The sequence below is a fragment of the Silene latifolia genome, chromosome 11 (genome assembly GCF_048544455.1).
Source record: "Silene latifolia isolate original U9 population chromosome 11, ASM4854445v1, whole genome shotgun sequence".
Taxonomy (NCBI): domain Eukaryota; kingdom Viridiplantae; phylum Streptophyta; class Magnoliopsida; order Caryophyllales; family Caryophyllaceae; genus Silene; species Silene latifolia.
In genome coordinates this window covers 8,906,206-9,050,384 of record NC_133536.1, presented here as the reverse complement: position 1 = coordinate 9,050,384, position 144,179 = coordinate 8,906,206, and the positions used below count along the sequence as shown (strand labels likewise).

The 144,179-nt window shown below is 39.1% G+C and overlaps 8 protein-coding genes, 1 long non-coding RNA gene and 1 other non-coding gene across 10 annotated transcripts; 3 read left to right on the top strand and 7 right to left on the bottom strand.

The window, feature by feature from the left end:
- The first annotated feature begins 28,749 nt into the window (after window positions 1-28,749).
- On the top strand, window positions 28,750-31,218 carry LOC141612849 (putative disease resistance protein RGA1). Its single transcript, XM_074431599.1, has one exon. The coding sequence runs from the start codon at window positions 28,750-28,752 to the stop codon at window positions 31,216-31,218; it is 2,469 nt and encodes an 822-aa protein (XP_074287700.1).
- Window positions 31,219-35,077: 3,859 nt separating this feature from the next.
- Window positions 35,078-36,343, bottom strand: LOC141612848 (FBD-associated F-box protein At4g10400-like). Its single transcript, XM_074431598.1, has one exon. It carries the CDS (start codon window positions 36,341-36,343, stop codon window positions 35,078-35,080), a length of 1,266 nt encoding a protein of 421 aa, XP_074287699.1.
- A 21,694-nt stretch (window positions 36,344-58,037) lies between these two features.
- LOC141616672 (small nucleolar RNA R71) lies at window positions 58,038-58,144 on the top strand. Its single transcript, XR_012531005.1, has one exon. It is a non-coding gene; the product is annotated as a small nucleolar RNA R71 (small nucleolar RNA).
- A 3,593-nt stretch (window positions 58,145-61,737) lies between these two features.
- Window positions 61,738-102,276, bottom strand: LOC141612681 (uncharacterized). Its single transcript, XR_012529144.1, has 3 exons — window positions 102,006-102,276; window positions 100,186-101,474; window positions 61,738-61,828 (listed from the first exon to the last, which is right to left on the bottom strand). It is a non-coding gene; the product is annotated as an uncharacterized LOC141612681 (long non-coding RNA).
- Window positions 89,919-96,367, bottom strand: LOC141612538 (transcription factor MYBS3-like). The gene is made up of 4 exons (XM_074431353.1): window positions 96,010-96,367; window positions 94,630-94,818; window positions 91,557-91,765; window positions 89,919-90,639 (listed from the first exon to the last, which is right to left on the bottom strand). The coding sequence occupies exons 1-4, from the start codon at window positions 96,365-96,367 to the stop codon at window positions 90,112-90,114; spliced, it is 1,284 nt and encodes a 427-aa protein (XP_074287454.1). The 3' UTR covers window positions 89,919-90,111.
- Window positions 102,277-104,754: 2,478 nt separating the features above from the next.
- On the bottom strand, window positions 104,755-105,948 carry LOC141612847 (transcription factor KUA1-like). The gene is made up of 2 exons (XM_074431597.1): window positions 105,940-105,948; window positions 104,755-105,234 (listed from the first exon to the last, which is right to left on the bottom strand). The coding sequence occupies exons 1-2, from the start codon at window positions 105,946-105,948 to the stop codon at window positions 104,755-104,757; spliced, it is 489 nt and encodes a 162-aa protein (XP_074287698.1).
- Window positions 105,949-106,066: 118 nt separating this feature from the next.
- On the top strand, window positions 106,067-109,278 carry LOC141612846 (putative disease resistance protein RGA1). Its single transcript, XM_074431596.1, has one exon. The coding sequence runs from the start codon at window positions 106,084-106,086 to the stop codon at window positions 109,276-109,278; it is 3,195 nt and encodes a 1,064-aa protein (XP_074287697.1). The 5' UTR covers window positions 106,067-106,083.
- Window positions 109,279-121,481: 12,203 nt separating this feature from the next.
- LOC141612845 (FBD-associated F-box protein At4g10400-like) lies at window positions 121,482-122,747 on the bottom strand. Its single transcript, XM_074431595.1, has one exon. It carries the CDS (start codon window positions 122,745-122,747, stop codon window positions 121,482-121,484), a length of 1,266 nt encoding a protein of 421 aa, XP_074287696.1.
- A 4,347-nt stretch (window positions 122,748-127,094) lies between these two features.
- LOC141612844 (putative F-box/FBD/LRR-repeat protein At5g25850) lies at window positions 127,095-128,306 on the bottom strand. The gene has a single exon (XM_074431593.1). The coding sequence runs from the start codon at window positions 128,304-128,306 to the stop codon at window positions 127,095-127,097; it is 1,212 nt and encodes a 403-aa protein (XP_074287694.1).
- A 10,030-nt stretch (window positions 128,307-138,336) lies between these two features.
- On the bottom strand, window positions 138,337-143,958 carry LOC141610937 (transcription factor MYBS3-like). The gene is made up of 3 exons (XM_074429249.1): window positions 143,025-143,958; window positions 139,991-140,199; window positions 138,337-139,098 (listed from the first exon to the last, which is right to left on the bottom strand). Exons 1-3 carry the CDS (start codon window positions 143,380-143,382, stop codon window positions 138,571-138,573), a joined length of 1,095 nt encoding a protein of 364 aa, XP_074285350.1. The 5' UTR covers window positions 143,383-143,958; the 3' UTR covers window positions 138,337-138,570.
- Window positions 143,959-144,179: the final 221 nt, after the last annotated feature.

Below are 144,179 nucleotides of genomic sequence, written 5' to 3'. Positions count from 1 at the left end.
TCGAGTTTGACAGCAATCGGTGTATGCTCACCTTCAGGAGAAATGAGCAACACTCCTATTCCGAATCCTCTTAAATTTGATGCTCCATCAAAGTATAGATCCCAAGAGTCTACGTCTGTTTGAAGTATATCCTCGTCGGGAAATGACCAAGTGTCTATGGTTTGTGCGTCGTTGATAGGATTTTCCGCGAAGAATTCGGCGACGGCACGACCTTTTATGACTTTTAGTGGCACATATTTGAGGTCGAATTCGAGAGCATCGAGTCCACCTTGCCGGCGTCCGTTGAGGACGGGTTTCTCGAAGAGGTATTTGACTGGATCCATTTTGGAATATATCTTGACGGAGTAGCTAAGCATGTAGTGACGTAGCTTCTTCGTTGCCCACACAAGAGCGAGGCATGTCTTTTCGAGTTGCGAGTATTTGCACTCATATTCCAAGAACTTCTTGCTTAGATAGTAAATAGCTCTTTCTTCACTTCCTACGATTTGAGCCAAAGATAGCACCCATAGTCAAGTTTCGATTCTTGTGAGATATAAACCAAGAGGTTGATCTCGTTGTGGTGGCATGAGCACCGGTGGTTTAGCCAATATCTCCTTGATTCGGTCAAACGCCTTTTGACAATCATCATCCCACATGGTGTGGTCTGTTTTCTTGAGTTTCTTGAAGATAGGCTCGCAAATCATGGTAAGTTTCGATATGAATCGACTTATATATTGTACCTTTCCCAGGAATCCTCTGACTTCTTTTTCTGTTTGAGGTTGTGGCATTTCGATTAGAGCTTTGATTTTTGAGGGATCTATTTCTATACCGCGTTGGCTGACGACATATCCCAGGAGTTTTCCGGATGTTACCCCAAATGTGCATTTCTGAGGATTGAGTCTCATGTTGTACTTTCGTAGCCTTGCGAAGAACTTGCGAAGGTTTGCAATGTGTCCCTCTCTTTCCTTGGATTTGACGATCATGTCATCTACATATACCTCCACTTCTTTGTGCATCATGTCATGTAGGAGCGTAGTTACGGTGCGTTGGTATGTAGCTCCGGCGTTGATCAATCCGAATGGCATTACTGTATAGCAATATGTTCCCCATTGGGTGACGAATGCGGTTTTGTGCATATCTTCCATGGCCATCTTGATTTGGTTATAACCCGCATATCCATCCATGAAGGATAGTAATGCGTGGTCTGCAGTATTGTCCACCAATATGTCAATGTGAGGTAAATGGAAGTCATCTTTTGGACTTGCTTTGTTTAAGTCCCTGAAGTCAACACAAACACGGATTCTCCCATCCTTTTTGGGCACAGGTACTATGTTGGCTACCCAGTCAGAGTACTCGGAAACTTTGATGAACCCGGCTTTGAATTGCTTATCAACTTCTTCCTTAATCTTTAGAGCCCATTCTGTTCTCATTCGTCGAAGCTTCTGTTTCACAGGTTTGAAACCCGGCTTAATCGGAATCCTATGTTCGGCGATATCCCTGTCGATCCCTGGCATGTCTTTGTAGGACCAAGCGAAAACGTCTTTGAATTCATTTAGGAGGTTTATGAAAGCGGCCCTTTCGGTAGAGCTCAAGGTAGTCCCTATCCTAAGTTCTTTGGGTTCTAATTCGGTTCCCACGTTGATGGGTTCGGTATCTTCTATTACTGGTCCCCCTTCCCCTTCTTGTAATATTTCTTTGGCTACGTAGGGAGGTATTTCGGTCAATTCTGGGTCTTGGTCGTCCTCAGTATCATCATAAACAGAATTGCACTCGAAAGAACACAGAGAGTAAGCAGAACCTGATTTATTCATATTAAGATTTGAGTAAAGTTGAAACAAATGAGCCAACTGATCCATGGTCAGTGGCGGCAAAGGGACAGTAATTGGGGCATTTCCCGAACTACCGTGACTACTCGAGGCTAAGCTAGGAGAAACGAAGGGAGTGGGGATGACAACAGGAGTAGACTCTCTAATGACTTCTCTAGACTCCGACTCTGACTCCGACTCCGACTCTGATTCGAACTCGTCGTCTTCTGGCTCTCCTTTGAACATCTCTCCTTCTCCAGTAGTGAGCTTGAAGAGCCTTCCTTGGTTGTTGGTCCACTTGATAGATTTTCTCCATCCTTTCTGCTGCTTTGTGTCGATTTCTGTGATCAATGCGGTGGGGTTGAAGCGATCGTCCTGAAGTATCATAGTAATGATCTCATCCTGCGCGGCCCTAATGAATCGGTCCTCTCCAAACAATAGGCTAACAGCTTGTTCGTCGAAGCAAGGTGCTTGACGGGTTTTGACGGTAGGAACCGTTTCGGGAGGAATGAAGTAGCAATCGTGAAAGATCTCGATTCCGGCTAACTTCCTCTCAAGATAATGCCAAGGTTCGGGAAATCCATGAAAGAGTTCTGAACTTCCTTCTTGAACGAAGTACCCATTTAAGGTGGGGAGATATGGTCTCATTTGGACTCCCACGTGCTTGCGATTTTGGACTTGAGCGAGCATTTCGAGAACTTCTTCGGTTGTGGGCTTGTATCCTAGCCCAAGTGGTATCCTTGTCGAGTTACCTTTCTTGTATGGGGCGAAGGCATTCTTCCGAATTGGGTTCAAAGGCATTCCAGGGAAGTATCCCTGAGATTTGAGTATGTGATTGACCACCAAGTTAGAGTAGGGATTATAGTATAAGGGTGCTAACTCACTTTCTATGACATTCACACTATGGAAGCCCCCAAGTTCGTATATGGGATTCGCAAGGACTTGATTGTTTGATTGCTTTTCGATTATTGCCTTGATGGGTGACGAGGTGATCGTCACAAATTTGCCATTTAGTGGGATCTTGATCTTTTGATGAAGGGTGGATGTTACCTCTTTAGAAGCGTGAATCCAAGGCCTTCCCAGAAGTATGTTGAATGAAGCTTCGATGTCCACTATTTGGAAGTTAACTTTTCGTTCGATTGGTCCCGTGGCTATGGTTAGGCTAGCAAGTCCAACCACTTTTCGTCGTGTACCGTCATATGCCCGTACACCTTGATTTGTGGGAGTCCAATCCGACTCCTTCACGCCTAGTTTGTATGCCGTTTTGAGGGGTATGACGTTGATCATGCGAGCCATCATCTACCAAAGTCATTGGCACGTTCTTCTTTAGACAAATGACAGTGATGTATAGAGCAAGGTTGTGACTAGCGCCAAAAGGTGGCAAGTCTTCATCTGAGAAAGTAATAGGATTACTTAGCCTCGGTGATTCTTGGAAGACCAAGTTGACTACATCTTCGGGAGTGGAGTTATGCGCTACATTCAATTTGGCCAAAGCTTGCAGTAAAGCTTGGTGATGCGGAAATGAACTTGCCACTAGTTGCCGTGAAAGATCACCTTGGTCTTTTGTAATTGCTTGAGCAAATGGTCAGTGGGGTCATCTTCGTTATCATTTGGTGTGATGACATTGGTTGGACCGTTTTGAGTAGTGCTTTGATATGGGCGACCCGAACGAGTTAGATGGTCCACATCTTGGTCTTCACCATTTTGGACTATTTCCTTGACCAAGGAGTTTTCAATGAGGTATTCGTCTTCATCGTCATCGGCCCAAACCCCATTGATTGCAGCTAGTTCCTTCATTCTCATGATATCACTTTCTAGTCGTATGATTTGATCGACTAGCTTATCGACCACGGCGACTACTTCTTGCATAGTGGCATTTTGAGAGAAGATCAATGGTACACGTTCCTTAGGTATTGTATTGGGATGGCTTAAGGCCGTTACCATGTTTTCTAATTCCCACACTTGTCTATCTACACTCCTTGCCCCTGCGATGAAGTCGGAAATGGTAGGGGAGATGGTAGAGTAGAGCCTTTCTTTCTCAATTGCATGAATTTCATTTTCGGTGGGAGAAATTAGGTGTGAGCAATCTAAGGTAGATTCGTCACTTGTAATCACTAGAACTCCAAGAGGATTCTGAGTGTTGTTGGGCTTACCCCCTGGTGGAATTGGAAGTCGACCATCTTCGATCATATCTTGAAGCACGTGTTTCAACTTGTAGCATTTTTCGGTGTCGTGCCCCTTGCCCCTATGGTATTCACAGTAGGAGTTTTCATCCCAGAACTTGGACTTCTTTTCGGGTTCGGGAGTAGGTCCAATGGGTTGGAGTTTACCTTGCTTCATTAGCCTTTTTAGAGCGTTGGAGTACGTGTCCCCAAGGTTTGTGAACTTCCTTGGTGGGCTAGTTTTCTTGGATGGCTCGAGAAGGTTAACTTCGTCGGTCTTGCTAGTAGAGCCGTATGAACGACTTGTGGACCCTTGATATCCTCGACCTACCGTTTTGGACAAGAGTCCTTTACGGATGTCATCTTCAATTCGTGTCCCTAGTACGGTTAAGTCCTTGAAAGTCTTGATGTTTTGATATCTCAAGTGACTGGCATATATGGGTTTGAGATTATCCAGGAACTTTTCCACAAGAGTAGCCTCATCCGGGCGTTCAACTAGTCGAGTACTAGTCTTCCTCCACCTACTTAGGAAGTCGGTGAATCCTTCTTTGTCATTTTGGGTAAGAACCTCTAGAGTACGCATATTGACTTGGATCTCGGCATTATCCGCGTATTGTTTTGAGAACTCGATTGCGGCGTCTTCCCAAGTAGCGACCTTTTTGTGATCTAAAGTGTAGAACCATTGCTTCGGGATGGTGTCGAGAGATGAAGGAAATATCCTTAAGAACATCTCGGGTTTGATGCCTTTGATAGACATGTAGTCCTTGAAGGCGCGGATGTGGTTCAAAGGGTTCTCATGTCCTTTAAACTTAGGGATATCCGTCATGCTAAAGTTAGTGGGTAATTTGGAATTGACGGCTTCATACTTGCGATTGTTTTCCCTGTAAATGTCATCCCCCTTAAGGTACATCAATTGCTCCTCTAGGTATTGGAGTCTCTTTTCAGCTGCGGTTGCCCCTAGGGCAGGATTCTCATCTTTAGACTCGTCATCGGAAAATTGGAGTACTTCACCTTTAAGGGGAGGCAACCTTCCCTCTACATCAAAGATACGGCCTTCGATAAGTTCAAGGCGGTCATAGGTTTGTTCTTGAGTGATTTGCATTTGGGTTATCGCGGCTAGGATTCGATCATTACTTTCTTGAATTTGCTGAAGGTTTGTTTCATCACTTGACCCAGGCATCTTGGAAACTGGATAAGAGATCGGCGACGAATCAAAACACGATCGACCATTCTATCACACTTGCTAAAAGAGGAAAAGCTTTGACTCGTGAAGTGGGTGTGTGCCACTTGTGTTGAGTGAGTTTTGAAGAAAGACAAGGTCTTTGAAAGTGTGTGTCCTAGCCAACTGTAGTGTAGTTGTAGGAGTGTACTCGAAGTGAGGTTTGAAATGGGCTTGTGGCCCGAATTTTGACACGACAAACGGACAGAGTTTTGACCGGATTTTTGCGCTAATTGAAGGCCCTATTTTTTCGGAATTTTGCTTTGAAAATAAGGATTTTGATTTTTTGAAAATTCGTCATGGTTTTGTTTAGAAATGGTGATCATGTAAGGTTTACACATTTATACAAGCATTATAACGGGATGCTGAGTGCATTTAAAAGGGATTTGGTTTAAAAGGTGGGTTGCCATACCGAACCATCAAACCCGAAGTCTGTGGAGAGGCTCGTGCCAAACAAGAGTAAGGCCGATTCCTAGTCCATTTCCTCAAGTAGTGAAGGCCCTTGATACAAACAAGAGTAAGTACCATGGTATGGATGACGTCAATCGCTATCCATCCTTAGGCCCAAATAAGAATTAGGACCGTTTAGACGGGACGATTGGTCGAATGGGTTGGGTTGGGCCTAGGAAGGCCGAATAAACGGTCTAGGAAGACCGAGTTATGAAAACCAACAATTGTCTTGTACAAATTTATTCCCTAACCTTGTTCAAGTTTCACCCTTGCTACACGTAAGTGTATTATCCCCAGCGGAGTCGCCAAACTGTGGACAGCGGGCCGCCCACGGGGGCGCTTGGTGAGAAACGGGGAACAAGCGTTTGCATTTTGTATGGAGTCGCCACCAATTTTTATGGGAAATTGGAACCGTTCGAATACCTCGTGTCATGTCAAGACACAAAGTAGTGACATGAACACTAAGCAATCGTTACCCTTAGCATTCTATGTCTAGAATGACTCTCGTGGATGCCAATGAACACGGGTGCTCACGGAGATCTGGAGTAAGGGGTGAGGGTACGTATTAGGAAGCTCTTTTAATCGAACACCTAATCCCGCCCACCTCGATAGCGGCCTCTACTAATGATTAGGGAAATTATTCGTACTTGATATATCGTCGGCTATATGCATGCAATGCAACATCCATTGTTTTAATCCTAGCATGTGAAGAATTAACTAAGTCGGTGAAACACGTAGTTAGCATACAATTGGGTCGAAGTTGGATTTAATGCTCATTTACATGTGAAAGCATACAAACAATAAAAGAAATACAATAATTATAAATTACAATAAAAATTACAAATAATTACATCGGAAAAGGCGATTTATGTCGAAAATACCTTTAAAACGGATAATTTGATAAAAAGGAATAAAAGAATAAAAGACGAACAGGAATTAGCGATATTACGGATAATAGTTAATTAATATGTAAACTAATGAATTACGTCAAGGCGAAAAAGGAGTTCGGAGAGGCGAACTCATCTCGAACAGCGCAGCAGAGATCGCGCCTGCTGAAAGAGGCGCAGCATTCTTTGCGTCTGTTCCAAGGGTGAGTTCTGGCTGTGAAGCCGGAACTGCAGATCGTTAATGTTAATTGGTAATTTACGGATTGATTGATACAATTACTCGGATGAAAGTGATTTAACAGGTTATTTAGCGTATGAATTAGTCATAAAAAAACAGTAAACATGAATGAGGCGGATGCAAACGGATTAATTACATGAAGGGGCGATGTTAATGAATGATTAATTAGTGACATCGGTGAATAGAACAAACTAAACATGATGAATTAATGACAAATTAACAATGAATATGGACGCAAATATATCAAAGGATGAATTCCAGAAACTCAACATGGATGAAATTGAATCTCTAAAACCCGGATTTGAATATTAATGACGAAAACCCGCAAATATGGATTATTCGGGATTTAAGTCGGACTCATGAATTAAACATGTGAATTAATGAATGATGACTAAAATATACATGCGAATATTAAACTATCATGATGAAGAATTAAAGAAAATAAACGAAACAAATAACAAAACACACGAATTATAGAGGACGAAGAAGAAGAAAAGAAGCGAAATCAAGCGGCCTCACGAAGAGGCGCAGCAGAAATCGCGCTCCTTCAAGAGGCGCGGCGATTCTTGCGTCTTTTTTCTCGATCGTCGATCTATTGAAAATCCGTAAAAAAGGGTTTGAAAGACGGTTTTAGAAATCGATTTTAACGGTGTTTTCGACATAAATCTTACATGAGGTGATACGATAAATAAATACAATAAACAAAAGAGGATTATACACCCTCAGACTTACATGTTGACGGAACGAGATGAACTAAGAATCGACTAGTGAATGCTCGACGCGAATGCAAGGAAAGAGTGCCCACGTAAGAGGAAAACGATTGATTAAATTGATTAATTATTGGTGTAGTTGGTCAAATTGGTCGGTCATGCAACGGAAAGGCTGGTACCCGGAAAGATCCGAGCTTACGTGGTCGGAAGTCCAAGCACGTAGGCGCCAATTAGTAAGAACGAAGTCTAGAATGCAAAGGGAGAAGAGAAGGGCGGACACTCGCGTGAGAAATATGAGGAACGAAAGCTCCTATTTATACTAATCACGTGAAGGAATAGGGTTTCGGAGACTCTTTGGAAGTGAATCTCGGAAAGATATAAAAAAGATACGTAAATCATGCAAAGAAGGGCCTGGGAAGAGGCGCAGCGATCATCGCGTCTCTTGGAAGAGGCGCAAAGACACCATTGCGTCTGTTCCCGTGAGGTTTCCTCCGTCAAGAAAGATTTCCGCGTTTGAGTTATGGTAGGACGGAAATAATTCGATTATCTTGTGAATATTACGGGATATTATTTGCCAAAAGATAAAATTTATGAAATATGGAATAGAAATATCCGGAACATTCAAGAACATTCGACTCGGATTTAACAAATATCGAAAAATGGAGACGGTTTTTGACCCGGACTCCGAATGTACTCTAATTACTGCCAAAACGACCGTATCAGGACGTAGATGACAACTAAGAGGTTGACATTAATATTTGAGCAAACACTTGACGATAATCTTACGAACTGTCACAAATCGTTCCGCGAATCAAACATGCGGCCCAATCATCACCGGGTGGTTTGCGGGAGGTGCAGAAACGAGGTGTCTACACTCGCAATATGCTCGAACTTGAGTTGCATCGCAAGTCTGCCCGCGATGAACCCGCCACTGCGTTGGCTGCCCCATCCTCTCCTGCCACTGATTCGTGGCCTGATACCACCACCAAACCAACCACACCAGGCCCTTCTCGACAAACCAATAATAACACCAACAACCAACAACACCGCCAAAACCGTCGCCACAACAACAACCGTAACAACTACACCAACAACAACCAACCTCGCCAACCCACGTCTCAACCCCAAACACCAGCAACCCAGACCTCCCCGTGGGGCCCTCCACTTGGATGCCACCACCCTGCCCCTACCCCACCTACCCTGGCTGGACCCAACCATGGCCATCTTATGCTATGCCTCAATCTCGCCCTCCTTCATTCCGTGGCCAGTCATCTCGTTCCCAGGGACAAGCTTATCTTACGGACACCGAACCTCCGCAACTTACTGACTTGAACCAGTCCTTCCAAGCCCTTGCTGTGCAACAACATGTGGACCCTTGGTTTATGGATACAGGTGCATCGTCTCATCTTACGTCGGATCCAGGTATGATTTCTAAACCCCTTAATTCGTGTAAGATTCGTTCGATATATGTCGGCAACGGCAATAGCATTCCAATTATGGGTTCTGGCACCTCCACTATACAAACCCCTAACCGAACCCTACACCTACGACAAGTCCTCCATGCCCCTAATATTATCAAAAATCTCATATCAGTGCGCCAATTCACTAAAGACAACAATGTCAGTGTTGAATTTGACCCGTTTGGTTTTTCTGTGAAGGATATTCCGAGTGGGAAAACGATTCTGCGGAGTGACAGTAACGGCGAACTCTACCCTGTGTCCACCGTCCCACCTAGCTCCTCTCCGAGTCCACCTCAAGTCTATCTCGCCCATCACCACGACGTTTGGCATCCTCGTCTCGGACACCCCGGGACATCTATTTTAAGTTTTTTGCATTCCCATAATTTTATTCAATGTAATAAACATCATGCTTCTAGTTTATGTTCATCCTGCCATATTAGCAAGAATAAGAGACTTCCGTTTCAACATTCTCATTCCCACACAATTGCTCCTTTTGATATAGTACATTGTGACTTATGGACCTCACCACTTTTAAGTAAACAAGGATATAAATACTATATGGTGCTCATCGACGATTTCACTTAATTTGTGTGGGTCTATCCTCTTAAATTTAAGTCTCAAGTTTTCGACAAATTTACCCAATTTAGTAATTTTGTTCACACTCAATTCCATCGCAAAATAAAATCGTTTCAGTGTGATATGGGCCGTGAATTTGATAATAGTGCCTTTCACGATTTGGCCACTAAAAATGGTCTTGTCTTTCGTTTTTCGTGCCCTCAAACATCGCCACAAAATGGTAAATCGGAGCGTATGATTCAAAGGCTTAATAACATCGTCCTAGTGCTCCTCCATCACGGCTCGATCCCACCTCACTATTGGGTCGATGCTCTTCACGCCGCTACCCATCTTCACAACATCCTCCCTACATCCACTCTCAAATTCCGTACTCCCACTTCAGCTCTTTACCTCAAAAATCCGTCCTACGATCATCTTCGGGTCTTTGGGTGTGCATGCTACCCTAACATGTCTTCCACTCGCACTCACAAACTCGCACCGCGGTCCCTCCAATGCGTTTTCTTAGGGTACCCTCCAAGTCAACGCGGTTATCGGTGTCTCCATATTCCCACTGGTCGTATTTATGTGTCTCGCCATGTCACGTTCGACGAATCCATTTTTCCATTTGCAGACTTAACCAACTCCAACCCTCCCTCCTACACCTTTTTAGACGACTCCACCACTCCCCTAAACCCGATTCTCTATGACTCCATTACCACTGCCACACCCAACCAAACCCAGCCAAACCCCACTGACCGTACTCCTCCCTCCTCCCCTGTTCGTAACCCTGAACCTGCCTCCCCACATTCCCCTGCCAACAGCCCACCCACCACTTCCACCCCTTCACCACACGAACAGTCACACCCCACTCCAGCTTCCGCCAACTCTCCTCCTCCTCCACCACCACCACCTCCCCCTCCCACGCATCAAATGACGACCCGAGCCCAAAACGGAATTTTCAAACCTAAAAACCCAGGCGCTTACACTGTTACCACCGAGCCCTCACCTATTCCCAAATCACCTCACCTCGCTTTACATGACCCTAATTGGAACCGTGCTATGCAGGACGAATTTTCCGCTTTAAGGGAAAATCATACTTGGGATTTGGTACCCCGACCGAGTAATGCCTCTGTAATTCGTTGTATGTGGTTATTTCGTCATAAGTTTAATGCAGATGGCTCTCTCCAACGACATAAGGCAAGACTTGTCGTGAATGGTAAAACACAACAAGTCGGCGTAGACTGTGATGAAACTTTCAGTCCCGTCGTAAAACCCACCACTATTCGTACAGTCCTCAGCTTGGCCGTCTCCCGGTCTTGGCCAATGCATCAACTTGATGTTAAAAATGCCTTCTTACATGGCAACCTGGACGAAACCGTATATATGCATCAACCGCCGGGTTTCGTTGATAAGTCTTTACCTACTCATGTGTGCAAGCTTCGGAAATCACTTTATGGTTTAAAGCAAGCACCTTGCGCTTGGTATCATCGGTTTGCCAATTTCATTTTATCATAGGGGTTCTCCAGTAGCGTATGTGATTCGTCTCTATTTATATACTCCACGCCTACTGCCACGGCTTACTTATTATTATATGTCGACGACATTATTCTTACCGCCTCTAGCCCCGTTCTCCTGCGCTCTATTATCCAACGACTCTCTAAGGAATTTGCCATGACTGACCTTGGTTCTCTCCATCATTTTTTGGGTATTTCCGTGAGTCGTACCAAAGCCGGCCTGTTTTTATCTCAACAACAATATGCCAAAGATATTATTTCTCGAGCTAAAATGGGTTCCTGCAAAGCTTGTGCTACACCAGTCGAACCAGGCTCCAAATTGAGCGCAGATGCCGGCCCCAAGATTGATGATCCGGCCTTATATCGCTCCCTGGCATGTGCACTTCAGTACTTAACTATTACTCGCCCCGACCTTACATATGCCGTACAACAAGTGTGCCTCTTCATGCATGACCCTCGTGCCTCACATTTACAATTCCTCAAACGTATATTGCATTATGTTCAAGGCACCTCTGATCATGGCCTCACCATTCGGCCCTCACGCTCAACTGCTCTTACTGCCTACTCCGATGCCGATTGGGGTGGTTGTCCCGACACTCGTCGATCAACCTCTGGATATTGTGTATTTTTAGGAGACAACTTAGTCTCATGGTCCTCCAAGCGACAAGCAACAATATCTAAGTCTAGTGCCGAGGCCGAATACCGGGGTGTAGCAAATGCCGTTGCAGAAACAAGTTGGCTTCGAAACCTATTACTTGAACTTCGTGTCCCATTGCAACGATCCACTCTCGTTTTTTGCGATAATATTTCAGCTGTCTACTTATCCGGCAACCCGGTTCATCATCAGCGAACCAAGCATATAGAAATCGACATTCATTTTGTTCGCGACAAGGTCAAGCTTGGTGAAGTTCGTGTCTTACATGTACCCTCTGATTATCAATACGCCGATATCTTCACCAAAGGTCTCCCGCGCCACCTATTTACTCGTTTTCGAGCCAGTTTGAACGTCCGTTCTCCTACCGTTCCAACTGCGGGAGTGTGTTAGACAAATATTATGAAGATAATATTTGTGTTAGTTAGTATATGATTTAGTTATGTAAATCTTTGACCCTTAATACTCTCCTTACTTAGCTGATCTCCTTCCCCTTTTGTAGGCTTGTATATTGACTAACCATATTGTAATATTGGATATAAATATGAATGACAGAGGAACTCCCAAATCAGGGATTATAATTATTAACACAACTTAATAGCCATTCCAATATTCCATAATCAACCACACCTAGTTTAAGTTTTTTTAGATTCGGAAGAATTATTGGATGCGAAACTAATTTATCGAACTCTTCAAAATAAATATAATCCAAATTAAGTGATACCAACGAATGAATTTGAAAAATGCTTGGTGGGAACACCTTGTCACCATAGAAACAACGAGTTGATCTAATCTCGACGTGTTGGAAGTTACGAGCACGTAGTCGACGAGCCCATGAGTGTAAGATAGCCCTTATGGAAGGTTTTTCAAAAAGGGTATCGTGAAGATGAATACGAAAAGTGTTGGTAGAGGGTGTGGTGAATATGGTAAAGAGGTTATCAAGGATGTTCCAAAACTCGGAAAAATTGTACTCAACAGGTTCGGAAAGATCGATGAAGAAAGTAGAGTCGGAAATAGTAAAGTTGGTGTGTTGAGGAAGTTTTAGGAGGGAGATAATTATATTAAGGATGTCATAAGGTAAAGAGATCGATCTATGATGTTGTACGATTGATTGGTCATTAGGGTTTTGTTCCATTGTTGTTGATCAAGATCTTCTGGATAGTAATGGCATGGTCATTAGGGTTTAATGATTTATGGGGTGCTTGGAGAGCTACGTGCTAAGTATTGATAAATATCACATAATTAGGAATGATGGGCCAAATTAAGTATGGATCGGGTTTGGGTTAGAGGCCTTGTGACTTCCAACACAAATACGAACACGACACAATGTGACTGTGTTTTTATAACTTAGACGGAATTTGGGATTAGTAAATATAAAATATATTTAGTCTTTTTTTTTTTGCTTTTAGGGCTTGCTTGGATTGAGGCGAAAAGGGTGGAAAAAATAAGGGAGTAATGATTTGAGATTATTTTAGGGAGTTTGGTGTATGAGGGTAGAGCTGGCAAATAATGACACGACATGAAAACACGACACGAACCCGACACGAAATTAACGGGTTTGGGTTGAGGCTCAATGACCCATTTATGTAAGTGGGTCGACACGAACATGACACGATATTTAATTGGGTCGGGTTTGGGTTGAGCTCTCTAAACACGAACTCGACACGAATGACCTGTTTAATAAATTAATCCTATTTTTTTTATCTTTCATCACACAAATATACTTAAAACTTTCCAAATATTGACATGACACGAAAACACGACCCGAACCCGACACGATATTAGCGGGTTAGGGTTGAGGCTTGATGACCCATTTATGTAAGTGGGTCGACACGAACACGACACGAGATTTAAACAGGTCAGGTTTTGGTTGAAGGGTTTGTGACCCGTTTACATGTGACACGAACACAAACCCGCCACGACCCGATCTGTTTGCCAGGTCTATATGAGGGTGATTATTCATCTATGCAACTTATTACTCTCATTTAGAGGTAATGTATTACCCACCCTCCCCCATGGGTAATTATTACTCGAGTAATGCATTACTCCCTATATTGAACAAATATGAAAGCATTTTATACATAATGCACTAGTTACACTTTTACCAAACCCAAAAATAGATTACCCCAATAATAATTCTCTTAGTATTCCAAACCTGAAAATAAGGAACATATTACTTCCTGGATTAAATTCCCGGGTAATTATTTCCCTTAAAACATTACCCCACTAATTGTTTCCTTCATTCCAGGCGAGCCCTAAGATGGAATCGGATCATTAAAGGTTTGTATTATGATCCTATCTTTAGAATTTTCAAATAAATGGCACTTCGATGAGGATATCAAGGTTCATAAAGGTAAACAAATAATTTGAACGAAGGGAGTAATCAATCTAGCTCGAATCGTCCTTTAAGTTCCACTTGACATCGTGATGTACTTTCTACACACTCAATAATTTGAACGAAGGGCGTCCCGCAAAGAGAACAAGCGTCTCCAAAACCTTGGCATTCTTATTCAACTCTATGCTTTTTTATTCCAAATTATCGGCAACAATGGAACAACAATGAAACAACAATGGAATTAGGAAATCTCCAAGCAATGCAGTTGGCATAATACCTCAACTCAAGTGTTACACCAAGGAATGGATTCGACAAACGCTTGGTGGGTAACTGGGTACAATCGATGATCGGAATTACCGTAAACTGCAGACCTAGAAAGCTTCAAGTTTTGGGCTTATTTAATACGGGCTAAGCGTATATGATCCTGAGTATTTATACTTTGATTGGATGAATAACATTAGAAGAGCAAGAGATTGTTAACGTAAAAAATCATCGTATTGCTAGGGAGAGTCACGACCTACAACGATAATAGGGAAAATACATTACGGCCTTGGTCTTTGGGTAGACGTGCGTGGATGAACGATGTACCCGATTACATTAGGGCCTTCACCGAGTTTGATTTGTCAGTAATGAATTAAACCCACTTTGGGTTTCCTAAAAAAAGCGTATAAATAGACACCACAATCAGGTTGGAGGAAGACCATTATTTTAATCCTATTAAGAAGTAGAAAAATTAAAAGAATGAAGTCTTCAAATTGAGAATTAGGAGGTCAGCTCGTATACTCCTAAGAGTTCGACTTGACATCGCGATGTAGCCACAACACACTCAAATAAAGTTTGGTAAAATTGAGGCTTGTTCAAGTAATTATGATAAGAATGACCGCCACGGAGAGTGAGCTTCTCCAAAACCTTAGCACTTCTTAGCAACAATGTCACTAGATCCACCATTTCTTTGCCAAAGTGATCGATAATCGTACTCGTATACAAATCGATGCGCTTCACATGCTCAACGGGCACAAATAGAGCTTCTTGATTCCAAACCATCTCGTCAAAGACAATAAGACGTAACACAAAAACCTCTAATTTTGGACAATGTAACATTAACCCTATTGCTTCAATTATCAGAGGCAAACACCCAATTAATTCAAGATGAGTCAAATTAGGAAAGATCATTGCCTTCTTTGGACCACGGCTGATTGTTGTCGCATATGCGTCGAGTTTAAGTGACTTGACGACGTGTGAGACGGAATCTAACATTTGCATTGATAATGTGGAAATCGTAGAATAATTCAATTCGTCCAATATTGGAGCATTGATGATAACATCAACAATGGACAACCCGTCAAGGCTTATACATAATCGCTTTAATTTCTTGCTTGTAAGTAATTCCCAATGCGTCTTAGTCTCGTTAATGGACACGGACAAGTCTTCAAGTGATGGGCAACAACTTAATAGCCGTCTCAAACAATCATAGTTAATCCAAAAATCGTAGTAGTTGAAGCAATCCAATGACACATGTTCAAGTCAAGCGATACCAACGAATGCATTCGAAAAATGCTAAGTGGGTACACGTGTTCATAAGAACTATTGCGAGAAAACTTAGTAGCCGTGAATTGTTGGATGTTACAAGCACGTAATTGACGAGCCCATGCGTCGATGATAGGCCAGCAACTATGTTCGCTATAGTGAGCAATGTTAAGATCGAGACAAAACGTGTCGACAATGGGTGGGATTAATACGGGGAAGAGGTTATTGAGGGCTGTCCAAAACGCGTAAAGATCGTAGGTAGGTGCGCTTGTTTGTTTGATACTGAAATTAGTAGTGGAAAAGGTAATGACCACTTCACGAGGAAGGCCGACGCGGGAGATAATATCGAAGATGATGTCCTCGGGAAGTGAGATCAATCTATGGCAGTAAACGGCCGGAACCGTTGATTGAACGCTAGGTTTTTGTCCCATTGTTGAACATCTAAGCTTATAATTGGAGATCAATATAAAACGGCAGAGTATTTAAGGTTTATTGTATGCTAGGAGAATGAGTAGAATTAGGATTTAATATTAGGTTATTTAAAATTATGAAAGATTCTCATCATAAATGCAAGTATAAACCTACTTTTACTATAATACAAATTCTAGGATAAAACATTACAGTGTGATTTATTGTTATCAATAATGACCACTTCACGAGGAAGGCCGACGCGTGAGATAATTTCGAAGATGATGTCCTCGGGAAGTGAGATCAATCTATGGCGGTAAACAGCCGGAACGCTAGGTTTTTGTCCCATTGCTAAATATCTAAGCTTATAATTGGAGATCAATATAGAACAGTAGAGTATTTAAGGTTTATTGTAGGTTAGGAGAATGAGTAGAATTAGGATTTAATGCAAGGTGCAAACCCTTGTCCCACATCGGTAGAATAAAGATGGAAGATCATCTTTATAAGTGTCTAGAAAATATAATAGTACGAGGCCTTTTGGGAAGGAGCCCAAGAGTAAATCCGTGAGGGCTTGGCCCAAAGCGGACAATATCGTACTATTATGGGTTGTGGACACAGATGCAGCAGAGGCCCAACACGAGGTATTCACGCTTCCGCACAACAATACAAATTGGGATTCTAGGACAAAACATTACACTGTGATTAGGGCAATTCCTCATATCCCTTCTTTGGACCGAAAGTAAATTCTAGTACAAACTACAAATTTTATGTAATACCATCAATAATGACCAAGGTTTCGGTTTAGCGCAATTCAGAAAATAACAAAGTACTCCGTAAATAATTATGATTGCAACTTTCATAATGGTAGTTGTGTACTGTGACGAGACTGACGACGAGCTAAAATGTGCATTTTGTAAAGATAAAGTTTAGAAACATAGAAAATAAAAATTTTTGGGCTATATTGAATGTCTTGATTTAATTAGCTAACCTAAAAAATAAAATAAAAGAACAAAATATGTTTAGATTGCTATAATAATGGATTTCTACTTCTGATTTCTTGGATTATTCTTGAACATTTACCAAGAGTATTAAGCTCGTCTCAATGTACTAGCTTCTGATATGCTCCTAAGAGTTCGATTTCACAACGAGAAGAATTCTCTGCACACTCAAATAAAGCTTGTCGAAATTGAGTTTTGGGAATAATAACATTGATATATGCTTCGTCTGCAAAGAGAATGAGCTTCTCCAAAACCGGGGCACTTCTTAGCAACCATGTCACAAGATCCAACGTTCGTTGGTTGAATCGAATAACTGTCATACGCAACTCCAAGTGCTTCACGTGTTCGACTAGCCCAAATTTAGCTTCGGCATCCCAAATAAAATCATAAAAATTTGTTCCATAAAATTGTAGCACTAAATTCTCTAAATTGGGACAATGCAGCTTTTTTTGTTCAAATATTGCTTTAAATATTTCGGAACTCAAATGTAATGTAAGATGAGTCCAACTAGGGAACATCATCTTGGTAGTACTATTGTAGAGTCTCGTAGTTGAACGACCACCGAGGTCAAGCGACTTGACGTTAGGCATCAAATCGAACATCCGCATTGACAAAAAGGCAGAATTAAAGTACAAGTACTCCAATGTTGGTGCATCAATAATAATCTCAATGTAATCAATGGGAGACCTAGCGTATAAATGAGTTATACGTAAACGCTTTAAATTCTTACTCGTTATTGACGGGCCTTTGTTACTCGTTGGAGTAGTTTCAATAAGGAAAGACAAGTCTTCGATCGATGGACAACAACTTAATAGCCATCCCAATATTCCATAATCAACCATGCGAAACAAATTGATCGAAATTTTTAAAATAAATATGATACAAGGTAAGTGATACCAACGAATGAATTTGAAAAATGCTAGGAGGGCACACACTGTCGCCATAGAGATAACGAGTTGATTTAATCTCGATGTGTTGGAAATTACGAGCACGTAGTCGACGAGCCCATGAATCTAAGATAGGCCTTATTATACAAGGTTCTTCAAAAAGGGTCTCGTGAAGATGAATACGAAAAGTGTTGGTAAAGGGTGTGGTGAATATGGTGAAGAGTTTATCAAGGATTTTCCAAAACTCGGTAACATTGTACGGATGGTGCTCTGAGGAAAGATCGATGGAGAAAGTAGAATCGTAAACAGTCAAGATGATGTTTTCAGGAAGTTTTGAGAGGGAGATAATTTCATTAATGATGTCACAAGGTAGATAGATCGGTCTATGATGTTGCACGATTGATTTGTCACTAGGGTTTTGTTCCATTGTTGATGATTGTCTTTTGGATAGTAACGGCATGCTCATTAGGGTTTAATGGTTTATGGTAATTAAGCTTGGAGAGCTACATATTTATAAAAAAATCACATAATTAGGAATAATGAGCCAAACTATGGGTTGGGGAGTTGGGGTTTGGGGTTCGACAATCCCTATCTACCGAAAGAATGGCTAAACTCACGCATTTTTTCTTCTAAGAAGCATCTTTTTAAACAAGAAAATTATTGATATTTTTTTTTTGAGGTAGAGCATCCGACCACACACTACGAGTCTACGATCTACAACTCTAGGAATTAAATGAGCTAAAGCATGCACCACACTATTGTTGACGCAATTAGTATAAGACCAAACAACATACTGAAACGACGAAGACAAAAACAAAATATCGTCTAAAACTAAGTAGAGAATGCTTCTCCCCTTCTTCTTTTCCAGCGCGTCTATCACTTGTTTGCAATCACTTTCAAGAACGACGTGTGTGTGCCCTCGCCGTGTTGCTTCCTCAATGCCTTCCAAAACCGCAACCGCCTCCGCAACATATGGCTCCCACACCTCCTTCCATGCCCTCGACACACCCCCACATCACCCTTCCGAACTCGTCCCTGCAAACAGCTCTTATACCCACTCCATCGCCCTCCTTCACACCCGCATCTACATTCACCTTAACGGTCCCCGCCACAGCAGCCACCCATCTCAGTCTTCCGTTCTCACCTCCCCAACTATTGATAATTTAATTGTATTCACCAAACAAGGAATTAATAAATATAATGAATTTCATTATATAATTCTTTCAATAAAATTAATTTTTTCATCAAATTATATAATTTTCACTAAAAATTAAACTATTATATTTTAAATAAAATATAAATAAAGGTAAACTATAAACTATTAAATCTTTTATTGATACTATTATTTGATAATGACTTGACCCATACTATGTATAAACAAAACTATAAATCGTTTTGATTACTTTCAGGACAAAAAAAATTTGACTGAATTTATAAATTGTAATCATTAGCTTTGTGGTATTAAAAAATACATTTTCGAAAAATACATTTTAGTACATTACTCACTTCTCTTAGATTAATTTTCAGTTTTAATTTTTTTTTCTCGAAACAAAATACAATAACGAAAAAAATGAACAATTAATGAGATATCACTATTATTTTACCGTTCAACTTTATTCAGTTTTCATAAATAATTTTATTGTTCATTTTTTTTTTCTCATATCAAAGTATAATGACGTAAAATATGAAAAATTAATGAGGTGTTAATTTAGCATGTTTAAGTAATACAAAAATAAAAACTTTATTAATACCGTGCATTTATTGCACGGGATCTAAATTAGTTTAAAGAACATGCAATTTTAAAGTTAAATAAATAGAGAACATCGTCAAACATTGACGGCTAAACAACATTGGGTTAAACAACATTGACGGCTAATCCTATTAAGAAGCAGAAACAGAAACGTATAACCCTAAAAAAAATGAAAAGAACGAAGTCTTCAATTCGAGAATTAGGTGGTCAGCTCGTATTCTCCTAATAGTTCGACTTGACATCGCGATGTAGCCTCCACACACTTAAATAAAATTTGGTAAAATTGTGGTTTGTTCAAGTAATTATAAAGTACGACGGCCACAGAGAGTGAGCTTCTCCAAAACCTCGATGCGCTTCACATGCTCAACGGGTCGAAATACAGCTTCTTGATCCTAAACCATCTTCTTAATGCTATCAATATATATCACAAAAACTTTTAATTTGGGACAATCTAACATTAAACCTATTGCTTTAAATAGTTCAGGCGAACACGTAACTAATTTCAGATCAGTTAAATTAGGGTAGGTTATAGTATTCCTAGGATTACATTCGAGCCTTGCGTAACTTCCATGGAGTTCAAGCGACCTGACTTTCGAGATTGAATCGAAAGTCCGCACTGATACTATGGAAAGACGTAAAATAATCAATGCCTCCAATATTGGAGTACCGATGACAACAAGGATTGAAAAGTGGAAACCCTTTTACAATTCACAGTTATACATAATCGCTTTAATTTCTTGCTTGTAAGCGATACCAAATCCTCCATAGGCTCGTTAATAGACGAGGACAAATCTTCAAGTGATTTTTGTATACCCGTATAATCATACATGACTTTAAACCATACAAGTTGTAGAAACAAGGAGAGCACATAGCACCAACAGAAACTTACGTGACTTGACTTTAAACCATACAAGTTGTAGAAACGAAGTACTATTTGCAAGAAAATTTACCCGTATAATCAGATAGCACCAACAGAAACTTACGAACCCGATTCCAGGAAGACGAGGAGAAACAAGGACTCAAAGATAGTTCAAGCCGAATCAATTCGCTTAAGGTAGTAGGAAAATTATTGAACCTCGTTGCGGAGCCGGTTTTGAGCTTAAGCGACTTGACATTTGAAATCGAATCTAGCATTTGCATTGATAATAAAGAATTAGAACAAGAATCCGATTGTTCCAATATCGGAGTATCGACAATAACATCGCGGATCAACTTCCCTTCTAATTGTATGCCTAATCGTTTTAAACTATTACTTGTGATTGATACCACGATTTTCTGATTATTATCGTGAATGGAGAAGGACAAGTCTTCAAGTGACGGGCAATAACTTAATAACTTTCCCAAATATGCATAATCGAGCTCACTCAAATATGGCCTATGGGCTATGCCTATGTAATCCTCACAAAACTCTTATTATATTTTGATTGGCACAAATTTCAGAATAAGACGATCTCACACAGTGAGACAATGTGAGACATACCTTTTCTTGCATGAATAAGAGAGCTATCATTCTTCAAAATATGGTAGAATGAAAAACACACAACATAGTTACATGAATAAGTTTGATTTGACAACGGGACGCAGTTTCGACACACTCAAATAAACATGTACTATATTATGCTATCAAATAATTAGGACCACTATGAACAACACTTGGAGAGCCTGTCGTCGTTACTGATTAAATAGAAAATCATAATCGAGTTTGATTTGACAACGTGAATTATCCTGTGCACACTTAACTAAAATTTCGTAAAACTGATCTTGATCCAAAGAATCATCGTTAGAACGAGTGAGATATCCTCTATATCCACTGATGAAGAGCTTCTCCAAAACCGGGGCACTTTTCAACAACCATGTCAAAAAATTCAACGTTCGTTTGTCAAGTCGAACGTCGCCCATTCGCAACTCTAAGTGCTTCACATATTCAACTAGCACAAATCTACCCTTTATATCCCAATCATTATACGGCAGCATAATGTTATCACAAGCACCATTTAAAGTTAACACAAGAAGCTCTAAATTGGGAAAATAATAGGGCAACATATGTTGTTCAAATACTTTAGAGGAACTCACACTTAATGTAAGTTTCGTCACAAAAGGGAAGATCGTCTTGCTTGGACTACTGTAGATCATTGTCATTGAGACACTACCAATGAGTTCAATAGACTTGAGGTTGGAAATTGAACCAATTATCTGCATTGATAAAAGGGGAGAGTTAACATTAAAGTACAAGTTGTCCAATGTTGGAGCATCGATGATAACCTCGACGTCCCCACTGACCAGCCATTTATATAGAGTTATATGCAATCGCTTCAAAGTCCTACTCGATATTGATACCGAAGGATTTTTACCGGTTGGCTTATCATTAAGGCAAAAGGACAAGTCTTCAAGTGACGGACAACTACTTAATAGCCGTCCCAAAAATCAGGACTAACCGATTCAAGACTAAGTTCCTTGAGGTTTGGAAGAACAACGGGATGTGAAACAGACTTAGCACATGACAAGTGAAGTGATACCAATGATTGAATTTGGAAAACGCTTGGCGGGCATACTCGGTCACCTGAAGGATTATGAACAGAATCAATCATGATGTGTTGGGTGTTACAAGCACGTAGTCGACGAGCCCATGAGTATAAGATAGGCCTTACACAAGGATATTCATAGAGTGTACGGTCGAGAAAAATACTAAAGGTGTTGATAGAGGGTGTGATGAATATGGTAAAGAGGTTATCAAGAATTTTCCAAAATTCAGAAATATTGAACGTAACCCCATCGGGGGGATAGTTGCGGAAAAAATTGACCTTGAAAGTAGTGGCGAAAATCCTAATGCGGGATCCTCGAGGTCGAGGAACATCGACATGGGAGATAATCTTGGCGATAATGTCGTCAGGAAGGGAGCTCCATCTATGTTGCCGTAGCATTGCTTTGCCTTTAGGGTTGTTTTTCCCTCGTTTATTGAATGCCGCTGCTGCTTAAACTTAGGGAGTTGAGAAGGCAGGGTAATGAAGGGTTATGTAATGCAAGTAAACCAAAATAATTATCAATAATCAAATTATCCAACACACATTTGAGTTCGACTGAGACACTTAAACTTGTAACGAAAAGACTACTTTTTTGGAGAATTATCTTATACCAGAATTTAGTGTTTGACTCAAACTCTCTTTATCATCTACCCGAATTTACTTAATGCTTTCGTTGCGTACTAGATAAACCCCCGGTATATGTATTAGCGTGCATGTATTAGCGTAAAAACCCCAGAATTTAGTGTTTGACTCAAACTCTCTTTATCATCAGGTATAGTTAGCTATTATCTATTTTTTTATAATTAGAACTGTATATATATTTCTTAATTGAAAATACTTTAAAGTTAAACGTAAAAACTTACATTTGAAAAATGTTAAATTTATTTCTATTTATACGTAAATCTTAGATTTTATTCCACATGTCAATTATATTATTTTATTTCAATTATACAATATTAATATACAAACACATCGCGCGCTTCATATTGTCATTATTTTCAAACCTAGAATAATGAGCCCCTTTTTCCTCGAGTCCTAGGTCACCGCCCCTCCAAACGACCCTAATTAGTAGTCCTATTATGGACTCTATGGAGTACACGAATTACGAGAGACAAAGTCCTTGATATAAACAAAGTCAACAATTAGAAAATAACGAAGGTTTTAGAACTTAAGAAGTCTTCAACCACCATCCCGGTTCCTTTGATTTGTACTTTTTGTTGGCGTATGAAGGCAATGATGTGTTGTGAATCGTGCGTTTAACTCAATAATTGTTGCTTAGTAATTACAGTATTTTATCAGCTACTAATTTGAGTTATTTATTACAAGCACTCTCAATTGTTACTTAATTCGGTGTTAATGAGTATTATTCCCACTTAAGGGTGTAATCGAGCCGATCTGATCAACTTGTGTAGTTGTATACTCGAGCAAACTCGAGCGCAAACCCAAGCTCTGAAGTCAATTCACCAAGTATAATTTTCTTCGGACTTACCACAAACCGAGTTTTTCTAAATCACTTTTTTTAGAGCATGATTAAGGGTGTATTCAGGGTCGGTTCTGAACATTATGAGACTCTAGGCGAAATGTTAAAATGGGGCCGACTATAAAAATACAAGTACTAATATAATTCAATAAACGAAACAAAAGACGCACAATTTTTTTTGAAGGACACTAAATTTTATTTTTCCCAATTTTTGAACTTTAAAAAATTTAGAGAGAAAAATGATTTTAAGTTCGAAGAATTTGAGAGAAGTACCTGTAAGTTTTGGTAATCCCCTAATTAGGGTGATTAGAGAGATATCATATATATAGCAAAAGTGTCCATCGATAGTTACCTAAATACAGTAAACTACTCTATTATTTCCTAAATACAAGGGACTAAATATATACACAATATTTACTTGCTAATACTCCCCCGCAGTCGAAACGGGAGAAGGGCGGACGCTAAGACTGGAACGGAACCGAATGAATAAATGACGAGGAAGACCCTTCGTAAAAATATCAGCATATTGGTACTCGACAGGGACGTGCAACACACGAACCGTTCCTAATTGTACTTTCTCACGCACAAAATGAATATCAAGCTCGATGTGTTTGGTGCGTTGGTGCTGAACCGGGTTACTAGACAAGTACACCGCGGAAATATTATCACAATAAACCAAAGTAGCGCGGTGAATTGGTACATGAAACTCAAGTAACAAATTTCGTAACCAGCTCGTTTCGGCCACGGCATTAGCAACACCATGGTACTCCGCTTCGGCACTAGAACGTGAGACAGTGGCTTGACGTTTGGACGACCAAGACACCAAATTGTCTCCCAAAAACACACAATAACCGGAAGTGGAGCGAACCGTATCGGGGCAACCGCCCCAATCAGCGTCCGAGTATGCTGTCAACTCAAAAGTTTTACTCTTCGAAATGGTAAGCCCATGCGCAAGCGTGCCCTTAAGATAACGCAAAATGCGTTTGAGGAAGTGAAAGTGAGGCTCCCGAGGTGCATGCATGAAAAGACATACCTGTTGAACAGCATAAGTAAGGTCGGGTCGAGTGATAGTTAAATACTGAAGTGCCCCCGCAAGGCTGCGATAAAGCGTGGGGTCAGCAAACGGAGCACCCGTAATCGGACTAAGCTTCGAACCGGTTTCAACCGGTGTGGACACGGGATTGCAATTCGACATGGAGGCACGATTAAGAATATCTTTGGCATATTGATCCTGACATAAAAACAGGCCAGTAGACGTACATTTCACATTAATGCCCAAAAAATGATGCAGCGATCCAAGGTCCGACATTGCAAATTCACTCGACAAATCCGTAATAATACGTCGCAACAAAGATGTAGAAGAGGCCGTAAGTATGATATCGTCAACATAAAGAAGAAGATAAGCAGTTTCCGTACCGGCCCGAAAAATAAACAGCGACGTGTCACATATGCTACTCCGAAATCCCCGAGAAAGAATAAAATTAGCGAACCGTTGGTACCAAGTTCGGGGTGCCTGTTTGAGCCCATAGAGGGACTTGCGAAGTCGACACACGTGATTAGGAGTAGCTTTAGTAACAAAACCCGGTGGTTGATGCATGAAAACGGTTTCCTTTAAATCACCATGGAGAAACGCATTCTTGACATCCAATTGATGAATGGGCCAAGAACGGGTGACAACAATACTCAACACCGTACGAATAGAAGTAGGCTTAACCACAGGGCTAAATGTCTCATAGCAATCAATCCCGACCTGTTGAGTTTTACCATTTACCACGAGACGGGCCTTATACCGTTGAAGTGAACCATCTGCATTAAATTTGTGACGAAACAGCCACATACAACGAATAACAGGAGCATGTGATGGTCGTGGTACAAGCTCCCACGTTCCATTATCAATTAAAGCACGATATTCGTCTGCCATGGCAGCCTTCTAATTCGGGTCCTGAAGGGCGAGGGTGGGGGATTTGGGCAGCGGAGAGAGAGGTGAGGCGGATGTGGTATGCAGAACACGCGGTTTGAATATACCATTCATAGCACGGGTCGACATTTGATGGGCACGATGGGCAGGGAAAGGTTGAGGTGGAGGGTTAGGCGAAGGGGAATGGTATGACGGGGCAAGGCTAGATGGAGGTGGTGGAGGGAGGGGAGTGGCTGGAGTGGCAGGGGTAGCTGGGGAGGCAGGGGTAATACGTGTGGCAGGGGACAGCGAGGGTGGGGACTGAGGCTGAGTAGTAACGGAAGGGGAACGGGGTGGTGAGTCGGGCGTTTGTGGTGCGTTGGGAGGGGCCTGGTTGGGTTGGGTTGGGTTGGAGGTGGTGGGGTCATATCAGCCAGGACGTGGGAAGGGAGTTCGTCATCAATGTGCAAAAAATTATAATCTGATGGTTTTACAGTAGAGGATTCGGAAAAGGGAAAAACAGATTCATCAAAAGTAACATGACGCGAAAGAATAATTTTCCCGCTAGACAAATCAAGACAACGATATTTACTTGCTAATAGTACCTTATAAATTGGTAAGATGCATAACCACTGAACTACATCCCTTATTTTGGTTTTTATGTCTAGAAAAACTTATTTGACAAAGGCCTCGTGTTATAGCCTAAATTGCTGACTTTTAATTCCGCACTCATGGGCCCTTTTTAAACTTGAGCCCTTATCACTTGACCCATCAAACACCCCTATGGGCCGGCCCTGGGTGTATTAATTGAGCCAGTCTTAGCTCAAACTCCAAAACAAAGGTTAAGAATGACTTAGATTTGAGCTTGAATTAAGCTCTTACTAAACCGATTTCAATGACTGAATTTTGGTTTGTGGTAGATGCCGATGAAATTTGTTTGCGGTGATTATGTCAAAATTGTTGAGATCTCTTTATTTTGTTTTATTCCCGACTGAAGTTTTCATGGATTTTGATGTTTTCAAATTTTACCCCGCTCACGTACGATCTGCTGAAATGTTCTTCATACATGAACCATGATCTCAGCTCTAGTTTTTAAAAACACAAAATCTCATTTGTGACGGCGATATCCGTCACAAGTTTGTGACGGATACCATTTCCTCTCACAAAATACCCATGAGAGGTAAGTGGGAAAGCACATAGGGGTGCCCCACCTCGACCTTGTCCCTTCTCCCTTTTTGTGAGAGGTCACAAGCTTGTGACGGGATTAGCCCGTCACAAGCAAGACGCTTTGTTTTAAAAAATGTAAATTTTTATTTTAAGATCATTTAGAAACATTTTGGATGTGTACTAATCTATTAGAAAACGAAAGATAAACCGTTTAATTGGTATATGAAAGACAAAGTCATTGTTTGTTATAGAGTACTCTTTGTTATATATACTCCACTTTACAAGTATTCTATTTCCGTCCATTCAACTCCACTTTACAGGTTTCCTTATTTGGACATGTAAAAGACCTTTCTATCCTTATTGAAAATCTATATTTACAAAAAATGCCATTCATACCCCACACAAATCCACCATAAAACTCACCTTTATATTTTTTTAATATCTTTAACCCCACCATTCCCTTTCCCTATGTATTTTTAATAGTTTTTTTAATCCGTTTCTTAATATCCGCGCAAAAAGCAATGTTGCAAAGTGGAGTTGAATGGAGAGAGTATATACAAAGTCAACTCAAGTTACAATCGGCATGATGTGCTGTAAAGACGTGTTTACTAGTCCGAGATGTCCATTATTCGCGCTCCTAGTTGCTATTTAATTAAACTTTCTACTCAACAGTTTATTACTCCATATATGAAATTAAACAATATGGCCCAATGAAGTCTAATTATAGAGTAATTTTCATTTAGGCGGGAAAATATTGGAGATCTCTTATTCTTTTAGTATAAGGGAGATTCGGTGTTAATGAGTATTATTCCCACTTAAGGGTGTAATCGAGCCGATCTGATCAGCTTGTGTAGTTGTATACTCGAGCAAACTCGAGCGCAAACCCAAGCTCTGAAGTCAATTCACGAAGTATAATTTTCTTCAGACTTACCACAAACCGAGTTTTTCTAAATCACTTTTTTTAGAGCATGATTAAGGGTGTATTCAGGGTCGGTTCTGAACATTGTGAGACCCTAGGCGAAATGTTTAAATGGGGCCCGACTATAAAAATACAAGTACTAATATAATTCAATAAACGAAACAACAGACGCACAAATTTTTTTTTTTGAAGGAGACTAAATTTTATTTTTCCCAATTTTTGAACTTTAAAAAATTTAGATAGAAAAATGATTTTAAATTTGAAGAATTTGAGAGAAGTACCTTATAAATTGGTAAGATGCATAACCACTGAACTACATCCCTTATTTTGGTTTTTATGTCTAAAAAAACTTATTTGACAAAGGCCTCGAGTTATAGCCTTAAATAGCGAATTTCTAATTCCGCACTCATGGGCCCTTTCTAAACTTGGGCCCTTATCACTTGACCCATCAAACACCCCTATGGGCCGGCCCTGGGTGTATTAATCGAGCTAGTCTCAGCTCAAACTCCAAAACAAAGGTTAAGAATGACTTAGATTTGAGCTTGAATTAAGCTCTTATTAAACCGATTTCAATGACTGAATTTTGGTTTGTGGTAGATTATGTCAAAATTGTTGAGATATCTTTATTTTGTTTTATTCCCGACTGAAGTTTTCATGGATTTTGATGTTTTCAAATTTTACCCCGCTCACGTACGATCTGCTGAAATGTTCTTCATACATGAATCATGATCTCAGCTCTAGTTTTTAAAAACACAAAAATCTCATTTGTGACGGCTCATAGGGATGCCCCACCTCGACCTTGTCCCTTCTTCCTTTTTGTGAGAGGTCACAAGCTTGTGACGGGAATCCGGGATTAGCCTGTCACAAGCAAGACGCTTTGTTTTAAAAAATGTGAATTTTTATTTTAAGATCATTTAGAAACATTTTGGATGTGTACTAATCTATTAGAAAACGAAAGATAAAACGTTTAATTGGTATATGAAAGACAAAGTCATTGTTTGTTATATATATATACAAAGTCAACTCAAGTTACAATCGGCATGATGTTCTGTAATCTGTAAAGACGTGTTTACTAGTTCGAGATGTCCATTATTCGCGCTTCTAGTTGCTATTTAATTCAACTTTCTACTCCAACAGTTTCTGCACTACCTCTATTCACTTTCATCTTGCATTTACAAATACAAAAAATACCAAAAACTCTTGAGATTTCATTCAATTTCCCACAATCATGGATCTTTCAACAACGTTGTCTTTGGTTCAAACTATACTTGCTGCTATCCAAACTTTGGGTCAGCTGCAAGCAGTTTGCTCCGTTTCTAACTGCAAATCCGAGCTTGATGACCTCCAAAACACGGTTGAAACCGTCAGAGCTGTTCTTATGGACGCTGATGCCAAGCAGGACTCTCTCAACTTCCAGGAGCAGAATTACGTCCAAGAGCTCAAGGATGCTGTTTACGATGCAGACGATGTTTTCGATGAGTTCCTTACTCTTGTCAAGAATAAGCAGCAACTCAAAAGCAACAAGGTGAAATCCTTTTTTTCTCGGTTTAAGCTTCTTACTCACAAACTCTCTAGTAAAGTCAAAACGGTTAACGACAAGTTGGACACCATTGCCACTAAGAGTAATATGTTTAGTTTTAAGGTTGACTTTAAGCCTAAGAAATTAACAAAGAAGGAGACTTCTTCTTGTTTGTCTGATGTAATCATCGGGAGGGAGGGAGATGTGGAGAAGATTATAGGTGTGTTATTGGGTTTCGGTAATGTTGATCGCCCAAATGTTTCTTTGCTTGCCATTATGGGGATGGGGGGTTTAGGGAAAACCACGCTTGCTAAACTTGTGTACAACGACCCTAGAATCAGCGAGGCATTCCAACTAAAGATGTGGACTTGCATTGCTGATCAGGATCAACAACAGTTGGATTTGAAACAACATCTAGGGAAGGTAGTCAAAGGATTATCTGTTAGTGATAAAACGTCTTTGGAGGACATACATCATGAAGTTAAGGAGCAATTAGGAGGGAAAAAGTATTTGCTTGTGTTAGATGATGTGTGGACCGAGAGTTACGATGAATGGCAAAAGTTGGAAAGGTTTTTGAAGGTAGGGGGAAGGGGGAGTTGGATAATTGTAACCACGCGCTCCAAAACAACTGCCCAAATGGTTGGAGGTGATCAAGTGCACGAGTTGCAAGGCCTGTCAGAAATAGAGTCATGGCATTTGTTTGAAAGGATGGCATTTCAAGCACAAGTAAGAGATGATGATGAATTAGTTAAACTTGGCAAAACAATTGTTAAAAAGTGCACTAGTGTTCCACTTGCTATTAGAGTCGTAGGAAGTCTTCTGCGTGGTCAATCCATATCAAAGTGGTTATCATTTCACGACAAAGGGTTAGACTATCTTAGTGAAAATAATGATACCATGACCCCAATATTGAAGTTAAGTTACAATCAACTTAACCCTTCCTTGAAGGCTTGTTTTGCGTATTGTGCTATCTTTCCCAAAGATTGGCAGATTAATAAGCAAATGTTGATTCGGCTTTGGATGGCACAAGGTTACATTGACTCGGAGAATTTGGGTGAGGAATACTTTCTTATACTGCTTCAAAGGTGTTTTTTCCAAGATATAGTTGAGGATAAATTTGAGGAGATTGTGTCATTTAAGGTACATGATCTCTTGCATGACATTGCTGAAAAAGTAGCCGGCGAAGAGATTTGTAGGTTCAATTTCGATACTTCTAATGTGAGCAAAAGAGTTCGCCATATGTCTTTCGTAAGTTACTCTTATGCGCAATATATCTCCAATAATACTCATATTCGTACGTGCCTTCAAATTTATGAATCCGTTGGGAAGATTAAAGTGGAACAATTACTAGAAAGTAAATCAATACCAAATTGGACATGCTTAAGGTCATTAGATTTGAGTCATTCATGGGTTGAAAAGTTACCGGAAGCAATAGGTCAACTGTTGCATTTGAGGAGTTTAGACCTCTCATCCAGTAGGGATCTAAAAGTTCTTCCCAAATCAATAACAAAGCTAGTTAATCTACAAACTCTAAATTTATTTTCTTGCGATAGTTTAAGACAACTGCCAGATGATGTGAGCAAGTTAATTGATCTAAGCACCTTAGATATACGTAAGTGTAATGAGCTGAGTTATATGCCGGCAGGCATAGGTATGTTGACTTGTTTGCACACTCTATGCTTATTTGTGGTGGGTTTGCGAGGAAGTTCATCTTCAAAGCAATGTTTTAATGGGTTGGAAGACCTACAACACTTGAACAAATTAAAAGGGAGATTGAAGATTGTAATAGGAGTACTTAAAAATGCAAAATTTGTGAAGGAAAAACACGGTGGAGGAGCCTATTTGAAGGGTAAGGAATACCTAGAGACAATTGTTATTAAGTTTAGAGAGGGAGAGGAGTATGGAAGCAAGGCATTTGAACATGCATTGCTGGAAGAGCTGCAACCACATCATGCTGTCAAAACATTTAAGTTGAGCGGGTATCACGGTGAGACAATTCCGAGATGGCTAGGTAAGCTGCTCAATTTAGTCACTTTGAACATCCAAGATTGTCATGAGCTGCTCAATCTGCCTTGGGAGATTGCAAAGCTGCCCCATCTTAAAACACTAGATATTGTACGTAGAATTGCGGAATTTGGAATATCTGGTGGATGCGAACTTCGAAACAGTTGTCTCTAGTGAAGGATCATCCTTATTTCCCAGCCTCGATAAGCTCCGACTGTATGGTTTGCCTCAGTTAAAAGGGATGTGGAGATCAGAGTCAGGGTCACAAGTTGTCAAACCTTATGACGGTGGGAGCAGTGGAGAAGCACATATAGAGTGTGTATCATCTCCCTGTTTTCCTTTACTAAGGAATCTCACTATAGAACTTTGTCAAAAAATGATGCCAATCGAGTATTCTCATTTTCTTGAGGAGATAAATATGAACGAAGTTTGGAGAATGGAGAGCTTGGGAGAAGCAAAGGAAATTCCTACTAGTTTATTGTCTTCCGTGAAATTCATTTCCCTTGTATGCTGCTCAAAACTTAAGAGGGTGGGAGGATGGTTAGAGCATCTTTCTTACTTGGAGAGTTTGTGGATATCAGATTGTTCAAGAGTGGAGTTGGATGGGATGTCATGGCATAACCTTGCTGCTACCCTTCAAGACTTGAAATTGAGTGGAGTGGAAGAGATGAAGGAAATGCCAGAGGGGATACAGTACTGCACTTCCCTCCAATCTCTTTCCTTTGAGTGGTGTCCCGAACTGAAATCCATGCCAAAATGGATGCCCAAACTCACCTCTCTTCAGGTGCTTTTCATTGGAGAGTGTTCCGAGAGTCTCATTGAAAGATGCCAAAAACCGAATGGGGAGGACTGGCCCCTCATCCAACACATCTCAAAACTTATCTTGGTGTAGAGAATAGTGTGCACTCTATCTTATACTCCGTACATTATTACGTGAATCCGATTATTATTTTATGAGATCTTAAGTTATGTGACATTAGTTGGTATATACACACTCCATCTTATTTATATGAACCACCTTTTTATTTTTTGTATATTGTACACTCCAATTTTTTGTATATTGTACCCTCCAATTTTAATTTGAGTGTTTGTGTTTAGAAATTGGAGACTATTTATTTTTTTGTATATCATCCACATTTCAGAGGCACTGAGGAGTATTGCATTCTGAATTGTGCTTTGTGTTGTTCAGGCAACTCTCAGTGGCATTTCATTTCACAGGTACTTGGTACATAGATTAATCGGTAACGAAATAGCAAGGGAAAAGAAATTGTGTTTGTCCAAGCCAAAACCCATGACAAGAAGCTAATTATGGGCATGCTAAGTGTCACGGTCCGGAACTTTGAGCCGGAACGTGGCGCGCACCCTTGTATACCCTTAAGACACGCGCTAAAAAAAAAAGTTACAATAATAATTGTGTAGCCAATAGACATACTTTATTATAAAAACTTATCCTTGAACTACTCATTCTATCTTATATCCTCCTAAGAACTTGATTTGGCAACGTGAAGTGTTCTCGGCACACTCGAGTAAGGTTTTGCGAAATTTGGTCAAAGAATCATTGCTAGGACGAGTGCCACGTCCACTGATGACAAGCTTCTTCAAAACCGGAGCACTTGTTAACAACCATGTCACAAAATTCAACGTTTGTTGGTCGATTCGAACGGTACCCATAATCAATTTCAAGTGCTTCACATGTTCAACTAGCACAAATATAGCCTTTGTATCCCAAATAATATCGTACTCGGTTGAAAAATGTAACACAAGAACCTTTAAATTGGGACAATGCAACATTTGTTGTTTTAATGTTGACATTAATAAATCAAAGGAGTTAATTTCAAATAATGAAAGGTTTGTCAAATTAGGGAAGATAATCTTGGTAGGACTATTGAAGAGATTGAAAATTGAATCGAACGTCCGCATTGATACAAACAAAGAATTAGCAATAAAGGAGAAATTCTCCAATATTGGAGCATCAATAACAACGTCGATGTCTTCAAGGACAGACGACATATCCAGAGTTATACGCAATCGCTTCAAACTCTTACTTGATATTGACACGGAAATTGGCTTAACATAAAGGGAAAAGCACAAGTATGCGAGTGATGGGCAACTATTTAATATCCGTCCCAAAAATCCGTAATCAACCGAACCAAGGCTAAGTTTCTCAAGGTTTGGAAGAATAATGGGATGTGAAACAAACCAATCATAGTCTTTGACAAAGAATAATGATGACAAGTGAAGTGATACCAACGAATTAATTTGAAAAACGCTACGCGGACAAAATCGGTCAACAATTTTAGAATAACCAAGCATTGCCATGTGTCGGGTGTTACAATCACGTAGTTGACGAGCCCATGAATCTAAGATAGGCTTTACACAAGGTTCTAAATAGAGGGCACGGTAAAGCTCAATACTGAACAGGTAATCGTGACGGTGGCGCCTCGAGGAAACTTAAGGTCGGAGATAATCTTGGCGATAATGTCGTCCGGAAGGGAGTTCCATCTATTATGTTGTAGCATTGCTTAGGTTTTTTTTTTTCCTTTGTTGATCTTGGAGAGGATGGGGTTACGGCAAGGTTAGGTTATTAAGAATGAATTTGAATCAAGGTAATATACTATGTATATATATATATCGGATTTTCTAACATGTGCCCTTAGGGCACACTATTATTATATTCTTTTATTCTTGCAATATTTTATCTAAGATTTCTCCTTCAAACTCATGATAATTTGTAGAAATTTCCGTTTGTTTACAAAATAAGAAAAGAGATATCTATTATCATAAATTAAATATCAAAGACCAAAACGTCCTTCGACCTGTTTAATATGGGCCTATGTAATCCTAACAACATACTATATTTTTGATTGGCACAAATTTCAGAATAAGACGGTCTCATACCGTGAGACAATGTGATCGAGACAGACCTTTTTTAGAAGAAAAAAACAAAGTCAATCATTATTACTATCAATAAAATAGTGATTGTTTTATAAATGGACCGTCCTTTACTAACCATCTCATAAAATAATTACGATTTGATTGGATGAAGGAAAGAGCAATAGATTATATATTATAGGGATAATTGTAATCTTCTTTGTACTTTAAATTTACTGGTCTTGCAAACCCGATGTATAGCTAGGAGAGTCCCCGCCTACGACGATAATATGAAAACACACACAACAGTTTAAGTAACGGTGTAAAGCACCTTTTAGCAACAATGTCACTAGATTCACCATTTCTTTGTCAGATATATGGACACTCGGACCGACATACAACTCGATGCGCATCACATACGCAACGGGTACAAATGACGTTTCTTGATTCCAAACCATCTTGTTAAGGCCATCAAGTAGTTGAAACAAAAAAAACTTCTAATTTCGGACGATATAGCGTTAAACGATCTATCGCTTTAAATATTTCAGGCGAACACATAGTTAATTGAAGACGAGTCAAGTTTTCGCAACCACACACAATCTTTCAGCACTTGGTCTCTAGCTTACCCAACTCTAATGCCCCAATTTGGCAACCTCCCGATCCAAATTGGATCAAACTTCATACCGATGCCTCTTGGTTTGTTAAGGACTTTCAAAAGCTACATATACTAGGGGATCGACCTCGTATTGGAAGTTGCAAATCGACGCGCTTCGACTTGACCGAGAATTGTTGGAGCTAGCAGCATATATCCTAAGAAGTGTCCCTGCTAAGTCTTCATACACCGACTCGGCTAGATCTTTTTTCAAGCTAGAGACGATTGATTAATTATTATCATTATTATAACTTTATAGGGATAATTGTAATTGTAATCTTTAACCCTAGAGAGTAATCGGAAAACACAATAGTTTATAAAAGTAAAATTGAATAAAAAGATAGCATAGTAATTTTATTTAACTCGAAATAAAAGATCAAACACCATAACTTGATTAAAGGAAAAAACAAAATCTACTCAATTAACTTTATTTGTGATGTCTCTTCTTTGCCGATCAGCCCCTTGTTGTTCCGTTCAAAGTTCCGCAACTTTAACCCTAAACAAGTTTTCCTAAGGCTGTTTATCTACTCCCAAGAGTTCGATTTGACATCGAGATGTAGCCTTAGCACACTCGAATAAAGCTTGGTAAAAGTAAGGTTTGGCCAAGTAAAAACTTTGAGGGTCGTATGCATTTATAGTGAGCTTCTTCAAAACCTTGGCACTTCTTAGCAAGAATCTCACTAAATCCAACAATTCATTGCCAATACAATCCAACCCCGTACTCGGATATAACTTTATGTGCTTCACATGCATAACGGGTACGAATACCGCTTCTTTATTCCAAACCATCTTTCTAATCCTGTAGTAGTAAATCTTATCAAGACGTAACTCAAAAACCTCTAACTTAGGACAATGTAGCATTAAACCTATTGCTTTGAATATTTCAGGCGAATATATAACTAAGTTTAGATGACTTAAATTAGGGAATATCATTGTCGTCTTCGAACCAAGTTCGATCCTCCTCGAACTTGCACTGACTTCGACTTTAAGAGACTTTACGTCCGAAATTGAATCTAACATCCGCATTGAGAATATGGAAAACGAATAATAATCCAATTTCTCCAACATTGGAGTATCAATGATAAAATCATTGATCGAAAACCCTTCTATCGCTATACGTAATCGCTTTAATTTCTTGCTTTTAAGTGATGCCAAACGCTCCTCAATAGTATGAACGGACAAGGACAAGTTTTCGAGTGATGGGCAATTACTTAATAACCGTTCCAAAAATCCATAATTAATCCAATCTAGAGTTAGTTTCTTGAGGTTTGGAAGTAGAATAATGGAACGAGGAACGCTCGATTCAATCCTGTTATCACACAAATTCAACTTGAGTGATACCAACGAATTCATTCGAAAAAAACTTGGTGGATACACTTTATCATCGATGCGACGACGACGCAAAGCTTTAGCCGTGAAGTGTTGGATGTTGCAAGCACGTAGTTGACGAGCCCATCTATCCATGATAGGCCAGCAACGAGGCTCGTCATAGTGAGCAGGGTCAAGATCGAGGATGAAGGTGTCGATAAAGGGTGGAATGAACACCGTAAAGAGGTTATCGAGGGTGGTCCAAAACTCGTATAGATCATAGGGTGGAATGAACCATCCTGCGGTTGCATCGGCTGTATGTTTAATGATAAAACTAGTATTGGATACAGTAATGACGGCTTTATGAGTAAAGCCGACACGGGAGATTATGTCGGCGAAGATGTCGTTTGGAAGCGAGCTCCACCTATGATGGTGTCCCTTAGCGACCGGAACGGCTTCGCTCAACATTGGATTTGTTTGGGGATCGATGAGGAACGGCAGGGTATTTAGGGTTAGGAGATTTGAGTACGTAGTATTAGAATTTATATTAGGTTATGTTCGGTGAAGGTTTCGATCGGGTCGGGTTAGGTCGATTTGGGTTTCAGGTCTAATTGGATCTAATACCCCAATTATTTTAATATTTTACTTGACTATAATAGTTTTATAGTCTAATATTGTATTTTAGAATAAAAAAATAAATTAAATTTAAAAAAAATATCATGGCCATCCTCCCTTTACTGGGTTTGCATAATTTGACGTCTTTGGCCAAATTGTTGTGGATTCACTATTTCACTACCAACGAAGCTCCAATGTTCATCATCGATCGGTCATATGCTTTTTTGTAGTATGTGTCACTGACAGTGCATCCTCCTTATTGCATGATTGGTTTTCCGGAATAACCTGCGAATGATTTACGGTTGATTTTACAGTTAAGGTAACAAGATTTTATCAGCCCTAATATTATTATTACTAGATTTTATGCCCGTACGTGCAGTTGCACGGTATTTACAAATGTCCTATTAGAATATGGTGTTATTTTTATGTATCAAGTTAATCTGTTTTATGTGAAGTTGTTTAAGTAACACCCTAACTGAATCACAAATTCTTATTTAAGAAGGGTATATGTCCATATTAAGCTTAAGATGGGTCAAGTAGTATGAATAAGATAAAAACTTATTGTATAGAGAAAATCAACATGTTTGTCTTATAATCTTATATACACAAATAGAATGATGATACTTCACCTATTTTATTATTAAGACTTATAACTTGTCTTTCAATAAGTTTATTATGATACTGTCTCTAAGGAGACTTACTCTTAAAAGTTTTGATTTTATATTAATTAAAAGTAATATAAATAATTAAAATATTTATAAATTTTGGTACAATATATCCTACGAAATATAGTGATTATAGGTCAATTGACCTCTTTGAATTTCTAAATACACCCCTTGCTTCATACGATTTATATAGTGATTTTAGGTCATTAACAAACATAATGCCACCTCTTTCATCTTCCATTTGTGTCCAAGTCAAGTTCAATTACTTGTAGAATCCTACCACTTCAAATCCAATCCAATTAGATCTACTTATCTTTACTTTTTTTTTAACTTCCAATTCGAATTCAGTTATCCTTATTACTTCCATAAATCGTAGATTTAAGAAAAAAAATACAATATTTTACGTCATAAATTGTAGGTGGAGTTTTTGTGTTTTCTCATTAACATCTCGTTTGGTTCAATAAAATGAAATAAAATGGATTGTAATATGATATCATAGATGTGAGACTTTTCTCGTTTCGTTTATTTCGCGGTTGTTTTATTACTTATAGTACTCTTTTTAATTTAAAATTTTAATTATTTTACAATTTTAAGTATCCTACTTAAACTCACAAATTTGTTTCTTCAAACATTGTTATGTGAAGTTGTGGAAGTTTACAAAACCAACTTTTAATTTTGAACAAATACGCCATGGATTTTCATGCCTTGATTCTTAGAAAATATTATTTCAAGATACAATCCAAATCTTTTTAAAGAATAGAGTATCCGCAGTCCACACTCACGAGTTACGACATTGAATCACGTCACCCGTCTTTAATGTGTTCCCTTGTCCACAGTCTACAAATTAGAAACCAATGTTATGCTATAGAATATATAAGAGGAACGATAACATTAACAAAAGTACAAATATGAATTAACCACAACATCCTGGGTGAAGTAAAGCAAAAGAAAAAAAAAAAAGTAAAGGAAAACAAAGTTAATAAGCAAAGGTACGTAAGACATTACAATTACCATTGTGATAAAGAATAAGTACCTTCACAAACGTAACTAACACTATAAATCTCAGGAGGCTGAGAATCCATCAAGTAATCTATTATGTAACAAATCGACATATCCTTACTGATTTGAAGTTTAGTATTGATTATATATTAACAATTTGATATTCGAAACGTAGATTCAACCGGAATTTAACTGATATAACGTTTACTGTGTACCTCTAATGATGATGCAACCTCTAAAAAATTACTTTGCTCCTAATATCTGTCAAAGACGAAAAATTAAAGAGATTCAATTAGAACAAAAGATATATTGTTATGCGAATCAATAACTTACATATCTAAGATGATAAAATTAAATATAGTATGTATGTATTTCCATGAAAAACTTAATATTAAGCAGCCTGCATTATATATCTAGGCGGTGTGGTATATATAGCAGCTTTATAATTATGGAGTAACTTGTTTTAGTTCAAAACAAATTCTGGCATAGAGATATAGATTAATTTTGTCAATTATAGTTGGCAATACGTAGATGTTAAAAATTTATACTCCCTCTGTTCCGGTTATTTGTTGTCCTTTTCCATTTTGGGGTGTCTCGGTCAATTGTTGTCCTTTCTATTTTAAGAATGAACTTGATGAGTAATTTGATCATTCACACTCAATTTGTTCCACTTGTCATTTAGCTATTGGCCCTCTCCTCTTTCCTTGGTCTTTGTGCCAAAACCAAAGGACAACAAATGACCGGGACGGAGGGAGTATAATATAACTTATGCATTATCTTTTATTTTTATAGTCAAATTTAATACAAATATATCTTTTATTTTTATAGTCAAATTTAATACAAATATATATTATTATTAATTTTAGGTGTTTGAAAAAACTTGGAGACTATCACGTGCTTGGAAAAAAGCCTCTTTTATATATATAGTTAGATAGATTGATTATTATTATTATTATTACTAGTTGAAAAGCCCGTGCGATGCACGGGGCTCCTATTAGAATTATCTGTATAAATATAGTCTATAGTTGCTAGAAGAAGTTCAATTATGTTAAATTATTGATATACAAAAGTTCGTAGTTGGTCTAGTTGATCATCAATGAACTATTAGTGCTTTTAGCATAGACGTTTTGTCATTTAATAGTGTTATCATTTCAGTTGTTAAACATCAAGCAACATAGTAAGAGTATGTAATTAGTTCTTCATTATTGTTATAGGTATCACTGGTTTTAATTAAATATAATAGGTATCTCCATAAACATAGTGCAGCTCACCAAAATAAAACTGCCCTTAATAAATGAGACAGACCTTTATGAGTGCAAATTATTTTAACCTATAAAAACTACGTAAAACTAAATGGTGTTAAGTAAAGCAACAGGTATCATAATTATCTATATTTAGTGTGTTTAGAGAAATTTTAGATTTCCGGCCTATAGAATAAGTTTACCTTGACTATCTAAAATTAAGAGAGTATTTTTCTCTTTATATACTTCTCGTAAAATCAAATTCATACTGAATTCCAATAAAATTAATAGTCTCTAAACAACAGTACAAAAATATTCTCCTCAAAAAAAATATATGTGATTCTATTACATAGGATGCATGAGGCTTCCATTAGGATCATCTTTAACAATATGCACGTTGAATGTTCTAAGAATTCACAGTTCGTTTACATTGTCACGGTTTGGTAGTAGAAGTAAACTAAGTTGAAAAAAAAGTCCAACTATGTTGAAAATCGGAACATAGAAATTACTTTTGGGTTGACTTAGTTGATTGTTGATGACTTAGTTGATTGTTGATGGATCATCAGTCTCTTTAACATAAAAGGTACTTTTTTTGGTATTAATTATATTAGTTGTATAGCATCCGAAGACACGGTTGTATTATGTAATTACCTATTTTTATTATACGCACCACCGATTTTAGTTAATTTAAAACGTCATTCCCAAAAATGTGTTATAATTCCATAAAATGAACACGTGATACTGAGACTGGTTTTTAAAGATTCACAAATTAGATTAACTTACAACATCTACCAATATTCCATTTTGTAAGCATTGTAAGCATACGATAGTGTAAATCTTGAATGGTGGTACACAAAACAACATGTATCTCAATTATATATGTAGCATGTTTGGAGGATTTTTGTTAGATCTCTAAACAATACAAATTTGTTTTTGACTATCTATCCTTAAGACTGGTTGTTCCCTATGAACTTCATGTGAACTATATAATACGAAATCTAATTTTTTAGATGTGAGATATATTTTTAAGTGAATTAACGGTCAAACTTTACAAAATTTGACCTCCAAAAAACAAACCAGGAGTTTTGTGTGGATTGAAGGGAGTAGGATATTAGGATACTACTCTTAAACTCGATTAGTTTTAGATTATATCTATTTAAATTATAACTCATTTTTATTTATTTGAAATGTTATCTATTAACAAAATCAAGTCTCATTATCTTACATTTTTATTCTACTCTTTATTTATAATAACAAAATGAACAAATTTCAGAAAAGAATTTTAATATTAAGAAAATAGCTCCAAATTACTAAATATATATGTACAATCGTTTTACTTCTTAATCAATATATATGAGTTTGACCTAATTTATTACACTAAGAAGTACTTTATATTTAACTAAACCCATATGGGATACCTCATAGTTAACCATTAACAAAAAAAAAGGCTATTTTCACTTTGTTGCCCTGAGGTTTAGCTTAGTGCCATGAGGTTTGCATAATTCTACTGTGGTACCTTGAGGTTTTGACTACCTCCCACTTTAGTGACCTATACATAACATTCTTAGTTTTTTATACTCCATCCACTCATCTTTTATCTTCCCACTTCTCCAATATAAGTGGAATGTATTTATTGAAATGAGAAGATAAAAGATGAATTGAGAGAGTACTAAAAAAAATATGTTGAACATAAACATTTTTTTTACAATATTATGTTGATTATACTATTTTGTATACAGTTTAATATCCAATTTTGCACTTTATTTTACTGAAAATGTAATTAAGATAAAAGTTGACTATTAAATGTTTTAGGTCACCAAAATGAAATTTTATTCAAAACTCAGGTTACCAAAGTGGGAAGTAGTCGAAATCTCAAGACACCAAGTGGCCGGAATTATGCAAATCTTAGGACACTAAAGTGGAATTAACGCTAACCTCAAGGACCAAAATGGAAATTTTCCAAAAAAAAACAAACTATGAAAAGTTAATGTAAAAACTATTGCACATTTAAATATGCAATCAGTACATGACAAATTAATAAGTCTAATAAGCAGCCATACGCAAACCGCGGTAAATAATTAAGTGAATAAAAACACATAGATGAATTGGAATTTAGAAGTAAAAATTGATGTAACCGGCCTAACCGCATAATTTTGTATATTTGGCAGTTCAATACATTTTTAACGTTTACTTGGATTTGATATGAATTTGAAACAAGTTTGAAGAAAAAATTCGGGGATATAATAGAAGACTATATATAGTTCTCACAATAATTATTCTAAAAAAATATTTATCGTACACGAATTTATTCATAGTTAGCTAGTTCTTGGATTATTAGTCCCACATAAAATCATAATTCTTGACTTTATTCATTTGTATTTAATTTTTTGGTTCATTTGACAAAATCGATATAAGATTTATTTAATATTTTTAAATGGTAACTCAATTTTTTTTAGAGGATAACTCAATTTTTTTTAATCTTATGTGAATTTTATTGGTAATCTAATCATACACATTTGATACGTTATAGAAAGTCAGAGTTTAAACTATTTCATGCCATCGTTCAAGTTGTTTACTTCTAATATTGGCATTGTAGAAATTTTTCTCTGCCAAATGTTAAGTAAATGTTAATCTTTGCTTCTTTTTCCTATTATGATATGATACTTTTTCCAGAAATATTTTTTTAAAAATAAAAATCAGTTTTTTCCTATGGTTTTTTAAAAATATTTTTTTAAAAATAAAAATCAGAGTTAAAACTATTTTATGCCATCGTTGAAGTTTTTTATTTCTAATATTTTCACTGTAGAAATTTTCTCTGCCAAATGTTAAGTAAATGTTAATCTTTACTTCTTTTTCCTATTATAACATGTTGCTTTTTCCTGAAATATTTTTTAAAAAATAAAAATCAGTTTTTTCCTAAGGTTAATTTTTGTAAGACAATTATGGATTTGGTTATAATTAATAACCCGAATCTTTTGTAAATCTTTTAAATATTCAAAAAAGTTTTTAAATAAAATTATTTTTGTTACTACACGAGTTTCACTAAGTAGTTAAAATCGAACAACTTAGATTTTTAACAATATTTTATATTTTGTTTTGCGTTATAAATATTTCTAAAATAAATATTCTTTATAAAGTTATTTTTCTATTATTATTTTAGTAATTATTAGATGCACTCCTATTAATATTATTTTTCTCATAAATTATTAGATTTACCTCTATTAGGATTATACTTTCTCATAAATTATTAAGAAGAAAAAGCTAGATCTACACCTATTATGATTTCTAAAAAAGTTGGACTCTCTAATATCGCTGGAAAAGTTTCTGCTTTATATATATGTATTGATTGTTCGAGGTTGCTAATTGTTATTGGTTTAATAGATTTACGTGCTGAAATTCTAGTGTAGTTATATTATTGTTGTGCCTATTATTAGTTATATATTTTGTACTTAGTAAATTAGTCTTTCGGTGAGATGGGATGTCGAATTCAATTAAGTTGGAAGTAGTTTGTATACGGAAAGCCAAGTTTTGTTAATTGTTGTTGACTTGTCGATGTATTCGTTTGAGATGACTTTGCTCATGACAATAGAGCAAGCAATGGTTTTGTACCTGATTGAGATATGACCAATTTGATTTATTATTTGACTTTTAGTTTTATATTTATTTAAATTTAAATTGTATGTATGGTTCCCTTCGACGTTGAGTCGTGGGTGAGTAACTCGGAGTTTTACTCCGAGTTAATTGAAGACGAGTTTAAGGCGAACACATAGTTAACTGAAGACGAAAATATATTTAATTTTTTTTTTTTGGTACATACATATATTTAATTGAAGACAAGGAAGTCAGGGAAGATAATAGTCCTCTTAATAATAAGATTACGGTCGAGATTTATAATATTGACTTAGAAGTAATACGGAATAGTACTTATATTCAAGTCATAAGAAAATAGCTAAAAAACAATTATAATACACCTTATATGAAAGGTAAACAAATAATTTGGATGGAGCGAGTAATCAGTCTAGCTCATAAGAGGTCGACTTGACATCGTGAGGTACTCTCTACACACTCAAATAAAGTTTGGCAAAATTGAGACTTCAACAATTTATCACCAAAAAAAGAGCGAGGCGCATAGAGAACGAGCTTCTCCAAAACTTTGGCACTTCTTAGCAAGATTGTCACTAGATTCAACACATCTTTGCTAAATCGATCGAATAGCGGATACAATTCTATACGTTTCACTTGTTGAACTAGCATAAACTCGGCTTCTTGATTCCATATCATCTCATTATAGTGGAAAAGATTAGCTAACACCAGAACCTCTAAATTGGGACAATGCATCATTTGTTGCTCGAGTATTTCTTTAGATATTACAAAGCTCGTTGACAATTTAAGGTGAATCAATTCGGGTAAGGTAGTAGGCCAATTGATAAACCTAATCGGTGAGCCGGTATTGATCGTTAGCGTCTTGACATTTGAAGTAGAATCCAGCATTTGCATTGATAATATAGAATTAGATTCATAATTGAATTCTTCCAATATCGGAGTATCGACAATAACATCACGTATCGACTTCCCGTCTAATTGTAAATCTAATCGTTCTAAACTTTTACTTTTAATTAATACCACACTTTCTTGAGTAATATAAATCGACAAGGACAAGTCTTCAAGTGACGGGCAACAACTTAATAACCTTCCCAAATATTCATAATCGAACTTCTTGAAACGTAGTTTCTTGAGGTTTGGAAGAACAATGGAATTAGGAAGTCTCCAATAACCGACGGGGTTGCTATAAAACGATAAATCAAGTGTTAGCAAGGAACGCATTCGAAAAACGTTTGGTAGGTACAATCGGTTTTCATCAAATTGATGTAAACCTAGAAAGCTAGCGAGCTTCATGTGTTGGACGTTACGAGAACGTAGTTGACGAGCCCATGTGTCGATGATTGGCCAGCAACGAGGTTCGTCGTAGTGGTAAACGTGAATATCGAGACAAAATGTGTCGATAACGGGTGGCGCGAATAAGGTGAAGAGGTTATCAAAGATGGTCCAATATTCGTAAATATTGTAGGTAGGTTCGTATAGATCGTACTTTTGTTTGATGCTGAAATTAGTAGTGGAAATAGTAATGACGATGTCGCAAAGAAGGTTAAGGCGGGAGGTAATGATGTTGATGATGTCGTCGTGAAGAGAACTCCATCTATGGTGTTGTACCATTGATGTGTCATAAGGTTTTTGTTCCATAGTTGAATGTCTACGGCAGAGAAACTAGCTAAGGTTTATGGTAACCTAATACTCCGTATTTAATATGGGCTATGCTTATATAATCCTAACAAGTAACAACTCTTGTATATTTTGATTGGCACACAAATCCCCTATTTACCAAAAGAATATTTATTAAAAGAACAGGAAAAATTCGATATTTTCCTGCCTAAAACATATTTCCTAGAATAAAGGTTGGTATTTTTAGCATGTACTCTAGGTATGGCGAGTTATAAATAGACATACTTAAATTTAAATATTTATAACATTTAATATTTCACCCTCTTCATAAATCAATCTCCGGTGTTAAGATAAAGAATTTTTTCAAAGAACTTTATGATAAAAATTTCATAATAATTTATTGGGTCAATTAATTTTTAGAGTCTTATAAATACCTGTTTTCAAAAATTACTACCTTATAAAACAAACTCCTAAAATTACTACCTTACTAAACATTAATGCATACAAATTGCTACCAATTACCTTTTCCGGTCAATTACAAGAGAATATTCCGTCAATATTTAAAATTTCCCTCTAGAATTTAAAAATTCTGACCAAATTACCCCCTCTTCTTATTTCTAATTTTACCCATCTCTCTCCTTTCTTATTCTCACTTTAATCTTCTTCTTCACAAATCACATACTTGTTTATTTTTTATGGTATCAAGCTATACCTCGCAAGTGCACGATTTTATCGTTGTACACTATTAAGGGTCGATCCCACAAGGAGTTGAAAAGATTACTAATTGTTCTAATCCTATCGTTTAGCTAAGTCGGCAATAAGGGATGAAATGGTTATACTAGAACTACCAACAACAAGAGAAAACAAACTAAATAAGAAATAGGTGAAAGAGCAAGATAAAATGAAAAGTTGTAAATCAAATAGATTAAAAACCTAAGACTCGGTTCTTCCCAAACAATTAGTAACTCCACACAACTAAATCTCTAGGCCAATCATAAGGGTAGCTAGGTGAGGAGGTGACGGCTCTAATTCGCCTAAGACCCCCCTCTCGGGTTCGAAATAGGACACTAGCACTACCCACCAACCCCCCTCTCGGGTTCGAAGGTCGGAATCCCTAACTCAATACCCGACTACCCCAAAAACATGCATTTTCCCGAGGTAGTCCAATATTTGCTAAGGTCATTAAGCCCCATCAATTTCCGGGTCATCCCACTCCCTCTCTCGAGGGTCGATTTCAAACGCTAGTTTAGAGGTGTCCTACCCCGGTTCTCCCTTTCGGTCTCAACCAAGATTAACAATAGGGTCAAATCTCGGGTATCCAAATCACAACCTAACCAACTCTCGTTGGTGGACAAGGGTCGTAAGTCAACACTACCCAAAAGTCAACCCATAACCCCAAATCATTCCTCTAAACTACCCTCACCAATTTCCCCAAATAATTAGCCTTTATGAAATTCAATTTGTGAAATTACTCATGTTGGGTCAAACCGAGCCCTAGTGGAAGACTACTCACTAATCATGGTCCTAATTGCAAAATAAACAATAAAGATGGAAACTTTGGTCATAAACATGGTGGGAAGATGGATTTTACTACTAAACATGCAACAATCCAACAATAGTTGTAAAGAAAGATGATTTAATCTAATAACAAGGTTGATTAAACTAAAAGACACAATCTTTAACCCAATCAACTCAAAGATTAAGTCTTTGAGGACAACTATCCAAGGATGAACAAATGAAAGAGAATCAAAGAAAAGCTAAGATGAACAATGAAAAGATGAACAATGATGAAAATAACAACAACAAACCAACAACAACAACAATTTTAACATAAACAATCAAACAAACTTGAAGGAAGAACAAAATGTAAACAAATGAAAATAGGGAGAGAATTAATACCAACTCAATAGCAAAAGAGGAATTTGGATAGAAATAATAAAGAAGGAGAACCTTCAATCTTCTTACAAACCCAAATTCAATTACTAATTAATTGAAGAACTTCTCTAATTAGGGAAAGATTAACAAAGAGATTAATAAAGTTTTAAACTTGAAAGGGGAAATATTCTGGATCTAGGGTTGTGTGTACAAAAGGTTTTAAGAGGGGGTATTTATAGGCTTATACAAGATTAAGAAGAAAAGAGGAAGAAAAGAGAGAAAAGCCCAAATCCCGCTGCTGCTGCGTTTTGCCGGTGCACCGGCTGCCGGTGCTCCAACCGGCAAAACCGTGCAAAGAATTAAAATATCTGGCATCTGTGTTTTGCCGGTGGGCCGGCTGCCGGCCTGCCGGCAAAACACCTTCTTCAGGACTTCTTCTTCTATGTTGGAGTGTGCAATGCCGGTTGACCGGCTGCCGGTGCTCCTACCGGCAGCGAGGTCAAGCTTCCTTTTTCTCTAAATCTTCAATTTAACTCCTCTTGCTGTGTTCTACCGGTGGGCCGGCTGCCGGCCTGCCGGCAAAACACAGCACTCAGCTTTTTTTCTTCAACTTCTTTGGCAAAGGCTGGGGTGTGTTCTGCCGGTGGCCAGACCGGCTGCCGGTCTGCCGGCAGAACACTATGTTCAGCATTTCTTCACCTCTTCTTCATGTAAAGGCAATGGGGTCCCCTTTCTTGCCCCAATTCCTCTATACTTGGATCGTTTCCTACAAAAGGATACACAAGGTAACAAGTACGGGCATTGGGCACAAAATGCAAGGAAAAACACCCGAAACCGACTCGATACGAGTCGGTATGCATAAAAGTAAGAGGGGAATTAGAAGTAAAATAATCGTATATCAAACCTCCCCACACTTAAACCTTACTCGTCCCCGAGTAAGTCCCAAAACCAAATGTACAAAGCATTATTATGATAGATATGGAGAGTGGATGCACAATATAAGCATCACTCAACTAAACTACTACTTAAGCCGATCGAGTATTAGCGCACTCAACGCCCCTTCAACTCGCAATTTGACACCCATGAGGGGAGAGTGCCATATTGCAAGGCAAGTTGGGTCTTGCTACAAAACCTTCGACACATTCATCATGAAAGCACGTAATCAATAAATAGAATGCATCTAACAAAATGATCCACTTTCCTCATCTAAGTGGCCGAATTTTTCAAATAACAAAACACGGTCTTGGTCGGGAGTACCGTCTCAGAAGTGCCAATTGAGGTGCCAACCCCCTAAATGTGACAAAAGCAACCCTTGTGTGACCAATGCTTAAAAAACAAATTCAAGAGCGGGGAAAGGGAAGAGAGGACAAAACCGCCGAGAATTACAAAGCCGACACAAGATTCGACCTAAGGACCTATGACTAAGGGGACCAAGGCAACGACATCCTCACGGTTTTCACTCGTCACTCAATGAAAGAACAAGGTGATTTTTGTGACAAATAGTAACCAAAATCACTCGACTAACTCAACTAGCGAAAACGTGCCCGCAATCTAATGTGTAAGATCGTCCTATGTCCTATGAAATGCAACAATGGTAGAATGCACACGAAATGAAGCGAGGGTTAAAACGGGGCTAAGGAGAAGGTCGAAACGGGATTGGTTCAAGCACCATTTGGACATGTGGGGCTCAAATCAAGAATTATCGACACATCACATCCCATCTCTTATTGCAACACATGAGATACGTCTATGCCCTAACATAGCATTGATGACCAAAACTATGCAAAAATTGCATAAACCCAACTCAAGTAGGAAAAATTTGATAAAACTCCTTTTATTTCAACAAGTGGTAACGTCTACACCGTAACAACGGCTCGATTTTCCAAGCCATGCAAAAAATGTGTAAACCCGACTCATCATTGGAAAAACATCAATTTGCCCTTTTTATTTAGCAACGGCTTTTTCTACCCCATTTAATGATGAGGAGGGGTGTTGCTCGCCTTTTCTTTTCTTTATAACATATATACAACATGACTCACTATTCTTTTTGATTTTTCACGACATTTTCACTTTTCTATTTTGCTTTTCATTACAATTTTACAACCTCTTATTTATGTACAAAACCAAATTTACATCGAAATCCGACCCAAGTGGACGTGCAAGCCATCCACCGTCACGACCCAAATCACCTCCTACAACACAACTACAAAAAACCGACCAATTCTTGATTAAGGAAGGGTGGTTATGGGAATGTAGCTATTTAGGTGGGTTTGCCAAATGAAAAGGCTAAGCTCAAAGGGGGTGAATCAAAAAGGGAAACAATGTAGGGGAGAAAACAAGGCTATTTGGCTATGTGAGGCTCATAAAAACTGATTTTTGCTTCATATCATGTGCACAAAAAAGTAATGCAATTTCACGGTCTAAGGACGATGCGACACACTTATGCGTAATGATGTGACACGCCTCGCGAGGAGACCTACTCTCGAACCTCGATGAGGGCGGGGTATGAATGTACCCACCCTAGGAGGCTCTACCCTTACCTTTGAGTAGCTAAGTCGAGCCAAGGGTCTAGTCTACGGCCCTCGGTCTCACAAGATCGGTCTAAACTCATTGGTCAAGCCCTCCTACCTCGTCTAACTAAGAGGCCACGGGTGCGAGTCACGAGGAGGGGAAAGGCACAATTGGGCACATTAGCTCATCATGGGGGTACTTGGTTCCCTTCCTTGACCATGTTCTTCCTTAAAAATTTATATACAAACTTAATGCAAACTGAAGGAAATACAACATATATTTACATGTGAACAAATGCATGCGGAAATTTAAACAAACATGAAATGAAACGTGCAACAAGTTGGCTAATCCTAGCAGCACATCAACACCAACAATCCAAACGGTCTCCCAAGGAGACACCCAAGGCAACAAAATTCCCATTCTCCTTCAAAATATCCAAGATACCAAAAAGAAAGAATAGTAAAGGGAGTAAGAGATAGGAAGGATTATACCAAGCGTTCTTCTAGCTCCTTTTTGCCACAAGTGGTCAATGCGCCATGCCAAAGGTTAGACAAAACATATATATACAATGCAAAATTTTTTGAATTTTTCAGAAATTTTTCAATTTTTAGGCATTTTATCTAATTATAAGCATTTACAAATATAAACAAATATTCACAAGAGTGGATATTTCCCTCCCCACACTTGAGATGTACATTGTCCTCAATGGACAAAAGCATAGGGAGTGAATAAGAAAAGAAAAGGAACATATTTTTTTATTTTTTGATTTTTCAAAGGGAAAAATAACATATTTTTGTGATTTTTGTTTTTTGAAAAATTAAAAAGACATATTTTTGTTAATTTTTGATATAAGAACTCCCTCCCCACACTTATTTATTTACATTACTTCCAAATGGAAATAAATGTGTGGAGGGAATTCAAATTAAAAGACATGTTTTTGTTTTTTTTTTTTGGGCCCTCCCCACACTTATTTATAGACATGGGAGGGCTATTTAGTGAAATAAAGTAACATGTTTTTGGTGGTTTTTGTCATTTTTCAATTTTTAGTTGGTTTTTTTTTTTATTTTGAAAATGCAATGCATGCTCTAATCTATATGCAAAATTTAAATGACAATGCAAGTTATGCTAAGTGAATGCAATTACTAAATGTGACAATATATTACAAATTTGAAATCTAATGCAATCCTATATGAATGCACTAAATGAATTATCAACTAAATGCATGCGAAAAATTAAACGTGAAGGAGAGAATTTGGATAAAAGGGAGAGATCGTACTTGTCATTTGGATTGAATATGAGGAACATACTAAAGGCTTTGTATTGAAAAGGGAGGATAATAAGGCAACAACTCGGCCTCTCGGGACTAAGACCCCATCTCATCATCATCATCTTCATCATTGTTATCTCCGGTAGTAAAGTCGGAGCCTTGAACCAAATCCTCGGGGTTGAAGGTGAAATTACCTCCACTACCGCCGACACCCGGGAAACCTCCTGTGAAGTCTCCACTCATGTCCATCACGCCGCTATCTCCTCCCGTGAAACCACCACCGGATCCCGACGCACCCGCATCACTAGCAAAATAGGGCCAGACGCCCCCTATCCAATGGGCATCATGCCCCTCCGGTCTAGACTCGGGCATAGGCGGGAAAACGGGGCGTGAAAAGTAGTCTGGTTGGAGGTTAAGACCTCCGTGGACCATACTCCCGTCCGCTCTTGGGTAGTTCCCATCGGGCCAAGCAAAGTAGGAAGGATGAGGGGCATCGAAGGGCACGTATTCCCGTCTACAAAAGTCGTCGTAGATCGGGTACGTCCCGGTTGCTTGGTCATAGTAAATTCGGTCCAATTTCCGCCCCAAAATGTCCCTCTCACTTGCGGCTTTCGCCGTGGCAATATCCATCCTCTCCATCCACTCGGTAAGAGAAGGTGGTAAGGGAGGATAAGAAGGTTGGCCCGAGGAAGACCCCTCACCTTGTTGGAATTGCCAAGGTGGTGGTTGGTGGGTTTGAGGCGCGGTGTATTGAAGGGAGGAAGGGGTGTCCACTCGACGGTCTCGCGAATAAACACGAGTAGGATTAGGGGGAGGTTGGTCGGCGGGTGGGTCTTCTTCAATATCAAGGAGGTAGAAATCCTTGTCCTTTTCAATTTTGATAGCGGTGATATTGGGAAGCCGGATTGAGTTCTTGTAATTAATTTGCCAATATTCATGGCCGTCAAGGGGGTTTTCTTTCAACCAAACAAGCTTGGTAGTCAAGTAGTTCTTTGTCAAGTAAGTTTCCCCGGGTAACCAATTCATGGTAGAGAGGTCTACCGGACGGTCCAAATTACGGGCAATTCGGGTGATCATGCCACCCACATGTATCGGGACCCTTTGCCCCGGAGAACTCGCTATCTTTGAAAGGTGAAGGGCTAGGTAGTGAGCCACATTAATTCGGAAAGGGGTGAGTTTTGTGAACAAGTAAGACCCCAATATTTCAAGTTCATGGGTCCTAAACACCCAAGGCTCATCCACCGCAAGAACGGTGCAACCCATACATCTATGCCACACCCGAATGACGGGGTTGTGGCAACTCATCGCGGGCCTTTTCGCACCAACTTTATCATCAAGGCCCGAAATAGCTTTCCAAACACGGGAATAGTGAAAATCAGCGGGTGGGGTATGTGACGGCGCATTTTACAGTCCAAAAATGTTAGCCAACCGACCTAAAGTGATGTTGTGCTCCCGGTTCATGAGTCTAAAGCTAAGAGTAGCCACCATGTTTGATTGTCGATTTTTTGTAATCTTAAGACTACTCAAAAATTCCCAAGTAATACGGGGGTAAGTGTACTCATGCATGGTAAATATTCCCCTCATACCACACCCCGTAAAGAGAGCTTCCGTCTCCCTAGCAATCCCAAGGGCCGACAAGGAAGGATGATGCAAAAACTTAGTTGGGATGAGGGGACGATTTTTGAAGAGAATAAACTTACCCTTCTGAGTTGGTGTGACAAACTCGACCGTAGGAAAGTCCGGATCGGGGGTTGTATCACTTGCGGCCCTAGCAATCAACTCCGCTTGATCCCTTGCTATATCCGCTCTTGTTCTTCTTCCGGCCATCTTGATGATTGGAGGAGATTGGTGAAGGTTGAGGGAAGTTTGATTGAGTTTTGAGGGAGTTAGGGTTAGAAAGGGGGAAAAATTAAGGATGAAAGATGAAGAAGAAATGAAGAAATGATTTGGAAAAAAGGGGGTTTCTCGTGTTTTATTTTTGATCTGATGGTGCGTTTTGCCGGTTGGCGAACCGACAGCCGGTCTGCCGGTAAAACGCACTCCCCTTTTTTCTATTTTTTCGAATTCCTTCTCCTGAAAATTGACCTCGCTGCCGGTGGACCGACCGGCTGCCGGTCCACCGGTAAAACACTCCCTCACTTAAAAATTCCCAAATACCAGGTGTGTTCTGTCGGTGAGCCGGCTGCCGGCCGGCCGGCAAAACACACTCTTTACTCAAAAAATTAACTCCTCAGCTTCTGTGCATGAGTGTCTTGCCGGTGAGCCGGCTGCCGGCCTATCGGCAAAACACTCCTCTTCACCAATTTTCAAATTTTTCTAAGTCATCAGGTGTGTCCTGCCGGTGGTCCGGCTGCCGGCCTGCCGGCAAAACACACTCCTCATCATCAAGTCTTCGTGTATTCAGCTTTGCCAGGTGTGTTATGCCGGTGAGCCGGCTGCCGGCCTACCGGCAAAACACACCATTACTTCAATTTTTCAGCAAATAAGTTTGGCCTCGCTACCGGTGGACCAACCGGCTGCCGGTCCACCGGCAAAACACAATACACAGCTACTTTTCGTTGTGTTCTTCCAATTTGCTCCCGGGATTCTTGTTTTCCACAACTACTCCGACGCATGATGTTGGTATTTCGGGTCAACGAAAATAATGCTTGTGTTCTTCAAAAGTGACCTCCGTCACCAATCCAAATAGACAAAATACGACTCCAAATCTCTCACTACTAGTCTCGAATGCAAGCTATATACAAAGATGCATGGGTTGCCTCCCATGAAGCGCCCTTGTTTTATGTCGTAGGCTCAACGGAGTTATGAATCACAATCAATAATTTGGAAGATAGGTGGCGATGGAGCTCACATTCTTGATGATAGGGGTTCCGGCAACGTAGTGCTTGAGCCTTTGCCCGTTCACCTTGAAGGATTGATCTCCATCGGATATTTCAATCGCGCCATGTTGAAAAACTCGGACCACGGTGAAGGGTCCCGACCACTTAGACTTGAGCTTCCCCGCAAACAACTTGAACCTTGAGTTAAAGAGGAGAACTAACTCTCCCTCCTTGAACTCTCTCCGAATTATGGCCTTGTCATGGAATCTTTTGGTCCTCTCCTTATACAATCTAGAGCTCTCATAGGCCTCTAGCCTAAACTCTTCAAGCTCATTGATGTCAAGTAGTCGCTTCTCTCCGGCGCTCTTCAAGTCAAAGTTAAGGAGTCGGGTTGCCCAATGCGCCTTGTGCTCCAACTCGACCGGCAAATGACAAGGCTTCCCGTACACCAACCGGAACGGTGAAGTTCCTATCGGTGTTTTGAAAGCGGTCCGGTAAGCCCACAATGCATCATTGAGCTTGGTTGACCAATCTTTCCTCGACCGGCTCACGGTCTTTTCAAGGATCATCTTGATCTCGCGGTTAGAGATTTCGGCTTGGCCGTTAGCTTGTGGGTGGTAGGCAAGACTACGCCTATGTTGCACCCCGTGTTTCTTAAGTAGAGCATCAAGAGTCATTTCCCGAAAATGAGTTCCACGGTCACTAATCACAATTCGTGGAACCCCAAACCGTGGGAATATGATCGTCTGCATGAGTTTGGTCACTGATTTTGCGTCACAAGTCTTTGTTGGGATTGCTTCAACCCATTTGCTCACGTAGTCCACCGCTACAAGGATATACTCATTCCCATTTGATGAGGGAAAAGGGCCTTGATAGTCAATGCCCCATACATCGAATACCTCCACTTCAAGTATGTAGTTCATTGGCATTTCATGCCTCTTTGAAATATTACCACTTCTTTGGCATTTGTCACACCCCTTGATGTAGGTTGCCACATCATGAAATAGGGAAGGCCAAAAGAAACCACATTGGAGTACCCTTGCGGCTGTTTTTCGTGAACTACCATGCCCTCCACTTGGCATGTCATGGCAATGAGAGATTATGGGTTTTACCTCTTCATTCGGGATGCATCTTCTAATTATCCCATCCGCACAAGACTTGTAAAGGCATGGTTCCACCAAAAAATATTGCTTAAGATCGTGAAAGAATTTCTTCTTCTTATGGGAGTCATAACCATGTGGGATGACCCCGGATACCAAGTAATTGACATAATCCGCGTACCAAGGGACATCCATCAAAGCAAGTGCGAATAATTGATCATCCGGCAAGGAGTCATCAATTGGCAATCCATCCTTACCCTTCACATGTAATAGCCGAGAAAGATGATCGGCTACCACATTTTCCACACCCTTCTTGTCTCTAATTTCAATATCAAACTCTTGTAGCAAAAGTATCCACCAAATCAAGCGTGGTTTTGACTCCTTCTTGATTAGCAAGTGCCTCAAAGCCGTGTGGTCGGTGTGCACAATTACCTTAGAGCCCACCAAGTAAGAACGAAACTTGTTCATGGCATATATGACCGCCAAAAGCTCCTTTTCGGTGGTGGTGTAGTGTGATTGAGCTTCATCCAAGGTTTTGCTTGCATAATATATGGCATGGAGTTTACCATTCTTCTTTTGTCGAAGCACCGCTCCCACCGCTACATCACTAGCATCGCACATCAACTCAAAAGGTTTTCCCCAAGTGGGAGGTTGCATAATTGGAGCGGTGATGAGAGCTTCCTTCAACCTATTGAAAGCATCCAAACACTCATTAGTAAATTCAAATGGCACATCTTTTCCAAGCAACAATGTTAAGGGTCGGGCAATCAAAGAAAAATCCTTGATAAATCTCCGGTAAAAACCGGCATGCCCAAGAAAACTTCTAATTCCTTTAACATTAGTGGGAGGGGGTAAAGTTTTAATCACTTCTATCTTGGCTTGATCAACTTCCAAGCCTTTACTTGACACTACATGACCCAAAACAACCCCGGATGTCACCATGAAGTGAAATTTCTCCCAATTCAAGACTAGACCGCTCTCTTGACATCTTTTCAAGACCTTACCCAAATTAGCTAGACATCCATCAAATGAGGTGCCTACGACGGAGAAATCGTCCATAAACACCTCCATGATATTCTCAACATATTTGGAAAATATAGCTAACATGCATCTTTGAAATGTGGCCGGCGCATTTCAAAGCCCAAAGGGCATGCGCCTATAAGCAAAGGTGCCAAACGGGCACGTGAAGGTTGTCTTTTCTTGGTCATTAGGGTGAATCGGGATTTGGAAAAATCCCGAAAACCCATCAAGGTAGCAAAAATGAGAGTGTTGGGCAAGTCTTTCCAACATTTGGTCAAGGAAAGGAAGGGGGAAATGGTCTTTCCTAGTTGCCTTGTTGAGGCGTCTGTAGTCTATACACATTCTCCACCCGGTTGTGACTCTTGTTGGAATTAGCTCATTCTTGTCATTGGTGACTACCGTGACCCCGCCCTTCTTTGGCACAACATGTACCGGGCTCACCCATGCACTATCGGATATAGGGTAAATTATGCTTGCATCATAGAGCTTCAACACCTCCTTCCTAACCACTTCTTTCATAGCGGGGTTAAGGCGGCGTTGAGGCTCAATGGAGGATGCACTCTCATCCTCCAAATGAATGCGATGGGTGCAAAAAGAAGGGCTAATCCCCTTGATATCAGCAATTGAGTACCCAATGACATCCTTGTATTTTCTCACAACATCAAGTAACTTTTGAAGTTCGGTGTCATTGAGTGCACTATTGACAATAATAGGGTAAGTGTCATTAGGGCCAAGGAAAGCATGTTTAAGAGTAGAGGGAAGAGGTTTCAACTCCACTTGAGGAGGCGTAGTTCTCTCCTCCTTTTTACCATCTCCTCTCAAGCTCTCAAATTCTTCATCCGGGTCCTCTTCAATTGTTGCTTCCATAGCTAAAGCATACTCCCGGTGCTCCTTGCAATCTTTTACCTTGCCCTCAAGGAACCCTTGCAAACCCTTGTCTTCATCAAATTTCTTCATATCAACCCATTCTTCTACCACATCAATCATATAACAAGACTTTTCTTCCGAAGGCTCTTTCATAGCCTTGTTCAAGGAGAATTCAACCTTATCTTCACCCACTTGTAAAGAAAGCTTCCCATTCTTCACATCAATCATGGCACCCCCTGTAGTAAGGCATGGGCGCCCCAATATGATGGGAATATTTGAGTCTTCGGGGATGTCCATAACATAGAAATCACATGGGAATGCAAGTTTCCCCACCTTGAGTGGGACATCCTCCACAAGACCAATTGGGTATCTTACCGACCTATCCGCAAGTTGGAGGGAAACCCTTGTTGGTGAAAGCTCATAACCTTTCAATCTCTTGAAAATTTTGAGGGGCATAAGACTAATGCTTGCCCCCAAATCACACAAAGCCCTCTCAATATGCACGGTCCCAATCTTACAAGGTATGGAAAAGCTCCCCGGGTCTTCAAGCTTTTGAGGAGCCTCATTCATGAGAATTGCACTACACTCCTTGGATAAGTTCACCTTAGTTGTCGGGCTCAAGGAGTTTTTGTTTGAGATGAGCTCCTTCAAGAACTTTCCATAGCTTGGAATCTCCTTTACGGCATCAATGAAAGGCATGGTAATGTTGATACCCTTCATCATGTCCATGAACTTCCCATACTTTTGTTCAAGTTTGGCTCTTGCCAACCTTTGTGGAAAGGGAATTGGTGGCACATAAGTTCTTACAACTTGTTGTTGAGGCTCTTCAAACACCCTAGTTGGTTCAACAATCACTCTTGGAGTTTCCACAACAACTTCCACAAGCTCATCTTCTCCCTCCTTTTCTTCAATTACCTTTGGAGGTTCAACCACAATTTGAGGTTCATCGACATCACCCGATCTACTACTCTTCCTCTTCTTGACAAATTCCCGGTCTTCCAAATCTCTACCACTCCTCAAGTGGATAGCATTCATGGTTTTCGGATTTTCCTCGGTTTTACCCGGGAATTTCCCTTGGGAGGCTTGTAGTTGGCTCATTTGGGTAGCCAATTGGAAGATTTGGTTGTCCATCATTCGTTGAGAAGCTTGCATTTGGGTTCTTAGTTGGTTTATGGATGTGGTTGTCTCTTCTTGTTTTTGAGTGGTATGGTTGATGAATTGCGTTTGAGATGTCATCATTTGTTCCATCATGAGTTCCATGTTTGACTTTGGTTGGGTGGGTTGTTGGAATGGTTGGAAATTTTGTTGGAAAGGTTGGGTGGTTGGTGGGTTAAGTGGTTGAAATTGTTGTCTTGTTTGGAAGGTTCTTCCTTGGAAACCCGGTGGAACTTGATTGAATGTTGTGTTTTGTTTTTGAGTTTGAAAGTTTGGTTGTTGTGACTTTTGTTGGAAGGTTGGGTTTTGGACATTTTGAGAGCCATAGGAGAAGTTTGGGTGGGCTCTCATCCCGGGGTGATATTGGATGTTGTTAAATGCTTGCTTGGCCGGACTAGACTCCCATATCCCGTTCACTTGCTCCATACAATTGCCATCTCCAACCACCAAAGGACACTCATTGGGTGGGTGTCCTTGGTCTCCACAAAGCTCACAATTATAGACTTGGTTCCTCATAGAAGAATTGCTAGATGTTTTGCTTGAGCTCATCAAGGCAACTTGTTGCTTAAGCTCTTCTATCATCTCTTTCACTTCCACATTGTTGGCCGATTCGACCGTTGACTTCCCTTTCCTCTTGTGCCTATCATTGTTCCAATGAAAGGTACGAGAAGCCATTTCTTCAATAAGCTCTTTCTCCGTCTTGTAATCTATCTTATCCAAAGCTCCCTTCCCCGAGCCGGAATCAAGGTTCATCTTCATCTCATTGTTTAACCCTTCATAGAAATTGTTGATGAGTTCATCATCCCCAATACCGTGGTGAGGACATAGCCTTTGGAGGCCCTTGTACCTCTCCCATGCTTCATAAAGGGTCTCATCTTCTTGTTGGGTGAAGCCTTGGAGCTCACTCTTGATTCTTGCGGTTCGTTGGGGTGGGAAATACTTGTTTAGGAAAGCCTTAGAGACATCGTCCCAATTCCGAAGAGAGTCGGGTTCACAACTTTTAAGCCACTCCTTGGCACTTCCCCTCAAAGAGTAAGGGAAAAGCCTAAGGCGTACGGCATCCTCCGTCACTCCATTGGCCTTGAACATGTCACAACTATCCAAGAACTCGTTGAGATGCTCGTTGGGGTTTTCGGTGGCTCCCCCTCCGAATTGGTTCCCTTGGACAAGTTGAAGCAAGGTGGCTTTCACATCAAAATTGTTGGCTTGAATAGGTGGCTTGACAATACTCGGATTCACCACCTTTTTCGGAGCCAAGTTATCTCGCATAGGAACCGCGGCCATTGTTACTTCCGTTTCCGGTGTTGCAAAAGGATTTTCGAAAGTTTCAAAGGCCCGTGGTTCTTCTCGAAGGTCCTCAATTACTATATTTTCTTGAGGAATTGGTGTTTCTATAAGCCCTCTTCTACGGAGTGAATTTAGTCTTCTTGCGGTTGCTTCGATCTCGTGGTCAATCGGACGAATTGGTTGACCTCTTCGAGCTCTCCTAACCATGCAAAAAGTCCTACACACTTAAGAGAGGGATTAGTAACAAAAGACTTAGTCTAAACAAGAACGAAAACAATTAATATCTAGCCGAACTCCCCGGCAACGGCGCCAAAAAACTTGATGGTATCAAGCTATACCTCGCAAGTGCACGATTTTATCGTTGTACACTATTAAGGGTCGATCCCACAAGGAGTTGAAAAGATTACTAATTGTTCTAATCCTATCGTTTAGCTAAGTCGGCAATAAGGGATGGAATGGTTATACTAGAACTACCAACAACAAGAGAAAACAAACTAAATAAGAAATAGGTGAAAGAGCAAGATAAAATGAAAAGTTGTAAATCAAATAGATTAAAAACCTAAGACTCGGTTCTTCCCAAACAATTAGTAACTCCACACAACTAAATCTCTAGGCCAATCTTAAGGGTAGCTAGGTGAGGAGGTGATGGCTCTAATTCGCCTAAGACCCCCCTCTCGGGTTCGAAATAGGACACTAGCACTACCCACCAACCCCCCTCTCGGGTTCGAAGGTCAGAATCCCTAACTCAATACCCGACTACCCCAAAAACATGCATTTTCCCGAGGTAGTCCAATATTTGCTAAGGTCATTAAGCCCCATCAATTTCCGGGTCATCCCACTCCCTCTCTTGAGGGTCGATTTCAAACGCTAGTTTAGAGGTGTCCTACCCCGGTTCTCCCTTTCGGTCTCAACCAAGGTTAACAATAGGGTCAAATCTCGGGTATCCAAATCACAACCTAACCAACTCTCGTTGGTGGACAAGGGTCGTATGTCAACACTACCCAAAAGTCAACCCATAACCCCAAATCATTCCTCTAAACTACCCTCACCAATTTCCCTAAATAATTAGCCTTTATGAAATTCAATTAGTGAAATTACTCATGTTGGGTCAAACCGAGCCCTAGTGGAAGACTACTCACTAATCATGGTCCTAATTGCAAAATAAACAATAAAGATGGAAACTTTGGTCATAAACATGGTGGGAAGATGGATTTTACTACTAAACATGCAACAATCCAACAATAGTTGTAAAGAAAGATGATTTAATCTAATAACAAGGTTGACTAAACTAAAAGACACAATCTTTAACCCAATCAACTCAAAGATTAAGTCTTTGAGGACAACTATCCAAGGATGAACAAATGAAAGAGAATCAAAGAAAAGATGAACAATGAAAAGATGAACAATGATGAAAATAATAACAACAAACCAACAACAACAACAATTTTAACATAAACAATCAAACAAACTTGAAGGAAGAACAAAATGTAAACAAATGAAAATAGGGAGAGAATTAATACGAACTCAATAGCAAAAGAGGAATTTGGATAGAAATAATAAAGAAGGAGAACCTTCAATCTTCTTACAAACCCAAATTCAATTACTAATTAATTGAAGAACTTCTCTAATTAGGGAAAGATTAACAAAGAGATTAACAAAGTTTTAAACTTGAAAGGGGAAATATTCTGGATCTAGGGTTGTGTGTACAAAAGGGTTTAAGAGGGAGTATTTATAGGCTTGTACAAGATTAAGAAGAAAAGAGGAAGAAAAGAGAGAAAAGCCCAAATCCCGCTGCTGCTGCGTTTTGCCGGTGCACCGGCTGCCGGTGCTCCAACCGGCAAAACCGTGCAAAGAATTAAGATATATGGCATCTGTGTTTTGCCGGTGGGCCGGCTGTCGGCCTGCCGGCAAAACACCTTCTTCAGTACTTCTTCTTCTATGTTGGAGTGTGCAATGCCGGTTGACCGGCTGCCGGTGCTCCTACCGGCAGCGAGGTCAAGCTTCCTTTTTCTCTAAATCTTCAATTTAACTCCTCTTGCTGTGTTCTACCGGTGGGCCGGCTGCCGGCCTGCCGGCAAAACACAGCACTCAGCTTTTTTTCTTCAACTTCTTTGGCAAAGGCTGGGGTGTGTTCTGCCGGTGGCCAGACCAGCTGCCGGTCTGCCGGCAGAACACTATGTTCAGCATTTCTTCACCTCTTCTTCATGTAAAGGCAATGGGGTGCCCTTTCTTGCCCCAATTCCTCTATACTTGGATCGTTTCCTACAAAAGGATACACAAGGTAACAAGTACGGGCATTGGGCACAAAATGCAAGGAAAAACACCCGAAACCGACTCGATACGAGTCGGTATGCATAAAAGTAAGAGGGGAATTAGAAGTAAATTAATCGTATATCAATTTTCTACCTCCATACCCTCAATTAACATACCATATTGAAAGGTCAGTTATCCTCCTCCTTTCTTCTTTACTTTCATGGTATTAATTGCTTACTTTATGTTGACTAATAATAGATTTAGAGGTTTGTGATGTTTCTCATTAAATTAGGATTCTTAATTTTCAGTTTTTGATTGCTTTGCACAGAAAAATGTCACAAAGCTCATTGAATAATGTCAATTGTCATCCAAGCAAGGGTATGTTTTTGTGGGAATCCCACTGTTATTCGCACCTCTTGGACTCATGACAATCCGGGTATAGACGCTTTGAGACTTGTGTCTTATCTAACCCTAGCAAGGGAAAAGGATGCAACTATTTTTGCTGGGTTGATCGAATTCAGTGTGATTGGCAACTTGTGATGGAAAAAAAATTGCTTAACCATTGTTTTAAGTATTGTAGTTTGCATAATTGCAATAAGTATGGGTATGTATAAGTGGAATAATAAGCTCTGTTTGCATAATTAAGAGGAGTGAGTGTGTTTACTGAGCTTTTTTTTTTTTTTTTTGGTAAAGGTGTGTTTTTACTCTTCACTGAGTATGAGAAAAGAATAATCCATTTAATTGTAGGGATATTTTTGTCAACTAACATAAAAATTGACTGAAAAAGGTAATTGGTAGTAATTTGTATACACTAATGCTTAGTAAGGTTGTAATTTTAGAAGTTTGTTTTATAAGGTAGTAATTTTTAAAAACTGGTATTTATAAGGCTGTAAAAATTAATTGACCCTAATTTTTTATTAAACGAGTCTTGGTTACATGAGTCACAAGGAAAAAAAAAAAAAAAACAATACCATGAGTTACCCTTACCAAGTGCAGAAGTGCTCCAATTGTTCTTGGAAAAAAGCAACTATTGAACAATTAGGAACATCATGAAGAGCACTTCTCTTACCAAGTGCGAATGTGCAGTGCTCCCCGTCGTCGTTACTGATTATGGTTAGTTGCTGCAAAATCAGGGACTTTGTAAAAGCTTATCCTTGGAAATTTTCCGTCTATAACTTATATCCTCCTAAGAAATCGATTTCACAACCTGAAGTATCCTCGGAACACTTAAGTACAGTTTTGTGAAATTTGCCCAAGAAATCATCACTATGACAAGTTCCATATCCACTAATGACTAGTTTCTTTAAAATCGGAGCACTTCTCAACAACCATGTCATGAGATTCAACGTTTGTCCGTCTATTCGAACGATACCCATATGCAACTCCAAGTGCTTCACATGATCAACTAGCACAAATGTACCCTTTATATCCCAGACAATATTGTAAAAGATAGAAAAATTTAAGACAATAACCTCTTATTAGAAAATATTAGGTAGAATATTATATTTAGGAATATAAGGAAAATATATTATGGTTAAGATAATATATTTGTTAGGATATTATCCATGTGGAATATCCTTGGATTGTTCTCCAAGGCATTCTACTATATACTAGTTGAAAAACCCGTACGATGCACGGGGCTCCCAATAGGATTATATGTAAAAACATATACTGAAGTTGATAAAAAAAGTTCAACTATATTAAATCATTGATTGAAAAAAATCGTGGTTGGTGTAGTTGATCACCGATGAATTATTAGTATTTTTAGCATAAAAGATTCGGCATTCAATAGTATAATATCAAGTGACATAGTTATAGTATATTGTTAGTTTTTTCATTGTTACAGGCACAACTTAATTTTAATTTAAAAAAATGATATCAATGTCATGTAAAATAACAGGTGTCAAGATTATATATATTTAGTATGTTCAGAGAAAATGTTAAATCTCTTACAACATAATTTACTATTTACAATTAAGAGTATTTGCTCCCTATATACTTTTCGCAAAATCAAATCCAAAATGAATATCAACAGAATTAGTAGTCTTTAAACAACAATAAAAAATATTTGTGATTCTATTTAATAGGATGCAAGGGCCGGGGGCACTTAGTAGTATCATCTTTGGCAACATCATTTAGTAGTTTATGACATCACTAAAATCGTTGGGTTATCAAGTTAGTATTTTATGGCAACGCTGAAAGCATTGGTTAAAGTTACCATGGTATTAAATACATCACTTGTATAACATTCAGAGAAATAGTTGAACTATAGAGTTATCATTATTATTGTTTTACGCACCATCAATTTTTTTACCGAAATAGTCTTTGACTATGTATACTACTTAAAACTACTTATCCTTTGAAGTTTCATGTAAAATATTTAATTGTCCTACATCAGAAAATTATCATAAGGTGGGGTGATCTTAAAAATTAATTTAGGAAAGTATTATAAATAATATTTTTTGATTTAAAAAATAAAGTGGAGAATCTTTTAATTATTATAAAATTTATTTCCTATATTATATTCAAGTGATGTTTCTAATTTTTATATAAAAAAATTTACATTTCATTTGGCAAAAAAATATCATTAAGAAAATTATGAAAATAACATAATTTGATTCGTGGTAAAAATGATATCATTAGTGTATATATTTCATATAATTTGTACATATATAAAATTGTGTACTTATTAGTATGTTATATGTCTCACATTGAAAAATAATATAGGATTATATAAAAATAATAGAATTGTCCCACATCGAAAGATTAACATAAGATGTAGTGGTCTTATGATTATAAATATGAGGCATCCTTGGAACTTAGGTATCAACATAACATCTTTTGCGTCTCTTAAATAAGATGTTTTGACTTTTGATCATATCTAAATAAATGATTAGACATAAGATGTAAAAATTAAGATCTTATAACCAATTTTTTTAACTAAGTTAATTACCCCGTTGCAACGCACGGGCATCCAAACTAGTAATATTATATTTACAGCACCAAAAAAAAATATTATATTTAGGAATATTAGGAAAATATACTATGGTTAAGATAATATATTTGTTAGGATATTCCTAAATATAATATTCTGCTTAATATTCTCTAATACCTCTAAATTGGGATAATAAGGCGGCAGCCTTTGTTGTACAAATATTGCTTTAAATATTTCGAAGGAACCCAAAGATAATGTAAGATGGGTCATATTAAGGAACTCACAGATAGTCGACGAAGCCCATGAGTCTAAGATAAGCCTTACACAAGGTCTTTCATAGAGGGTATCGTCCAGATAAATACTAAAGGTGTTGACCCTATATAAAAAATAATCTTCATTAATTATTTAAAAAAAATCTGTGTATAGTAATCCTTCTAAACATCTGTGTGGACCCTATATAAAAGGAAATTTAGTGCACAAAACATAAATACGAAGACCATCTTATAATGTGAGACTGGTTTTTTAGTGTTTTAAATACTCATTTATTACACTTAATAAATGAGTGTTTCTATCGCTTTCAGCTGTTAGAAAAAAAAATGAGTACCTCTATCTATAAAAGGATTGTCCCATAGTGTAAGACGATCTAACCCAATAATTACTGTTGTCCTTTGATTTTGGCACAAAGACCAATGAAAAGGGAGGAAGTCAATTACTAAATGACAAGTGGAACAAATTGAATGTGAATGCAAATTGCTCATCAAATTCATTCTTATAATAGAAAGGACAATAATTAACTGAGACATCCAAAAATAGAAAATGACAACAAATGACCGGGACAGAGGGAGTAGTACGGAAGTAAGAAAGAAAGTCAAAAAAACCATAGGAACCCAACTACAAAAACTTACAAGAAAGATGGTATACAAAGATAAGGAAATTTAGCACCCTCTGTTTTTTTTCCAGTTATGTGAAGATTCTAGATGTAATAGGGAGAAAGAATGTGAATGAACTAATGAAATTTAATCCAACATGTTCATTATAATTATAAACTAAAAGACATGAATAAAGTGTAAAGAATGTTTATAATTGTATTGAATGAATTATGTGAATTATAATGCAATGCTATTTATACAAGAGACGGAAACCCTACTCCTTGGAGCCTAAGTAAACTATCAACAAGAATATGGAAAATACAATATACACTAACTATATTTACGGAGATACATAATATATTATGAAGACGGAATAATCTTCGTATTATTTACTTCCTTAACACGCTCCCGCAAGATGGACGGTCCAGAGACAAGGCCAATCTTGGAAAGCAACAGATGAAACCGAGTACGAGGTAAAGACTTGGTTAGAGCATCAGCTAACTGATCATCGCCAGAAATGTGTTGAACACGGAGAGAACCATTCTGAACCCGCTCACGAACAAAGTGAAACGAAAGAGCAAGATGCTTCATACGTGAATGGAAGACGGGGTTAGCAGAGTAGTTAGTCGCACTGAGATTGTCAGAGAAAATTACCGGAGAGGAGACGGAAGTGACACGAAGTTCCTGCAAGAGAGATTGTAGCCAAGCAAGCTCGGTAGTAGTGGCTGAAATGGCACGAAACTCAGATTCCGTAGAAGAGAGGGAGAGACCGTGCTGCTTTTTAGACGACCAGGATACGGCATTTCGACCAAGATAAACAACATAACCGGTGGTAGAGACGTAATCACCTCTATCACCAGCCCAATCGGCATCACAGTAGGCATGCAACTCAGACGAACTAGAACGATAGAGCATAAGACCATTAGAAATGGAACCTTTAAGGTAGCGAAGAAGCCTTTTTAGAGCAGTCCAGTGAGGAAGACGAGGTGATTGCATAAATTGAGCCAACTTATTGACGGAGAAGGAGATGTTCGGGCGAGTGAGAGACAAGTATTGCAGTCCACCAATAATGGCACGATAAGTAGTAGCATTAGTGACAGGCGCACCATTGTCTTTGAGAAGCAATAAGTCAGTTGGAAGAGGCGTAGGAGCAGGCTTAGCATCGAGCATATTATGACGCTCAAGTAAATCATGAATGTACTTTTGTTGAGAAAGAAATAGACCACAGGATGTGTGACGGACTTCAACACCAAGAAAGTAAGACAAGGGACCAAGGTCCTTAATAGAGAATCGTGAGGACATATTTGAGATAAACTGAGTAACAGTGGTGAGACACGGACCAGTGACGATGATATCGTCAACATAAACCAATAAATAAAGAGGGGAGGAGGAATGCATAATGAAAAGAGATGGGTCAGCTAAGGACCCAGTAAAGCCGTAGGATAACAGGTACGTTTTGAGTTCGGTAAACCAGGCCCGAGGGGCTTGTTTTAGACCGTAGAGAGCTTTAGACAGTTGACAGACATAAGAGGGGTGAGCGGTATCAACGAAACCATGAGGTTGCTCCATAAAGACGGACTCATTTAAATGACCTTGTAAGAAGGCATTGTTGACATCTAATTGACGAAGATGCCATCCACTAGTGACGGCAAGAGACAGTAAGAGACGAATGGTAGTGGGTTTAACAACGGGACTGAAAGTGTCAGAAAAATCGATACCTGGACGTTGATGAAATCCCTTGGCAACGAGTCTTGCTTTAAATTTGTCGATGGTATTGTCGGGGTTATACTTAATACAGTATACCCATTTGCATCCAATGACATTTTGGGTAGGGGAACGAGGCACAAGAGTCCATGTTTTATTATTGGTTAGCGCATCAAATTCAGCGGTCATTGCAGCGCGCCAGCGTGTGTCAAGGAGGGCTTGTTTGGTAGTGGTTGGGATAGACAAGTCGGTGAGGGTAAGGGATAGGGCGTATCTAGGGTTAGGTTTTACAATGTTGTGAGAAAGTCGGGTGCCATGGTTATGGCGTGGAGGAGGAGGTGGAGGAGGGGGAGGGGGTGGTGGGGCAGGGGAGGCAGTGCGGGGTGAAGACAGGGGAGTGGCAGGGGTCGTGGGAGGAGAAGTAACAGGGGAGTTTGGAGTGGCAGGGGAACGTGGAGAGGTGGGAGGGGTGAGTGGGGGTTCGGTGGTGACAGGAGGGTCAGGCAGAGAGGAGGAGGGAACGGGCAGGGACAGAGTACACCACTGAGAGATATCAGAGGTTGTGTCAGGTGCGTTATAGGAGGGAAAGGTTGTTTCAAAAAATTTAACATGACGGGAGGTGTATATTTTGAGGGAGATAGGGTCGAGGCTGTAACACCCCCATACTCCAAGTGCCTTACCAGGACCACTCAGGTATGAAGACATTACCATCTCGGTTACCTGAGGCAATGATAATCAAACAACAATAAATAAACAACGTTTATTATAAATAATTTAGCGAATAGTTACAATCCTCAAAACCAAACCAAAAGTACGATACATGATCTCAAACTGACTGTTCTAACTGAAATGTAAATAAACTTGATGGGGCATATTCTGCACCCTCTGACCAAGTCAACATATTGAGCAAGGTCAAAGATATCCACAGCAAGTCAACGGCTTAGACAGCCTAACCGACGAGGCCTGTCGGCCTGTCAGATGTGCCTCGGCTAGGACACCTTGTCCGCCGGGGCACACATCCGCGAACTCATATCCAAAACCCCTCGGCGGCGAGTCAACAGGGCCCGCCGGCCTGCCATGGGTCCCTCGGCCGAGGGTAGCTCAGTCTTTCCACCTGCTAGCCACTTGGCCACTTGGCCACTACGTGACAAAAGGTGAAAGTCTATAAATACTCCTCAACTATCATTGAGGAGAGGATCCACAATTTAACCTAAGAATCACTATTCATCTGGTAATATCTTCCTTATCTCTCTACAATACGCACTTTGCTAAGTAACAACAACTTACCTCTCTAAGCTACTGACTTGAGCGTCGGAGTGAGTTCGCTCGGCCCAAAGCCGAGCCCTCAGTTTGTTCATCGTTTCAGGAGACCGCAAGGAGGATTCAACTAAGGACGTCATTCTACAAGCACGGGTGGTGACAAATAACTGCTCTGGAATTACACCCGGAACAATTGGCGCCGTCTGTGGGAAAGATACTAGAAGCTAGTCACATTCATTCCCAAACAAAAAAAAAAAACAAAACAAAAACCCACCCAGAAAAGCTAAGAAGATGTCAAAACAACAAGAGGTGTTCGTAACTGACGAAACCGAGTTCTGCCAAGATGATACCGTCCACAACTCTGGAGTTGCGCAGCCCTCCACCGACCGGGTAATACAGCCGAAGTACGGGATGCCAATAATACCAGATACGCCGCTGCCCGCCAACCAGGTCACCATCATGGGGCATGTGGTTGATGTAGCGAAACTGAAGCTACTCCTGGACCTCATTAGTAGTACGTCGGCTCACACTGTCACACCGACAAGAGCGGCGGAACCCGTCCAGGAGACCAGGGCCCAGAACGTGACTCCAAGAGACTTGAATGGAGCACTGGAAGAAGCTGGCCCCGTGAAGACGCCGGAGGAGCCCAGCGTGCCAGTGGTAGACCTAAGCTCCTCCCGCACCCGTGGGAGGACAGCGTCGTCGCGGCACCGACGAGGCCTGCCTCAGAGGAGTGAAAGAAGTCCGACTCGTCAGAGTCGGAGAAGAAGCCCGACTTACCATAGTCGGAGGAGAAGCCCCACCCAGTACGAGGAGAGGGGCCGGACTAGGAATGCGAGGAGCCGATCGCCGCGTGTCATTCGACACGTGGTCAGACAGCCCCTCAGTGCCTATGTCCTTGACACCGCCGTGCCAACCAAACTAAAGTTGCCGGCGTTCACTTACAAAGGGGATAGCGACCCCACCGACCATGCCGAGGCCTTTGAGTCGTACATGTCGGTGTGGGAACAACCCGATGAAGTCTGGTGCCGAGTCTTCCCAACGACCTTGCATGGGATGGCTCAGAGTTGGTACAAAGGGCTACCCGACGGCTCGGTATACTGTTACGCCGACCTAAGGGACGCCTTCCTAGCCCAGTACTCTTGCAATAAGAGGAAAGCCGTGGAAACATCGGACCTCCTAACTATTAGGCAGGAGGGGGGCGAGTCTCTACGAAGCTATGTGAAGAGGTTCGATGCCAAGGTTCAGCAAATTCGGGAGATTAATCCCGAGCTGGCGGCCTTCGCGCTGATGAAAGGCCTCCCAAGGGGGGACTTAAAAAACGAGCTCATTAAGTCCGGGGGCCTGGGCTTAGACGCCGCCCGGAAGATGGCCGACCAAGCCATCAAGGTAGAGGACTATCACAAGACTGGTAGGCCACGGCAGGCTGGGCACTCGAGAAAGAAAAGCCACCGGGAGGACAACCCGGATGAAAGACGCCGTGACAATAATAGGTCACGGTCGATAAATCGCCCGACGAGCTCGGCGGGCGCCGGGGGGAGTTCGGGAACATACCACCAAAGGCGGTACCGTGATCACACCCCCCTGGTTGTATCTGCCGCCGAGGTCTTCGCCCTGAGCAAGGGCGAGGGCCAGAAATAGGAAAGGCCTCCCAAGCCGAAGGGAGACGGTGACACGAGCCAGTACTGTGAGTACCACGGCCACACCGGTCACCTTATCGACAACTCGCCGCATCTCGAAAAATGCCATTGAAGAGCTAATCCGGAAGGGGAGCCTCGGCAAGTATGTTGCCAAAGGCCAAAAGACTGAGGCCGGCGGTTCAAATAATAAATCCGTCTTTGAATGGATAGGAGTGATCCATGTTGTCATCGGGGCAACGAGAACGGTGGGTCCGCTCATGGGCACAAACGGCACCTGAACGAGCTGTATCAGGCCATCAACTTTGTGCCCAAAACAGCGGTCCCCGCTTCCAACATCCCCGATATGACTATTGGGAAGAAGGACTACGAGGGAATCATCGCTCCGCACAGCGACCCACTCATAGTCCACTTGGACATCTCCAACCACCTGGTCAAGAGGTGCCTGATTGACACGGGCGCCTACACGAACATCATGTTCAGGGAATGCTTCCTCAACCTCGGCCCGAAAGTCAAGGACCTAAGCCCTTGCACCAGTCCACTGTACAGCTTCTCCGGGGCCGACTAGTACCCCTGGGTCAATCGACCGGTGATGTTCGGCGAAGGGATTGCGGCTAAGAATGTCCTAGCTGAGTTCGTGGTCATTGACGGCTCGTCCGCCTACAACGTTCTTATCGGCCGAGTCACTCTGAGCGAGGCCGACGCGGTGATGTCCATACGGGCCCTGACACTGATGTATGTCTCGGACCGGGGGGAAGCGCATAAGCTTGTCTCCAAGGACGAGAAAGACGAGGTGGTCAACACCCAGATATCCGCCAGAGGGTGCAACATGCAGTCCCTTAAAGTGGCAAAGAAGTCAGACAGGGGGAAAAGCCCATCCTTACAACAGGAAGGCGACCTCATGGATGCAACCGACGGCTAACTAGGAAGGTGCCCTTAATAAAGTCGTTAGAACACTGACGATCTCAGAGAGTACCTTGTAAAGTGCCGGAGGTGCCCAAGACAACTCGTGGGTACCCCGATACATGTTTATATCTAATGAGGAATCGTCCAAGTTCTCCATCGTGTTCATTTCCCAAAAAGTCACTATCGAAAAACAGTACCGACTCACACTCATACCGACAAGAGCGGCATCATCATCAAGAAGCAAGCGCCGTCGCAGTCACCCCAAGTAGTAGACGCTACGGCAGATCACCCCAAGAGGTAGACGCCGCAGCAGCACTCCAAGTGGTAGACGCCACTAGCGATCATCATCAAGAAGCAAGCGCCGTCGCAGTCACCCCAAGTAGTAGACGCTACGGCAATCACCCCAAGAGGTAGACGCCGCAGCAGTCCTCCAAGTGGTAGACGCCACGGCGATCATCATCAAGAAGCAAGCGCCGTCGCAGTCACCCCAAGTAGTAGACGCTACGGCAGTCACCCCAAGAGGTAGATGCCGCAGCAGTCACTCCAAGTGGTAGACGCCACGGCGAGCCATCATCAAGAAGCGCGCCGTCGCAGTCACCCCAAGTAGTAGACGCTACGGCAGTCACCCCAAGAGGTAGACGCCGCAGCAGTCACTCCAAGTGGTAGACGCCACGGCAGTCATCATCAAGAAGCAAGCGCCGTCGCAGTCATCCCAAGTAGTAGACGCTACGGCAGTCACTCCAAGAGGTAGACGCCGCAGCAGTCACTCCAAGTGGTAGACGCCACGGCAGTCATCATCAAGAGGTTGATACTCGCAAAAATGATCAGCATGCCTTAGGAACGTTAAACACAGTTGAGACACGCACTCTAGACTGCCTCGGCCAAGCCGAGGCGGAAACAAAGGAGGCGCTCAATTAATAACGTAACACAACTCAGACAAAGACGAAAAAAGACCTCGACCAAGCCAGAGGCAAGGTGAAAACGCTAAGTACAGTTGAGACGCTCAACTATTAGCGCAAGAAGATAACTCAAAAGAAAATGAGGTAAAGACCTCGGCCAGGCCGGAGGCAAAAGAAACGAACTCTTATTAAAAAGATAACGAGTTACAAATGAGGAGAATACAAACGACGGCCGTCCCCATAAGGATAAGCCAAAAGACAACCTACCAAAGCTGTACAAAATACAAGGAAAGGAAAGGCAAAAGGTTACAGATATCATCTCCTTATGCCTGTTGCTGCTCGCCGTCAGCAGCGTTAGCAGTATCGTCTTTAACGGGCGACCCAGAAGCTGTCTTAACAGTCTCAATTTCAGCAGCCTCAGCCTCAGCCTTCTGGGCAGCCTCAGCCTCAGCAGCCTCAGCTGCCTTCATCCTCTCGGCTTCCTCCTTGGCCGCCCTAGTCTTCTCAGCAAGGGCTGCTCTCTCCGCGGCCACCTCTGCTTCCCTCTTCACCCTTGCTTCCTCCTTGGCCTTTTCCTCGCCTCTTCCTCCTTAGCTTCGAGCTTGTCATCAAGCAGCTCCTCAAATCTGTCCCAAGGAAAGGAGCCATCGAGAGGGAAGAGCTCCTCAATCACTTCCCTGGCGGCTCCTTCGGCCAAGTCCCGATATTGGGCGCACATGTTAGGAAGAAGAACGGTTTGGAGTTTCTCAATGTCCTCCTCCCTTTGGGCAATGATAGCATCCTTGTCCCGGACCACCTTCGCCTGGGTCTGGAACAGGTCCCTGAATTCGTTCCTCTGTGTAAGGAAAAGGTCGGCGCGCTTCTGAACAAAATCACGCATCTCCCGCAGCTTGGCAGCTTCACCCGCCGCAGCCTCAGCCTTGGCTCTCTCAGCAAGGACCTCCTTTTCAGCGTCCTCCCTAAGTTTTCTCTCAGCACGGACTGCCTCTTCAGCCTCCGCCTTGGCCCTCTTAGCCTCTTTGTTCGCCGCGTCAAGTTCTAGCTTTAGCCGTTCGAGCTGTGGGGCGGCCTCAGCCATGGTCTTCTCTTGCTCCATAATGTGGGAGCCGGCTCGCTGAGCCCACTTCGCTAGCCTCTTGGATATTTTGGCAACCTCGACCACAAGCTCGGCGGGGGAAATCTTCTGAGGTAGGGGAGCGACGGTGACATTTCTATCACCCGCCTTCTCAGGCTGCTTCTCCAATTGCCGCACGGTGAGAACAGCGGCTGCCAACGGTTGATCTACAAAAAGTCAATTAAAACATCCGTGTCAGTATACATGGGCATATCGAAAAGCCACTCATCAGGAACGCCCAATGAGCCGGCTGAGTTTGAGCCATAGGATATATCGGTACCAGGCTTGGACTTCTTTGTCGGAGGGCCCATTTCCTTGACGACCTCGGTAGCAGCAGCGGCAACAGCAGCAGCAGCAGGGATGGACCTTTTCCTCTTAAGGATGAGGGGAGATCCCTCCGCATCAGAGTCCTCCTCGTTGGTGATGTCAACGATCTCCACCGGCAACTTCTGGACTGAAGGGATGGGAGGTGGAACGGATGTCGACGCCGTCGCCGCCGAAGGCTTTGCTTTCCGCGTTCGACGCGGCATGTTACTAGCAATCCTCACCTGGGCCGCCTCCACATTCAGGCCTTTAAGCTGCTGGTCCATCAGGTCGTTAGGCGACGTCCTGCGATCACGGGCCAGAGCCTTAGGGTGCAAATCGGCAACGGTCTTGTCCTTGTGCAGCCCCATCCTCTCAAGAATGTCCGAGGACAGGTCCGCGCCAAAATGATCTGCAAAAGAAGCAAAGCAAGAGTTAAGCAAGGAATGAACCAAAATTCGAAACAGACAAAAACATTGAGAGCAGTCATGGGCCTCACACCGACCCCACTCACCCTGCGCCAGGGCCGGTATGAGGCCGACATGGCAGAGCAGCTCATCCTGAAGAATGATCTGCGTCGGAGGAATCCATCTTTTCGACGCCCCACTCTTGTCCGTCTCAAAGAGCCTCATCGCCAGCCTCTCATCCTCATTAAGAATGACCTTGTCGGCGTCCATCTTAAGCTTTTTTCGGGTAACCCATCTGTCATGCTCCGCCTTAGTCTCGCACCGCAAGTTAACTTGGTGCTGGAAGGACCGGGGCAGCGGATAGTCATCCGGCACCTCAACGTACACCCACCGATCTTTCCAATCCTTGCAGGAGGAAAGCTTGTCAACAGAGATGTACCCCGGCTCCACTTGTACGCTGTACCACCCCACCTTACCAGGAAACGACTGCCCGAAGGTGGTGAAGCCGACGGAATAAATTAACCGTTGGGACCTCCCCCTTAAAGAGACAGAGCCAGACAAAGCCGACTATGGTCCTGACGGCCAATGGGTGAAGCTGGCCCACAGCAACGTTCATGGCCCTAATGATGGCCATAACGTAATCATTTAGCGGAAACCGGAGCCCGTACTCCAGGTGTCGCATATATACGCCGGTGCAACCCGGTGGAGGGCAACAGATGGCCTGACCCCTCTCGGGGATAACAATTTTGTACCCCCTGCCAAAGTGGAAATGGCCCTCGAAAAGTGTCTCGCCGGAACAACGGGCGAACTTATGAATCCAAGTACGGTTAGGGCCGACCTTACAGGGTTCGCCGTGATCCATTACGTACTGCCTCCCCTCATTAGGATGAGCCCTTTCAGCATCATCGCCAAAATCGTCTCCGTCGTCATCAATGTCATCATCATCCTCCCATTCCTCCAAAATTTGAGGATCAACTTCAGGAGAAGGAGACCTAGGGCCCCCAGACCTTAGCGGGATGGCATCTAGTGTCCCCTCCTCATCAAGACGCGATGGGGAACCCCCCGGCGTCGATTTACTAGTTCCGGCATCAGCAGAGGACATGTTTACAGCAAAACTCACAAGTTAAAAAGAGAAATTTATTGGTTTACCTTGAAGAAAAGTGCTAGCCGGAGTAGTGACACTGAAAATAGAGGAGAAAAGCCCTTTGAAGGTCTAAAGTAAATTTTTGAGAAAATGAAATTGGTGCCCAATTTCAAAAACTGCCTGCCCTATTTATAGAAGAAAGCCCATGAAAAGGACCAATCAAGGCGCAGCCCATGAAATATCAGCCAATCAACAAACAGACACGTGTCGAGCATGCAACCACGGGATGTCAATCGTCGCAACAGTTGAGTGTCAATCAATGCAACAGTGACCAAGCGTCTTCAACACGCCCTTTCATATCTCTGCCTATTCATCTTCCTCGACAAATTCCTAAGTATCTGTTCTCCGCCGGCCACAAGATCAACCAAGCCAGAAAGCACCGGCCGGGGGCAATCGAAACAAATGCAAGACTCTCTACCTTGGTCTCAGCCAGCGTCATTGCCTTTTTCCACATCGGACGTCCATTACACATCCATGTGGAGGGGGGATATGGTACGGCCTAAGCAGAGCCATCCTAAGAAGAGCCATGCCAGAGAAAAAGAAGCCGGGGCAGAAAATTTCCACTTGCGCAGAATATACGCTCAGCATACATCGGAGCCCATACCACGGCAGAGACTACGCTGGGGGCAAATTGATGGGGCATATTCTGCACCCTCTGACCAAGTCAACATATTGAGCAAGGTCAAAGATATCCACAGCAAGTCAACGGCTTAGACAGCCTAACCGACGAGGCCTGTCGGCCTGTCAGATGTGCCTCGGCTAGGACACCTTGTCCGCCGGGGCACACATCCGCGAACTCATATCCAAAACCCCTCGGCGGCGAGTCAACAGGGCCCGCCGGCCTGCCATGGGTCCCTCGGCCGAGGGTAGCTCAGTCTTTCCACCTGCTAGCCACTTGGCCACTTGGCCACTACGTGACAAAAGGTGAAAGTCTATAAATACTCCTCAACTATCATTGAGGAGAGGATCCACAATTTAACCTAAGAATCACTATTCATCTGGTAATATCTTCCTTATCTCTCTACAATACGCACTTTGCTAAGTAACAACAACTTACCTCTCTAAGCTACTGACTTGAGCGTCGGAGTGAGTTCGCTCGGCCCAAAGCCGAGCCCTCAGTTTGTTCATCGTTTCAGGAGACCGCAAGGAGGATTCAACTAAGGACGTCATTCTATAAGCACGGGTGGTGACAAATAACTGCTCTGGAATTACACCCGGAACAAAACTAAAGGCTACAGCGGAAGACTCCTATCATCATGTCGTGGCATCCCAGCTATCCCAGTACTCATCTCAATACCTGCTCAATATCTGCTCACCATCCCCGAATGGATCACCGCAGGTTTACAAAACAACACTGGGGTCAGTACTAATCACACAATCAATATGTATAACACTAATAAGATAAGCAGACAGCTTAACTGTCACACACACACACACAACCAACCAATTCCCATCATCTCAATCCTGACTGTCCACTGGACCAGCCCAGCCAGTGGGGGACCGCAGCCGTACCCACCAAATCCCCGCTCCACATAGTGAGCGATAACCCTGTCCATTAATGTGCACATCCCTTCTGTGGCGGGTTCCACAGAAGGCAAAACTAGGGAGTGAAGCCACTCCCGCAAGTGACCCCACTCAGCCGAGGCCACGCCTCGCGAACCATCAACAACGATCACAACCACAATCACAACACAACTATTATATCAAACAACCAAATACAATTCATCAACCAACATCCCATTATGGGACTAATACTGAGTAGGAGATCCTACCTGGTATGCACACAATCAGACGGTCTCTACTGCTGAGTCAAAAAGCCTCTTCTATGAACCCTCCTCCTATCATACAAAACATAGAGGCTACCAATCACATACTACACATAAAAACCCCCAATCTCTAAATTAGGGTTTAACCAAATCAAAGGAAAAACAATAAAAAGGGTACATAGATCTTACCCTCGACGCAAGGAACCCAACGATATAAACAACGACAAGAACGGCCGTCTCGAACTCCGGAATTGCTAAGAATGCGATTAGGAAGATGAACTTGTTGCTTTCTCTCTTAAACAGGAATTTAGGTTTTGTAAAAGTGGTTTAGAATAATGACGACGGAACTTAAATACCTTAATCGCATAATTAACAAAACCCGAGAAAACTCCCCGTAAAACCGGACACTCGATCGAGTACCCAAGGTACTCGATCGAGTACCCCCTTACTCGATCGAGTGCCCCAGCTACTCGATCGAGTACCCAACAGGTCAGAAACTATTTTATTTCGCAACTTACCCTTACTCGACAGAGTAAGGCCTACTCGATAGAGTACCCCAAGACTTATAAATACGGAGTATTACAGTCTTCCCTCCTTAAAAGAAACTTCGTCCCCGAAGTTCAAACCACTACTAAACAAAGGCACTCCCACGACATTCCCGACTCAAAAGCCAAACAAAATTCAACATAAAACATGATACTAACCCAACTCATCCCGACAAACATACCGACACAACATATAAAAGGGGTATAAAACTCTTAAAAACTGCTCGCGATCATCTCCTACCCCCCTAAAAGAAACAAGGTTACGTCCCCGTAACCATACATACCTGATCAAAGAGGAAAGGGTAACGCTCTTTCATAGCTTCCTCTGGCTCCCATGTAGCTTCCTCGGTCTCGTGGTTAGACCAAAGGATCTTAAGCAAAACTGTCTCACCACCCCTAGTCTTTCTAACCTTTCGGTCTAGAATCTGCTTAGGCACCTCAAGATATGATAAGGACTCATCTAGCTCTAAGCTCTCTGCCTCTAACACATGTGACGGGTCACTCACATACTTCCGCAGCTGCGATACATGAAACACATTATGCACTCTCTCTAGTGCAAAATTTGGTAAAGCCAAAGCGATAAGCAACTTCCCCAACTCGCTCTAAGATCTCATAAGGCCCTATAAACTTCTGACTTAGCTTGCCTTTCTTCCCAAATCTCATAACTCCACGCATAGGAGACACTTTCAAAAGAACCTTGTCCCCAACTTGAAACTCTATGTCCCGACGATGTAGATCCGCATAACTCTTTTGTCGATCCTGAGCTGCTCTCATCCGTTCCCCGATCATCTTAATCTGCTCCACCATCTCATGCACCATCTCTGGTCCTAAAACCACCGCCTCAAGACTATCGTCCCAACAGATTGGACTCCTACATCTCCTCCCATACAAAGCCTCAAACGGTGCCATACCTATACTTTGGTGTGATAGTTTGTTATTGTAAGAGAATTCTATCAAGTCCAACCTCTCGCTCCCAGCCTACCACCAAAATCCATCACACAAGCTCGCAACATATCCTCAAGAGTCTTGATTGTTCTCTCGATCCGCCCCTGTCTGTCGCAGATGAAATGTCGTACTCATCTTCAAAGTTGTTCCCAACGATTCCTGCAACTCCTTCCAAAACCTCGATATAAACCTCGCATCTCTGTCAGACACTATGTCCTTAGGGACTCCATGTAACTTAAGCACGTTCTTTCGATAGGCCATAGCCAATTGTGCCTTAGTCCATGTATCTTTCATTGGAACAAAGTGAGCTGACTTGGTCAGACGATCCACTATCACCCAAATCATGTTGTTACCTTGTTGACTCTTCGGCAAACCCACAATAAAATCCATGGAAATGGATTCCCACTTCCACTCAGGCACCTCTAAAGACTGAATCTTACCTTGTGGTCGTCGCTGTTCCCCTTTAACTCTCTGGCATGTCAAACAACGGGACACAAACTCAGCTGTCTCTTTCTTCATCCCAGGCCACCAAAACGTTTTCTTCAAATCCTTGTATAGCTTGTCTCCACCTGGATGAACTGAATATGGTGTGCAATGTGCCTCTGTCATGATAGTCTTTTTCAGCTCCTCATCATTAGGAACACACCACCTAGCATCAAACCTCAAACTACCATCTGTATGAATAGAAAACCGGGACACTGTCCCTTTCTCTACTCCAGCTCTCCACTCCACTATCTTAGGATCCAAAGCCTGCTTACCTCGAATATCATCATAAAACTCAAGATGTACTGTCATATCACCCATGGCATCTCCTTTCTGCATCATATGTATCCCAAAACTCGCTACCTCATCCCTCAGCCTCATCAAAGATAGAGCTGTGTACACGTGGAATGTACACTCTTCCTACTCAAAGCATCAGCTACAACATTGGCTTTCCCTTCATGGTAGATGATTTCCATGTCATAATCGCCAATCAGCTCCATCCACCTCCTCTGTCTCATGTTCAACTCCTTCTGCGTGAAGATGTACTTGAGACTCTTGTGATCAGAAAATACCTTAAAGATTGCTCCATAAAGGTAATGTCTCCAAATCTTGAGAGCAAACACCACGGCACCCAACTCCAGATCATGAGTAGGGTAGTTCTCCTCATAAGGCTTCAATTGTCTAGAAGCATAGGCAATCACTTTGCCATTCTGCATCAACACACATCCCAGCCCATCCTTCGAGGCATCTGTATAAACCTCAAAGTTCTCGCTCCCTTCAGGCAATGCTAAGACAGGAGTTGTGGTTAAACGCTCCTTTAATGTTTGGAACGTCGTCTCACAACTCTCATCCCAACGAAACCTGTTCTCTTTCCTCATCAACGCTGTCATCGGTCTAGCTATCTTGGAGAAATCTTTCACGAACCGTCCGTAGTATCCAGCTAAACCCAAGAAACTCCTAACCTCAAGAACATTCTTCTGCTTCCCACTTTGTCACTGCCTCAATCTTCGCCGGATCCACAACTACCCCATCTTTAGAGATCACATGCCCCAGAAAAGCAACTTTCTCTAACCAAAACTCACACTTGGACAGCTTAGCATACAACTCATGATCCCTCAAAGTCTGCAACACGATTCTCAAATGCTCCTCATGCTCCTCCTTAGTCTTAGAGTAGACTAAGATGTCATCGATGAATACCACTACAAACTGGTCCAAAAACTGTCTGAAGATTCTGTTCATCAAATCCATAAACACTGCCGGCGCATTAGACAACCCAAACGGCATCACCACATACTCATAATGGCCATACCTCGACGTGAAAGTCAGTCTTTTGTATGTCCACCTCTCTAATCTTCACCGATGGTACCCCGACCTCAAATCAATCTTAGAAAAGATCACAGCACCACTCAACCGATCAAACAGTCATCTATCCTTGGCAAAGGATACTTGTTCTTTATCGTCACACGGTTCGGCTCCCCCGTAATCTATGCACAACCTCAAACTCCCATCTTTCTTCTTCACGAAAAGAACGGGTGCTCCCCAAGGCGATACACTTGGTCTAATGTACCCCTTCTCTATCAAATCATCCAACTGCTTCCTAAGCTCCTCCATCTCCTTAGGACCCATACGGTACGGTGCCTTAGAGATCGGCCCCGTCCCTGGCTTCAACTCAACAGTGAAGTCTATCTCCCTCTTCGGTGGCAACCCCGGAATCTCCTCTGGAAAAACATCTGCAAACTCTCCCACCACTGGTATCTCATCAACTGTCGGACTCTCTATCCGGTCATCCCTCACATGGCACAAGATCAAAGGACATCCCTTCCTCGTATAAGACTTCAAGGTAACAAATAATCAACTTAACTTTGGGTTTGACTAGAAACCCACGATAAAACACACTAACACCCTTAGGACCTCTTAAAGACACTTTCTTTTGATGACAATCTATCTTAGCTTTATACTTTCCTAACCAATCCATCCCAACTATCATCTCAAAACCGTTAAAAGGAAACTCTAGCAAGTCTACAGGAAATCAACTTGCCCAACTATCAAAGATACATCTCTCAACAATCTCCCACACGATACGACTCCCCCGAAGGTATGAAAACTTGCTCACTAACGAGACTCATATACTCTCAAACCCAATCGTTTAACATGACTCGAAGACACAAACGACTGAGAAGCCCCGAATCAAACAAAACAAAGGTAGGAATACCATTAACAAGGAATGTACCGGTGATAACGTGCGCATCTTCCTCACCGCTTTCTTCTCCATCATGAATAACTTGCCATCGGTCTTCCGCCCACCTCCCCGGACAAGATTAGGCTGATGTGGTCGGCTTAGCACCCGACCCTTGATTGTTGTTGTTGTTGTTCGCTGGTGTTTTCTGATAAGAATTACCGTTGTTGCGGTTGCCTCCACTCTGGTAACTCGACTTCCCCGGTTTGGCCATGATCCAGCCCGGTCATTGCTCGCGAAACTCTGCGCGGTCTCTCGGAAAGATCCCGTGCACTTGTGCACTCATGTCTCTTGTGGCCTACACCACCACAACAGCTATAGCGGGTAACTCCCCAACTATTACTCACACTTCCACGGCCACGCCCAAAGGAAGCCCCAAAGACTAAACCCGGACTCCAAAAGAAAATCCCTTAGATTGATTGTGGTTGCCTTTCTTGTGATTCGATTGGCCACCACCCTCGCTCTCAGACTTCCTCTTCTCACCACCTAACCTCTCCTGAGCCATCTCCACCAACCTCTCCGCTCTCCCGGCCCTCTCATAAGCTTCCTTAACATCGCAAGGATCCCCACGGGTAACTTATCCATAATCTTAGGGGTCAACCCCTCTCAAACCTCAATGCCGATTCTCCTCACTCAAACCCATATCCTCAAAGATACCTAGACTTCTCATTGAACGACTGTAGTACTCGAAATTACGGACATCTCGGCGGTCATCTTAAAACCATCAAACTCTTCTCTCATCTTACTCCTCACATTTTCCGGTACAAACTCCTTCCTCACAGCCCTACGAAACTTCTCCCAAGGTATAGCAGGTAAGCCTTGGTTTGTATATATCTCCTTAGCACTCACTTTCACTGAATCCCACCACTTGCCTGCTGCCTCCCTCAGATAGAACGCAGCATGTTCCACTCTCATCTCATCAGGATAATGAACCAAGTCTAATATGTTCTCCATCTCTCTCAGCCAACTATCAAGAAGGTTAGGCTCCCCAACTCCCTTGTATTCTTTCGGGTTAAACCTCGCAATATAGAGGCTGATTTTTGAATGATCAACCTCCTTCTCCTTATCCTTATTCTTGTCCTCATTCACTTTCTTTAGGGTCTCAGTAAGAGCATCCTGGTGCTCTAACATCTTAACGATGTCATCCACGGTCATAAGCTCGGCTCTCGATACAAAGCGCTTCTCTTGGGCGGCATCTTAAAACTATACATATATAAGAAAGGGTAGATATGAACATACGTACTAAACTTCAAAACACGAAGACACGCCACTCAGACCTACTCGATCGAGTTCCCAAACATACTCGATCGAGTAACGGGCTACTCGATCGAGTGCCCAACATACTCGATCGAGTACCCAAACATCGACCCTAACGGACCTTCGATCTCTTACCTACTCGATCGAGTATCTAGGCTACTCGATCGAGTGACCCCCTACTCGATCGAGTACCCCTAGTTACTCGATCGAGTACCCAAAAACGCGATTCTGGACTCAAAATCGTCAAAAACCCACCCGATCGAGTCAGTCCCACTCGATCGAGTCACGCTAAATACATAAAGCTACCCGCATGTTACGTCATTGCTAACATGCTAAACTTATAAACCACATTATATCATAATAAACATGCTACGCATCTTTCTACTATCTACGAGATCATTTCATCATGTTATTAAATGCCACATTGTAAATCATCCAACATGTTATCATCTCATCAACAAGTTCCCACATATCACCATTTTCTTTCACATGCTCAACTTTCTACTTCAACACCCAACAATTAACACATTTCATCACATTCTTACACAAGTTAACCAAACACACATACGACTCGACAAACACTTCCCCCATGTGACCGGTTCAAAGTTGTAGGGCGACCCCTGCGACTTTAGGACGTCTCCCAAGCCTTTGCACTAGCTCCTACAACTTTTACCCCGGGTTCATTTTAATTGACTCCCTATGTTCATTAGGTTCATTGGTTACAGGTTTCAGGATCGTCTCTCTGATACCATTTGTAACACCCCCATACTCCAAGTGCCTTACCAGGACCACTCAGGTATGAAGACATTACCATCTCGGTTACCCGAGGCAATGATAATCAAACAACAATAAAGAAACAACGTTTATTATAAATAATTTAGCGAATAGTTACAATCTTCAAAACCAAACCAAAAGTACGATACATGATCTCAAACTGACTGTTCTAACTGAAATGTAAATAAACTAAAGGCTACAAATGGAAGACTCCTATCATCATGTCGTGGCATCCCGCCTATCCCAAAGATTTCTCATCTCAATACCTGCTCAATATCCGCTCACCATCCCCGAATGGATCACCGCAGTTTACAAAACAACACCGGGTCGACTAATCACACAATCAATATGTATAACACTAATAAGATAAGCATGAGACTTAATCATCACACACACACACACACACACAACCAACCAATTCCCATCATCTCAATCCCGACCGTCCACCGGACCACCCGCCACTGGGGGGGACCGCAGCCGTACCCACCAAATCCCCGCTCCACATAGTGAGCGATAACCATGTCCATTAATGTGCACATCCCTTCGTATGGTTCCACAAAGGCGAAACTAGGGCGTGAAGCCACTCCCGCAAGTGACCCCACTCAGCCGAGGCCACGCCTCGCGAACCATCAACAACGATCACAACCACAATCACAACACAACTATTATATCAAACAACCAAATACAATTCATCAACCAACATCCCATTATGGGACTAATACGAGTAGAAATCCTACCCGGTATGCACACAATCGACTGACGGTCTCTCTTCTTTGAGTCAAAAAGCCTCTTCTATGAACCCTCCACCTATCATACAACACATAGAGGCTACCAATCACATACTACACATAAAAACCCCCAATCTCTAAATTAGGGTTTAACCAAATCAAAGGAAAAACAATAAAAAGGGTACATAGATCTTACCCTCGACGCAAGGAACCCAACGATATAAACAACGACAAGAACTGACCGTCTGAACTCCGGGAATTGCTAAGAATGCGATTAGGAAGATGAACTTGTTGCTTTCTCTCTTAAACAGGAATTTAGGTTTTGTAAAAGTGGTTTAGAATAATGACGACGGAACTTAAATACCTTAATCGCATAATTAACAAAACCCGAGAAAACTCCCCGTAAAACCGGACACTCGATCGAGTACCCAAGGTACTCGATCGAGTACCCCCTTACTCGATCGAGTGCCCCAGCTACTCGATCGAGTACCCAACAGGTCAGAAACTATTTTATTTCGCAACTTACCCTTACTCGACAAAGTAAGGCCTACTCGATAGAGTACCCCAAGACTTATAAATACGGAGTATTACAAAGGCAGTGGTAGGCACTTTGGGTAGCGGAGTAGCCAATGAAAATACACGGGGTAGAGCGAGGATCAAGTTTATGCGTAGTGTAAGGAGGGAGCCAAGGATAGCATAAACAGCCGAAGGAACGGAGTTTGGTGTAGTTGGGCGTTTGTTGGAAAAGACGCAGGTAGGGAGAATCATATTTTAGGGTAGGAGTGGGAAGTCTATTTATGAGGTAGGCAGCCGTGGTGAAAGCAAAAGACCAGAAGAGAGTAGGAAGTTTGGCGTGGTGAAGTAGGGCAAGGCCAGTTTCGACGATGTGACGATGTCGTCGCTCAGCGAAACCGTTGTGTTCTGGAGTATGGGGAGGAGAAGTTAAGTGTGAGATGCCATTGTTTAAGATGTCCGGGGTGAGTTTTAAGTATTCACCACCATTGTCGGAATATAATCTCAAGATGGACCGATTGAAGAATTTTTCAACGAGGGCACGAAAGCGATGAAACGTAGGAGCGGTGTCAGATTTTCGTTTAAGGGGGTAGAGCCAGATATAGCGAGTATAGTGATCTATAAATACAACATAATATTTGAAGCCATCGATGGAGTGCAAAGGGGATGTCCATACATCCGAGTAAATTAAATCAAGAGGAGCAGAGGAAGTAAGAGTATTAATAGAAAACGGTAATTTATGACTTTTATTGATTTCACACGAATTGCAAGGACGAGAAAAAGAAGAACAAGCTAATGAATTTTGATGACAAATTGTATTAAAAATAGTAGTTGAAGGATGCCCAAGACGATGATGCCACGACATTGCGGAAGAGGCAAGACCGAGATGAGCTTGTGGAGTGGGCGGCGTCCATTCGCAAATGCCAGAGCTAAGTGGTCCGTGGAGGAGTGGTTGAGTCTGTTTGGGCACCTTTAGAGAAAAAGAATTAGAAGAAAATTCAAATAAGATATTGTTGTCTTTGCAGAGTTGGGAAATAGAAATAATTTTGCGAGAAATAGACGGAACATATAATACATTAGTAAAAAACAGAGAGAAAGAAGAGGATATTGGAATAGAAAAGGAACCTATATGAGAGATGGGTAGGGAAGAACCATCACCAATGATTAATTCATCAGTGCCGTCATAAGGACGATGAAGCGATAGGAGGGAAAGATCATCAGTGATATGATGAGTTGCTCCACTGTCAAGGAGATAAGTAGCCGGGGACTGAGAGGAAGAAGCAGTGGCAGTGTGTGCCTGTGGACGAGTTTGGCGAGGACGGGGTGGAGGTTGAGGAAACTGAGTGTTAGGGAAGAGCTTTTTGAAGTCGGCACAATTAGATAAGTAGTGCCCAGGGTGGCGACACCATTGACAGGTGCCTTTGAAAGGATTGGGAGTGGTGGATGTGGTGGGTGTGGGTAGGAGGCCAGGTGCTCGAGATGGAGGAGGTGAGTTACGATGATAGGTGGGGCGGTATGAGGTAGCGTGAACAGAGGCAGGGAGGGTGGGAGTAGGCATGTGAGGAAGGTTTAGTTCATGGTTCAAGAGTTTTTCATGGAGGGCTTCTAGGGTAATCGGGTCATCACGAGCTCGAACTCCGTCAATAACGGGTTGGTAGGTTTTGTAGTCAAGGCCTTTGAGGACCCTGTCAACAATATCCTCATTGTCCAACGTTTTGCCGAGGGGTCCAAGGTCCGTGACACAGGTGGTAATGTCTTGCATATATTTGGCAATGGAACGATCTCCTTTGGAGAGACTGTCAAACCGATTTTTCAGTTGGAGGAGGTGACCCCGTGAGGGATTGGCATAGGTTTTCGCAAGGAGAGTCCAAACCTCACGAGAGGTAGTAGCTTTGAGGACAAGGGGAGAGATGGAGGGGTGTAAAGTACCCAGCAAAGCACCCTTGAGGAGGCTATCTTGACGCTTCCAAGAGGCGTGCTTGGGGTTGGGTGAAGTTTTGAAGTCAGTGGTGGTGAGGGTAGGTTCTGGTGTAGGGAAGGAGCCATCGACAAATTTAAGCAAGTCAAAGCCGAAGAGAAGATCAGTAACTTGTGTTTTCCAGGTTTGATAATTTTTGGTGGTGAGTTGAGTGCAAGAGGTGAAGTTAATGAGGATGAAGGGGGATGAAGGATCATCGGGATTGGGAAGAGAGGTACCGGAGGTAGCCATGGGATTTGAGGATGAAAGAACGCGGAAGAAAAGGTGAAGGGTAACGGCCTAGGATGTTAAGCTCTGATACCATGTAAAGAATGTTTATAATTGTATTGAATGAATTATGTGAATTACAATGCAATGCTATTTATATAAAGCTTCAAAAATCCTATAAACTAGAGTAACTTATTCGATATTTCCATCTTTTTTAAATATTCATACAGCTTGAATGACGCTACTACTACTACTACTGTTTTTCCCTTCATGGAGTTCGGAGCTAGTACCAGCAGGAGCACTGGCATGAAATGCTGATTGTCGAGATGAAGGTCCGAGTAGACTCAGGGATAGTTGGGGTTGACCTGCTAACCCGTTCTCAGTCTCACTTATGCTAGAATAGCTTAAATGTTTCTAGGTGTTCCTTTATTTACTTGGCTAGTGTTCAAGGGAAACTTCTTACTAGGGACAAACTCCTTAGAATGGGTTTTGGGCATGGGGATGATTGCTACTTATGTGGTGGCTGTGTTGAGTCACATGACCATCTTTTTTTATCATTGTTCGTATAGTAATCAGTGTATGAGGATTTTGCAGCAACTGTTACATTGCTCCTTCCCTGAACAGAGGATGTCACATTGATACTCTACTGGTAGAGGGAGGAGTAAACTTCAGCGTAAATGGATAGCAGCTTGCTTTGTTGGTTTAACTTATGCTATATGGAGAGAAAGAAATCAAGCTTGGCAGCAGCAGCAGCATGTTAGAATTCCTAAGGTGGTAATGATGCAGACTATGCAGGAAGTGAAGGAACGGTGGAAGAAACTGAATTCATCTCCACTTCTGCAGAAAGATAGAATTTGGATAGAACTTATTAGCAAGTGATTGTATATGCTGATCAGATTTGGTTGTACATGGTATACGGAGACACACTATGATGTAATACTGAGTTTTTTTATTAATATAATACTTACCCTTCACCAAAAAAAACAATAATAAAACGACCGATAATATAGAAAAATCACGTAACTTATTTTAGGAAGTACATGTATGAAATCAGTTAACAAATATTATTCATTTGTAAATTGATAGATTTCAAAAGCAATGAACCAATTACGTACTAAATGTGTAAAGCAATGAGTGGTAGATATTTTTGAAAAAGATTTGATATAGCAACAATATATTAATATTAACAGTAGATCTCGTGAGAGACAATTAGTAGGAGATATAATAGGGGAAAAAAATTGGTGGGTCACTCACCCCATCATGTGATAGGTCTCTCAATAACGTTATTATTGAGAGGTCGTCTCTCCGGAGTTTTTGTGTAATATTAATACATAGGGTTTTTCTAACATGTGCCCATAGGGCACATGATAATAAGCTAAATAGGGAAATATTTTCAAGATTATTTCACTAATTATGGTAAATATGATTTTCAACTCTAATTTATCAAAAAATATTCTAAACAATGTTTCCCTAATTAACTTACTAACATTAGTCTCTAATAAAGAAGAAAATATTAATTCACCCAAACAATTGTATTCATGGGCTCTTGATTGACTATATGCGTTGAAAGTTTCGCATAGATAAATGATGCCATTTTCTTAGAACTTCTCAGTTTGCCTTTAGGTCATCTTCCATTTATTTGTGCATGAAATTCTTCCTTCAATTGAGTACTTGTTTATGTTTTGGTAGCGATTTCCTGAAATCCTTTTGATTATTTTCCGTGGTTGCTATATCGTCCGAGGTTAACCGATTTATTATTTTACTTATCTCATATTGTGAAATCATAATTTTAGAATGCATATTTTAAGGATCATGGCCAATAGCTAGAGCTTAGAGGAATTTGAAATATGGTAAACTCGAGTCTATTATGATATACTTTCTCCATCCAGACCAAAGGTTACAGTTGCTTTTTGGCATTATTCATAGTCGTAGGGATTCTTTGATATTATTCTTAATCTATAAGACAAAATATAGTCATGTGAGATCTTGTTTGATTTATCGTCATGAATGTTATAAGAATATCAAATTTTTATAATTTTTAATAATGTGTAACTAAAGATATGCACGTTACAAAACGTCTCGCATGAAGCGTCGATGATAAAGAATCAGAATCCTTTGGCCCCATTTGGGATGGGAGGGAGTAAGCAATAAGAGTTGGTGGTGTTTTGATTTTGTTTTGTATTATGAATTTTTAGTCTAAGAGACATTATTTTCTTCAAGATGAATTGTTTATTTGTAGTTAATTAATTTTAAAAGATGTTCATTTTGTAAATTGCAGTGCCCTAAAATTTTAATGTGTAACCTAGATTTTTTTTTTTTAATAATTTTGACCTAGATTTTTTTGGTTTAAATGGAGAAACGCAATGTTTCAACGTGCCTATATGTAAGCTGATTGTATTTGATTTTTATACGTAACCAAGTCTAATTATGCACGTATGAATGCAAGATGGTAAAACATGTCATTCAGTTCGATTTCAATTTGAGTTAAATCAGTACGGTTTGTAAACCTTAATTTCAGCTTTAATATGATTTCAAGTGGGTTTATTTCGGCTAACCATCTTTATTAGTTTGTGCTATTTCAAGTCAAGTACGGTTCAGATTGGGACAATCTCAGTTCAAATGATTTTCGGGTCAAAATTCATTATCACACATAAATTACAGTAACGGATTCTCCGAATCATGTTTTCCACCCGAACCACCTTATTAGGGCGTTTGGTTAGGGGTTTAAAAGAAAGTGAAAGAGAATTAACATACATAATTCCATTTGTTTGTGTTTGTTTGATACAAACAAAGGGAATGAGATCCCCTCCCTTACCCTCCAAGACTACTACATCCATACCCCTCAACCCAACCCCTCCCTCCAAAGGTAACCCATTCCTTTGTCCCCTGACTCCTCTTGCCACCATTCTTCCCTAACATTAACTACCGCTGCTAACTTTCAGACCCATCTCCCACCACTGCCAACCGCCACCCACCACCAACTATACGTCGGCATCGATGACCCCACCATTACCGACCACCGTAGCCGACCCACCACCTCTTCCCCACTGTCACGAACATATCATGCTTTATCGCTAGTGATGGTCATTTACGCCAAACACCATCAAATCGCCAACACGGCCCTAAAAACCAGCGGCCCCACCCCTAAACCCCTCCCCCCAACCGAGAAAACCTCCCCCCACTGCCGTACACACCAGGATCTAGCGTTTCTGGGGTGGAGGATGATGTTTGCAGTTGAGGAAGAGAATCTTAGGGGTTGGGCCGCCAATTTTTATGGTTGTGTTAGGGATTTGACGATGGTAGGGTCACGGCAAAGAGGCAGGCGCCGGCGATGGGGCGCCAGGGGCGTCGCCGTTGATGGTGTTTGTGGGTGTTGGTTTGTCAGTGAAGTATTCAATTTTGTTTTATTTACTAACCAAACAACTCCATAAATCAAAGAGAATTTGATTCATTTACCCACCTCCTTTCTTGATTCCATTCCTTTACCCTTTCCCGAACCAAACGCCCCCTCAATAAATAAACAATCCTACTAAACAAAAAAATCTTGCTAGAAAAAGTAATCTTCCTTAATTATTTACAAAAAATCCTTATTTAGTAATCCTTCTAAACATCTGTGTGGACCCTATATAAAAGGAAATTTAGTGCACAAACCAACACAATTACGAAGACCAAACAACTCCATAAATCAAACACAAATTCTCATTTGTGACCTGCAATATCCGTCACTTTAGAGTGACGGATACCATTTTACCTCACAAAGTATCCATTTTTTCTCTCTCTGCAACACTGTTCATGTGGTCCCCTTTCTCCACTAACCCATTTTATTACCATTTTTACTCACAAATTATCCGTCACAAATGGTAATCCGTCACAAGGGAGACCAATTGTAAATCAAATGAGAATTTCTATTTACCTTTTCTTTTCTACCTTTTTCTCTCACAATCAGTGGCGGAGCTAGAATTTGAACTTATGGGGGTGAAAAATTTTAAGGGTGACAAACGACTAATTTCATAAGGTACGTTCGAAAAAAATTCGAAAATTTAACTAAAAACTTCGAAAATTTCATCCGTCAGAGGGAGCGACCGTGCTCACAACCGATTAATATATCGTTTCTTTTGCTTCATCTACTTGCTTTTCAACCCCACGCGATATATACTAAATTAAATCAATTGTGAGAAGGAAAGGGAGAAGTTTGAAGGGAGAATGTCCATATCACCTCTCTCTTATAATATAATTACTCTCTCCGTCTCAGTCAATTATTGTTGTCCTTTGATTTTGGCACAAAGACCAAAGAAAAAGGAGGGAATCAATTACTAAATGACAAGTGGAATAAATTGAGTGTGAATGATTAAATTACTCATCAAGTTCATTCTTAAAATTGAAAATATAACAATTGACTGAGACACCCAAAAATGATAAAGGACGACAAATGACCGGGAAACCGGGAGTATTAGAGATGGAAGTAAGAAAGAAAATAAAAAAAAAACCATAGGAACCCAACTACCAAAACTTACAAGAAAGATGGTATACAAAAAGATCAGGAAATTTAGCTCCCTCTGTTTTTTCCAGTTATGTGAAGATTCTAAATGTAATAGAGAGAGAGAATGTGAATGAACTAATGAAATTTAATCCAACGTGTTCATTATAATTATAAACTAAAAGACATGAATAAAGCTTCAAAAATCCTAAAAACTATAGTAACTTATTCGATATTTCCATCTTTTTTAAATATTCATACAGCTTGAATGACACTACTACTACTGTTTTTCCCTTCCTGGAGTTCGGAGCTAGTGCCAGCAGGAGCACTGGCATGAAACGCTGATTGTCGAGATGAAGGTCCGAGTAGACTCAGAGATAGTTGGGGTTGACCAGCTAACCCGTTCTCAGTCTCACTGAGATTGAGCTGAGACATACCCACTAGATGGTCAACATTGGCTGGGTCTGTTCGGTGAACCGGGGTGGGTTTTAAGACCTGATGGTGTAAGATTTCAATTTCGGGTTGGATTGAATTCTGTTTCCAGGATGATGGTGGATATGGAATGGGAATAAAGAAAGTCGGGATAGGAGGCGGTAATGACGGGATTTCCTGGGTTTCTTGTACTTCTTCGGTGGGTGTTGTTTCCATGGGCTCACTCTCGGTGCCCAGAGAGAGATCTAGGGATGGTAGAGCATTACAACTATCGGTTTCTCTCAGAAAGGGTTGGGGAGGTGATGATTGTTCTTCAGGCACATTCTCTTGCCCTTCTGGCCCTTCAGCTACCTGGAAAATAAAATAAAAACAAATGTCAACATGGTTCAAAACTTGCGAGTATCAAAGTGGCTCTCTCAAACTAGCCCTGTTCTTTTGGACTTAAACCGTCTGAACTAAACTGAACGAGAATGGATCTGAACTGAACTGAACTAAAATAAAGAGTTAATTTGTGAAGAGAAAAGCTGAACTGAACTGAACTAAATAAAGTTGAACTGAACTGAAATGAACCGAAATTAAGTCACTTAGGTATCATATGAGGTTGAGATATAGGTCGTTAAATAGTTTCAAAACCTACACGCGTCTTATACCATACTACGTAATTCCATATATCGTACATTGTCTCCCCCATAGCACATAGAGTAAACTATATAGCACAGGCAAATACTCCCTCCCATTATGCTGTGTATTTGACTTAGATTGTTCATATTTTCTTTCGGATCGTGTTTTCAGGTGAATCATGTGCAAGTGGGACTGTGGGAATTTTGATAAGAGTTATTGCGCCCGAAAGAGACTACTTTAACAGAAAAGGAAATCTAAACAATCTAATGTGATGTCCCTCAAAGAAAAAAGGACACAAGAACAATCCAACAGAACCGAGAAAGTACAAATGAGACATTCAAAACCTAAGTTCAAAATCTTCTACGCACTATTAAAAGTCGCTCTAGAAAACTATACAGCCATTGTTATCTATTCCAAACAGTGAGTTATGTCAAGGGCTTCATGGGTTACGTCTTAACAAAATACGCCAAAGTTCCTAACCCAGGAGCTCACGTTCATTATTTTTACGTCATAAACATTGAACCATATTAGAGCTTGCTAAAATTTACAACTTCCATGAAACTTTACATACACATGATAATCAGAATAAACAGAAGGCAAGAGATGGGTCGAAACAGAAGTTACACTATGAGATAGAGAACACTAACCATATCCGGGACCATGTCAAAAAGACTTGACCTCCTCTTTCTACGAGTTGCATTACTCTGACGGATGAAATATTTCTGGGCATGGCTCGCCACCTGGGTAGGTGTCCTCGAAATTACATAACTTCTTGCAATTCCTCTCCAATCTCCCTTACCCAACTTTTGAAGACCGATTAAGAAAAGACGATGCTCCTCTTCAGTCCAAGGTTTACCTGAAGGAAAAATCCGAAGTAGGTAAATAACAGGTGAAGAAATTGATATGATGGAACTTCTGTGCACACTATGCACGCAAATCAAGTCATCACAGTCCCTCAAAGCATCAAAAGAGATCAGAGTATCTCCAAATTCATTGCAACTCCCAGATTGGTAACACCATAAACAACATTACCCAGTGCCTCAAGCCCGTCGCCTAGGGAGGCGGTGGGTATGAGGATTAAGGCCGTAAAAGGGAGTCACATGTACTTTGCCTTACCCGTATGTGAGAAAACACATGGAGACTGTTTTTGACTGACTCATAAACATAATGATAATTCTGCTAAGAATTGCATAGTCCGGCTGTTGCTTTATTAACATCCCTTGCAGCCCAGTAAGCTCGTTCTAAACAAGAATAAGACCCCTTAACGTGGAATCGAGATACATTGTCGAATGAATAGTAACAACCCCACCAGCACATAGTGCTCTCATTGCGACCCGAGAGTTTCTCATAAACCACGAGAAGCGATGTTAAAGATTCACTGTTTATATAAAACGAGCATCAGCAAATAATCCCTTGCCGGAATCATGATTTGAGAAAATGTCTTTGAAATCACGAAGGATCTCATCCGCAATCAATATTACTGTATTAGACAATGTAAAGAAATGAGAGGCAAATTTGACCCAAGTCCCCACTTGACCATGAATATTTTTTCCATCTTTTACACTGGCCATACAAGCACAGACACCTCAATTTTGCAGCACAATCCAGTTTCACCACAACATGATAAATCCCGATCTCCAGAAATTACCACTGACAATGATAATGCCAAGACACCAACATAATACGATAAATCTGTACTAACAGCAATCATAGTAGCAACCATAACAAAACATGTGAATATAAATGCTATGAGAACAAAGTTACAGAAACAAAACTTCCACAAACTTAATTGTCACCCTTTTCATGACTAAGAAACAATCCCCGGTAAAAGCCGCCTTATTTTGTCTGATTTATAATGCACCCAACTCAAGTATCGGACAAGTTTTAACTACATACACATAAAACTATCACCTACCAACCTAACCAAAAACCAATTAAATCCATATCCCCGCCAAACCAAACGACTAAAAGACAAAAACTAATTATTCCCTCAATAATGCACTCGTAACCTGAAAAATCAAATTTATTATCGTCACAAACATTATTGACCTAAACAACCACAAGCCAATCATAACCAATAAAACTTTCACAAACTTAATTGTCACCCTTTTCATGACTAAGCAACAAAGCCCGACGATAAAAGTCCCATTATTTTTCTACACGGCTTCACTCGATATTGACTAATTTATAAAGCGCCCAACATCAAGTAAAACAGGCGATAAGTGTCCAAGCTACAACTCGTCCAAGTCAAAATCTTTTTATTTGTATCTTTTTGTTGAACGCCTATTTTGTTACCTCTAGAAAGTCGGTATTCAGGGAAGCTATAACTAAGTACCCAAAAAAACTATCACCTACCAACCTAACCAAAAATCAACTCAATCCACATCCCCGCCAAACCAAACGAGTAAAAGACACAAATTGATTATACCGTCAATAATGCACTCGTAACCTGAATGATCAAATTATTATCGTCACTAACATTATTGACCTAAACAACACAATCCAATCATAACCAGAAAAACCTCCACCTAGTCCAACACAATGGAATTGACACAAACCTACATGCATTACAAGGTCCCCACATGACCATAACCTCAAACCCAAAGAAAAAACAACAACATGACCCTGCAACTTGTTAAAGCCACTCTTTCTCTACATGCAAGCAACAACACAAACCCACTTGGTTTATGATAAGGTGCTATATCCATAAAACTCTTACCTCTATTTATTAGGACCACATGTATATCAGGTAATCAAAAGTGTTAAGGATGCTCTACAGTCTAGAATCAATGCACATACGGCTTTAAAGCGTAATAACCCACCACCAACACCGCCTTCCTATCAAACACGATCATTAAACTAATCCCTTACGTGGATCACCTGTGCTCCCTAAAATGCCAAAAGGCCTCCTAACCATACTAAAATTATTCGTCATCCATTCATTGTTTATCCAACATAACTCTTCCTAGATTTGTTCCCCACCTACTCGTTTATCACCCCACGTATTTCTTTTCCGATAAGAAAATAAGGGTCAACTTAACTTATCTCATTCTTTCGGATGTATTCCTGGTGAACATACAAATTCACAAACTTCGCGACTTTTACACCATTTTAATCTCATTGATTAAGAAGACGGATAATTCACCCATCTACAATTGGTGGGTAGCTTTACAACTCGAAAGGAAAATCATGACTTTCTTAAAAGACAGGGCAACTCCGATCAGCTAGCTTAGATGGCAAGGATCATAAACCTTAAACTAAGAAGCTTATACACCTAACATTCCTTGACAAACACTTCTACTCAGTTGAAGCATTCACAGAAATAACCCGAATTTACGCCGAAATTATGGGCCTTCTAACAGATGGATCATGTCATTTTCAAATAAAATGTAAACTTGTTTGAACAATCAACATGCAATAGAATCACTTCAACATAAATACACAAAAATAAAACATAAGATATTAAATTACTCATAATCAACTTTATCCATCAACACATAAATGTAGAATCAAAATAAATAAAAAATAAAAAACAAAATTCAACAAAATTAAAACTTTCCACTCCTAATAAAACACCCATTACTCATAGATAACACGTATTCTCGTATATCGAGATTTACCCAGTGCGCACCTGGTAAGAAGGTATCGAAACCTCGATATCCAAAAAAATAAAAAAACAATAACATTAACTAATCTTATAAAAAAAAAAAAAAGACCAACCTTTTTTCCTCTCACCGCGACGATTGGAAGAACAAGACACATGATGATTCGGATCATCAGACAAATACCCATCACGAACCGGGTCATGGGCAGGCGAACCGGGTTGGTCCGGCTGCAGTGACGTAACAGCCGAGGATGATGACGCATGATTGTTATTATAATAATGAGAAGTTAGGGAAGACAATAGTCCTTATAAGTACTAGCACAAATGTATTTGGGTAAACAAATGTGATTACAAGACAATAATTATACGAAACCGTCTGGCTAGTTCAATAGAAGCAATGTTGTTTATAAGTAAAATTGAATAAAAAGATAGCATAGTAATTTTATTTAACTCGAAATAAAAGATCAAACACCATAACTCGATTAAAGGAAAAAACAAAATCTACTCAATTAACTTTATTTGTGATGTCTTCTTTGCCGAACAGCCCCTTGTTGTTCCGTTCAAAGTTCCGCAACTTTAGCCCTAAAACGTCTTCCTAAGGCTGTTTATCTACTCCCAAGAGTTCGATTTGCCATCGGGATGTAGCCTTAGCACACTCAAATAAAGCTTGGTAAAAGTAAGGTTTGGCCAAGTAAAAGCTATGAGGGTCGTATGCATTTATAGTGAGCTTCTTCAAAACCTTGGCACTTCTTAGCAAGAATCTCACTAAATCCAATAATTCTTTGCCAATACAATCCAACCCCGTACTCGGATATAACTTTATGTGCTTCACATGCTCAACGGGTACGAATACGGCTTCTTTATTCCAAACCATCTTTCTAATCCTGTAGTAGTAAATCTTATCAAGACGTAACTCAAAAACCTCTAACTTAGGACAATGTAGCATTAAACCTATTGCTTTGAATATTTCAGGCGAATATATAACTAAGTTTAGATGACTTAAATTAGGGAATATCATTATCGTCTTCGAACCAAGTTCGATCCTCCTTGAACTTGCACTGACTTCGACTTTAAGAGACTTTACGTCCGAAATTGAATCTAACATCCGCATTGAGAATATGGAAAACGAATAATAATCCAATTTCTCCAACATTGGAGCATCAATGATAAAATCATTGATCGAAAACCCTTCTAGCGCTATACGTAATCGCTTTAATTTCTTGCTTGTAAGTGATACCAAACGCTCCTCAATCCTATCAACGGACACGGACACCGACAAGTTGTCGAGTGATGGGCAATTACTTAATAACCGTTTCAAAAATCCATAATTAATCCAATCTAGCTTTCTTTCTTGAGGTTTGGAAGGAGAATAATGGAACGAGGAACGCTCGATTCAATCCTGTTATCACACAAATTCAACTTGAGTGATACCAACGAATGCATTCGAAAAAAATTTGGTGGATACACTTGATCATCGGAGCGATGGCGACGCAAACCTTTAGCCGTAAAGTGTTGGATGTTGTAAGCACGTAGTTGACGAGCCCATCTATCCATGATAGGCCAGCAACGAGGCTCGTCATAGTGAGCAGGATGAAGATCGAGAATGAAAGTGTCGATAAAGGGTGGAATGAACACGGTAAAGAGGTTATCGAGGGTGGTCCAAAACTCGTATAGATCATAGGGTGGAATGAACCATCGTTCGGTTGCATCGGCTGTATGTTCAATGATAAAACTAGTATTGGATACAGTAATGACGGCTTTATGAGTAAAGCCGACACGGAAGATTATGTCGGCGAAGATGTCGTCCGGAAGCGAGTTCCATCTATTAACGACCGGAACGGCTTCGCTCACCATTGGATTTGTTGAATGTCTGCTTGTGGGGGTTGATGAAGAACGGCAGGGTATTTAGGTTTAGGAGATTAGATTTGACTTTTGAGTACGTAGTATTAGGATTTATGTTACTTTATATCTTCGGTGAGTGCTTCGGTCGGGTCGGGTCGGGTCCATTTAGGTTTCAGGTACTAATTCAATTTAATATCCCAATTATTTTAATATTTTATTTGCCTATAATAGTTTTATAGTCTAATATTGTATTTTAGAATAAAAAAATAAATTAAATTTTAAAAAAATATCATGGCCGTCCTCCCTTTACTGGGTTTCCAAATTGTTGTGGATTCACTACCAACGAAGCTCCATGTTCAATTGTTCATCATTGATCGGCCATATGCTTTTTTGTAGTATGTGTCACTGCCAGTGCATCCTCCTTATTGCATGATTGGTTTTCCGGAATAATCTGCGAATGATTTACGGTTGATTTTACAGTTAAGGTAACAAGATTTAATCAGCCCTAATATTATTATTATTATTATTTTTTTTTTTTTTTTATTATTATAAAATGCGCGCAGCTTTCATTATAATAAAAATAAAAGGCTTTCATTATTATTATTATTATTATTCGAGGTTGCTAATTCTTCGAGATTGTAGTACTGCTACCTCTATTTGGACTCTCCACAATGTCGATCAATCTTTCTACTCCCTTGAACTCCAGCCTTGGATCCATAAAAACTGCACTTCTCGCAACCCGTCTTGGGCTACTCTCTTCTCCTTTGTTCTCTGGCGTCTCTGGATCCAGAGGTGCGATTCTACCTTCAAAGCTACCCCCCTAGGCCGCCCCACTTGTTTTGTGATGCCACGAACATCCTTGCCCAGTCTTGGACCTCTGCCTCGTCTCCTAGCTCTCTTCCCTCCTCACCCGGGTCTACCTCTGCCTCTTACTACCCTTGTAGTTGGGCTCTTCCCCCGCTTGGTTGGTTCAAAATCAACGTTGATGCGGCTTTCTCCCCCCTTAATTCTTTAGCTTGTATTGGGTGTGTGATTAGGAACGACATAGGATCCTGGGTTCGGGGTTGGTCTAGACGGTGTCTTGCCCCCTCTCCTTTTGTTGGGGAGGTCTTAGCCATTAGAGAGGGTCTTAGGGCCGGCCTTGAGTCTATGGATCGTTTTATCATTGCTTCGGATTGCCTTAATGCGGTTACTTCTATTTTGAGTAAGGCTCAGCCTTGTGGTCAACTTGCTAATGTTATTCTTGAGTGTAGGGATCTCTTGGATAGCTCCCCCCGCTTGAAGATTGTTTTTGGAAAAAGATCGGCTAATGCTGTTGCGGATGCTCTTGCCAAAGCTGGTTTAGTCGACAGTAGCTCTAGTAATGGTTGTATTAATTGGGACGTTGCCCCCCCTTTCGTTCTTCGCCTTTGTACTAGTGACTTTGTTGCGGCTATCGAACCGCTTCCCCCCGACCCCCCCCCCTGATTCCTGTGTACTCTTGTGTACTCTTGTGTACTCTTGTTCTTTTGATTTTATTTATGCACTTCTTTCTCCAAAAAAAAAAAATAGATTTACGTGCTGAAATTCTAATGTAGTTATATTATTGTTGTCGCTATTATTAGTTATATATTTTGTACTTAATAAATTAGTCTTTCGGTAAGATGGGATGTCGAATTCAATTAAGTTGGAAGTAGTTTGTATACGGAAAGCCAAGTTTTGTTAATTGTTGTTGACTTTGCTCATGACAAAAGAGCAAGCAATGGTTTTGTACCTGATTGAGATATGACGAATTTGATTTCTTATTTGACTTTTAGTTTTGTATTTATTTAAATTGTATGGTTCCCTTCGACGTCGAATCGTGAGTGAGTAACTCGGAGTTTTACTCCGAGTTAATTGAAGACGAGTTAAGGCGAACACATAGTTAACTGAAGACGAACACATATTTAAATGAAGACAAGTCAGGTCAGGGAAGATAATAGTCCTCTTAATAATAAGATTACGGCCGAGATTTATAATATTGACTTAGAAGTAATATTGACTTAGAAGTAATACGGAATAGTACTTATATTCAAGTCATAAGAAAATAGCTAAAACAACAATTATAATATACCTTATATGAAAGGTAAACAAATAATTTGGATGGAGCGAGTAATCAGTCTAGCTCATAAGAGGTCGACTTGACATCGTGAGGTACTCTCTACACACTCAAATAAAGTTTGGCAAAATTGAGACTTCACCAATTTATCACCAAAACAAGAGCGAGGCGCATAGAGAACGAGCTTCTCCAAAACTTTGGCACTTCTTAGCAACATTGTCAGTAGATTCAACACATCTTTGCTAAATCGATCGAAATGCAGATACAATTCTATACGTTTCACTTGTTGAACTAGCATAAACTCGGCTTCTTGATTCCAAATCATCTCTTTATAGTCGAAAAGATCACCCAACACCAAAACCTCTAAATTGGGACAATGCATCATTTGTTGCTCGAGTATTTCTTTAGATATTACAAAGCTCGTTGACAATTTAAGGTGAATCAATTCGGGTAAGGTAGTAGGCCAATTGATGAACCTAATCGGTGAGCCGGTACTGATCGTTAGCTTCTTGACATTTGAAGTAGAATCCAGCATTTGCATTGATAATATAGAATTAGAACCATAATTGAATTCTTCCAATATTGGAGTATCGACAATAACATCACGGATCGACTTCCCGTCTAATTGTATATCTAATCGTTTTAAACTCTTACTTGTAATTAATACAACACTTTCTTGAGGAATATCAATCGACAAGGACAAGTCTTCAAGTGACGGGCAATAACTTAATAACCTTCCCAAATATTCATAATCGAAGTCATCGAAATGTAGTTTCTTGAGGTTTGGTAGAAGAATGGAATTAGGAAGTCTCCAATAACCGACGGGGTAGCTATAAAACGATAAATCAAGTGTTAGCAAGGAACGCATTCGAAAAACGTTTGGTAGGTACAATTCATTTTCATCAAATTTATCGAAACCTCCACAGCTACCGACCTTCATGTGTTGGACATTACGAGAACGTAGTTGACGAGCCCATGTGTCGATGATTGGCCAGCAACGAGGTTCGTCGTAGTGGTAAACGTGAATATCGAGACAAAATGTGTCGATAACGGGTGGCGCGAATAAGGTGAAGAGGTTATCAAAGATGGTCCAATATTCGTAAATATTGTAGGTAGGTTTGTATAGATCGTACTTTTGTTTGATGAAAGAAGGTTAAGGCGGGAGGTAATGATGTTGATGATGTCGTCGTGAAGAGAACTCCATCTATGGTGTTGTACCATTGATGTGTGATTAGGTTTTTGTTCCATAGTTGAATGTCTACGGCAGAGAAACTAGCTAAGGTTTATGGTAACCTAATACTCCGTATTTAATATGGGCTATGCTTATATAATCCTAACAAGTAACAACTCTTGTATATTTTGATTGGCACCCAAATACCCTATTTACCAAAAAAATATTTATTAAAAGAACAGGAAAAACTCGATATTTTTCTGCCTAAAACATATTTCCTAGAATAAAGGTTGGTATTTTTAGCATGTACTCTAGGTATGGTAAGTTATAAATAAACATACTTAAATTTAAATATTTATAACATTTAATATTTCACCCTTTTCATAAATCTATCTCCGGTGTTAAGATAAATAAATTTTTTTTAAAGAACTTTATGATAAAAATTTCATAATAATTTATTAAACGAGTCTTGGTTACATAAGTCACAAGAAAAGGAAACAATACCATGAGTTACCCTTACCAAGTGCAGAAGTGCTCCAATTGTTCTTGGAAAAAAGCAACTAGGAACATCATGAAGAGCACTTCTCTTACCAAGTGCAGAACAGCAGAAGTGCTCCCCCGTCGTCGTTACTGATTATGGTTAGTTGCTGCAAAATCATGGACTAGGACGAGGTCCATATCCACTTTGTAAAAGCTTATCCTTGGAACTTTTCCGTCTATAACTTATATCCTCCTAAGAAATCGATTTCACAACCTGAAGTATCCTCGGCACACTTAAGTACAGTTTTGTGAAATTTGCCCAAGAAATCATCACTAGGACGAGTTCCATATCCACTGATGACTAGTTTCTTTAAAATCGGAGCACTTCTCAACAACCATGTCACAAGATTCAACGTTTGTCCGTCTATTCGAACAATACCCATATGCAACTCCAAGTGCTTCACATGATCAACTAGCAGAAATGTACCCTTTGTATCCCAAACAATATCGTAAAAGATAGAAAAATTTAAGACAATAACCTCTAAATTGGGATAATAAGGCGGCAGCCTTTGTTGTACAAATATTGCTTTAAATATTTTGGAGGAAGCCAAAGATAATGTAAAATGGGTCATATTAGGGAACTCAAAGATAGTCTTGGTAGGATTACTGTAGAGCATAGTCGTTGAGACACCACTGAGTTAGCACTAAAGAACAAGTGGTCCAATGCTGGAGTATCGATGATAACCTCAATGTTCCCAAGGACCAGGTATATATCTAGAATTATACACAATCGCTGCAAATTCTTACTCGATATTGACACCAACCCATTTCTACCCTTTGGTTTCTCAGTAAGGGAAAAGGACAAGTCTTCAAGTGACGGGCAACCAATTAATAGCCGTCCCAAAAAACCGTGATTAACAGAACCAAGACTAAGTTTCTTGAGGTTTGGAAGAAGGATGGGATGTGAAACAAGCGGAACAGATGACAAGTGAAGTGATACCAATGATTGAATTTGGAAAACGCTAGGCAGGCAAACTCGGTCACCAAAGGAAACATAATCAGATCTAATCTCGATGTGTTGTGTGTTACGAACACGTAGTCGATGAGCCCATGAGTCTAAGATAAGCCTTACACAAGGTCTTTCATAGAGGGTATCGTCAAGATAAATACTAAAGGTGTTGGTAGAGGGTGTGGTGAATATGGTAAAGAGATTATCAAGAATTTTCCAAAAGTCAGAAATATTGAACGTAACAGGTCCCAAATAATTAACCTTGAAAGTAGTTGCGGAAATATTAATGGCAGAGCTTCGAGGTCGAGGAACGTCGAGATGGGAGATAATCTCGGCGATAATTTCGTCAGGAAGGGAGCTCCAATTGTGTTGTAGCATTGCTCTGCGTTTAAGTTGACCACAACAATTATGAATAGTCAAATTATCCAACAAAACCAAGCATACCCAAACCGTAAAGTACTCATTCCGTCCCGGTCAATGATTGTCCTTTGGTTTTGGCAAAAAGACCAAGGAAAGAGGAGGAAGTCAATTACTAAATGACAAGTGGAACAATTTGAGTATAAATGATAAAATTGTTCATCAAGTTCATTCTTAAAATAGAAAGGAAAACCATTGATATGAGATACCCAAAATGGAAAAGGACAACAAATCACTGTTACAGAGAGAGTAATAAAGTGAAATACGTAAACAAATAACCAGAACGGAAAGACTAATTTTCTGGTGACAAAAGCTCATAACTTTACCAATTAACAATTAAACATCAGGTTATTTATTAAATCAAAATTATTAAATCCTATTAACTTTACACATTAACGGTACAATTAAACACCTAAACTATTAATTCAATTCAATAAAATGCTCAACACAATTTAAATTAGGGAAAGAAATTAGGGAATAAAGTTTAATTAATTACCTTGGTAATTAAGTTGGGTTTCGCTGAACAACTGATGCCTGAAGAAATGGACCGTGGACGTCGCACGTCGTTATCGAACGAGCGGTGGTAGAGTCGGCGCCGGCGAACGGAGGTCGATCGGAGGGGGCGAGGGGTTGGTTTGGGAATTGAGAAAGGCGTTTGTTTTTCTGATTTTGTTTATTTGATTGAATTTTGAGTTTGGGATTTATATTACACTTTTACGGTTTGTCATCTTTTTTTTAAAACTAGTTGGAAGGGTGTGTGCTTCGCACACACCATCCAACTCTTAATCGCACAGTAGAAGTCATATGAAGCCTGTGCCATCAAACTTTCAATCGCAGTAGAGAAGTCCTAAAAATTTGCTTATTTGCTTGCAAACTTAAGTTGCTAGAAAGATTTTAGTTTCGGAAATAAATTATTTTTTAAAATTTATCCGTAAACATTAAGACAATATAGTAATAAACAGTAAAACTTAGTACAAATTTCAAACTTTGAATGAAATATTTTTATTTTATTGACTGGAGTCATTAAATATGAGCAATATTTGATATAAATGTGCCATTTTATGGGAGTAAAGAAACATAAAAAAAAAAAAAAAAGAATAAATGCAGTCTTAATCTCCGTGCAATAATGTAGAACGTCATCTAATAAATAATGGAGGGAGTATAAGGGAATAAGTTTTAAAAAGAGTAATAATCAATTTACCATGAATAAAAATTAGAATAGGTTAGGGAAAAAATTGTTGAAGCCAAATTAAACATAATCCAATACTCCGTATTAAATTGCAAACCCAGCCTCTCCGACTTCCTTCTCTTTGATTAGTTGAATCCTATTTCAATACTTCATCTTCCCCAAATTCCAATTTTTTGTCAACATTGTCAACACCTACTATGGTCGTCTCTAATTTTCCGTCTTCATGAAGGTATGTAGTACACTGGTGATTTGGGTTTGGGAATGTACATTATATGATGTAGTATATTGGCAATTGGCGAATATGGTGATTTGTTTGCAAATTTACCGTAATAAGCTTAACGTTTTGGATTTTGTGCAATAATTTCCACACGAACAAACTAATATAGCAAAAATAAGTGTTCTTCAATGGAATGGTAAATTGTTGTGCATTTGTGTCGTAATTTGAAATTTTACTAACACAAATTCTAGAATAATACGGTTTCACCCCAAGAGACGATTATTTTCTATAAAATTTTATTCATTTATAAAGTAATTTGTATATAAATAAACCGTCCTTACAATATGAGACCGTCTTACATAGTAATTACTAACTAATACTAAAGCCTACTGGGTTGAAGGGGTGAAAAGTTAGAATTTTTAATTTCTGTAAATTTTGATTATTATTCGAAGTCGGAAACCTTAGAAATAAGAACGATGAAGCGACTGATTAAAATTTGCGGGATCTGTTTTTTATGAGAAAGAAGAGAGATGATGGTTGTGTCTAGAGGTTAGACTTGCGTGAAGTATTATTGGTGAGAAGAAGCCAACTTTTAATGGTGATTAATTAAACAAATATGTTTAGAAGAGGAAAGCATGGGAGAAGGCAACTGAAAATTAAAACGGAATGGCAAAATAGTAATTTGTGATGTCATGCAAGGGTAAAGGCAGTCTCAAAGTGACAAACCCCCCTCATTCTTTTTTTATATATGATATATGAAGTAGGACGGAAAGTTGTCATTTCAATCATCTTTTAACACATCAACCAACTAATATAATTATTGTAATGTACTCCCTCCATACCACATCTAAGTGGGAAAAATGGAGTATTTAAAAAAAGGTGAAAAAAGTAAGGGTAAAGAGGAAAAAAATAGGTGGGGTATGTAATTGTGGGTTTAATTGTTGGTTGGTAGGTGGGGTATGTAATGGCATTTTGTGTAAATACCAAATGGGTATAAGGATAATTTGATAATGTTGTGGGCCAAATAAAGAATGTTACATTTGGTGTGGTACGTCCGTTTATAGTAAGTGTTACCTTTGGTGTGGTACGGAGGGAGTATTTTATTTTACAATAAGTAACGGGTTTTTAGTGTTTAAATACTCATTTATTATACTCAATAAATGAGTGTTTCGTTCTCTTTCAGCTGTCAGAAATAAAAAAAATGAGTACCTAAAAAGGTACTCATTTTTTTTATTTCTGACAGCTGAAAGAGAACGAAACACTCATTTATTGAGTATAATAAATGAGTACCTCTATCACTGTAAGACAATCTACCCCAATAATTACAATTACAATTATAATTTTCTCCATTTTCTAAAAGAAATGGAGGGTCCATTTTCTATCAAGGGTCAAGATTTCATTTCACGGCGATCTAACGGTCCATGTTTTCAATCGATAAATAAAAGAAAAATGCAATAGAAAAAGAGGTGTAATATTATATTGTAATGTGAGAGAAATGGACAAGAAATAGAGAGAAGGAAATGGAGATGATCTCTGCTCCAATAATTATTAAAGATGGAACTTGGAAGTAAGAAAGAAAGCCCAAAAAAACCATAGGAACCCAACTACAAAAACTTACAAGAAAGATGGTATACAAAAAGATAAGGAAATTTAGCTCCCTCTGTTTTTTTCCAGTTATTTGAAGATTCTAAATGTAATAGGGAGAAAGAATGTGAATGAACTAATGAAATTTAATCCAACATGTTCATTATAATTATATAAACTAAAAGACATGAATAAAGCTTCAAAAATCCTAGAAACTATAGTAACTTATTCGATATTTCCATCTTTTTTAAATATTCAAACAGCTTGAATGACACTACTACTACTGTTTTTCCCTTCCTGGAGTTCGGAGCTAGTGCCAGCAGGAGCACTGGCATGAAACGCTGATTGTCGAGATGAAGGTCCGAGTAGACTCAGGGATAGTTGGGGTTGACCTGCTAACCCGTTCTCAGTCTCACTGAGATTAAGCTGAGACATACCCACTAGATGGTCAACATTGGCTGGGTCTGTTCGGTGAACTGGGGTGGGTTTTAAGACCTGATGGTGTAAGATTTCAATTTCGGGTTGGATTGAATTTTGTTTCCAGGATGATGGTGGATATGGGATGGGAATAAAGAAAGTCGGGATAGGAGGCGGCAATGCCGGGATTTCCTGAGTTTCTTTTACTTCTTCGGTGGGTGTTGTTTCCATGGGCTCACTCTCGTTGCCCAGAGAGAGATCTAGGGATGATTGTTCTTCAGCAGGCACATTCTCTGGCCCTTCTGGCCCTTCAGCTACCTGGAAAATAAAATAAAAACAAATGTCAACATGGTTCAAAACTTCCGAGTATCAAAGTGGGACTCAAAACCGTCTGAACTGAACTTGAATGGATCTGAACTTAACTGAACTAAAATAAAGAGTTAATTTGTGAAGAGAAAAGCTGAAATAAAGAGTTAATTTACATATCCTTTTACGTAATTTTACCCAAATCAGCTACATTTTCAGCTAGTTTGTCAAACACATTTTTATATAATTTACCTTATCAGTTACCTTTTCATGTTTCAGTTAGTTTTTCAGTTTTCAGCCACCTTTTCAGGTTTCAGCTACCTTTTCAGTCAATTTTACCAAACAGAGCCTAAGAAGTGAGCTTGAATTAAGCTCTTAGTAAACCGATTTCAATGACTGAATTTTGGTTTGTGGTAGATTATGTCAAAATTGTTGAGATCACTCTATTTTGTTTTATTCCCGACTGAAGTTGTCATGGATTTTGATGTTTTCAAATTTTACCCCGCTCACGTACGATCTGCTGAAATGTTCTTCATACATGAATCATGATCTCAGCTCTAGTTTTTAAAAAATGTAAATTTTTATTTTAAGATCATTTAGAAACATTTTGGATGTGTACTAATCTATTAGAAAACGAAAGATAAAACGTTTAATTGGTATATGAAAGACAAAGTCATTGTTTGTTATATATATATATACAAAGTCAACTCAAGTTACAATCGGCATGATGTGCTGTAAAAACGTGTTTACTGGTCCGAGATCTCCATTATTCGCGCTTCTAGTTGCTATTTAATTAAACTTTCTACTCCAACAGTTTCTGCACTACCTATTCACTTTCATCTTTCAAGTCCCACAATAATCATGGATGTGTCAACAACCTTGTCATTAGTTCAAACTATTCTTGCTGCTATCCAAACTTTGGGTCAGCTGCAAGCAGTTTACTCCGTTTCTAACTGCAAATCCGAGCTTGATGACCTCCAAAACACGGTTGAAACCGTCAGAGCTGTTCTTATGGACGCTGATGCCAAGCAGGACTCTCTCAACTTCCAGGAGCAGAATTACGTCAAAGAGCTCAAGGATGTTGTTTACGATGCAGACGATGTTTTCGATGAGTTCCTTACTCTTGTCAAGAATAAGCAACAACTCAAAAGCAACAAGGTGAAATCCTTTTTTTCTCGGTTTAAGCTTCTTACTCACAAACTCTCTAGTAAAGTCAAAGCGGTTAACGACAAGTTGGACACCATTGCCACTAAGAGTAATATGTTTAGTTTTAAGGTTGACTTTAAGCCTAAGAAATTAACAAAGGAGGAGACTTCTTCTTGTTTGTCTGAGGTAATCATCGGGAGGGAGGAAGATGTGGAGAAGATTATAGATGTGTTATTGGGCTCTAGTAATGTAGATCACCCACCTGTTTCTTTGCTTGCCATTATGGGGATGGGGGGTTTAGGAAAAACCACGCTTGCTAAACTTGTGTACAACGACCCTAGAATCAGTGAGGCATTCCAACTAAAGAGGTGGACTTGCATTGCTGATCAGGATCAACAACAGTTGGATTTGAAACAACATCTATGGAAGGTAGTCAAAGGATTATCTGTTAGTGATAAAACGTCTTTGGAGGACATACATCATGAAGTTAAGGAGCAATTAGGAGGGAAAAAGTATTTGCTTGTGTTAGATGATGTGTGGACCGAGAGTTACGATGAATGGCAAAAGTTGGAAGGGTTTTTGAAGGTAGGGGGAAGGGGGAGTTGGATAATTGTAACCACGCGCTCAAAAACAACTGCACAAATGGTTGGAGGTGATCAAGTGCACGAGTTGCAAGGCCTGTCAAAAATAGAGTCATGGCATTTGTTTGAAAGGATGGCATTTCAAGCACAAGTAAGCGATGATGAATTAGTTAAACTTGGCAAAAAAATTGTTAAAAAGTGCACCAATGTTCCACTTGCTATTAGAGTCGTAGGAAGTCTTCTGCGTGGTCAATCCATATCAAAGTGGTTATCATTTCACGACAAAGGATTAGACTATCTTAGTGAAAATAATGATACCATGACCCCAATATTGAAGTTAAGTTACAATCAACTTAACCCTTCCTTGAAGGCTTGTTTTGCGTATTGTGCTATCTTTCCCAAAGATTGGCAGATTAATAAGCAAATGTTGATTCGGCTTTGGATGGCACAAGGTTACATTGACTCGGAGAATTTGGGTGAGGAATACTTTCTTATACTGCTTCAAAGATGTTTTTTCCAAGATATAGTTGAGGATAAATTTGAGGAGATTGTGTCATTTAAGGTACATGATCTCTTGCATGACATTGCTGAAAAAGTAGCAGGCGAAGAGATTTGTAGGTTCAATTTCGATACTTCTAATGTGAGCAAAAGAGTTCGCCATATGTCTTTCGTAAGTGACTCTTATGCGCAATATATCTCCAATAATACTCATATTCGTACGTGCCTTCAAATTAATGAATCCATTGGGAAGAGTAAAGTGGAACAATTACTAGAAAGTAAATCAATACCAAATTGGACATGCTTAAGGTCATTAGATTTGAGTTATTCAGGGGTTGAAAAGTTACCGGAAGCAATAGGTCAACTGTTGCATTTGAGGAGTTTAGACCTCTCATCCAGTAGGAATCTAAAAGCTCTTCCCAAATCAATAACAAAGCTAGTTAATCTACAAACGCTAAATTTATTTTCTTGCGATAGTTTAAGACAACTGCCAGATGATATGAGCAAGCTAATCGATCTAAGCACCTTAGATATACGTAAGTGTAATGAGCTGAGTTATATGCCTACAGGCATAGGTACGTTGACTTGTTTGCACACTCTATGCTTATTTGTGGTGGGTTTGCGAGGAAGTTCATCTTCAAAGCAATGTTTTAATGGGTTGGAAGACCTACAACACTTGAACAAATTAAAAGGGAGATTGAAGATTGAAATAGCAGTACTTAAAAATGCAAAATTTGTGAAGGAAAAACACGGTGGAGGGGCCTATTTGAAGGGTAAGGAATACGTAGAGACAATTGGTATTAACTTTAGACGGTGGAGGGGCCTATTTGAAGGGTATGGAAGCAAGGAGTCTGAGCAAGCATTGATGGAAGAGATGCAACCACATCATGGTGTCAAAACATTTAAGTTGAGGGGGTATCACGGTGAGACAATTCCGAGATGGCTAGGAAAGCTGCTCAATCTAGTCACTTTGAAGATCCAAGACTGTGATGAGCTGCTCAATCTGCCTTGGGAGATTGCAAAGCTGCCCCACCTTAAAACACTAGATATTTTAGAATTGCGGAATTTGGAATATCTGGTGGATGCGAACTTAGAAACAGTTGTCTCTAGTGAAGGATCATCCTTTTTTCCCAGCCTCGATAAGCTCTATATGTATGGTTTGCCTCAGTTAAAAGGGTGGTGGAGATCAGAGTCAGGGTCACAAGTTGTCATCAAACCTTATGACGGTGGGAGCAGTGGAGAAGCACATATAGAGTGGGTATCATCTCCCTGTTTTCCTTTACTAAGGAATCTCACTATAGAACTTTGTCAAAAAATGATGCCAATCGAGTATTCTCATTTTCTTGAGAAGATACATATAAAGGAAGTTTGGACAATGGAGAGCTTGGGAGAAGCAAAGGAATTTCCTACTAGTTTATTGTCTTCCCTGAAATTCATGTCCCTTGAAAGATGCCCAAAACTTAAGAGGGTGGGAGGATGGTTGGAGCATCTATCTACCTTGGAGTATTTGCGTATAGATGAGTGTCCAAAAGTGGAGTTGGGTGGGATGTCATGGCATAACCTTGCTGCTACCCTTCATTCCTTGGAATTGTTTGGATTAGAAGAGATGGAGGAATTGCCAGAGGGGATACAGTACTGCACTTCCCTCAAATATCTTTACATTATCAGTTGTCCCAAACTGAAATCCATGCCAAAATGGATGCCCAAACTCACCTCTCTCCAGGTGTTTTACATTAGTCTGTGTTCCGAGAGTCTCAAAGAAAGATGCCAAAAACTGAATGGGGAGGACTGGCCCCTCATCCAACACATCTCATCTTTTGGCTTGTGGTAGAGAATAGTGTGCACTCTATCTTATACTCCGTACATTATTACCTGAATCCGATTATTATTTTATGATATCTTAAGTTAAGTGACATTAGTTGGTATTTTACTTTGGTAGACAAATTATACGAAAAAATAAAAATACACACTCCATCTTATTTATATTGTCGCTATCGCTCTGTGGTTAAAAGTCAATTCGTCAAACAGCAGTTTTTGGTTTCCTGATTTTAAGGCCCACGTTCAAAATGAGAATTAATTAGACATCACTATTTACAATTTATTTACATTTACAATAAATTCCGTCAAGACATATTATATGCTGGAGAAAATAATCCCACACCTAACCAGAATAATAATATGATCAAACTCTTTCATCAAATTATTTTTTGAAATTAATTAATTAATCGACCACAGAAAAATAAATAAATATGGTTAACGTCCCACAGAATAATACGGAGTAGATTAATATCCCATATGGAATAATAATATATTCAGTGACCATAGAATCCAAATGAAACTTATACGGATAAGAGTACAATATTTTTTTGATATTTTTTTGTATGCAAGTTAAATTGGCCTAAAAAAGAAATAAAAAAATAGAATATAATTTGCTAAACAAAAATTGAATGAGCTAGATCTGAGAATATAAATAAAATAATTATGGGTGAAAAAAAATCGTAACACATAAGAAACAACGTTGACAAAAATTTAAACAAAGATTAAGGGTGTGTTTGGATAGGAGGATTTGGAGGGAAAGTGAGGGGAGGGAAAGGGAGGGATGATAAATCCTTTGTTTGGCTAGCAAAATGGAGGTAAAGGGATTTTGAGGGGAGGGAAAATAGATCCCTCCATTTCCCTCCTCCAAGCCAAATTATTTCCTCTCCAACAAAGGCAAGATTTGGAGGGAAAATGATCTCCTCCATTCTCCCTCCCCTTCCCTTCCATCCCTTTCTCTTCCCTCCTTCTCCCTCCCCTTCCTTTCCCTCCACTTTTACTATCCAAACACACCCTAAATGATTTAAATAAATTGTTTTTACAAAATGCATGTAACAAATCTGGATTTTTAAGCTAAAAGAATAAAAAATAAAAATTTTAACAAAAACAAAAATATTGTTACATCATGAAAAACAAAAAATTTCAAAAATAATTAGATTTGGGAAGAAATTAAGTGAAAAAAAATATTAAAAACGAATCAAAAATTGCATGTAGAATAAAATCCCAATAAAATCGAGTATAAAAAAACACACCTAAATGGCATCAAGCAATCGAGATTGATTAAAAGAAGTTAGAATCATCAAACCTCAAATGGTTGGGGCACTTTAATTTTATCGTATAATACCCGAAAATCCCCTTACTATAAAAGCTGAAGCATTTTAAGGCTTCCTATTGGTTCCTGATTTTAAGGAATTAATTTTTTTTTTCTCATTAGCACTGACCCACGTTCTCTACCCAATTAATTACTTACTCTTTCTCTTTTATAACACTAACTCTTTCTCTTATTTAATGGCCACAAAACCATACATTATACAATTGTATTACATAAATAAGATAATATAAACATTCAGAAACTACAAATAATATGGGGTATAGTAAATTTCAAACTCTATCAAAAAAAAATGAAAACCATAATATTTTTCATATTTTTTCTACAGAATATCCCCTGAAATAAAAGCTGATATTGTAACAATTAAAAATGGAATTTTTGAATCATATACAATTAACACTAAAACAATGCATAATGTCAAATAAATAGAAATAACCATAAAACTTACTGTAAAAAAGAGTAAAATAATGATTTGATTATTTTACAAAAAAATCCCAAATAATGATGTGCGGAACGAGAATTTTGATAAAATGACCAAAAAAAATAGAAAAAACTTTTGATACTATAATTTTCATAAAAAAATGTGACTGTTTCCGAAAAATAAATGAAAATCACTTTTTAAAAAATTATTTAACCTTCAAAAATCACTCTTTTTCAAAATTATTTGAAAAATATATCATAAAATCACAAATTTACGAAAAAAAAAAAAAAAAGAAAAAAGAAAAAATTATTAAAATCTTATAGAACCACATGCATGAAAATTATCCAATTGAATAGCTAATCATACTTAAAAAAAATTAATGCCATCAAAATAAGGAGGAGTTGATGTCTTCAATTATTCGAAATTAAATAGTGTTTAGGGATTTTATTAATCTATCCATCTTGAAATATATGGTTTTTAGAAAATGCATGTAGCAAAGCTAGACAATAGAAGTAGAAAAAAAAATCAAACGAAAAAATTGTATGTTGATTTGATCCGGAGTTTCAATAAAAAAAAAACTACCATGAATCATGAACAGCTGAAAACAAGATAGAGCTAAGAAAAAGTTAGATCGTGTTGGGTCCCGCCCAATAAATCTTGGTGAATTTGTCAACAAAGCAATAGTTTATCATGGAGAAAACATGGGATAGTGCATGTGTTAGGTGGTTGCTTTTGTTGACAAATTTGTAGCATGCTTTGTTGGACTTAGAAATAAGCAACGTGCATGGTGTTTTTTTTCTCTGACAAAATAGTGCATGGCTTGCCTATATAAAGGATCCATTTCACTTGGGATTTGGCAGAGAGAAGGAAACAAAGAGTGCTCTACATCGAAATTGTAAGCAACTCTTTGGTATTATACTTCACTGGAATTTGGTGGAGTATAAGGCAGACCTTACGGTATTTGTAAGGTACTCACACAAATAAACAAGGGGTTGTGATTCGGGTAACGGTTCAACCGGGTTTGAGTGTGTGATGCAGTATAACGGGTCTTCTCTTACAATAATTTAGAGGGTTACTCTAGGGGTATAATTGGTGGTGATTTCCAATTATACTGGAGGGTCTAGAGGGTACTAGTTTGTATTCCTAAATTATTGTCGGGTCCAAATTCGGTGTGTAATTTGGTACCTAAGTTACGTTATCTTGCACTATCTTTATAGTGGCACTATTTTATAGTGGATTCAGGTCTTTTACGGTGGGTTTTTACCTCCGTCTTGGAGGGTTTTGCCCTGGGTATTGACCCTAAATCTCGTCTCAACTTATTATTAGCTTGCGGTTTATTTTACTTTTACATTATATATCGATCGGTGCTTCCGTTGCGCGTGGGAGATTGGAGCTTATTTCCCAACAAGTGGTATCGTAGCTACTTCGCTTCGGTCCGAGTGGTCTGGTGGTTTGATCGGTAGGGATGTCAAATATGGGGTCTCAGTTTGGAGTACCAAAATTTGATGGTAAAAGTTGTTTCACCCTCTGGCAGAGGAGGATGAAGGATCTCCTGATACATCTTGGCTTGGCTAGAGCCTTGAAAGGAGATGAAGGCAAGCCGGAAAAGTTGAGTGATGCCGACTGGGAGGAGGTGTGAACTAAGTGTGCTAGTACCATCAGGTTGTGCATCTCGGATTCCGTCATTAACTGTGTTCTTGACGATGACTCTCCATCGACGATATGGGAAAAATTGGAAAAGCTTTACATGGCGAAAAGCTTGACCAATAAGTTGTTGCTAAAGCGACGGTTATATCGGTTGCGGATGGACGAGGCGGAAAATCTCATTGGACATGTCAATTTGTTCAATGGACTGTTAGATGAGTTGAAGAAGATCGATGTTAAGGTTAAGGAGGAGGATAAAGCGTTGTTACTCCTCAACTCTCTCTCCCGGATACATACGAGACGTATGTGGATACGATTCTGTGCGGAAAGGATACCATTACCATGGAGGAAGCACAGGCGGCATTGTTGTCCTTTGATGCGAGGAAGAAGGACAAGGATGGAATGCGAAGCGACATCTCAGTGATGGTTGCTCGGGATGGGAGAGGACGATCGTCTAACATGGATTATGGATCGAAGCATGGCAGGTCTCGATCCAGGAACACTTCTCGAAATGATGGAGTAAAGTGTTACAAGTGTGGTGACATTGGGCACATAAGGCGGAACTGTCCTAGGAAAGATGTGCCGGATAACAATGGCGACGCCAACTTGGCTGCCGGTGAAGGAAGTAGTGATTGTTTCCTTACCGAAGAGTGTGACTTACTTGCGGTCACGGATAAGAGCGATGCATATTCCAAGGAAGAATGGGTGTTAGATTCTGGTTGTGTCAATCACGTTTGTACCCGGAAAGAGAGTTTTGATGAGCTCCAAGAAGGCGTGCCCGGGAAGTTGAAGTTGGCCAATAATTCAACAGTGGATGTCCTTGGTGTTGGGGTGGTGAAAATCAAAACATCTAGTGGGGCGGTGCATACTTTGGACAAGGTAGCTTATGTTCCAGAGTTGCGGCGGAATCTAATCTCACTTAGTCAGTTGGACTCCCAAGGTTATGAGTCTAAAACTCATGGGGGAGTGGTGAAGGTGACTAAGGGTAGTATGGTCCTCATGAAGGGGGAGTTGCATCGTGGTTTGTACCGTCTGGCGGTGAAGACCTCAAAAGGTGACTGCGAACGGAAAAGACGTCGACGTGTTACTTTCGCGGTAGAGGTGGCGAAGGTAAATTGTTTCCGTGGTTGCGGGACGGGGGTAAGGGTAAAATTCCTGCTGGTGAAAAGGTGGAGGGGTGGAGGTCCCTCTCCGAGTCATTTGACGCGTGACTTCGATTTGCGGTTGGCCGACACGGTGCATTGACCGTGGTTGTGAGTTAGGGTGAGGACCGGATACTAACTCGGGTGTGCAGCTGGTATTTCAAATCGGTCAATGGTTAATTCCTCGGTAACTCCCTTGGGCGGGAGGGGGAGATTTGTTGGGTCCCGCCCAATAAATCTTGGTGAATTTGTCAACAAAGCAATAGTTTATCATGGAGAAAACATGGGATAGTGCATGTGTTAGGTGGTTGCTTTTGTTGACAAATTTGTAGCATGCTTTGTTGGACTTAGAAATAAGCAACGTGCATGGTGTTTTTTTTCTCTGACAAAATAGTGCATGGCTTGCCTATATAAAGGATCCATTTCACTTGGGATTTGGCAGAGAGAAGGAAACAAAGAGTGCTCTACATCGAAATTGTAAGCAACTCTTTGGTATTATACTTCACCTGAATTTGGTGGAGTATAAGGCGACCTTTACGGTATTTGTAAGGTACTCACACAAATAAACAAGGGGTTGTGATTCGGGTAACTGTTCAACCGGGTTTGAGTGTGTGATGCGATAACGGTCTTCTCTTACAATAATTTAGAGGGTTACTCTAGGGGTATAATTGGTGGTGATTTCCAATTATACTGGAGGGTCTAGAGGGTACTAGTTTGTATTCCTAAATTATTGTCGGGTCCAAATTCGGTGTGTAATTTGGTACCGGTTACGTTGTACTGGCACTATCTTTATAGTGGCACTATTTTATAGTGGATTCATCTTTTTCTACTGGTGGGTTTTACCTCCGTCTTGGAGGGTTTTGCCCTGGGTATTGACCCTAAATCTCGTCTCAACTTATTATTAGCTTGCGGTTTATTTTACTTTTACATTATATATCGATCGGTGCTTCCGTTGCGCGTGGGAGATTGGAGCTTATTTCCCAACAGATCGAAACAAACACAGATTTAAATCCTACGAGCTCCATAATAATGTATTGATCTACATTTATTTTATGTAGGTTTCATGAGTTTTTTAAAGATGAAAATGAGAGTTTGTAAGACAGTTGGATATGAGTGACGGCCGGAGTGTTTTGAATGAAGGTAAAGTAGAGATATGAGATAATAAAATGTAAGTCTAGGGTTAGACTTTAGAAAATTATTCTATCATATGTCATGGTTTTGTTAATGGACGACAAGTTGGGCAAGCTATATTCGGGCCATGTTAATTAACATGGAGAACAAACTTAAGTTCATGAACTACTTGGTTATCCGACATCCCATGCAACTAGGTCTCACAAGAATAAATAACATCTCATTATTGTCTATAATTTGGCTTATTAATTACTTAACACAAATTCTCATAAAAAACGGACATTATCCGTCACAAGTTAAAGATGAATAGTGTTTCACAAAAATGTAAATGACATCTGCAGTGGAGGGAAATAGATACCCCACTTGCAGTCTCACTTGCATTTTGTGAGACAGACACTATCCTTATTTAATGAGACGGACTGTATTAATTATAGTAGGTATTCGAAGAGATCAGTGGTAGAGCCAGGGAGTGCTAGCTGGAGTGTGAAAATTTAAAAGTTTTTAATTAAAAAATTTCAATTTCTTTTGAGTTCCGCTTATACCCTTACCCATTCACTCCCACCGGAATTTTCTGACTCCCAGAGTTTAAATCCTAGCTCCGTCATTAGGTGAGACGGTCTCATATTGTGAGTCGGGACCTTCTTACAAAAATTCATCTCATATACATATTCTTATATTTTACTTGAATATATTTCAGTTGTTGTTTGTTTTACGATGATCATAAACAAAAATCAAGGATAATTATGCTCATTTATATGCTCTTATATCCAATAATAGCGCCTACTATTAATTACGACCCGTGCAATGTTGCACAGGTGTAAAACTAGTTGTTCCAATAAAGATGATTGACTGAACTGGATAAAGGAGGGGGAGGGAGAGAGAATGATACGGCAGTAGGATGAAAGAGTCATCAAAGATTCAAAGGTAGGGTTTGTTACTAAATTATAACGAGTATATATGGGCCTGTGGTAGACTATTTTCACTTAGTTAATGGGCTAATATGAATCCAGTTTATTCTTTCCAAGTTTGTTGGACAACTTTCTACCTAACTACAACAACCCATATTATTTGACGATCCACCTTATGAGTTATACATATGGCCCATATATTAGTCCAATAAGCCTAAATTGTATGGTGCTCCATGTTACACTACTTTCGTTACGCATAATTAATACTCCCTCCAATTTTTTTATATCTTCCCCTTTCTATAATATATGCGAGGAGTATTTTATTGAAAGGGAAGATAATAGAAACTTGGAGGGAGTACAAAGTAATTTTTAAGGTTTGAGTAGGTTTTACTTGAGACTAGACCTGCCAAACGGGTTGGGCGAGTCGTGTCGTACGGGTCAGGTTGGGATATGGGTCGGGTCATACAGGTCTCGGGTTGGGTTAGGGTTAGAATACGAGTCAGAGAAAAGTTTATGACGTTTTTTATTTTATCATTTTTTAACCAAAAAACGTATTTTTTGAAATAAAATTACTTTTAAAATTAATAATATTATTATATTCATTATTCTAATAATTATTTTATTATTTTAATCATATAAAAGTTATATAAATTTGAATTTTAAATTAATTTTTTAATTAAAAATATTAAAATAATAATTTTTATACTTATTATTTCAAATATAATATAAAAATATTAATATTTTAATAATATTCTTAATTTATCTTTGACCCAACGGGTCAAACGGGTCGAGTCGGGTTTCAACCCTAAAATAACGGGTCATTTTGCGTCACGGGTCAAGATTTATAGGTCTTTGACCCTAGAAAACAGGTCGGGCATATTGGGTTTGCGGGTCGGGTAAGATTTTAACAGGTCTACTTGAAACGGCCTTAACATAAGATGAGATATCATTAATATTTTACAATAAAAAGTGACTATTCAATGACAAAATCTTATAACTAAAGTTGTCATGTTTTAGCAAAAACATCGATGAAAAACATTTTTTCAAGAAATATTCAGACAACACTGCTCACATATTTGTCCGCCTTATTTCAGAGGAATAAAGTCAGTTTGAAACGGGTTTGTAGGGGTCGAGTTAGGGTCAACTACAGGTTGGATTCACACCTTTTTGCAAATAATTATTTCCATTATTTTTTATTATAAATATATACTTATTTTTAATTATCATAAATATTTAGATAAATATATAATATTAGTAAGAATGCACATTTTTTATGATTATATTGAGTAACATACAGTAGTAAACTATGTATAGGTCGGGTCATAGGTTCGACGAGTCTTGACCCTAAATATATATAAAGATTGTTATCGGAACGGGTCATTTTCAAATTCCGGTTGAACAATAGTTTAAAATCGTTACATATTACTCCCTCTGTCCCGGTCATTTGTTGTCCTTTTCCATTTTTGGGTGTCTCGGTCATTTGTTGTCCTTTCTATTTTAAGAATGAACTTGATGAGTAATTTGATCATTCTCATTCAATTTGTTCCACTTGTCATTTAGTTATTGGTCTTTTCCTCATTCCTTGGTCTTTGTGCCAAAACGAAAGGACAACAATTGACCGGGACGGAGGGAGTATTAAATAATTGATGTACAATCTCTCAAGTACACATGAATTAATAATTCGTATCTAACATCTTATATATGGCTTTAAGAAGAATCTAACCTTATGTCTATATGCATTTTTTATTAATGACATCTTTTAAAAGCAACCCGTGCAATTTGCACGGGTTTAAAACTAGTTCGACTTATATCAACCACTTTTTTTTTTGTATATTGTACCCTCCAATTTTTTGCCCCTCATCCGACACTTCTCAGAGTTTAAATTCTGGTAGAGGATAGTGTTATCAATTATCATATACAACAGTCCAATTTTTTGTATATTGTACCCTCCAATTTTAATTTGAGTGTTTGTGTTTATAAATTGGACTCTATTTAAATTGTTTAACAAATGTTAGACGTGTGTAGTGTTGTGGTTATCATCCACATTTCAGAGGCACTCAGGAGTATTGCATTCTGAATTGTGCTTTGTGTTGTTCAGGCAACTCTCAGTGGAATTTCATTTCACAGGTACTTGGTACATAGATTAATCGGTAACGAAAATAACAAGGGAAAAGAAATTGTGTTTGTCCAAGCCAAAACCCGTGACAAGAAGCTAATTATGGGCATGCTAAGTGTCACGGTCCGGAACTTTGAGCCGGAACGTGGCGCGCACCCTTGTGTACCCTTAAGACACGCGCTAAAAAAAAAAGTTACAATAATTGTGTGTAGCCAATAGACATACTTTATTATAAAAACTTGGCTAAATTATCAATTACTCCCTTTTATAGTACACTTTTTCAAAATTACTCCCTTTTATAAAAAATTTTAAAAATTACTCCCAAAAAATTGCTGAAATTTTTAAATTGCTCCCAAATCCCTATTTTTGTACATTTAGGACGAAAATGCCCTTGATTCTCATATTATTTTTTCATTCTTCTTTCTCTCTTTCTAATTGGGCAGAATTGAGTCATTTTGTTTGCTTCATATCTGGAGTTTCACATGGACAAAAATTACGTTCTTTATACGGATAGAATCTTGAAGAAGTCTACTTTCTAATGGCGTTGGAATCAATAAGGTTTACCGTGTGAATTTTGCCCAACAAGCCTTCAAAGACTGATACGATTTTATGACAGATTTGCGTCCTTCCACGAGAATTGCGATTCCCGACAAACTACAAATCACCCAGAAGTATACCTTACCAATTTGGAAACTAGACTCAAAGGGCTACAACCATGTGAAAGGACGTTTACATTAAATCAAAATAACACCATCGAAATGGCTCCTCAATATCAGACACGAATCTGGAAAAACAGGAAATTCCAAACCCGAATTGGGTCATTTTGTTTGCTTCATATCTGGAGTTTTACATACACAAAAATTACGTTCTTTATACGGATAGAATCTTGAAGAAGTCTACTTTCTAATGGCGTTGGAATCAATAAGTTTTACCGTGTGAATTTTGCCCAACAAGCCTTCAAAGACTGATACGATTTTAAGACTGAAATTTCCTGTTTTTCCAGATTCGTGTCTGATATTGAGGAGCCATTTCCATGGTGTTATTTTGATTTAATGTAAACGCCCTTTCACATGGTTGTAGCCCTTTGAGTCTAGTTTCCAAATTGGTAAGGTAGACTTCTGGGTGATTTGTAGTTTGTCGGGAATCGCAATTCTCGTGGAAGGACGCAAATCTGTCATAAAATCGTATCAGTCTTTGAAGGCTTGTTGGGCAAAATTCACACGGTAAACCTTATTGATTCCAACGCCATTAGAAAGTAGACTTCTTCAAGATTCTATCCGTATAAAGAACGTAATTTTTGTCTATGTGAAACTCCAGATATGAAGCAAACAAAATGACTCAATTCTGCCCAATTAGAAAGAGAGAAAGAAGAATGAAAAAATAATATGAGAATCAAGGGCATTTTCGTCCTAAATGTACAAAAATAGGGATTTGGGAGCAATTTAAAAATTTCAGCAATTTTTTGGGAGTAATTTTTAAAAATTTTTATAAAAGGGAGTAATTTTGAAAAAGTGTACTATAAAAGGGAGTAATTGATAATTTAGCCTAAAAACTTATCCTTGAACTACTCATTCTATCTTATATCCTCCTAAGAACTTGATTTGGCAACGTGAAGTGTTCTCGGCACACTCGAGTAAGGTTTTGCAAAATTTTGCTCAAAGAATCATCGCTAGGACGAGTGCCACGTCCACTGATGACAAGCTTCTTCAAAACCGGAGCACTTCTTAACAACCATCTCACAAAATTCAACGTTTGTTGGTCGATTCGAACGGTATCCATAATCAATTTCAAGTGCTTCACATGTTCAACTAGCACAAATATAGCCTTTGTATCCCAAACAATATCGTACACGGTTGAAAAATGTAACACAAGAACCTTTAAATTGGGACAATGCAACATTTGTTGTTTTAATTTCAAATAACTCAAAGGAGTTAATTTCAAATAATGAAAGGTTTGTCAAATTAGGGAAGATAATCAACAATTTTAGAATAACCAAGCATTGCCATGTGTCGGGTGTTACAATCACGTAGTCGACGAGCCCATGAGTCTAAGGTTATCAAGAATGTTCCAAAACTTGGTTCTAAATAGAGTGCACGGTCAAGCTCAATACTAAAGGTGTTCATAGAAGGTGTGGTGAATAATGTGAAAAGGTTATCAAGAATGTTCCAAAACTTGAAAATATTGTATTCAACAGGTGAGTAATTTGATGTTGAAATCAGTGGTGGTAATCGTGACGGTGGCTCCTCGAGGAAACTTGAGGTCGGCGATAATCTTGGCGATAATGTCGTCCGGAGGGAGTTCCATCTATTATGTTGTAGCATTGCTTAGGTTTTTTTTTTCCTTTGTTGATCTTGGAGAGGATGGAGTTACGGCAAGGTTAGGTTATTAAGAATGAATTTGAATTAAGGTAATATACTATGTATCATATATATATATCGGATTTTCTAAGGTGTGTCCTTAGGGCACATTATCTTATATTCTTTTATTCTTGCAATATTTTATCTAAGATTTCTCCTTCAAACTCATGATCATTTGTAGAAATTTCCGTTTGTTTACAAAATAAGAAAAGAGGTATCTATTATCATAAATTAAATATCAAAGACCAAACGTCCTTCGACCTGTTTAATATGGGCCTATGTAATCCTAACAACTTACTATATTTTTTATTGGCACAAATTTCAGAATAAGACGGTCTCATACCGTGAGACAATGTGATCGAGACAGACCGTCCTATACTAACCGTCTCATAAAATAATTACGATTTGATTGGATGAATGAAAGAGCAATAGATTATATATTATAGGGATAATTGTAATCTTCTTTGTACTTTAAATTTACTGGTCATGCAAACCCGATGTATAGCTAGGGGAGTCACGGCCTACGGCGATAATAGGAAAACACACACAACAGTTTAAGTAACGGTGTAAACCTTGGCAGTTTTTAGCAACAATGTCACTAGATTCATCATTTCTTTGTCATATATATGGACACTCGGACCAACATACAACTCGATGCGCTTCACATACGCAACGGGTACAAATGACGTTTCTTGATTCCAAACCATCTTGTTAAGGCCATCAAGTAGTTGAAACAAAAAAAACTTCTAATTTCGGACGATATAGCGTTAAACGACCTATCGCTTTAAATATTTCAGGCGAACACATAGTTAATTGAAGACGAGTCAAGTTAGGGAATACAATAGTCCTTATAACTAGCACAAATGTATTTGGGTAAACAAATGTGACATTACGGCCGACTACGCTATAACTTTATGTGCTTCACATAATTGTAATTGCAATCTTTAACCCTAGAGAGTAATCGGAAAACACAATAGTTTATAAGTAAAATTGAATAAAAAGATAGCATAGTAATTTTATTTAACTCGAAATAAAAGATCAAACACCATAACTTGATTAAAGGAAAAACAAAATCTACTCAATTAACTTTATTTGTGATGTCTCTTCTTTGCCGATCAGCCCCTTGTTGTTCCGTTCAAAGTTCCGCAACTTTAGCCCTAAAAAGTCTTCCTAAGGCTGTTTATCTACTTCCAAGAGTTCGATTTGACATCGGGATGTAGCCTTAGCACACTCAAATAAAGTTTGGTAAAAGTAAGGTTTGGCCAAGTAAAAACTATGAGGGTCGTATGCATTTATAGTGAGCTTCTTCAAAACCTTGGCACTTCTTAGCAAGAATCTCACTAAATCCAACAATTCATTGCCAATACAATCGAACCTCATACTCGGATATAACTTTATGTGCTTCACATGCTCAACGGGTATGAATACGGCTTCTTTATTCCAAACCATCTTTCTAATCCTGTAGTAGTAAATCTTATCAAGACGTAGCTCAAAAACCTCTAACTTAGGACAATGTAGCATTAAACCTATTGCTTTGAATACTTCAGGCGAATATATAACTAAGTTTAGATGACTTAAATTAGGGAACATCATTGTCGTCTTCGAACCAAGTTCGATCCTCCTCGAACTTGCACTGACTTCGACTTTAAGAGACTTTACGTCCGAAATTGAATCTAACATCCGCATTGAGAATATGGAAAACGAATAATAATCCAATTTCTCCAACATTGGAGCATCAATGATAAAATCATTGATCGAAAACCCTTCTAGCGCTATACGTAATCGCTTTAATTTCTTGCTTTTAAGTGATGCCAAACGCTCCTCAATAGTATGAACGGACAAGGACAAGTTTTCGAGTGATGGGCAATTACTTAATAACCGTTCCAAAAATCCATAATTAATCCAATCTAGAGTTAGTTTCTTGAGGTTTGGAAGGAGAATAATAGAACGAGGAACACTCGATTCAATCCTGTTATCACACAAATTCAACTTGAGTGATACCAACGAATGCATTCGAAAAAAATTTGGTGGATACACTTTATCATCGGAGCGATGGCGACGCAAACCTTTAGCAGTGAAGTGTTGGATGTTGCAATCACGTAGTTGACGAGCCCATCTATCCATGATAGTCCAGCAACGAGGCTCGTCATAGTGAGCAGGGTGAAGATCGAGAATGAAAGTGTCGATAAACGGTGGAATGAACACGGTAAATAGGTTATCGAGGGTGGTCCAAAACTCGTATAGATCATAGGGTGGAATGAACCATCGTTCGGTTGCATCGGCTGTATGTTTAACGATAAAACTAGTATTGGATACAGTAATGACGGCTTTATGAGTAAAGCCGACACGGGAGATTATGTCGGCGAAGATGTCGTTCGGAAGCAAGCTCCAACTATGATGGTGTCCCTTAGCGGCTGGAACGGCTTCGCTCAACATTGGATTTGATGAATGTCTGAGCTTTTATTTGGGGATCGATGACGAACGGCAGGGTATTAAGGGTTAGGAGATTTGAGTACGTAGTATTAGTATTTATATTAGTTTATGTTCGAAGAAGGTTTCGGTTGGGTCGGGTCGATTTGGGTTTCGGGTCATACCCCAATTATTTTAATATTTTATTTGACTATAATAGTTTTATAGTCTAATATTGTATTTTAGAATAAAAAAATAAATTAAATTTAAAAAAAATATCATGGCCATTCTCTCTTTACTGGGTTTGCAAAATTTGACGTCTTTGGCGAAATTGTCGATCGGCCAACGAAGCTCCATGTTCATTATCGATCGGCCATATGCTTTTTTGTAGTATGTGTCACTGACAGTGCATCCTCCTTACTGCATGATTGGTTTTCCGGAATAACCTGCGAATGATTTACGGTTGATTTTACAGTTTAAGGTAACAAGATTTTATCAGCCCTAATATTATTATTATTGTTCGAGATCTAATGTAGTTATATTATTGTTGTGGCTATTATTAGTTATATATTTTGTACTTAGTAAATTAGTCTTTCGGTGAGATGGGATGTCGAATTCAATTAAGTTGGAAGTAGTTTGTATACGGAAAGCCAAGTTTTGTTAATTGTTGTTGACTTGTCGGTGTATTCGTTTGAGATGACTTTGCTCATGTCAATAGAGCAAGCAATGGTTTTGTACCTGATCGAGATATGACCAATTTGATTTCTTATTTGACTTTTAGTTTTGTATTTATTTAAATTGTATGGTTCCCTTCGCCGTCGAATCGTGGGTGATTTACTCCGAGTTAATTGAAGACGAGTTAAGGCGAACACATAGTTAACTGAAGACGAACACATATTTAATTGAAGACAAGTCAAGTCAGGGAAGATAATAGTCCTCTTAATAATAAGATTAAGGCCGAGATTTATAATATTGACTTAGAAGTAATATTGACTTATAAGTAATACGGAATAGTACTTATATTCAAGTCATAAGAAAATAACTAAAAAATAATTATAATATACCTTATATGAAAGGTAAACAAATAATTTAGACGGAGCGGAGTAATCAGTCTAACTCATAAGAGTTCGACTTGACATCGTGAGGTACTTTCTACACACTCAAATAAAGTTTGGCAGAATTGAGATTTCACCAATTTATCACCAAAACAAGAGGGAGGCGCACAGAGAACGAGCTTCTCCAAAACTTTGGCACTTCTTAGCAAGATTGTCACTAGATTCAACACATCTTTGCTAAATCGATCGAAATGCAGATACAATTCTATACGTTTCACTTGTTGAACTAGCATGAACTCGACTTCTTGATTCCAAATCATCTCTTTATAGTCGAAAAGATCACCCAACACCAAAACCTCTAAATTGGGACAATGCATCATTTGTTGCTCGAGTATTTCTTTAGATATTACAAAGCTCGTTGACAATTTAAGGTGAATCAATTCGGGTAAGGTAGTAGGCCAATTGATGAACCTAATCGGTGAGCCGCTGATCGTTAGCTTCTTGACATTTGAAGTAGAATCCAGCATTTGCATTGATAATATAGAATTAGAACCATAATTGAATTCTTCCAATATTGGAGTATCGACAATAACATCACGGATCGACTTCCCGTCTAATTGTATACCTAATCGTTTTAAACTCTTACTTGTAATTAATACAACACTTTCTTGAGGAATATCAATCGACAAGGACAAGTCTTCAAGTGACGGGCAACAACTTAATAACCTTCCCAAATATTCATAATCGAAGTCATCGAAATGTAGTTTCTTGAGGTTTGGTAGAAGAATGGAATTAGGAACTCTCCAATAACCGACGGGGTAGCTATAAAACGATAAATCAAGTGTTAGCAAGGAACGCATTCGAAAAACGTTTGGTAGGTACAATCGGTTTTCATCAAATTGATGGGGACCTGGAAAGCTAGCGAGCTTCATGTGTTGGACGTTACGAGAACGTAGTTGACGAGCCCATGTGTCGATGATTGGCCAGCAACGAGGTTCGTCGTAGTGGTAAGCGTGGATATCAAGACAAAATGTGTCGATAACGGGTGGCGCGAATAAGGTGAAGAGGTTATCAAAGATGGTCCAATATTCGTAAATATTGTAGGTAGGTTCGTATAGATCGTACTTTTGTTTGATGCTGAAACTAGTAGTGGAAATAGTAATGACGATGTCGCAAAGAAGGTTAAGGCGGGAGGTAATGATGTTGATGATGTCGTCGTGAAGAGAACTCCATCTATGGTGTTGTACCATTGATGTGTGATTAGGTTTTTGTTCCATAGTAGAATGTCTACGGCAGAGAAACTAGCTAGGGTAACCTAATACTCCGTAAGTAAGTCTTGCTTAAAACGGGTCGGATTTTAAGACGGGTCGTTGTGTGAGAGGAAATGGGTAGAGGGGACAAAGGTTGGACCCCCATGTGCTTCTCCACTCACCCTAAATGGGTATTTTGTGAGAGAATATGGTATCCGTCTTATTAATAAGACGGATACCTTGGTCTGAAATAAGAATTGGGGTTTAATATGGGCTATGCTTATATAATCGCTATGGTTATATAATCCTAACAACTAACAACTCTTGTATATTTTGATTTGCACACAAATCCCCTATTTACTAAAAGAATAGAAAAAACTCGATATTTTTCTGCCTAAAACATATTTCCTAGAATAGAGGTTGTTATTTTTAGCATGTACTCAAGTATGGTGAGTTATAAATAGACATACTTAAATTTAAATATTTATAACATTCAATATTTCACCCTGTTCATACATTTGTCTCCGGTGTTAAGATAAAGAATTTTTTTTAAAGAACTTAATGTTAAAAATTCATTAGCTTTTTATGATAAAAAGTTGCGGCTAAAAATATGGGGTCTTTTACTAAAATGACCATTTTCATTAAAGAATTTTCCAAACTAACCATTTTTAAATTTAATTCCCATTTTAACCATTGTTAAGGTTTTAACAATTTATTTGATTTTGACAATGGCTAGTTTGGGAAATAATTTGGGTAAAATTAGACTTGGCAAACAGATCAGGCCGTGTCGTGTTCGTGTCAACTTTAAATGGGTCACCGCTACCCCAACCCTAACCCGACCCAATTACATAAACCGGTCATTTGTCTCAACCCTAACCCAGCCCATTTAATTTTTCTATAACCTAACCGACTTGTTTAACCCATTTATCTTTTAGCAGGTCATGTTTAATCCATTTATCTTTTAGCGGGTCATTTTTACCCCACTTAACCCGTTTAACCGAATAAACTAATAAAATAAACCAAGCTTAATAAACCTATAATCCCACAATTGAGGAATGAAAATACATATTTTTAAGTTGTTTGGGTGGATTATTGACACTTTTAAATAAGCAGGTTATTCGTGTCGGGTTCGTGTCAAAAGAACTCAACCCTAACCCGACCCATTTAAGTTTCGTGTCGTGTCCGTGTCAACTCAATTACATAAAAGGGTCACAACGTCTTAGACCTAACCCGCTAATTTCGTGTCGGGTTCGTGTCGTATTTTCGAATCGTGTCAATAATTGCCACTTCTAGGTAAAATGGCTAATTCGATAAGAGATCTATACAATATCAAAAATTAATTTCTCATAATGAGAGCTAGTATGTACTCCGTTTATATATTTTCCAATATCGCATGAAAACTTATACTTTTCTTTCCAATATTTACTTTTTCTAATCTTATTTTTGCAAATGTCATAATTATGTTTAATCACTTATATAGTTATATATGAGTATAATGTATGATTATATAAAAAAAAGTTGGACGTGAATTGACTTCTCCCTCTATTTAACAAATCAACCTTAGTCATTTTGCGATTCTTATGCAAAGGAAAGCCAACATTTAAATTATAAGCAAAGTGATAAAGTTACAACTAATTATTAAAAACCTCGAATATAACAATAATTGAAACTAAAAATTATGCCCATTTTACTTCTTCCCCTATTTTATAAATCATCCCATTTAATTTTTTTTATTTCCATAAAATAACACATTTGTTAGGAAATACGAGTACTATTTTACATTTACAGTAACTTTTATATGAAAGACAGATATGCTCAATGAAAAATTATAAAAATTAAAAATTATACCATAAGTTACTCTTACCAAGTGCAGAAGTGCAGAAGTGCTCCAATTTTTAGGAACATCATGATTCATGAAGAGCACTTCTCTTACCAAGTGCAGAAGAGCAGAAGTGCTCCAATTTTTATCAAATCATTCATTTTCTTATTCCCCCGTCGTCGTTACTGATTATGGTTAGTTGCTGCAAAATCATGGACTTTGTAAAAGCTTATCCTTGGAACTTTTCCGTCTATAACTTATATCCTCCTAAGAAATCGATTTCACAACCTGAAGTATCCTCGGCACACTTAAGTACAGTTTTGTGAAATTTGCCCAAGAAATCATCACTAGGACGAGTTCCATATCCACTGAAGACTAGTTTCTTTAAAATCGGAGCACTTCTCAACAACCATGTCACAAGATTCAACGTTTGTCCGTCTATTCGAACGATACCCATATGCAACTCCAAGTGCTTCACATGATCAACTAGCACAAATGTATCCTTTGTATCCCAGACAATATCGTAAAAGATAGAAAAATTTAAGACAATAACCTCTAAATTGGGATAATAAGGCGGCAGCCTTTGTTGTACAAATATTGCTTTAAATATTTCGGAGGAACCCAAAGATAATGTAAGATGGGTCATATTAGGGAACTCAAAGATAGTCTTGGTAGGATTACTGTAGAGCATCGTCGTTGAGACACCACTGAGTTCAAGAGACTTGAGGTTGGAAACAGACTCGGTCATCCGCATTGATAAACGGGGAGAATTAGCACTAAAGAACAAGTGGTCCAATGCTGGAGTATCGATGATAACCTCAATGTTCCCAAGGACCAGGTAGATATCTAGAATTATACACAATCGCTTCAAATTCTTACTCGATATTGACACCAACCCATTTCTACCCTTTGGCTTCTCAGTAAGGGAAAAGGACAGGTCTTCAAGTGACGGGCAACCAATTAATAGCCGTCCCAAAAATCCGTGATTAACAGAACCAAGACTAAGTTTCTTGGGGTTTGGAAGAACGATGGGATTTGAAACAAGCGGAACACATGACAAGTGAAGTGATACCAATGATTGAATTTGGAAAACGCTAGGCAGGCAAACTCGGTCACCAAAGGAAACATAATCAGATCTAATCTCGATGTGTTGTGTGTTACGAACACGTAGACGATGAGCCCATGAGTCTAAGATAAGCCTTACACAAGGTCTCTCATAGAGGGTATCGTCAAGATAAATACTAAAGGTGTTGGTAGAGGGTGTGGTGAATATGGTAAAGAGGTTATCAAGAATTTTCCAAAAGTCAGAAATATTGAACGTAACAGGTCCCAAATAATTAACCTTGAAAGTAGTTGCGGAAATATTAATGGCAGAGCTTCGAGGTCGAGGAACGTCGAGATGGGAGATAATCTCGGCGATAATTTCGTCAGGAAGGGAGCTCCAATTGTGTTGTAGTAGCATTGCTCTGCGTTTAAGTTGACCAGAATTAACAAATATGGATAGTCAAATTATCCAACAAAAACAAGCATATCCAAACTGCGAAACTGTAAAGTCCCCTCTCCGTCTCGGTCAATTGTTGTACTTTGGTTTTGGCACAAAGACAAGGAAGGAGGAGGGAGTCATTTACTAAATGACAAATGGAACAAATTGAGTGTAAATGATCAAATTGCTCATTAAGTTCATTCTTAAAATAGAAAGGACAACAATTGACCGAGACAACCAAAATGGAAAAGGACGGACAATAAATCACTGGGACAGAGGGAGTAGTAATAAAGTGAAATACGTAAACAAATAACCAGGAACGGAAAGACTAATTTTCTGGTGACAAAAGCTCATAACTTTACCAATTAACAATTAAACATCAGGTTATTTATAACGCAATCAATTAAAATTATCAAATCCTATTAACTTTACACATTAACTGTACAATTTAACACCTAAACTATTACGAAGTAATTCAATTCGATAAAATCCTCAACACAATTTAAATTAGGGAAAGAAATTAGGGATTAAAGTTTAATTAATTAACGGAAAATTCACATGGTACCCTTAAAGTTTACCACTTTTCCCATGGTATCCACCTTTTTATGTTTGTGATCAAGGTACCCTTAAGGTTTACTTTTTGTGCACAAGCTGCCCAAAAGTCTTACTTTTTATCCTCTCTCTTATAACATCGTTAACATTTAGCCATATTCCCTTTACCAACTTAATTAAAGCTAATGTTAATATTAAACACCTGAATTTTTTTTCCTAATTTCCTAATTATCCCATCCTTGCACCATTCTCAATCTATCATCCTCAAGTCCTCAACCCACCGCACATACACAACACATCATCGGTCCGGCCTCACTAATCCGAACACCGTCAGCTCTACCTTATTACATCCTACTCCAGTACTCCACCATCCTAATTCTAACAACAGCCCAAAGTGTAGTGTAGTTGTGAATCAACTGATCTTCAAAATATCACAATCACCCACAATTAAAATCGAGGGCAAAGAGGATGAATGAGTAAATAATACAGTAGCATATGTTGATTTACCAAAGTGCAAAAACTAAAGCAATATCAATTAGCAAGTATGGACTATGCAATATGTATCACTTTGTTCAACTATGAAGGGAAGTATCACTTTGTTCAAGTGGAACAATTGGAACAATTTGAGTGTAAATGATCAAATTGCTCATCAAGCTCATTCTTAAAATAGTAATTAAGTTGGGTTTCGCTGATCAACTGATGCCTGAAGAAATGGACCGTGGACGTCGCACGTCGTTGTCGAACGAGCGGTGGTAGAGTCGGCGCCGGCGAACGGAGGTCGATCGGAGGGGACGAGGGGTTGGTTTGGGATTTGAGTAAGGGGTTTGTTTTTTCTGATTTTGTTTATTTGATTGAATTTTGAGAGTGGGATTTAATACTCCCTCCAATTTCCTATTATCTTTCCTCCTTCTTTTTTCACACAAGTTTGATTATCTTCCCTCTTTCCTTTTTTGGTAAGTTTCATTCATTTTTTATTAATTGCTCTCTCCTAAAAAATCAACAACTCTCATTACTTTATCTATTCTTTATTCATCATTCTTTCTTTATTATTTTCTCTCACCTATAAATTTCACAACTTACAATACTTTATTCTACTTTATTCCTTCTTTCTTCCCATTTCTTAATTTTTGTGCTCAAAAGAAAGGGGAAGATATAAGGAAATAGGAGGGAGTATTACACTTTTACAGTCTGTCATCTTTTTTTTAAAACTACGATAAATGGGTCAATAAGTAGGACGGAAGGTGGGGGTCAACCAGTCCGTGTAATTTTAACGAGATATTGATCGCTATTGAGGGTAGGAGGGTGATAAGCGAGATGAATAATATCCTTACTGAAAAATTAGTATAAATCCCGTGCAATGTACGGTATATATAGAGTATTCATTTTGTAGAGTGTTATTTGTGCGGTATATATAGAGTCGGGGCCGTTTCTTAGATTTTAGGCCCTTGTGCGAAATCTTAAAACAGGGCCCTAATGCCCTATATTGTATTTTTCAACTTAAAGTATAAGTTTAATCCCAACTACTAAGGTATCTGAGCCCTATTAAATTAAGATGGCAGAAAGATGAGACAATCGTATTAAATTTATACTACCTCCTAACAATATATGAAATAGGAGTATTAAAAATTACAACAATGGTAGTCGAACCTGGGACGTCATACTACATCAAACACTTAACAGCACAATTAGAACCACTAGCCTGCGCTACATTGTATGTTAAAACCCATTATCAAAACATTCTTATCTAATTTTAGGTTTTTTCTCAGGCTTCCAAGACCAGTTTTGGGCCAAAATTTTTGGGGCCCTGTGCGACCTCTTGGGCCGCACACCCTCAAAGACGGACCTGTATAAAGTATTTATTTTGTAGGGTTGTTATTTATAATGGAAAACTAAAGTTATGAAAGGTGTATTTTTATGAAATCTATATTTTTTTTACCATAAACTTAAGGATTTTATTTGTAAATTTTCTCCAATTATTGTAATTAATTTTTTTTGTCACAAGGTTAATGAAAAATTTACCAACTTATAATTTATAATTTAACATCAATTTTCTTTTATTTTGATGAAAAAATTATAATTTTGAATTTAACTATAAGATTATATTTTAATGAAAAGATAATAGTTTGAAAAAAGAAAGTTTTACTTGTTTCTTTATTTAGATGGAAGCATTTGGAGGGAAAACCAAGAAAATTTTTATTTTCTTAGTAGTAAGGAGGATGTAGAACAGAAGTGGCCATTGAAGCACTTAATCAAATGCACCCTGTGAAAGCTCCGGACCTGATAGTATGAATGCGTTATTTTTTCAAACTTAATTGCATATTAGTGGATTGTCTGTAATTGGTACTGTATTAAATATTCTGAATGGGACACCTTTTCCGGGGGGATTAAATTCAACTCATCAAATTGTCCTTATTCCTAATGGGATGAAACTGTTCCTTGGTAATATCGTCTCGGAAAATCAAAGTGCTTTTACCACGGGTAGGTTAATAACAGATAATATTCTTGCTGCTTTTGAATTATTCCATGAAGAATGCCAAGAGTGTGGGGATCATATGGCTCTGAAACTGGATATGTCTAAGGCATATGACGTGTCGAATGGAATTTCTTGGAGCAAGTTTTGTGGAGGATGGGTTTTGTGGGGTCCTGGGTGAATAGAGTTATGGAATGTGTAAAATCGGTTAGCTACTCGGTGCTCGTTAATGGGTCAGTTCCGGCGGCTTTTACTCCAAATAGAGTTTAAGGCAAGGTGACCCGTTATCGCCTTATCTTTTCATTTTATGTGCATAAGCCATGTCTACTATGATTCGAGATGCGATGGTGTCAGGGTCCATACATGGGTGCGTGTTGCTCCTATGGCTCCAATGGTATCCCATCTTCCTTTTGCTGATGATAGTATTATTTTTGTGAAAGCCAATGGGAAGGAAGCGTGAGGCAAGTTCGTGATATCTTGATAAAATATAAAAAAGTCTCTGGTCAAATGGTGAGTTTAGATAAGGCAACTATTTCGTTTAGTAAGTGGACGGTGCCATCTCGAAAAGCTAAAGTGGTAGCGGTCATAGGGGTGCGAGAAGTGGGAGAACAAGGTACTCTCGGGCTGTCTATGGTGATAGGTCAGTCAAAGCAAGCCCTTATCAATATTATTCGTGATAAATTGTCGGAATTGCAGGGGTGGAAGGGTTTATTACTAAGTAAGGAAGGGAAGGAGATTTTAATTAAGGCAATTGCTCAAGCTATGTCCGCGTACGCTATGAGTGTTTTTAAGTTACCATTGCAATTTTGTAACAAACTATGTTCAGTGGTCTCAGCTTTTTGGTGGGGTGCGAAGAAAGGGAAGGGAAAAATCCATTGGGTCGCGTGGGATATGATGGCTCGACTGAAATGTAGGGGAGGATTGGGCTTTCGGGATTTCAACAAATTTAATATGGCTCTTTTAGGGAAGCAAACGTGGAGATTATTGACAAATGAGACGAGTCTTATGGCTCGTGTGCTAAAAGGGAAGTACTTCTATGATCGTTCCTTTATGGACGCGGAAATCGGGTATAACCCGAGCTATACATGGATCGGAGAAGTATCTGGGAGGCTTGAGAGGTGATAAAAGTGAGGGTAAGGAGACGAGTTGGGGACGGATAGAGCACTTCGGTGTGGCGGGATCCTTGGATTCCTAAAACCCAAACTCGTCGAATTATTTCTCCAATTAATGGTCATGGCCCAAATATGCAGGTGGCTGAGTTGATGCGGGACGATGGCACAGGCTGGGACATTGATAAGGTAAGCTCCATTTTCTCCCCTTTGAGAAGGATAAGATATGTAATATTCAAACTAGTGCATCTCGACCGGTTGACGGTTGATGTTTGGTGTTGGGATCTTGAGAAAGTTGGTGATTACTCGGCAAAGTCGGCTTATAAGATACTTGTGGGGGATTGTGAAGAGGATGAATCATCGGATTACTCTCGGAATAAATGGCTTTGGAATATGATTTGAAAAACGCTGGTTCTTCCTCGTATTAAAGTGTTTTTCTAGTAGTTGTGTCACGATGCCATAGCCACGAAGCGGAATATCGCCAAAAGGCTTAATGGTGTCGACATGGACTGCCCTTTTTGCCTTAATAACATGGAAACTTGTCTATATGTGGTTAGGGATTATGGGTGGGTGGATGATATTTGGGAGGAGATGGGCTTGGATGTCTCGATCGAAGGTGGGAATGAGTGGGTGAGGGGGTGGGTGGAGAGGATCTTTGCTGAGATGAGGGAGGATGATTGTGTTTATGACATGTTGCTGGGCGATCTGGGAGAGGCGTGACACTTTTATTTTTGAAGGGGAATTCAGGGAGGAGTGACAGGTGGTTAGGAGAGCAAAAGAAATTGTTCAAGAGATGAGAGGTGAAATAGGTTTTGGTGAGCGTGTGACGGAAGGAGTAGGGAATGGGGGCCAGAAAATGATGGCGGATGGAAGACGTGGGGAAAGGGACGGTGGGATTAGACAAGGTGTTGGGTGGAGGAGACCGACGAGGAGAATGATCAAAATCAATGTTGACGTCGCGATAGTGAAAGGAATTGGGGTGGGATTTGGAGTGGTGGCCCGAGATGGTGAAGGGGTAGTACGGTGGAGTGTAGCAGTTCATAGCAGTGATAAGTGGGGGGGTTAAGGAAGCAGAGGCTCATGCGGCAAGAGGAAGCAGTGGAATAGCTCCCCGTAGCCGGGTTGCGCTGCTTGATGCTCCTTGGTGGTTATCAACGAACTAAGGCAGAAGAAGACGGGAAAAAGTGATGCTCATTTAATTTATGAAGACATTTATTCTATTTGTAATTTGTTCCAAATTGTGGTCTTTTCTTTTGTTCGTAGGTGTTTTAATAGGGTAGCTCATATGTTAGTGCATGCTTTTCCTTGGTTGCTAACTAGGAGAATGTGGGTGGATGATATACTCAAAACATTGTTTATGTTGTTGCTATTGATTTAATTAATTTCTTTTTTTTTTTAAAAATACGTGCAGTTAAATAGCAAGAAAACAAAAAAAATAAATAGTTCTCGTGTGATAATTTTGACATAATAAATAATATCTATCCTTGTAATATACTCCCTCCAATGCACACCAAACTCCCTATTTGCTCTTTGGAGGTCAAAAATATAAATCTTTGAAAAATAAAACTTCAAATTTAATTCACAAAATTATATTTTTTGTGAAAATTTATTAGGTGTCTTGGGAAATTTGGTGTGTATTGAAGGGATTATTTTCTAAGAATAATTTAAGGAGTATTCCCTAAAATCCTTAATACTAGTTTAGGACCCGTGCAAAATTACATGGGCATACATAGAAAAATATATAAACGATCTTTTATAATTTTAGAATACAATATTATACTTCATATTATTTAAATGTACAACCTGTTACACAAATGAGTTACAATATTGGGAAAAGTTAGCTCACTCAAAAATCACATAGAAGATTATTGAAGAACATCTGCATAACACTTGTGATATTGTTACTACATTCAACGGTCTAGAACAAATAATATTTTATTTAATAGAATTGTCGATAATATTTAAATGACCACATTAAAATTCATTATCGCACATAAATTACACTAATGGATTCTCCAAATCATGTTTTCCACCCGAACCACCTTATTAGTCAATAAATAAACAATTCTACTAAACAAAAAAAATCTTGCTAGAAAATAATCCTGTATAGTAATCCTTCTAAACATCTGTGTGGGCCCTTTATAAAAGGAAATTTAGTGCACAAACCAACACAAATACAAAGACCATCTATATATATATATAAAAGAGAGTTTTTTCGAGCGATCTGAGAGCGTCCACATCATCAAAAATCAATTTAGGAAAGTATAATTTTTGATGTAAAAAATAAAGTAGAGAATCTTTTAATTATTATAATATGTATATTTCCTAAATTATATTCAAGTGATATTTCTAATTTTTATATCAAACTTTTACATTTCATTTGCCAAAAAAATACCGTTAAAAAAATTATGAAAATAATATAATTAGCTTTGTGGTAAAAAATGCTATCATTAGAGTATAAATTTCATATTATTTGCACATATTAAAGATGGTGTACTTCTTAATATGTAAAATTGTGTACTTTTTAGTATGTTTTGTCCCACATTGGAAAATAAGTAGGTGTAGTGAATATACTACATATAAATAGTAGAATTGTCCCACATCGAAAGATTAGTATAAGGTAGTGTGATCCTATGATTATATATAGATTGTTTTAAAGAGCTCTCTTAAGATTTTCTATTATTATCACTACGATATGATATAAAAAATAAAGTGGAGATTCATGATAACTACTCGGGAAAGAGTTAAGAACATGAACAAGAGAAGCAAAAATCACTTAATGTTGGTGTCACATAGACAACCTATAATGAACAATATTACAACATACACAAAGTTAAAGCACAATACAAAACCAAGAGTTTTACTAATGGTTGTCTCCTAAAACAGTACAAAACTAAAGATTTTACTAATGGTTGTCTTATGAATGCACTAATAGAGTGTTAATGTGTCGTTATATGTACGATATAGAGATCCCTATCTAATAATCGTTGATCGAGACTAAGTGGTTTTACCTTCAAAGAAAAATAATATGTATACAATAATGGTTTTTTTTTAAGAAGAGACATTTACTTCTTGGTATGTTATATGTTTCACATTGAAAAATAATGTATGCATGATGAACATAGTACGTCTAAATAATTAAATTATATATCTCACATCGAAAGAATAGTATATAAAAGATATGTACTTTTTAGTAGGGTGAAATTTAAATAGGAGGCATCCTAAAAGATATGTACTTTTTAGTATATTATATGTCCCACATTGAAAAATAATGTAGGTGTGATGAATATATTATGTATAAATAATAGAATTGTCTCATATATATACATTTTCTATATTATATTAAAGTGATGTTTATAATTTTGATATAAAAACTTTATATTTCATTTGACAAAAAAGTATCGTATGAAAATTATATAATTAGATGGTGACAAAAAAATGCTATCATTAGAGTGTAGATTCTATTATATTTTCTCATTATTAAATCGAGTTGATGTCAAAGTAGGTGCGAAAAAAAATGGTGTACTTAGTATGTTATGTGTCCTACATTGAAAACTAATGTAAGTGTGGTGAATATACTATGTATATATATATATATTAGAATTGTCCCACATCGGAAGATTACCATAAGGCAGGGTGATCTTATGATTATAAATAGAAGTCATAACCCAAAATCTTTTGAGTCTGTTAAGTATTGTCTTGGAGATCTCTTAAAGTTTATATCATTATTTTTTACCTATACATTTTATATGTCCCACATTAAAAAATAATGTAGGTGTGGTAAATATACTACGTTTAAATAATATAATTAGAATTGTATTAAAAAAAATTCTATTATTAGAGTATAGCTTCATATCATTTGCATATATTTTAATTATGATAAAAAAAATAGAAAACAAACGTATGAATATTAATAGATAATATAGTATTTGCTTATTATTAAATCGGGTTGGAGTCGAATTAGGTTCAAAAAATATGGTGTACTTTTAAATATGTTATTCGTCTCACATTGAAAAATAATGTAGGTGTGATAAATATATACTACGTATAAATAGTTGAATTGTCCCACATCAGAAGATTATCATAAGGTGAGGTGATCCCATATTTATAAATAGGATTTATCCTTGGAACTTAGGTATCACCCCAAATATATTGAATCTCTCAAAGTATACTTATTATATAAGAGACTTTAAACATAATCTTGAACTAAATGTTAAATTTTTAAAGTTGTAACATTTTTTTAGGTGGGAGGAAGAGCGATAAAATGGTAAATATTATAACGAAAATTTTTCATTGTACCCTCGAATTTTGGTAGATTATACATAATACCCCTAATTTTAAGTTTCTACATATAATACCCTTGTGTTTAATTTTTTCATAATGTCGTTACACCTATGAGTAACTGAGCATGTCATACTATTTGTGTTTTATTATTTAGGTATTAAATGTTAGTTTATTAAATAAAATATAGAATTAGGAATTGGATGATGAACTGTTTGTGTAATAGATAACAAAAGAAAAAGGAGTCACAAGTCATATGAGTAATGACGAAAGTTGTCAAATGGTATTCTGGGAAAGAAAAAAGGTGAACACATGGGTATTATTTGTAGAAACTTAAAATTAGGGGTACCATGTGTAATCTATCAAAGTTCAAGGTTACCATGAGAAATTTTCAATATTATAATGATATAGTTAATTAAATTTTCATTTAAAAGAGAGAGATATCCGTACCAATAAAACAAGAAAGGGGATATTATTCTTTAATTGTTATTTTATTAACATGCCATCAAACTTAACGTCCATTTAACAGCCTTTACATTAGGGGGTACCATAGGCAAAAAAGTAGAACCTTAAGGGTACCATAGGAAGATTTTTAAAAGTAGGGTAACATGGAAAATCTGACAAAATTAAGGGGTACCACGGGACATTTCCGTATCTCAATTATGATAAAAAAAATGAAGAAAAACAACGTACAAATATTAATGGAGAGTACTTAATCATATTACTAAATTTAAATATAACTATTATATATAATGAGTAGCAATTGTCCGTATTCGGTATTCGGGATCTGGTTGGATGTCGAACTAAGTGCAAAAAAGATGGTCTAATTCTGAGTATGTTATTTGTCCCATATTGAAAAACAATGGAGGTTTGATGAATATATACTACGTATAAATAGTAGAATTGTCCCACATCAGAAACATAATCCAAGTTTGGTGAATATATTACTTATAAATAGTAGAATTGTCCCACATCGAAAGATTAGCATAAGGTGGGGTGATTATATGATTATAAATAAGAGTTAACCCACGTATATATTAATATCTTTTTTTTTGAAAGAGATATTTTAATAATATGTAAACAAATCATTAGACATAGAATGTAAACATTAAACTGTTATAACATTTTTTTTTCATTATAAATAAGTTAATTACCCCGTTGCAACGCACGGGCATTCAAACTAGTCTTATAATGTGAGACGGTTTTTTAGTGTTTAAATACTCATTTATTACACTCAATAAATGAGTGTTTCTATCGCTTTCAACTGTCAGAAAAAAAAAATGAGTACCTCTATCTACAAAAAGATTGTCTCATATTGTAAGACGATCTACCCAATAATTACTCTCTCCGTTCCGGTCAATTGTTGTCCTTTAGTTTTGACACAAAGACCAAAAAAAAAAAGTCAATTACTAAATGACAAGTGGAACAAATTGAGTGTGAATGATTAAATTGCTCATCAAGTTCATTCTTAAAATTGAAAATATAACAATTGACTGAGTCACCCAAAAATGGTAAAGAACAACAAATGACCAGGAAACCGGGAGTATTAGAGATGGGAGTAAGAAAGAAAATAAAAAAAAAACCATAGGAACCCAACTACAAAAACTTACAAGAAAGATGGTATACAAAAAGAAAAGGAAATTTAGCTCCCTCTGTTTTTTCCAGTTATGTGAAGATTCTAAATGTAAATAGGGAGAAAGAATGTGAATGAACTAATGAAATTTAATCCAACATGTTCCATTATAATTATAAACTAAAAGACATGAATAAAGCTTCAAAAATCCTAAAAACTATAGTAACTTCTTCGATATTTCCATCTTTTTTTAAATATTCATACAGCTTGAATGACACTACTACTACTGTTTTTCCCTTCCTGGAGTTCGGAGCTAGTGCCAGCAGGAGCACTGGCATGAAACGCTGATTGTCGAGATGAAGGTCCGAGTAGACTCAGAGATAGTTGGGGTTGACCAGCTAACCCGTTCTCAGTCTCACTGAGATTGAGCTGAGACATACCCACTAGATGGTCAACATTGGCTGGGTCTGTTCGGTGAACCGGGGTGGGTTTTAAGACCTGATGGTGTAAGATTTCAATTTCGGGTTGGATTGAATTCTGTTTCCAGGATGATGGTGGATATGGAATGGGAATAAAGAAAGTCGGGATAGGAGGCGGTAATGACGGGATTTCCTGGGTTTCTTGTACTTCTTCGGTGGGTGTTGTTTCCATGGGCTCACTCTCGGTGCCCAGAGAGAGATCTAGGGATGGTAGAGCATTACAACTATCGGTTTCTCTCAGAATGAGTTGGGGAGGTGATGATTGTTCTTCAGGCACATTCTCTTGCCCTTCTGGCCCTTCAGCTACCTGGAAAATAAAATAAAAACAAATGTCAACATGGTTCAAAACTTGCGAGTATCAAAGTGGGACTCAAAACCGTCTGAACTGAACTTGAATGGATCTGAACTGAACCGAACTAAAATAATGAGTTAATTTGTGAAGAGAAAAGTTGAATTGAACTGAAATGAACCGAAATTAAGTCACTTAGGTATCATATGAGGTTGAGATATAGGTAGTTAATTAGTTTCAAAACCTACACGCGTCTTATACCATACTACGAAATTCCATATATCGTACATTGTCTCCCCGTAGCACATAGAGTAAACTAGATATCACAAGCAAATACTCCCTCCCATAATGTTGTGTACTTGACTTAAATTGTTCATATTTTCTTTCGGATCGTGTTTTCAGGTGAGGCATGTGCAAGTAGGGCTGTGGGAATTTTGACAAGAGTTATTGCCCCCGAAAGAGACTACTTAACAGAAAAGGAAATCTAAACAATCTAATGTGATGTTCCCCAAAGAAAAAAGGACAGAAGAGCAATCCAACAGAACCGAGCAAGTACAAATGAGACATTCAAAACCTAAGCTCACGATTTTTACGCATTTTTACAAGTAGCTCTTGAAAACTATAGTCTTTATTATCTGTTCCAAACAGTGAGTTATGTCATGGGCTTCATGGGTCACGACCATCACGTGATTCCCGTCTTACCAAAATAAACCGAAGTCCTAACCCAGGAACTCATGTTCACTTAAAAAGTATCAACCATTATTTTGAAGTCCTGAACATTGAACCATATTAGACCTTGCTTAAATTTACAACTTCCATGAAATTTTACATTCCACATGATAATCAGAATAAACAGAAGGCAAGAGATGAGTCGAAACAGAAGTTATACAATGAGATGGAGAACACTAACCATATCTGGGACCATGTCAAAAAGACTTGACCTCCTCTTTCTACGAGTTGCATTACTCTGACGGATAAAATATTTCTGGGCATGGCTCGCCACCTGGGTAGGTGTTCTCGAAATTACATAAGTTCTTGCAATTCCTCTCCAATCTCCCTTACCCAACTTCTGAAGACCGATTAAGAAAAGACGATGCTCCTCTTCCGTCCAAGGTTTACCTGAAAGAAAATTCCGAAGTAGGTAAATAACAGGTGAGGAAATTGATATGATGGAACTTCTGTGCACACTATGCACGCAAATCAAGTCATCACAGTCCCTCAAAGCATCAAAAGAGATCAGAGTATCTCCAAATTCATTGCAACTCCCAGATTGGTAACACCATAAACAACATTACCCAGTGCCTCAAGCCCGTCGCCTAGGGGGGCGGTGGGTATGAGGGTTAAGGCCTTAAAAGGGAGTTACATGTACTTTGCCTTGCCCGTATGTGAGAAAACACATGGAGACTGTTTTTGACTGACTCATAAACATAATGATAATTCTGCTAAGAATTGCATAGTCCGGCTGTTGCTTTATTACCATCCCTTTCAGGCGAGTAATAAGCTTGTTCTAAAACAGAATAAGACCCCTTAACGTGGAATTGCATAGTCCGGCTGTTGCTTTATTGTCAAATGAATAGTAACAACCCCACCAGCACATACTGCTCTCATTGCGACCAGAGAGTTTCTCATAAACCACGAGAAGCAATGTTAAAGATTCACAGTTTATATAAAACGAGTATCAGCAAATAATCCCTTGCCGGGATCATGATTTGAGAAAATGTCTTTGAAATCACAAAGGATCTCATGCGCAATCAATATTACTGTATTAGACAATGTCAAGAAATGAGAGGCAAATTTGACCCAAGTCCCCACTTGACCATGAATATTTTGCAGCACAATTCAGTTTCACCACAATATGATAAATCCCGATCTCCAGAAATTACCACTGACAATGATAATGCCAAGACACCAACATAATACGATAAACCTGTACTAACAGCAATCATAGTAGCAACCATAACAAAACATGTGAATATAAATGCTATGAGAACAAAGTTACAGAAACAAAACTTCCACAAACTTAATTGTCACCCTTTTCATGACTAAGAAACAATCCCCGGTAAAAGCCGCCTTATTTTGACTGATTTATAATGCACCCAACTCAAGTATCGGACAAGTTTTAACTACACACACATAAAACTATCACCTACCAACCTAACCAAAAACCAATTAAATCCATATCCCCGCCAAACCAAACGACTAAAAGACAAAAACTAATTATTCCCTCAATAATGCACTCGTAACCTGAAAAATCAAATTTATTATCGTCACAAACATTATTGACCTAAACAACCACAAGCCAATCATAACCAATAAAACTTTCACAAACTTAATTGTCACCCTTTCATGACTAAGCAACAACGCCCGACGATAAAAGTCACATTATTTTTCTACACGGCTTCACTCGATATTGACTAATTTATAAAGCACCCAACATCAAGTAAAACAGGCGATAAGTGTCCAAGCTACAACTCGTCCAAGTCAAAATCTTTTTATTTGTATCTTTTTGTTGAATGCCTATTTTGTTTCCTCTAGAGAGTCCGTATTCAGGGAAGCTATAACTAAGTACCCAAAAAAACTATCACCTACCAACCTAACCAAAAATCAATTCAATCCATATCCCCGCCAAACCAAATGACTAAAAGACACAAATTGATTATGCCATCAATAATGCACTCGTAACCTGAATGATCAAATTATTATCGTCACTAACATTATTGACCTAAACAACACAATCCAATCATAACCAGAAAAACCTCCACCTAGTCCAACACAATGGAATTGACACAAACCTACATGCATTACAAGGTCCCCACATGACCATAACCTCAAACCCAAAGAAAAGACCACAACATGACCCTGCAACTTGTTAAAGCCACTCTTTCTCTACATGCAAGCAACAACACAAACCCACTTGGTTTATGATAAGGTGCTATATCCATAAAACTCTTGCCTCTATTTATCAGGACCACATGTATATCAGGCAATTGAAAAGTGTTAAGGATGCTCTACAGTCTAGAATCAATGCACATACGGCTTTAAAGCGTAATAACCCACCACCAACACCGCCCTCCTATCAAACACGATCATTAAACTAATCCCTTACGTGGATCACCTGTGCTCCCTAAAATGCCAAAAGGCCTCCTAACCATACTAAAATTATTCGTCATCCATTCATTGTTTATCCAACATAACTCTTCCTAGATTTGTTCCCCACCTACTCGTTTATCACCCCACGTATTTTTTTTCCGATAAGAAAATAAGGGTCAACTTAACCTATCTCATTCTTTCGGATGTATTCCTGGTGAACATACAAATTCACAAACTTCGCGACTTTTACACCGTTTTAATCTCATTGATTAAGAAGACGGGTAATTCACCCATCTTCGATTGGTGGGTAGCTTTACAACTCAAAAGGAAAATCATGACTTTCTTAAAAGACAGGGCAACTCCGATCAGCTAGCTTAGATGGCAAGGATCATAAACCTTAAACTAAGAAGCATATACACCTAACATTCCTTGACTAACACTTCTCCTCAGTTCATTCATTCACAAAAATAACCCGAATTTACGCCGAAATTATGGGCCTTCTAACAGATTGCTCCATGTCATTTTCAAATAAAATGTAAACTTGTTTGAACAATCAACATGCAAATACAATCACTTCAACATAAATACACAAAAAAAAATATTAAATTACTAATGATCAACTTTATCCATTAACACACATAAATGTATAATCAAAATAAAAAAAATTCAACAAAATTAAAACTTTCCACTCCTATTTAAACACCCATTATTTATCGATATTGGCGTATATCGAGATTTACCCAGTGCGCACCTGGTAAAAAGGTATCGAAACCTCGATATCCAAAAAAAAAAAAAAAAAAAAAAAAAAAAAAAAAAACTAATCTTATAAAAAAAAAAAAAAAAAAAAGACCAACCTTTTTTCCTCTCACCACGACGATTAGAAGAAGAACAAGACACATGATGATTCGGATCATCAGACAAATACCCATCACGAACCGGGTCATGGGCAGGCGAACCGGGTTGGTCCGGCTGCGGTGACGTAGCAGCCGAGGATGGTGACGCATGATTATTATTATAATAATGAGATAAATTGCCCATACTTGCACTTTTCTTCATGAACGACCCATCTGTCAACCTTACACCGAACAACCTCACCCCGCCGCCTCCACCGCCATGACCACCACCGTTGGCGGTGGTGGCGGTGGGTGCACGTGTAGGACACGTGCGAGAGTTGTGACCATTGTTGGAGCAATGAGAACACCGCCTTGTCATTAAAAATAAAAATAAATTAAGAAAAAATTGGAAAAGATTGGATTTTTTTGTGTTTTTTGAGGTTGGTTTTTTTTTTTTAGATTTGCATGTGGGTGGAAAACTTTGAAGTGGGGTTTGGAAAAAGATTGGATTTTGTTAGGTCGGTTTGTGTTTTAATTATCTTTTGATTAATTAATTTGATAAAATGATTTGATGATTTGGTAATTTGGTGATGGGGATTTTGATGGGTTTATAAGGGGGATTAGGGGATTGTTAAATAGCCGATTTTTATATGAGACGGTTTTATGAGACGTACTTTAGGGGGTGAGTGAGGGATTATATATGTGGGGGAGGAAATGAGGATTATTGAGGAAGGGGGGATTAGTGGATAGGAAATCAAAGGAGATTTTGGGTTAAGGGAAAAAATGAGGAATTTAAGGAAAGGAAATGAAGAAAAAACGCGGTTGTGTGATATTGTTATGTTGTTTGGTGTTTATGTTAATGTGGTTGATTGGGTGAATAGATTGGACTTTTTGAGTGCTTTGGGTTGTATTTTGTGGAGTGGGTGTAACGTGTGAGGAGGGCTTTTAGGGTGGGATAATTTGAGGATTTTTTTGGGATTTAAGGTGGGGAATTAATTTTATTTTTGGATTTCTCGGATATAAGGTTTCTTTTTAACTCGAATAAATATTACATGTTCGACTTTTTGTGCAGACAAAAAACCGAATAAAATGATAATAACATGAGTATGTCCAAAGTTGGCCAACGATGCGGGCTAGCTTGGCCCAACGGGCCAAACAATGGTAGCCCGCCCAGTT

Coding starts and splice junctions, on each gene's coding strand:
- LOC141612846 (XM_074431596.1), top strand. CDS start 106,084: ATGGATGTGTCAACAACCTTGTCATTAGTTCAAACTATTCTTGCTGCT.
- LOC141612849 (XM_074431599.1), top strand. CDS start 28,750: ATGGATCTTTCAACAACGTTGTCTTTGGTTCAAACTATACTTGCTGCT.
- LOC141612538 (XM_074431353.1), bottom strand. CDS start 96,367: ATGGTGAGCGAAGCCGTTCCGGTCGTTAATAGATGGAACTCGCTTCCG. Junction 94,819..96,009: donor CCAACACTTTACGGCTAAAG/GTTTGCGTCGCC, acceptor AGTACTTATAAG/GACTATTGTCTTCCCTAACT. Junction 91,766..94,629: donor TCGCGGTGAGAGGAAAAAAG/GTTGGTCTTTTT, acceptor TTTTTCCTTCAG/GTAAACCTTGGACTGAAGAG.
- LOC141612848 (XM_074431598.1), bottom strand. CDS start 36,343: ATGTTGAGCGAAGCCGTTCCGGTCGCTAAGGGACACCATCATAGGTGG.
- LOC141610937 (XM_074429249.1), bottom strand. CDS start 143,382: ATGACAAGGCGGTGTTCTCATTGCTCCAACAATGGTCACAACTCTCGC. Junction 140,200..143,024: donor TCGTGGTGAGAGGAAAAAAG/GTTGGTCTTTTT, acceptor ATTTTCTTTCAG/GTAAACCTTGGACGGAAGAG. Junction 139,099..139,990: donor TTGACATGGTCCCAGATATG/GTTAGTGTTCTC, acceptor TTTATTTTCCAG/GTAGCTGAAGGGCCAGAAGG.
- LOC141612844 (XM_074431593.1), bottom strand. CDS start 128,306: ATGCTACTACAACACAATTGGAGCTCCCTTCCTGACGAAATTATCGCC.
- LOC141612845 (XM_074431595.1), bottom strand. CDS start 122,747: ATGTTGAGCGAAGCCGTTCCAGCCGCTAAGGGACACCATCATAGTTGG.